The sequence below is a fragment of the Oryzias latipes genome, chromosome 2, assembly GCF_053564925.1.
Source record: "Oryzias latipes strain Hd-rR chromosome 2, Olatipes_Hd-rR_3.1".
Classification (NCBI taxonomy): Eukaryota; Metazoa; Chordata; class Actinopteri; order Beloniformes; family Adrianichthyidae; genus Oryzias; species Oryzias latipes.
The window spans coordinates 26,634,812-26,778,990 of record NC_136238.1 but is presented as its reverse complement, the minus strand read 5'-3'; the positions used below and the strand labels follow the sequence as shown (position 1 = coordinate 26,778,990).

At 41.8% G+C, this 144,179-nt stretch overlaps 3 protein-coding genes, 3 long non-coding RNA genes, 2 other non-coding genes and 1 pseudogene across 11 annotated transcripts in view; 3 read left to right on the top strand and 6 right to left on the bottom strand.

Annotated features, from left to right (window-relative positions):
* LOC144987124 (uncharacterized) overlaps nucleotides 1-3,721 on the top strand; it is a 319,301-nt gene extending 315,580 nt beyond the window's left edge. For 2 of the 3 annotated variants that reach the window (XM_078936193.1, XM_078936188.1), the window contains exon 2: nucleotides 1-3,721. This exon is cut by the window's left edge and continues 3,353 nt beyond it. The gene's annotated coding sequence lies outside the window, so the exon portion shown is untranslated. The other variant, XR_013650993.1, reaches the window with a different exon arrangement.
* LOC144981362 (uncharacterized) overlaps nucleotides 1-34,294 on the bottom strand; it is a 104,175-nt gene extending 69,881 nt beyond the window's left edge. The window contains exon 1 of the mRNA XM_078935197.1: nucleotides 33,194-34,294. Coding sequence (XP_078791323.1) covers nucleotides 33,194-33,365 — 172 coding nt within the window. The 5' untranslated portion in view covers nucleotides 33,366-34,294. The remainder of the gene's footprint in view (nucleotides 1-33,193) is intronic.
* Nucleotides 34,295-36,060: 1,766 nt separating this feature from the next.
* Nucleotides 36,061-37,254, bottom strand: LOC144988415 (uncharacterized). Its single transcript, XR_013652333.1, has 3 exons — nucleotides 37,213-37,254; nucleotides 36,508-36,587; nucleotides 36,061-36,429 (listed from the first exon to the last, which is right to left on the bottom strand). It is a non-coding gene; the product is annotated as an uncharacterized LOC144988415 (long non-coding RNA).
* Nucleotides 37,255-43,764: 6,510 nt separating this feature from the next.
* Nucleotides 43,765-43,837, top strand: trnastop-uca (transfer RNA opal suppressor (anticodon UCA)). The gene has a single exon. It is a non-coding gene; the product is annotated as a tRNA-Arg (tRNA).
* A 5,563-nt stretch (nucleotides 43,838-49,400) lies between these two features.
* On the bottom strand, nucleotides 49,401-84,183 carry LOC144988202 (uncharacterized). 2 transcript variants are annotated; one of them, XR_013652047.1, is made up of 7 exons: nucleotides 83,636-84,183; nucleotides 83,098-83,210; nucleotides 79,322-83,016; nucleotides 68,787-68,882; nucleotides 68,405-68,707; nucleotides 60,849-60,881; nucleotides 49,401-52,645 (listed from the first exon to the last, which is right to left on the bottom strand). It is a non-coding gene; the product is annotated as an uncharacterized LOC144988202 (long non-coding RNA). The 2 variants fall into 2 exon arrangements; XR_013652041.1 differs by lacking the exon at nucleotides 60,849-60,881 and having other exon boundaries at nucleotides 68,405-68,882.
* Nucleotides 84,184-86,786: 2,603 nt separating this feature from the next.
* LOC144981279 (uncharacterized) lies at nucleotides 86,787-96,686 on the bottom strand. Its single transcript, XM_078937729.1, has 3 exons — nucleotides 90,131-96,686; nucleotides 89,220-89,774; nucleotides 86,787-89,189 (listed from the first exon to the last, which is right to left on the bottom strand). The coding sequence occupies exon 3, from the start codon at nucleotides 89,152-89,154 to the stop codon at nucleotides 88,267-88,269; it is 888 nt and encodes a 295-aa protein (XP_078793855.1). The 5' UTR covers nucleotides 89,155-89,189; nucleotides 89,220-89,774; nucleotides 90,131-96,686; the 3' UTR covers nucleotides 86,787-88,266.
* A 2,479-nt stretch (nucleotides 96,687-99,165) lies between these two features.
* On the bottom strand, nucleotides 99,166-99,363 carry LOC144990751 (small nucleolar RNA U3; annotated as a pseudogene).
* A 517-nt stretch (nucleotides 99,364-99,880) lies between these two features.
* Nucleotides 99,881-100,086, top strand: LOC144990720 (small nucleolar RNA U3). Its single transcript, XR_013654678.1, has one exon. It is a non-coding gene; the product is annotated as a small nucleolar RNA U3 (small nucleolar RNA).
* A 1,897-nt stretch (nucleotides 100,087-101,983) lies between these two features.
* On the bottom strand, nucleotides 101,984-103,250 carry LOC144988358 (uncharacterized). Its single transcript, XR_013652238.1, has 3 exons — nucleotides 102,895-103,250; nucleotides 102,658-102,795; nucleotides 101,984-102,498 (listed from the first exon to the last, which is right to left on the bottom strand). It is a non-coding gene; the product is annotated as an uncharacterized LOC144988358 (long non-coding RNA).
* Nucleotides 103,251-144,179: the final 40,929 nt, after the last annotated feature.

Sequence of the window (144,179 nt, the reverse complement as noted above, 5' to 3'; positions counted from 1 at the left end):
TTTGTTTTACAGTACAGTACTTACAATGTACTTAAGTGGTATTTACATGGTACTTATAGTGTAACTACTGGGTACTTTCAGGGTACTTACATGGTACTTTTTATGGAATTTACTGGGTACTTACAGTGTGTTTACATGGTACTTTCTATGGGACTTTACTGGGTACTTACATGGTACTTTTTGTGTCTACTCTGTACTTACAAAGTACTTACTGTGTATTTATATGGTACTATTTGGTTCATACCTATGTGGTACATACTGGGTATTTATAATATTCTTACTGGGTATTTACATGTTGTGCAAAGGTGTCTTTTATGGTACTTACCACATGTAAGAACAAGGTAAGTACAAATAAAGTACCTTGACCTTTAGGTCTGCACTCGCGGCATGTTTCATGGTATTTACCATCAATTTACCACAGAAACTACCCCTTAAGTACACTGAAACTGTAACTGTAAAAGAAAGTCAGCCCTATTTCCACTCTATTACATGGTACTTTCATTACTAAATACCGGGTATGTTCACTTGAATAGTACTTGGTACTTACCCCTTAAGTACAATGAAACTGTACTGTAAAAGAAAGTCAGCCCTATTTCCACTCTATTACATGGTACTTTCAGTAGTAAATCCTGGGTATGTACACGTATTACCATCCCGTACAGTGTACATGAACACACTTGGTCTTCTGACCTCACCACATGAGACAATGCTAACCTGTTGGTAAGGGTAAAGTAACTACATTGTAAACAAAATATACTGGCCTGATTACTTCTTGTAACATGAGGCAAGTTTAAAGAGAAACAAGACAGCAGTGAAAACAACAATCTTTAATATGATACGTGTCTGCAGCATACAAAGTGTCATCACAATGAAATAGGTTTTAAGTACAATACAGTACAAAGGAGAATTCCAAAAAACACATTATTGGCCTGAGGGTCGTGCTTTTTGTCCATCCAAATTCCTTCAGCAGAGTTTGGTAACGGTGCAGGACTTCTTCAGGGTTTGTAACTGCAAGAAAATTCACAATATGAGCTTAAGTGAACATAAAAAGCATAACGACTTTGATGAAGTACAAAATATATTTTACTTATTTAATCATTTCTGTAATGAGTTTGATAAATTTCTGTGAATTCTTTATCGCTTTGACTGTAATGCTTGAAATTAATCAATTATCCTCATTTATGAACATGACAATAAATTATTCACAACTTTATATTTTAGTTACATAAACATGAACAACAAAAAAGAAATCAAAGAAAAAAAAATCCAAATTGCCATAAAAAAATCTAATTTGTTTAGACAAAGAATGACAAAAGCAATGTTTTAATTGGCAATTGCTGTGTCTATTTCTTCTTTATAAATATTATTCGCACCTACAATTTGCATTAGCATGAAAAACATTGCAGTGTAAAAGAAAAGGAAAAAAAAATAAATAGGCAATTTCAAATTCAACACAGTTATTCACAAAAATATGTTTTAATTTTCAAACAGTTACATTCACTGTTGCGTAGTATTGTTGTCTCTATCATATTTGAAAATAAATAAAATTTTCTTTGATTTTCCCAGAAAGACGTGCGCTCAGTCAAACGAGCACAGAACAACAGACGTTATCATTTAGGCTGCGTGCTTGTTTTACAGGTGCCACTCTCCTGGTAAGTAAAAACAATGTTTGTAGATTTTCATTACAAACTTTGGAAATGTATACATGAAATAACTGAAATTATTGCAGTAAGGTAGACATGCTCTTACGTCACGTTTCAAACACAGATAGTGGCTTGAAATCACGAGGTTAGCTTCTTTATAAAGTTTGATCAGTTTAAATATTTACATGTAATTTATCCAATATTTAAAAAAAACAAAAACACTGGCTTACCTGCCAGATGAAGAGAAATTCAAACTGTTGCGCGCGCCTTGAGGCTCTCCGGATTATTCTGCACGTTCACTCTGGGGGGTAGTTGTGCTGCATTCAAGTGCGCTGGGAATTTGCAACTTTACTTGCCCCGACCTACTTAACAAAATCACACACTCGGGGTGTTTTTAGTATTAAAAGTAAATATTTAGCCTTGTTGTTTTACATATTTTCCTGACATTATATAATATATATTAAAACAAGTTCATTTTTGGAACAATATTTAAAAAAATTTAAGTTTTGAATAATTTATTATCATGTTTTTAAATGAAGATAGTACTTGATTAATTTCAAGCATTACAGTCAAAGCGATAAAAAAATTCATAGAGATTTATCAAACTCATTACAGAAATGATTAAATAAGTAAAATTTATTTTGTATTTCATCAAAGTCGTTATGCTTTTTATGTTCACTTGAGCTCATATTGTGAATTTTCTTGCAGTTACAAACCCTGAAGAAGTCCTGCACCGTTACCAAACTCTGCTGAAAGAATTTGGATGGACAAAAAGCACGACCCTCAGGCCAATAATGTGTTTTTTAGAATTCTCCTTTGTACTGTTTTGTACTTAAAACCTATTTCATTGTGATGACACTTTGTACACTGCAGACACGTATCATATTAAAGATTGTTGTTTTCACTGCTGTCTTGTTTCTCTTTAAACTTGCCTCATGTTACAAGAAGTAATCAGGCCAGTATATTTTGTTTACAATGTAGTTACTTTACCCTTACCAACAGGTTAGCATTGTCTCATGTGGTGAGGTCAGAAGACCAAGCGTGTATGTACACTGTACGGGAAGGTAATACGTGTACATACCCAGGATTTACTACTGAAAGTACCATGTAATAGAGTGGAAATAGGGCTGACTTTCTTTTACAGTACAGTTTCATTGTACTTAAGGGGTAAGTACCAAGTACTATTCAAGTGAACATACCCGGTATTTAGTAATGAAAGTACCATGTAATAGAGTGGAAATAGGGCTGACTTTCTTTTACAGTTACAGTTTCAGTGTACTTAAGGGGTAAGTACCAAGTACTATTCAAGTGAACATACCCGGTATTTAGTAATGAAAGTACCATGTAGTTGAGTGGAAATAGGGCTGACTTTCTTTTACAGTTACAGTTTCAGTGTACTTAAGGGGTAAGTACCAAGTACTATTCAAGTGAACATACCCGGTATTTAGTAATGAAAGTACCATGTAATAGAGTGGAAATAGGGCTGACTTTCTTTTACAGTTACAGTTTCAGTGTACTTAAGGGGTAGTTTCTGTGGTAAATTGATGGTAAATACCATGAAACACGCAGCGAGTGCAGACCTAAAGGTAAAGGTACTTTATTTGTACTTACCTTGTTCTTACATGTGGTACCATAAAAGACACCTTTGCACAACATGTAAATACCCAGTAAGAATATTATAAATACCCAGTATGTACCACATAGGTATGAACCAAATAGTACCATATAAATATACAGTAAATACCATGTAAGTACAGAGTAGACACAAAAAGTACCATGTAAGTACCCAGTAAAGTCCCATAGAAAGTACCATGTAAGTACCCAGTAAAGTCCCATAGAAAGTACCATGTAAACACACTGTAAGTACCCAGTAAATTCCATAAAAAGTACCATGTAAGTACCCTGTAAGTACCCTGTAGTTACACTATAAGTACCATGTAAATACCACTTAAGTACACTGTAAGTACTGTACTGTAAAAGAAAGCGTTACCGACATTAGAACTGTTCCTCTGTTCTTTTTGGTTCTCAGTGTTCTGTTCCAATCTTTACTGTGTGGAATAAAGTGGACGTGAACATCAGTCAGAAGTGTGGAGTCTTTCTCACAGTGTGGGTTTCTGCTGTTTGTTGGTTCTCTGCTGGTTCCAAAGCTGGACTCCTCAGGTCCAGTTCTGACTGCTGAACCCATGACTGAGATGAGATCACAGAGCTCCATCCAATTATTTGATTGGTTCATCAGTCACATTGACCATTTTGTCTTTCTTAAATTTGCCTGTTTCAGCTCTCAAACATTTCCAACTCTAAACCAAACACCACCTTCTCTAGCAGAGTAGGTTTTCTAGTACATCTTCATGAAGGAACGTCCAGCTGTTCCAAACTGAAACCATCGGAAGTAGCAGTGTGTAGATGCTCTCCACTCACTGAAACCACAGTTTTTCTATTCTGCATAGAAATTTGTGTTTCTATATTGTTGATGTTCTTTCACTTTTGTTTTTGTCCAATTCTGACCTCTAGAGGAAGTATGTACAGGTGCACACAAAGGCCGCCTTTACACTGCATGGTTCAAGTGACCCAATTCCGATTTTTTCCTCTCATGTGGCACAGATCGGATATGACAGGTGAACGTGTAAGCAGGAAAAAAGCGCATGGAATCCCTTTTTTTCAGATCGGATACATCTCATATGTGGAAATAAATCGGAAATGAATCAGATACGTGCATTTGCGTGTGCTGTGTAAGCAGACAGATCGGATCTTCCCCAGTAAATGCGAGTCGTATCTCAGTGACGTCAATTCAGCACACCACCAACTGAGATCACATGACTTATTAAGGTGCTTTTGTGTGCTGATTTTTCTGTCAGTGTGTTACCTTTCAACCTCAGGCTTCAAACCGTAGTTGGAAACCGCTGTTCCCGGTCCGGACGCAAACGGTAACTAATGAAGCGGGACACCGTTGCTATGGAACAGGCTAGAAGCCGTTTATTTCTTTGGGGGGCGTGTATGATGGGGACCGTGTGTGTGTGAGCGCGCGCGTGCTTGCGTGTGTGTGTATGGAGCGCAGAGGGGGTGTGAGCGCGGAGCGGGGGAGTGTCGGAGAACCATAAATTAAAAATAAGGTGTCTCCCCCAAAACTTTTGGAGTCTTTCTTAACCCACTCTGGAGGCTGAGGGTTCAGAACGGAAAAGAGAACCCTGAGGAAATCTCCTGTGTGTTTCTGACCACGGTCGGAGAAGAGAAGTCATCGCGCAGGAAAGGTTCAACACTTGGATCAAACTGTTTGTACAGCACGTCTGCAAACACTTCCTCATTCAAAACTCAGAGAGAGCCGAGCAGCCCTCCTTTTTTTCCTCCCCCGTGCATCCCCTCTGGAGCGCCCAAGGCAACGCCTCTTTCTGTCGCTGGCTTGCCTCCATGACAACCGCAGTCACAAAAGTCCGAAAGAGGTCTGCGGAAGGTGGAAATACGGCTACCTAGTCCTCAGTACGTCTATGTTTGATAGTTTCAGCATTGTATAGTGTAAATGCAAAAATCGGATACGGGTCACTTTTAAAAAATGATGTAAGCGGGTCGTCAAAAAAATCGGATATAGTCAGAAAATCGGATATGAGCATCAAGACCTGCAGTGTAAATGCAGCCAAAGAGACAACCCAAAGGAGGACCCACTGACTGCATAAGTGATCTGGACTGAGCCAGTGTGATGTTACCCATAAAAATGTCTTACTTCCAGCTCTAACAAAAAGTCAATTCAGCTGCCATTTTCCTGATGGATATGGATGGAGCCCTGAGTTTGTCTGAGTCAACATTTCAATGTTCAAGACTTTGTTGATCTCTGGAGGGAAATTCGGTTGTCACAGCAGCCAAAACAAGAAATATGGCGGTTAGAAAAAGACAAAAAACAAAGTAGCAATGAGTAGGAATAAAATAGTAATAATACAAAGTGGAAATAAAAGTACACGTCATAAATAACAAGTTAAATAAGGCAATAAACCACAGCAGCTGTTTCATCAGTCCTAGACCATGTTGTTGTAAAGTCTGACTGCTGTTGGGACGAAGGACCTCAGGTAATGTTCCTTTTTACACTGGAAGTGCAGCAGTCTCTGGCTGGAATCCTTTTAAGTGAATAAAAACTGACCTTTGACCCCTCCCTGATGTGTTCCACATCCAGCTGCAGACACACCACTACAGCTCACATTCCACTTCTGATCCAGCAGTTAGAACCAGAGCCTGCATTTGCAGCAGGTTCCAACCCACTGACCACTGATCCACACAGGGGGACGTCCTAAGGGGCGGAGTCAGCCACTGGAGAGAGCAAAAAGGAGAAATGGGGGTCACTCTGGGCCTCTCTGTGTCTGGACCTTCAGAGGGACAGTGGTTTGGTCCAGAACACGGATGCTAAACTAGCTCTCTGGAAACTTGGTGGTCTGCATTGATGAGAAACCAGTCCCTCCAGGATGACACATGGCTTTTTGGAATCATTTCACACACAAACAAACGGGAAGTTGTGCTTGTTTTTCTGAGAAAATGCAATCAAATGTGTGATAATGGTCAATGTAAATGTTTGGATAAAGGCTGTAGGGGATTCAGGGATTGTGGAGCGGTTGTTGTTTCCTTCTGGGTTAAAGTGCAGTTTTGTGTAACCTCCCAAAGAGGAGAAACCCAAAAAAGAAAGGAAAAGCAAAGAGACAAGTGGAAGCCATCATGAGATTCCTTTAGAACAGGAAGTTCTTTGTCATTTCATGCACTAGTTTCATTTAGCTCTAGTTGTTGAACATTCTAGAAACTCCTAAAAACCTTTTCTGTCCACTTTGAAACCATATGGGGCTGACTTGGCCTTGCTCGCTGGGATACGGCCAACATCCAGAAATCTACCAACAGACATTTTTAGCTCTAGTTGTTGAACATTCTATGTTTTGAAGAGGCAGGCTCTTCTAAAAGAAACTAGCAGGAGCCCCAGCGCTGGTCTTTGCTTGGATTTGTTTTAGACTTGTTCAGAGTCAAATGCATGTTTTAAGGGGAGGAGGATTATTTTGTTGTTGCTGTTTTTGTTCCTATTCTTACAATCCACTATATGTCCCGTGTTGAATTCTACTATTAAAATGTGGGAAACAAATGTTTATCAAATCCAAATCAATCCAAAAGCCTGGAGACTGGATGGCCGTGGTCCTCCCTTTGACCTGGACAGTGGTTGCCATGGCGACCTGCACACTCACCAAGCTGGAACTTAGAAGAAGAAAAAGAGACCAAAATGATTGATAAAGCAGGTTTTCCAGGGAAATCCCACAAAGTGCTTTCCAAGCTAGAACTAAGAATATCCAGCATGCATTTGGAAAAACTCATTAGCTTCTTGTGGAAAATGATGAGTCATTGTAAAAGCATTCTATGAATGCTCAGAAAACTTCCTCTAAGGTTGTGGTTGTTTGGAGAAGTCCTCCTCTTCAAAGAAGTTCTCCTGACCATCTTCAAAGCCACTTTCTGCTTTTTCAAACGCTACTGTTCAACAAAAACTTGGTTTCTGCCACAAAACCAACCTTAGACACTGAAACAGAATGAATCCAATGCAGAAATGTGTTGACACCTTTAATTCAAAGCTTCAATCAGTTTGAATCTCATGAAGAACATTTCAAAAATCCACATTTGGATCAGGCGTCTTCATCAGAGCACAACTCATGTTTCCAGGACTGTGACTCACCAATATATCCTCATTTCCTTTACACAATCTGTTTCCATCATTTGGATTTTTCATCAAAACTTGAGTTAGAAAAGAATTGTTGCCCCAAAATGTCCAGTTTGAATAGTCTACAGTTTGTTGTGTTTGGTTGCTAGGTAACAGGGTCTTTAATGTCTCTGATGTCATGGTGGCTTTCAGAGTTGAACTCCTGAATATGACGGTAAACATTTGGATTGAACCAAAATGGGATTGAAGCTCATGCTAAATTCTGATCTCTATGCTGAAAAAACCTCCTCCTAGATTCTGGTTGTTTGGAGAAGTCCTCCTCTTCCAAGAATTCCTGAAAAAAGCCCTCATTTCTCCTGACCATCTTCAAAGCCACTTTCTGCTTTAGTTTAGTCCAAACTTGCTTTATGCTGACAACATTTACAGCTTGAATCCATCTGAAGAATCCAAGGAAACAAACCAATCTAAGTCTGCATTCATGCCACTTCATAACCAACAAAGCATGTTTCCAGGACGCTGACTTACCAATAGAACTTGGGATTTCCTTTGCAGAATCCTTCTCCGTGTGTTTTCCTTTGTTTTTCTCCCCAAAACCTAAAGCAGAGATTTTTGCTGAGCTGCAGAACAAACGTCTGACTGCTTTAACCGCCGTTGATGGTTTGTTGTGTTTCCCTCTATAGCTGCTATGGTCTTGGTATGGTTGCTAGGTAACGCTGTCTTTGATGATGATGACGTCAGAGTGGCCTCTAGAATGGACTTTTTTCTTGTGAAACCAGGAGCTGTAACCTTTAGGGCACTAGGACCCAGAAAGAGGTCCAGGCAGTGACGGTGTTCAGTGACGGACTGCGCAGCCGCACTTCCTCCAAACGCCACTATTCATCCAGCGCGTGGAGCGCCAGAGTCCAAACGGGCTTAAGGCGCTTTGATAAAGCGCTCTGGAATCCAGCTGTGGTGTGCTAAACGTCAGGTCCAGAACGGAAGATGCCATCAATGAAGTCTGTCTGTCAGCAGCAATCCAACGCTGATGGGGTTTAGCTTGTGGAGGATTTGAATGTTCATTTGCTCTCAGGTTGGTTCTGTGCTGGAAGCACCAGCCCTCAGTTCAGTCAAGTTAGAAAGATGCTAACCAGCTGTTCCCTCTGTCACCATGGAAACACGGACCGCTTTAAAGTCGGACAGAATTTTCACGGAGCGGACTTCTAGACGTGGAGGATAAATACTCCAAGATGAATTCATCAGACATGAATCAAACAGTCTTTTCTCCATAGAACAGAATGAAATCCACTGTGTTTTAGCAGCGTCTGTAGCATCACAGAGACGGTGTCCAAAGTATTTTTGGTGAGGGCCAAATACAAAAAAATGAGCAAAGGTCCGGGCCTCAAACAAGAGGTGACATATTGACACATGATTACTGTGTATTCCTAACTCACCTATAATGTGAAGAACATTGCTCTCAGTGGGAGCAGTGATGCTGATCTGTGCCACATAAAACAAGCGCACATCAAAATGAAACATTCACTCAGACAATGAAACCTCATTCCAACCAGGCAGTTCAGAACGGGTTTATTGAGCAGCTGAAGCCAGCAGATCTTTACATACGTAGCTGTTAGTGTGGTTGACTGGCAGAGTGCACGATTTTGTAGTTTATAAAGAGTCAACTGTTTTATCAGAAAAGTAGACCAAAAAAAGGGCTTATGGGTGACCAACGAGGACAATTTTAACATTAAACGCACACAATTTAAAAAGCTTCATTCTACAATTACACTCTGTGACAAAATATGCAGCTATGAACAAAAGAAATTCCAAAAATCAAACAGGTTCTTTTTTACATAAAGGGAATACTTTTTCACAGTTCAGAATGCATTTTCTTCACCTTTTAGGTTCACTCTTATCTCTGTGAAGCATGCAAACATGGCCTTGCAAACAGCATCCTAGTAGGTGTCAGAAGGAGACGGCTCATAGGAGCTTCCTTTACTTCCTAAACCTGTGCCCTTTGCTCCTGATGAAGCCTGTGGGGAGACGTGAAGGCCATCATTAGGAGAGACAGGCAGGCGGCAACCCCTCGTGTAACGCTGCTAATTACATGAGGAAAATAGTGAAGGAGGCCTGGATGGACGGCGTGTGTTGAATCACCGCGATGGGAAAAAACTGTTGTTGAGCTTGCAGACTAGCTGCCATTTGCTTGAATTTCTGTGCTCGTTCGGCACCTGTGCACGAAGCGTAGCTGCTCTGATGCTTGGTCTCATAGTGCCGACAGACATTATACTCTTTCATCACGGCAACATCTTCAGTGCTAATCAAACAGACAGACTGTCCGTTGATTTCCTTAAAGAAATATTCATTTTCCCACCGTGTTTGATTTCTTCTACACTCACTTGCAATCTTGCGTTTCTTCGGTGCTGCCATTCCTTTTTTTTTTTTTTTTATAACTTGTCCTGTCCAACAGCTGGGCAGACAGATGAGAGCTGAAGGCCTCTTGTGTTGGACATATTTTACTTTTACAACGGGGGTTATGAATCTTCTGACAAACCACAGGTATGTGACCGGTACAGGATGTTCCCAGCCTTTGCCCAGCAGTAGCTGGGACAGGCTCCAGCAACCCCAGCACCCCGAAAGGCATACAGCGAGTTGAGAAAAATGGATGGGTGGAAGTTCAGGACAAGAATGCTCAGATCAAACCTCTATATTGGATTTGCACTCCACCCGCTGACGAGTCCCTGCACACGTCATATGCCTAAAGCTGAGTTTCTGATTGGCTGGCGCGACATGGCGACCTTCCATAAATTCAGATTTTTCAGAATGCTGCGTCTGTCGCTCAAAACCTCTGAGTGTGTCTGTACAATCGCATTTGGTATGAAAGTAATGGGGGAATCAAACGATGGAGGACAAACTGTACAGTTCAATTTTATATCAAGTATTGCCGTATTCCATAACCTATTCCACTTTAGAGCACAAAGCTGCTTTTCTCAGTTACAGAATCTACATAAATTACATAAATTAACAGGAATGGTTGAAAAGTTAATGCAAAGATCGTCAATACTGGGTATTGGGCTTAGGTGTTAAAGGGCTAAAATGTGCATTCAGGATGCCACAGAAAATATAACACTCCTCTATTTTGATTATCCCTTTATCTGTTTGTGCTTTGTAAGACAAATTCCAGTGTTAGGGCTCCTCCTAAGCTCTAACGGATGGTGAGTAATATTTACAAGGCTTTAAACAAAACATCAAAGCTGGCACTTTGACAGAAACTGATCAAGGCCTCCTTACAAAGAAGGATCTCTGCCACTGGTGCCAGAAAGCCATATCGCTGTTTCTGGGAAAACTAAAGTCATCAAATCAAGTCTTTACGGTACTCATAGAGGACAAAAAGAATAAAATATATAAATGTAACATCAAATAAATCCGTGAAGCAAGGAAATCAGAACAACAGACCAAAGCAAAAATGTCCTTTAGCTTATTCTTTTTACATTTATGCTCACAAGGCTTAAATGTTTTTTTAGCCATGCTCATCAAATTTAAAAACGTTATGACGTAATATACAGCTTTACATCACTGTGTCTTTTGATGACCTTAGACTCTTTTAAAGTGCATTTTAGATATGAAGTGATGGATGGCAGAAAACTTCCTGCAGCTCAACCAGGACAAAAGTGACATTTTCATCATCGGTTCTGAAAGCAAGAGAGAATCGATTTAACACATCTTCAGAATTTTATACCATGTGAGAAACCTGGGTTTACTTTTTGACTCTAGTTTAATTTTTGTTCCACACATCAAAATATCATTAAGACAGGATTTTATCATCTTAAAACCGTTGCCAGAATCCGCCCATTCCTCTCTCATGCCAGCACATAGGTGCTAATGTTTGCTGTTTTCTTTAGTCGTTTAGATTATTGTAATGCTCTGCTCTCTGGTTTACCCAAAAAGTCTATCTCAAATTTAAAACATCTAACTCGGTGGCAGGAGTTCTGACCAGGACCAGGGGGCGGGAACACATTTGGGTGTAATTTCGCTGCATTTGCTCCCTGTGTGTTTCAGAATTAATTTTAAGATTCTTTTATTGTCTTGTAAATGTTTTTACAAGACTACTTACTTAGTTAATTTATCTTCTTTTAAAGTTTGAGCCCTCATGGACCCTGAGGTCCTGCAGTGCTGGCCTTTTAGTTGTCCCTAAGGTGAGGACCAAAACTTATGGTGAGCCTTCGTTCTGCCATTACGGTCCTGGCCTGTGGAACAGCCTGCCAGAGAGCCGCAGAGACTGTAAAAAGTTTTTAACCTTTCTGCTATCCTAGGCTCTTTAACCTTGGGACAGTGCGCTAAACCTTTTTAGTAAATGGCGTTTACTTATATAGCGCTTTCTAACCTCTTTCGAAGGCCCAAAGCGCTTTACAGTCACAGACCCATTCACCCAGTCACTCACACATTCACACACTTGTGGCGGCACCGCTGCCAAACACTGGCGCCAACCTACCACCAGAGGCAAGGTGGGGTTCAGTGTCTTGCCTAAGGACACTTCAACACATGGGCGTGCAAGGCCAGAATCGAACCTGCATCTTACGATCATGGGTCGACCGCCCTACCACTGCACCACGGCCGCCCCATTTTTCTTTCAATGATTTCTGATCTTCACTGGGTTGAAGATATATTGGCTCTTGTGTTTTTTTGCTGCAAACTTTTTCCCCAAAAAGGAAATTAGTTTTAATGTCTTTCAGCGTGCCAGTTCTTTCATCACCCCACATGACAATAGCCCAGATCATATCCACTGCATGAAAACTTGGAAAGAATTAGCTGTAAGGATAAAAAAGCTGAAGCTTATTAAAATGTTCCTAAAATGCTCAAGATCAGCCATCTGGTTTGGCAGTTGTTAGCATAAACCGTAGCTGAGAAACTAACATATGAGGATTTGATTGATGACTTTACCCATAAAAGAGCAAGACGGACACATTTTTAGTGTCTACTAAGAAAAGCAGACCAAGTTAATAGTGTAATTCAATTGTATTCATATAGCCCAATATTACAGCAATAGTTGTCTCAATGGGCTTTAGGCTTAAAGCTGCACTAGTGGTTTATAGTTTTTTTTAATCTTATAATGAAGGGCATTTGAAACCTTAAACTAAGATGTGTGATGTCATCCTTGTAAGAGTTTTTGTTACTTTTAACATTTTTTCATAACAGTCCTATAAGCTGTATGACATTCTATTGGCAATTGATGATGGAGACTATGTTGTCCTGGTTCTGCTGGATCTAACAGCAGCATTTGACACTGTAGACCACAGTATTTTGATATCCAGGCTCCAGAACTCTGTGGGGATCCAAGGTACAGCACTGGACTGGTTTAAATCTTACCTGGCAGAAAGAACCATGTGTGTCAGCTTGGGTGGTTTTGAATCTACCACAACTCAGGTTTCTTATGGGGTTCCACAAGGATCGGTTCTAGGGCCACTTTTGTTCTCTCTGTATCTGTTACCCTTAGGGTCAATCTTGAGGAAGCACGGCATTTCTTTTCAGTTGTACGCAGATGACAGCCAGATCTATCTGCCGTTACAAAAAGATGATCTTTCCATGAAGCAGCTCCTCTCATGTCTTCAGGACATTAAGGACTGGTTGGTCCTTAGCCAACATGTGTGATGTCATCCTTGTAAGAGTTTTTGTTACTTTGAACATTTTTACATAACAGTCCTACACACTGTAAGAATTTACAAGCGTCAAGTTGCATTTTTTTGATCATTTTATTTTTTAAATATTTGAATAATAAAGTAAAGTTTCTTGGTCATAATTGGGGGGTACCGAGGGGCGCTACTGGTTTGGCTCAACTCCAGGGCATCATCTGTGCCAGAACCGCCACTGATGTTGTCCTACATGAGATCCTACGAGTTATTGTTACTTTGACATTTTTTTACCCCTAAAAAATTATGTACAATCTAAAATGACCTACAGGCTAAAATGTCCTAAACCTAAAATTGACTTAATATGTATATAGCTCTGATGCTATATACCAGATGGAACTGAGTGCAGCATATGTGCCCCAACCCCAAATTTTTTTACTGAAAGACTGCGTCCCTTGTTCTTCCCCCTCTGATTGGAGAGGGTCTTCTTTGGGGGATGTGGCATCCACCTTCTTTGACTCCTTTTGGTTTTCAATACATCGGTCAGGCTCATTGATCTGCCCCTGCATCCTCACAAGTTTGCGTTTCAGCACAGCTATCTTTTTTTTCTGACATGAAATTGTCTTCCGTTTTAGTTTATTCTTGGAAGACAATATCTTATTTCTGTCATTCTGAATTGTCAGCAGCTGAAGTTTATTTTCTAAGCTTTTGATGTATTCTTGAGAAGTACTACTCTGGTCCTTAGTCATTTGCTGTTGACAGGTTAGCTGTGCTGGAAAGTTTTCTATTTCTTGTCTTAATTTAGAAATAGTGTCACTTCTGTTGATGCAGTCTGTACTTTCATCTGGAGAATTTGGTGAACATTTGTTTACAATTTTCGCCACAAGTTCTCTTCCATCTTTAAACTGATTATTGAGTAACATAATCATTTCTCGAATATGCTCCATTTTGACCCTCAACATTTTGAGCAGATTTGCTTCAGTCATATCTTCGCTCATTGTTGGGGGGTCCTTCCCATCGTCACTCCTGTCTTCTTTCCCAGCCACATTCACTGATTCTGAACAGTGTGCCATCCTTCCAGTTTAAAACCTCTCTGCCTTCTGCCTTTAACCTTACTTCTATTTGTTCTTTCTTGTCTCAGCCACAAAAACAAATAATGATGTCGTTTGATGTCATCAAACATGAAACTTTAACATCATGATGATGTTTAATGTCATCAATACATTTGACTTTATTATGATGATGTATGATGTCATCAAACATTTAACTTTATTATGATGATGTTTGATCTCATCAATACATTTGATAGCAGCATTGTGATGATGTTTGATGTCATCAATACATTTGATAGCAGCATTGTGATGATGTATGATGCACTCAAAAAATGATTTAAGACCCTCTTTCATGTAACAAAATTAAATTATGTTTGTTTTATTTAAACATATTTATTTTAAAATAATGTATCTACATTTAATTGCCCTAACAGAAAATGTATTAATAGTTTCACCTATAAACTCCAGTAATCCAAAATAAATGAGTTCAAGTAAGGGGCATGCTGTGCGCATGTTGAATGCTGTTTTCCTGTTTCTCTTTATTTAGTCTTTTATAGTATCTTCTGTTGTTTTACGGCCACAATTTTTCACCTATTTTAACCATTCAACTGTTGGTGAAGGACTTCTTTGAGATCATTGACTCTTTTAATCTAGTTCAGTGTGTGTCTGGAGCCACTCATGAAAAAGGACATATACTGGATCTTATGGATTGCCTGTTTTTTACATGGAGATCTGTGACTTGGCTACTTTAGACCATATGCCTGTGGTGTTTGAAGCTGAACTTTTTCGTGCGGCAGTTAAATCTAACGCTCCTCTTTCCCTTTTATCTGTCTGATAACATGGCAACTGTTTTCCTTTTATGGACTAAACTCACTGAAGCTGAATTTTGATACTCCACATATGTTTACATTGTTTTCACTTTACCAGAAGTAGACTTTTCTCCTCATTCTCTGATTTCTGTCTTTATGCTTCATGTTTCCTGAAGTGTAGAAACAGGAAGTTTGTTGTTTCTTTGTCAAAGTGACTGAATGGAAATGTTGCTGCTGCAGCTCCATGTCTCCACCTGGTGGAGGGAGAGCAGAAGTGCAGCAGCTGATGGCAGCTTCCTCTGCCTCCCGCTGCTGTCTGACTGCATTCACCTGAACCTGAGAGGAAACACAAGAGAAGAGCCAATCAGTGGAGGAGCAGCTGATCTGTTGGTGAAGGAGGATCAGAGCTGATGATGAGGAGGGTTTCCTCTGCAGGTGAAGGTGGAAGGTGTGTGTGAGCTGATGTGGATCCAGTGAATCCAGCAGCATGGATCAGTGGGAGGAACCCCAGGAGGGAGCCCCTCCCTCTAGAAGCAGAGATGGTAACCAAGACAACCAGAGCAAAGTTCAGAGGTGAGATGAACATCTCCAACTGTCCATGATCTTCTCCATGTCAGAGCTCAGGACTCACACCAGCAACCTTCATTCTACACAGGAACCAACCTGGATTTGGACCTGGACCTGGATCTGGACCTGGATCCAGCTGGGGGTCCAACAGGAGGGACAAATCAAAGAAATATAATCATGAATTCAAAGCCATCCATTCAGGAGTGGAACAGTAAGCATTTGTCAGACTTAAAGTAGCATAGCAGAGCTCAGCACTCACACCAGCAACCTTCATTCTACACAGGAACCAACCTGGATCCATCTGTGGGTCCTTCAGGAGTGACATGTCAAAGAGTTGGATTCCTGACTTCAAAGCCATCCATCCAGTGGAACAGTGAGTGTTTGTCAGAGTTTTTGGAGGCTGGATTCTAGTTGAGATGATCAACAGTTTTCAGATGAAGGACTTGAGGTCTGGTTCAGTTCTGGATCTCTCTGATCAGACTCACTTGGAGCATCATGTGTGTGATGAGATCTTTTCAGTTGAGTCTTCTGAGAGTCTCTGAGAGACATCAGAGATGTTGGCTGAAATGACAGAAATGAATCTTAACATGTTTTCTGACTTGAAAAAATGTTTGGATCAGGAAGGACAAAGTTCAGTCAAATATTTTAATTGAAGTCTTTCATATAGTTAATCTTAAAATTAACAACAGAAAATACAAAATATTGATGCATAATTATTCATGTTCATTAGAACTTATTTTGTATCTCATTAACCAACTCAAATATTAACTTCTTCACTTTCATCTGGTCTAAATGAGATTCAATAATCCAGTTGACTGTAACTCTGACTCATCTGTGAGTCAGAATGAATGCACGTTTACTAATATATTCATCCATAATACTACCATATTTATAGTACAGTGTAGAAGTTTGGGGAAATACTTATAAAACAAATCTACAGTGTTTATATGTCTAACAAAAAAAAGCTGTTTGAATAGTTCATGGAGTGGATTATGGGTCACATACAAGCGCTCTGTTTGTAAAGTTGGGTTTATTGAAATTATGGAATCTAGTGAAACTGAAAACAGCTCTCGTCATGTACAAAGCCAGATACAACTTACTTCCAATAAACTTACAGCAAATGTTCAAAGACAGAGATGGGAGTTACAATCTAAGAAAAAAATGAATTTCAAAAAAGCAGTGCATTCGAACAACAAAAAAGAAAATGTGTTTATCTAATTGTGGTGTGGATTTATGGAATGGGTTGGATGAAGGTTTAAAACAAACCAAAATTTTACATGTGTTCAAAAAAACCTACAAGAAGTCACTAATAGAACTTTATAAGGCCAGAAATGATTAATAAAACAAAAAATGTCACTTTAGAATATTTGAATCTAGAGTCAAAGATTCTAAGGAGATCATGGATTCACAGACATTTGATTGAATTTCTGTCTGGATCAGAAACCAACAGCAGACATTTCAAGCCGTCATCTGTTCCTAATGTTCATTCCCCGCCATCATTGAAAGCTTTTGGAATAGTCCCTAAAGCCAGCGATCGGGCCGCTTTGGAGCATGAACTCATCACTCGGTGTCACGGTGGCAGAGAGATGACAGATCCCAAATCTGAGGCTGAAATGATCACGTCCTACCAGCTACACTCTGGATTTGGGACCAAAAACCTTTGAAGATGTTGGAGCATTGTTGGAGAATAGACTGACAACATTTGTTTGGAAGAAAGATTGACCTTTGACCCCTCCCTCATGTGTTCCACATCCAGCTGCAGACACACCACTACAGCTCACATTCCACTTCTGATCCAGCAGTTAGAACCAGAGCCTGCATTTGCAGCAGGTTCCAACCCACTGACCACTGATCCACACAGGGGGACGTCCTAAGGGGCGGAGTCAGCCACTGGAGAGAGCAAAAAGGAGAAATGGGGGTCACTCTGGGCCTCTCTGTGTCTGGACCTTCAGAGGAGCCCCAGCGCTGGTCTTTGCTTGGATTTGTTTTAGACTTGTTCAGAGTCAAATGCATGTTTTAAGGGGAGGAGGATTATTTTGTTGTTGCTGTTTTTGTCCCTATTCTTACAATCCACTATATGTCCCGTGTTGAATTCTACTATTAAAATGTGGGAAACAAATGTTTATCAAATCCAAATCAATCCAAAAGCCTGGAGACTGGATGGCCGTGGTCCTCCCTTTGACCTGGACAGTGGTTGCCATGGCGACCTGCACACTCACCAAGCTGGAACTTAGAAGAAGAAAAAGAGACCAAAATGATTGATAAAGCAGGTTTTCCAGGGAAATCCCACAAAGTGTTTTCCAAGCTAGAACTAAGAATATCCAGCATGCATTTGGAAAAACTCCATAGCTTCTTGTGGAAAATGATGAGTCATTGTAAAAGCATTCTATGAATGCTCAGAAAACTTCCTCTAAGGTTGTGGTTGTTTGGAGAAGTCCTCCTCTTCAAAGAAGTTCTCCTGACCATCTTCAAAGCCACTTTCTGCTTTTTCAAACGCTACTGTTCAACAAAAACTTGGTTTCTGCCACAAAACCAACCTTAGACACTGAAACAGAATGAATCCAATGCAGAAATGTGTTGACACCTTTAATTCAAAGCTTCAATCAGTTTGAATCTCATGAAGAACATTTCAAAAATCCACATTTGGATCAGGCGTCTTCATCAGAGCACAACTCATGTTTCCAGGACTGTGACTCACCAATATATCCTCATTTCCTTTACACAATCTGTTTCCATCATTTGGATTTTTCATAAAAACTTGAGTTAGAAAAGAATTGTTGCCCCAAAATGTCCAGTTTGAATAGTCTACAGTTTGTTGTGTTTGGTTGCTAGGTAACAGGGTCTTTAATGTCTATGATGTCATGGTGGCTTTCAGAGTTGAACTCCTGAATATGACGGTAAACATTTGGATTGAACAAAAATGGGATTGAAGCTCATGCTAAATCCTGATCTCAATGCTGAAAAAACCTCCTCCTAGATTCTGGTTGTTTGGAGAAGTCCTCCTCTTCCAAGAATTCCTGAAAAAAGCCCTCATTTCTCCTGACCATCTTCAAAGCCACTTTCTGCTTTAGTTTAGTCCAAACTTGCTTTATGCTGACAACATTTACAGCTTGAATCCATCTGAAGAATCCAAGGAAACAAACCAATCTAAGTCTGCATTCATGCCACTTCAGAACCAACAAAGCATGTTTCCAGGACGCTGACTTACCAATAGAACTTGGGATTTCCTTTGCAGAATCCTTCTCCGTGTGTTTTCCTTTGTTTTTCTCCCCAAAACCTAAAGCAGAGATTTTTGCTGAGCTGCAGAACAAACGTCTGACTGCTTTAACCGCCGTTGATGGTTTGTTTTGTTTCCCTCTATAGCTGCTATGGTCTTGGTATGGTTGCTAGGTAACGCTGTCTTTGATGATGATGACGTCAGAGTGGCCTCTAGAATGGACTTTTTTCTTGTGTAACTAGGAGCTGTAACCTTTAGGGCACTAGGACCCAGAAAGAGGTCCAGGCAGTGACGGTGTTCAGTGACGGACTGCGCAGCCGCACTTCCTCCAAACGCCACTATTCATCAGCGCGTGGAGCGCCAGAGTCCAAACGGGCTTAATTAGATCAAACAAATGTGCCTCCATACCTTATCCGTGGATGACAGGTTGTTAAAATCCCACTCCGATCATCTTCTGATCTACTTCCAAACTGTTCCCATTGGTCTTTTGATGATAATGATGCAGTTTTTAGACAAAATAAAGATATGGTAAAATATTGTGTCGTGTTCTAGGACATAGTTTCTCCAGAGCAAGAGAAGTTCATTAGTAATTCACGTCTGAGGCAGGACTGTTGATGCAGATTCAGACTGTTTTCTTCCCATCATCCATCTGTATACAAACTCCCCCACTAACTTACAGCCCCCCTAGCTAACATCAGCAGTACAACAAAAACAGCAGCAATGTAGATCCATCCATCTGTCCAGTTTGGATCCAGATTCCAGCTCAGACCAGGAAAACAAAGACGTTCATGGATCAATCATAGTTATGGACGATCAGAATGGAGCAGAGCAGGGAGACTGTGTCCTGCAGTCTGAGTTTAGTTTTTAATCTTCAAGCTTTTATAAACTGTTTCTGTTTATCAGGACAGGATTTTCTTTATGTTTTTTTGACACAAGAACGATTTTTTTATACAACCCATCGAAGATAAAATATCAATAAAAACAGTTATTTCATGTTTCTTATTGCCTTGGCTAAGCATTACATAAAAACAAGGTTTTTCAACATATATGTTTTCAAAATGTTTTCAACCATTTGGCTGAGCAGGAAGTTCACTGATATGTGATATTATTTCAAATGTAGTATTGTTCCCTGTCAAAACACAAAAGAAAACTTTTATTTGGAGTCTTGACAACAAAATGGAGCAGAAAATAAAAGTGAAGATGAAAAGCTTTTGCCTCCTTTCTCTGCCTGTGATGTGATGAAGGCTTCAGTTTCTGTCTCTGCTGCATCGACTGTGGGAGCAGAAGTTCATCAAACTTGTCTTCTCTGTTTCCTTAAAATCCCTCCAGTTTTCTTTTTAGAGCTCATGTTTGCACAAATATACATAGATGATTAAAGTCTTTCAAGTGACTCAACACTTTCCACAATGTGAGAGAAAGGAGAGGAACCTGAGGTAAACCTGCAGGATGGAAAACATTTCTGTCAGCAGCTTTGATTGGTTTAGATCATAATAGTTTGTCTTAATAAACATAAAATTCAGTTTTCTTCATCGTCTGAGTATATGGAGCAGCAGTTCTGAGGTGAAGCAAGAAGGACAGAGAGAAGTGCTGGAGAACAGAACATCCACAAAGAAATTCATCTAAAATATTTAAAATAATCCTTGATTTAACCATCAAAGATGTTTGACCTCCATCCTGACACATTTCTGATCTCCAGCTGCAGAAAAACGTGTCAGATTTCTGTGTCGCTTCCTGAAGCTGAGAAAAAAACATTTAGAACTCCAGATTTTCAAATTACAGATTAATGAAGAGAAAAAAAAACACAAACATGAAATAAAAGAGGCTGATGAATCTACACAAAGACTGAAAAGGATCCCAGTGCATCATGGGATATCCCCTTTTATCAACTGTTGTGGCAGAACCTCAGTCCTGTCAGCAACTCAGTCTGAGTGTGGAGCTGCTTTCTGGAGGATGTTTTCTCTCATCTGCTCCTTTGTTTTCCACGGGGAGTCGTGACCCCCCCCCCCCACTGACACTAAGGATCCTTTTCTGTGGTTTTTCCACGGTCAGTCCCAGGTCAGCAGGGTCTGAGTCCTCTCTGTGAAACTGTCAGCTTCTGTTGATGAATCTGAACTGATGACATTAGATGAGGAATGTGTCTTCCTCTCAGTCTGTTTGCTGGTTTTTCTGGAGGCAGCAATGAAGGTTTGATGTTTTGATCCAAAAATGTCATGGAAGTCAAATCTCACATTCAGATTCAAGTGGACTGTCAGAGTTTAATAATAACCCCAGGACAGAGATAACCTGATCTGATTCATTCACACGTGTTTTTACTTAGCAGATCACAGACTGCTAAGTTAACAGTTTGGTCTCACAATTCCTGCTGCAGTCACTTCATGGAGAGTAAAGATGAAGATAGGATGAGGCTTAGTGAAGGTTCCTGATATGTCTGATAAGGTTCCAGAAGGACCGATCCATCTGTGATCAGATAGATGAAGGCTTTAGGATGACTACTAATCTCTGAGACAGCTGAACCCAACAGAGAAGAAGATAGTTTGACACAACTGGACAAAGATGTTGGGGAATACTTGGTGAAGTTGAAGCTATTTCAACATTTCACTTATAGGTTGCTTTGATGATTGAAAATAACTAAAATGCTTTTTTTTATTAAGAAACAAGCTGCAGTCTGATTGGAGGAGGTGTGAGTCTGTGAGTCTTCCATGCATTTTTATCCGTCCTTTTTATTGTTATAAAAATGAGCATATGTGCCGGCTCAAACTTAGACATATGTAGGTTCAAGAAATTTAAGTAATTGAAATGGAAAAAGGATTACTGGAGTAATGTGACATTTAGTTAGATAAATACGTAAATTTGAGTTGTATAAACAATTATTGAGTTTGAATAAATTTAACTAAATTATTTGTTACCAATAGAAGTAATTCATTTAAGTTTACAAGGGAAATGGAAACAAGATCAGAAACTGGTGCCTTTACTTCGTCTGTTATTTGTCTCCAAGCAGAAACTGTTTTTTTTGATCATGCAGCCGTGTCACTTTTTTGATGGACATATAATCTTCATACGCTGTGATTAAAATCTCAGACTCCGTCTCAAGTGTCGCGCTCTCTTTTTTTCCCCCACGTGTTTCCATGGTGATTCCAGAAATCGGCGATCTATTGAGAATGTCTTTATGTACCTTCCGTGCACGTGGAATAACCCAGGGTTACCAAGTCGAGCGTAATTACGCTAACTCATATCCGGTCTTTTGGAACCGACATACCCAGAGTAAGCAAGTTCAGGCGGATTTCAGCCAGAGTTCAGGATTAAAGTCAGGCTATTTGTAAGGAATGATTAGAAACAGAATAGTTAGAAACTCCTTTTTACATTTTATTAAACTAACTTTTACCTTTTATCACATTAATGGCTTAACCTCGATTCACTATGTATTATCATCTCAAAATTATATTACACTCCAGACAGAGCACAACCAAGACTATTGTCTCGCAAACATTCCTTTAACATCCTCCCTTTTCATCTTTGTGTGTTCTGGTGTATGCGTTCTGGCAAATGTCTCTGAGATCTGACACTTTAGGTGCTCTGACCTTCGAGCATCTAGCCTGCAACAGTCTGTGGTTCTGAATATGCAAATACAAGGTATATATGCCAGGCCTTTTTCTGAACTCCTTTGTTCGGACTTTGAATGCACCATGTTCATCTGTCTGCAACCCTGCGTACGAATCTGTGGTCTTTGTGCGGAGTAAACCTAAAAAAGATAAGTTACTGTCTCTAAGTCATTATTCATTATTTCTGTGTGCAAGAAACTGACGGGGTTACGAACTAATACAATACAGTCCTTTCTAGAGAATCCAGTTTCTTCACACTATTTTAAACATGCTTCCTGGAATACTCCCCGGGAACAGCAGAACTGCTTCGTTTGTTCTCTTCATCCACAAACAGAGAAACAGATCTTCACAGCAGGAACCACTGTGGACTTCACTAACATGCTTTGGTCCAATCAGATCAGAGATGTTTTCTCTGTTTACTTAGCATTAGCCTAAAAGTAACGTGTGCAGAAACTGGATGTTTCCTTTATCGTCACCTTCTGACCACACAGAGAAAACCATAGAGATCCACCAACATGAAAGAGACAAACAAGACATGAAGCTTCAACAAGGACACTCTACCATAGCAGCTGGATTCCAGTGAGTCTGAAAGGACAACAAAGAAAGAAATGAATCCTGGATGTCAGATAATTGACTATGTTTCCTGTCAGGAAGTTCCTCTCTCCCCCTGACTGCTAAATGCCAAGTTCTCTGGTAAAGAACATTATCTAAATCTAACCATGAAGGGACTTGAACCCTCAATCTTCTGATCCGGACTCAGACGCCTTGTCCATGAGGTCACATGGTCTGTAAGAAGCCCCAGTTCCAGCTGACAGAAGTCTGGTTCTGATCCATCAGATCTCACTAGCAACAGAAGCAAACCTTCACGCGTTGCAGCAACAGTTTCCATGTTTGGGAGGATCTTCTGAAGAACAGCTCAGTTCCAGATCACATCATGATGTTTGATGTTTTCTTCATTCCAGGAAATCATCTGTGTCTCCTTTGATCTGTGCTGAGTCAGCACTTTGACTTCTTTTCAACTTTAGATCCATCATTTACAATCAAGGATTTATTGATAAATATTATTTATTGACAGAAAATAAAGAGTAAATGTATTTATCATCCAGCAGTGATTGTGGTGTTTGTAAGTCTTTTATTTTGAAATTCCTCAAGGATGATCATCATGGTGGGATTTCTAGATCTGCATGAACTCATCCTGAATCCAAAAGACACTGGAGCATCAAAGAATCCAACCCATCTCTGCCAACATGAGGCTCTTACTTTGAAAAGTCTCAGACTTCCTGCAGGGAAACAGGCTTTCTGCTGCTGCACTGACAGATGTGCACGAGCTTGAAAGAGCTTCCTGACTGAGGAGCTGCAGACTTTCTCCTGCAGAGCAGCAGCTGACTTCAGCGTCGTCATGGGAACACAGTCTGCTGCTGCTTCTGGAAACGTCTTCAAGGCTGAGGTGGGACTTGTTGGTCTGGAGGACAGATTCTCGGAGCAAATGCTGCTTCAGCTTCAAGCTTCAGCTCTTTTCTTCTGGCAGAGCTTAGAAGAAATGGAAACCTCCTTTGTTCTGACTGTTTGCTCCAAATCCCAGATTCAGGAATTCCTCCAAGAAGTTCAGCTCAGAGATCATCAGCAGAGAAAAGCCTGAAGTTCTGATGGAAAATGACAACAGAACATGATCAATATTATTGATCCACATGGAATCCAGAAGAAACTCTGAGGTGAAGACATGAAGACACAAGCTTCAGAGACATGAGGAGAAGTCAGAGTGGATTCATTCTGGACTTTCTTCTCACATCTTCTCTTCAGAACATCTTTGTCTTTGATCCTTCAAATCTTCTGAAATCTGATCATCCATGGATTGTTTTTGTGGGATCAGATCCAGAGTTGCTGAAAGTTCTGCTGCCCTCTGCTGGTCAAAGTGTCCAAACAGCAGAGAGGAGATTCTCTGGGATTCATTGGAGTCCAGATTCTCCTGGATGTGAACAGTCTCTGCTTCTGGAACAGAAGAGTCCTTCTCAGAGCAGCATTGAGGATCTGTTCTGTCCGGCTGAGAGCGCTCCCTGCTGGTAGGAGACAGAACCACATCAGCTGCTTTTCTTTGGCCGTTCAGAAACAGTCTGGAGACTCTAAAAAACCTCCACTTCCTGAAGCAAACGGATGCAGAGCATCATGTTTGATCCTCTTCCTTCAGAAACGGCTCCATTGTTCCATCGCTCAGCAGTTTGACTAAAGCAGCTGAGAGTCTTGATGCAAACAGACCTCAGCAGCTCATCCAGAACGCCATGACAGAAGCACATGCAGCAGCACGTGCACGCTCCCAGAGAACAGCAGCTGATCCAAGTCCTGACTTTGAGGTGAGACCTTTCTGTTCTGCTTGGACCACACTTCAACATGAACTTCATTTCCCATCATTCCATCTGTCAGGAGAGAACAGCTGCAATCAGCTTCCTTCAGGAATGACTGCAGGTAGAAGGATCTTTCATTCTTCAGCACCACCAGGACCCACATCCAGCCCATCAACAGCCAGAACATCAGTGACATCAGCGTCTGACCTTCATCACATCATCATCATCAAAGGACCACCTCTACGTTTTTACAATCTGATGGATTTCAGTCTTTCTGCAGCTTCTCATCAACTGGATTGTCAAATATTTTCATTTCCGTTAACACTGTCAGACCTGGAAAAAGCTGAAAGGGTTCAAATAAAAACAGCAAGAATTAATATTTTATAGAAACTACATGTGATATTGGCTGCACGGTGGCTTAGTGGTTAGCGCTCTTGCCTCACAGCAAGAAGGCCCCGGTTCAAGTCCCGGCTGGGGGACATGATAAACTACATCAACCTTTCTGGGGTTGATGTTACTACTGGGCTCACTAGGGGCTGGAGGTTATTCAGGATCAGTCTCTCTAGGGTCTTTACTAGGTGAGATGTTAAAGCCAAAGGTCTGAAATTGTTGGGCTCCCTTGCCTGTCCGATCCTTGGTACTGGGACCACGCAGTCGAGGCTCAGGTTGAACATGTATGCTACAACCAGGCAGAGTTGGTCTGCGCAGTCCCTGAGCAGTCTGGAGCAGATGCCATCTGGACCTGTGGCTTTCCTGCTCTTGATCCTCCGAAGCTCTCTTCTCACCTGCTCCTTTGTTATGTTGAGACTGGGTGGGGGGGTTTGGGTGCTGGCAGTTATGCAATGCGAAATAGGGGATTGTAGAGGGGGTTGGGGGTGAGGGTGTTAACGTTGTCCTGGGGATGTTTGGTGGCACAGACGTTGTTAGGTAGGTGGGGGTTGGCAGCTGTGATCAGCATATTGGGGATTTCGAATGGTCCGATGATGAATGGGTAGTTGTGGGGGAGTGGGCCCTGGATCAAATCTATTGAAAAATGAAATGAGCTCGTTAGCCCACTCTTGATCACCCTGATTACACCTATTTTCTTTATTGAGTCCAGAGATGGTTTTTAGGCCTCTCCAGACCTCTTTCGCATTCTTTTGTTGTAGTTGATTCTCCACCTTTTCTCTGTAGTTCTCCTTGCCTTCCTTAATCTTCACTTAAAGTTCCTTCTGCACCCTCCTCAGTTCCTCCTTGTCCCCTGACCAAAAGGCCCTCTATTTTTGGTTTAACAGGGTCTTCAGCTCAGGGGTCACCCATGGTTTATTGTTAGGGAAGCACTGCACCATCCTGGTGGGCACAGCGTTCTCCACACAGAAGTTTATGTAGTCTGTAATGCAGTGTGTCAGACTGTTGATGTCCTCATGCGATTTGCACAGCACCTCCCAGTCTGTGGTCTCAAAACAGTCCCTCAGCTCCTCACTGGCCTCTTCTGTCCATCTTCTCACAGATCTTGTAGTTGGAGGTTGTTGTTTCACCACGGGTTTATAGACAGGTAAAATGTGAACCAGGTTATGAACTGAGCAACCTAGTGGGGGGAGGGGGAAACAGCTGTGGGCATCCTTCACATTTGCATACAGTAGGTCCAGTGTCTTGTTGTTTCTGGCGTGGCACGTAACATACTGGGTGAAGTTTGGGAGAGTGGAGGAAAGTGAGGCATGATTAAAGTCTCTGGATATAAGAAAAAAAAGAATGGGGCTGTGCTGTCTTCAGCTGAGACACGTTTATTATTGTTATGTTATGGTTATTATGAAGCGTCTGTTCGCTCATCATTTTATTTTTAATCTGTGTGGTCAGTGCTTTTTTCTGGCAGAACGAAGCCGGAAATATAGTTAGGTGAAGGCTAACAGGCGCTCGTTCACATAGAGCTGCGGGGCCGATGTCAGTCTGATGGCTCCCACACGTAACAAAACATCCGCCCCTCATCCACAAAACGTAGAGTATTAAGTCTGATTGCTTTGCACAGACACGATTTGCTCCGTCCACCGGCGCAATGGGGATGAAGCACTCCTCCCTGCAGAAGATAGGAAGGGGACACAAAGAGCCCGCTTGGCAAGCGCGGAGCGCAGAGGCGTCCGCGGAGCAACAGTGTTTGTTGTAGAAGGAAACTTCTGATGCAAGCGCCGCGCTGAGGCCCACGCTTTTCAGTCGCCGCTGCCTTATTTTACTGGTGTGTTTTTTAACCAGCCCCGTTACTAGCATAACGCTGCCGCGACACAAGTGAAAGGGGAGCTGTCCTTCCGTTCGCGCCCCCCATCCACTGGTGCTCCTTGCTCATTCTTAAACACGTACAACAGTGTGGCGAGCCGGGTTAGACCCGCCTTTAGCCCCTAAGACTCATGGGAAATGGGGAATCGCGGATGTAAATTTCTTCATCATAACTGAGGGATGTAATGTTGATCATATGGTTACTGTTTGTGATTTTATGTATGATACCTAGATTGTCAATAAGTAAAAAAAAAACTAAAAAAAACTAAAATAAAAAAACCATAACTGAGGAACTTGTGAACAGAATAGAGTTCCATGCTGTTTGGCAGATGTGGGTGTACTCAAACACTTGGGCGTGACACAAGGCTGTCCCGTCCCACAGTGTGCTAATGACTTGCATACAGTCTGGGAGTCAGGATGTGAATTGACTGTCTTACATGCTGCGCAATGCATGCGGATTGTACTCTAACGTGACTTGTGTATCTACAAAAGAAGTTAAACAAGTAAAAAGAAAAGGGTGCGACTTGTACTTGGGTGCGCTCTGTAACCCGGAATTTACGGTAACTCGTCTATGCTGTCTGGTCAAGTCCCTGGGCACTTTAAGAATGCTGTCGCCCTTCCTCTCCTTAAAAAGCCCGGGCTTGACTCCTCTCTCTTGAGCAGTTACAGACCTATTTCTAATCACCCGTTCATGTCCAAAATTTCAGAAAAGTTTGTGGCATTTTTGAGCAGTTTCAGTCAGGTTTTCACAGAGCTCTCTCCACTGAAACAGCCCTTTCAGAGTCACTAAGGACATTCTGATGCAGAGTGATGCAGGAAAATGCTCTGTGCTACTGCTACCGGACTTGACCGTAGCCTTTGACACTGTTGACTATTATGTCCTCCTGGTTAGGCTTTTAAACCGCAGGATGTTTTTAAAATACAGATTTTACAACTTAATGAAGCCAAAACTGAGGTCCTAGTCTGTGCTCCTGACATCCCCGGCTCAGGTGTGATGTGATCCCCGGCTCTTGGTCTTGCCAGAAAGCTCATGGATCCCTCTCGCTGTGTGGAGAGAGGGCCGGCGGGCCCAGGAAGCCAGCACCCAGGGAACACGGCCTCCAATGCCAAGGGCCCAGTACCCCCTACCAGGGATGGGGTAGGGGACAGATGGTCCGAGGTCCCACCTTCCTTGTGAAATGTGTGTGTGTGTGTGTTTGCATGTGTGTGTGTTTATGTTGGAATGTATATTTTGAGGAGTGAAGGAGTGTGTACTAAGGGGGTGCAGTTAAAATTGGCGGGTGGGGCTCTGAAGGGACATCTCCTGGTTACTCGCAGTGACGTCCCATCACCCTCCCCACCAAGGGGCCCTAAATATCTATGGTGCAATTAAAATGGGCAGGTAGGGCGCTAAGAGGACATCTGCTGCTTGCTGGCAGTGATGTCCAAGCACCCCCCTACCAAGGGCCCTAATTGACTAAAACCGGGGGGGGGGGCTATTACCTACGGCAACCATGCCATTGCCCCGCCCCGCCCCAGACAAAGGGAAAGAGTGATCCCAGCCCCAGGTGCAGATGGGCAGCCCATCCAGCGCTGCTAGAACCCCCCCCCCCCCCCCCCCCCCCTGTGCTGGGGGTTGGCGGGGGTTGTGTTTTATCGTGTTTTACAGTAGAGCACTTTGTGATTTTTTCCTTGAATGGGGCTATACAAATAAAGTTTTTTATTATTATTAAAACAGTCAAAAACACGAATAACAGTTCTAATGTGTGATTTTTTTCCTTGATATTAAAACAGGGATTTAAATATTAGTAGGCCAAAAGATCACATTGTAATTAAAATACAACATTGTTTTATTGCTCGGCGGTGAGGAGTCCATTTGATATACTCTGCATTTTGGTTCTTAACTGCACTGTTTATTTGAGTTGTTACCTACACATACACATTGGTATTTGTTGAGTTATTTCTCTTCATTTTCAACGCTGCCCAACTCAGTTGGCAATGGAGACAACAGAGGACGCTGGACAACTCCACTCATTTTAACTTTTTATTTTCAATAAAGAATGGATGAGAGCTTGATAACCTTGAAATAAAACAGAACATAATTAAACAGATATCAGAAATGTTTGTCAGAAATGTACTGTTATTTTAAACTTTTGAAAATATTGCGTGGTTTAACTATTTCCCTTGTTGAATAATGTTCCCTCAAATATCAGAATATAAATGAAATTGAAATTAACACACCAATGGCATCACCGAAGTCATCCAAGCATTGAAATGTTTGTTGTTCAGCTCACCATGACAACCAGACAAAACCCCCACCTGCACACTGTCACCTAGTTAAACACCTCTTCCCATCTACCTACCTGGTAGATTAGGATTCACATTTTCCTTATACTGCCCCCTGCAGCTGTGGAGTTGATCCTACCTGGAACAATCCTCCAAATCAATGTTTAGGAACAAAAATAAAGAAAATAGAAGACAAAGTGCAGGACAGACAAATCTTAACAGTTTTTATTAATAATTTTATTTTAGTTTAAACTTACACCAGAAAATATCCATAAGAATATTAATAAGGTACCAGAGTGAGAAGTAGCAGATTAAGAGGAGTTAATAGATCAAAACTTAACGCTACCTACCTTTACTATGTTAACTCTACTAGATGTTAGCTCTAATACTGCAAAACAACTCACTTCTATTAATAGGTACTTTTAAAATAAGTCATTTTGTGAAAAGTTTTACATATTTTGTAAGCAGTGAAACTTCTTGTCTAGTATCATTACACATAGATTGAAATGTATTGATCCATTTCATTTTTGCTTTTGATAATTGTGGCTTAGAGAAGATGAAAACCTAAAAAAGCTGTCCAAGAAAGTCAGGATACGACGAGAAAAGACTTTATTGATCCCCAGAGGGAAATTCAATTGTTACAGCAGCCAAACAAGAAATATAGCAGTTAGAAAAACAAATAGCCAGTACAAATTAAAATAGTACTAAGGGTGGAAGTAAAAGTACCCACATAACTAAATCCAACAGCAGTTTCAGTAGTGCTAAAATGTGTCATTCTATAATCTAACTGCTGTTGGGACAAAGGACCTCCTGTAGCAAATCATATATCAAAACAACCAAAATTCTATTTTTTAGGAAAATTCATTACAACATATTCAACATTCAGTTGTGCCTCCCTCAAATGAAGTTACTCCATCAATATGTTATGGAGTCCATCAGCCTGTGGCTCTGTGTACATGAAATGAAAGCTCTGGTTGCTATGGAGTTCATTAGAACATTGGGGTTTTTCCCCAGGAGTTTTAAGAATTAAAAGCTTATTTTAAAATATTTAAAAAAAATTTAGAGATACAGAACTTTTCCCCATGTAAAATAAAGTCTTCTGCTGTGGTACAGAGGTTGAGAGCTCGACCTCTTATCAGAAAAGTTTAAATTTAGAATTTACAATGAGTCCTTTTATTGTAAAGAAAAGTCTTACAAGTTCTCATGTGTCTTTTGAGATTAGATACTAGACTAAAACTTTTTTTACATTCTTTACAAGAAAAAGACTTTTCTCCTGTATGAGTTCTCATGTGTGTTTTGAGAGCAGATATTTGATTAAAACTTTGTTTACATTCTTTACAAGAAAAAGGCTTTTTTCCTGTGTGAGTTCTCATGTGTGTTTTGAGATTAGACACATCACGAAAACTTTTTTTACATTCTTCAAGAAAAAGGCTTCTCTCCTGTGTGAGTTCTCATGTGTGTTTTGAGATTAGATATTTGACTAAAACCTTTTTGACATTCTTTACAAGAAAAAGGCTTCTCTCCTGTGTGAGTTCTCATGTGTGTTTTGAGATGAGATATTTGACTAAAACCTTTTTGACATTCTTTACAAGAAAAAGGCTTTTCTCCTGTGTGAGTTCTCATGTGTGTTTTGAGATTAAATTCATAAATAAAACTTTTTTTACATTCTTTACAAGAAAAAGGCTTTTCTCCTGTGTGAGTTCTCATGTGTGATTTGAGATGAGATATTTGACTAAAACCTTTTTGACATTCTTTACAAGAAAAAGGCTTTTCTCCTGTGTGAGTTCTCATGTGTGTTTTGAGATTAAATTCATAAATAAAACTTTTTTTACATTCTTTACAAGAAAAAGGCTTTTCTCCTGTGTGAGTTCTCATGTGTCTTTTGAGAGTAGATTTGTGACTAAAGCTTTTTTTACATTCTTTACAAGCAAATCTATTATCTTCTCCATGGATTTTTGCATGAATTATGAACTGAGATCTGTTAAAAAAGCTTTTACCACATTCTTTACAGATATAACATCTTTCATCAGACCCAGTTTCCATGTATTCAGACGTGTTAGTAATTATTCTTGAGTTGTTACCAGACTTGATAGAGGAATGTCTCTCTTCTTTTTGAGATTGTTTGTATTTCTTACCAAGATTTGTCTTCTTGTGATTTTTTCTAACATCAGAGTCACACTGACCTGCTGACATGGGAGAGCTGTCCACACTTTGGACACGACTTCTGTCTATACTCTTCCTCTGATCTCTTTTCTGTGGGTCTGTCTCTTCATCTGTAGTTGATGTTGATTCTGTCTCTTCATCTGTAGTTGATGTTGATTCTGTCTCTTCATCTGTAGTTGATGTTGATTCTTCATGTTGGTTTCCTTCTTCATCCTGACTATCAGTTACATTAAAGCTCTGCTGATTGTTTAGATTTGCTTCACTGTTCTCATCTTCCTCATAAGTAGGAATCTCCATTAAGGTATCAGTCTCCTGCGTCGTATCAAGATGATCTTCATCCTGACTGATGCAGAGTTCCCCCGGTTCCTCTTTAATCTGTGGAGGTTCTGCTTCTTCCTTTTCCTCTTTAATCTGTGGAGGTTCTGGTTCCCGCAGTTCCTCTTTAATTTGCGGAGGTTCTGGTTCCTCCTGTTCCTTTTTAATCTGTGGAGGTTCTGGTTCCTCCTGTTCCACCATGAAGTTCTTCTGCTGGTTGCATTGATCTTCCTCGGCAGTCATCCAATGCTGGGGGAGGCCTGCAGGGACATAAACACATCAAGGAGCCTTTTATTCGTTTACAGGACTTTTGGATGGAGCAAATAACAGTAACTACTAACTATCTACTTAATGAACTAACTATATAGATGTTGTAGAATGACTGTGTGTGTGTGTGTGTCTGTGTGTGTGTGTGTGTAGAAGGAAGGAGCACACACACATGTGTTGAGGGTGCGTGTTGATTCCTCTGCAGTGGACCGCTCTCTAACTGCACGCGAGGCTTCACCTGAGCTCTCTGGTACAAACATCTTCTCAGAATATTATATATTGCCCAGTAATAAACAGACTGCAGACACTTTGTCACCTTTCCGGTAGCCATGAAGCCTGACACCCATGAAGAACGAGGAGCAGGAGGCTCTGCCTTTCTTTATACAGACACAACACTATGGTGTCAATTCAGTACCTAAAGAATTGCGCATCAATACAGTAAAACTGGGCATCAAAACCCTAAACATGCGTATCAAAATGCATAAATTGAGAACCAAAAGCTATAATTTGCCACCATAAGCTATAACCCAAAGCACAATCCTATTTCTCTTTTATTTTTATTTTTTGCGGTTTTGATTCTAAAACCTTTCAACATGTAAAAACAGCGACACGTCAGTCAAGGGGAGGAGAGGCGGGACATCCCCGACATCCAGAAGCTCATTGGCTACAGAATAACACCAAGTCTTACGTTAACAGACTTGTTTCAAAAGGTGAGTCTTCCATGTTTTTCAAATCTTTTGCTATATTAAATTATAAATGTGTACTTCATGTGAATTTCTAAGTGTGCGTGGGAAGGTTACTCGCGTGGGGAATACGTTTATTTTTTTTTAATTGGCCTGTCCAAAAGCTGGGCAAACAGATGAGAGCTGAAGGCCCTTTGAAGAGGGGAAGAAGAGAGAGGGATGTTGGGGGGTGGGGGGGGTAAGAGGGTGATTATAGAAGGGGGGGGGGGGGGGTTAAACCATGAAGCAGCATAAAGCCACAAGTTATACTGATTACAGTGAGGTTCAGATGTAATACAAATCTCAAAGGGGCGGGGCCTGTCCACACAAACTCAAATGTTAAAAACACACCTGCTAGCTGCTAAAATGTCGACAGGTCAACATGTACACAATACAAATATTAGAAAGTAATTAATTAAGTAAAGTAATTGTGCAAAGGTGAGCTAACACCTGTTCTCAGGAGAGTGCTTATATTCTTCTAAGATGGATGGTGGAATGTGAAAAGAAGGAGGGAGAGTGCCCAGCCACCCCCACACCCAGACCCCCGCCGCAGCAGCAGCGGCAGTTAGAGCCCCCCAACGCCACACGGCAGCAGGCAGAGGACAACCGGGGAGTAAGTTAGTGTAGAACCACCACTGAGTGACAGACGGGTCCCCACAAAGAAAAGCATGAAGCTCAAAGAGCTTCTACTCTGTTTCTCTGATGAAGGTCACATACCTATGTGGTGTAGCTGCAGCTGTGGTTTCCAGATGACATCCAGCAGTCTGCGCTGACGACAGAGCTCCTGCTCGTACTGGACGATGGTTCCTTCACAGAGTCTGCAGATTTCTTCAGCAGCAGCAGCTAGTCGCTCGCTGATCAACTCTCTCAGAGACTGAAGGGAAGACATGGTTCCTGCTCCGATCTTCAGCTCCAACTCCCACAAACACCGCCGTCCTCTTCACTGCAGCTCCGATCGATCATCTGCTAGTCTCACAATCACAGAAAAAAGGTCCAAACAGAAACTTTTCTCCTGTTTGGAGATTTTCCTGAAAGTTCCTGTGATCCTGCAGGAGTCAGTTCTGCTCAGCCTGCAGACCAAACAGAAAAGACTCTGGAAGCTTCCACATGTGAAACTTCAAGACAAAGAATCCAAACAACAACATCTGATTGGTTGACTTTTGGAGGGAAAGCTGCAACAGTCTTCTGTGATTGGTTCAGCCGTCCCTGCCCCCACTAGTCCACTGCACAGGGGGCAACATTCCAGGGGGTGTTGGTAATCTCCTCCTTCTATTGTTTCTGCCCCACTGGCTCTTTCAAAATAAAGGCTTGTTGTAGCAGAAAACTGAATGAAACATCAGAATGGACTCAAACTGCTGCTGGTTTCAAAGCCTCGTTCTCAACTTCCAGCTGAACTCTTCATGAGTTTGAGCGTCTGTGACAAACTCTACAGTTGAACAACAGCCAGTGGCGCCACCAGGGGGTGGCCAAGGGTGGCCACGGCCACCCCTGTCCGACACCCGGCCACCCCAGTGGCCACCCCACGGTCACTATAAGCTGATAAGGTGTGGTAGCATCAGTTGTGCGTTTCATCCCAAATGCACAGCCAGCAAGCAGGCAAGTCACTCTGATCACCTAAATCGGCCCACACCCCCTGTTGTCTTTGAGTGCGCATACATCTGAAGACGTGCCGCTAGACGCAGAACACAAATACAACGCGGGGTTCACTTCCGCGTTCGAACCCTCAGAAACCGCCGAGCCGGTTAGACACAGGAGCCAGTATCAGTTGCTAAAGATGAACTTTCTTTATTACTTTTTCCTTAAGTCCAAAACGGGGACTGAAGTGTGCGTGTATGCGCTCCAGACACTCACACGCGCTCTCCCCCCTCTCTTCCAGCCTGCATCGCTATGGTGTCAAATTAGAGCCTAAAGTATTGAGCATCAAAACAGTAAAACCGCGCATCAAAACCCCAAATCTGCTAATCAAAATGCATAAATTGAGAACCAAAACCCACAATTTGCAACCAAAAGCCATTCCCCAAAGCACAATCCTATTTCTCAGCTGGTGATTTGTTTTCTCGCCATTCTGAAATCCTGTTTTTCAGTTGCAGTTTTATTTTGAAATTATCTTTTTGAGTTGCGCTTTTACTTTTTGAGTTGCGCTTTTATTTTTTGTGGTTTTGATTCTAAAACCTGTCGACACGTAAAAACAGTGTCATGTCAGTCAAGGGGAGGGGAGGCGGGACTTCCCTGATATGCAGAAGCTCATTGGCTGCCGAATAACACCGAGTCTTACGTCAACACACCAGTTTAGAATGTGCCGGTAAGTTTTTCATGTTTTTCAAATCTTTTACTATATTAAACGATCAAACGTGTACTTTATTTAACTAGAGGACGCCAGCACAGTCAGATGAGGAGCTCCACCAGTAGCTGCTAGTGAAAAAAGATGTTGGAAAGTTTGATGTTGCATGACAAACTATCACCATTGTTCTCCCGTGTTAGCATGCTAGCTAGCTCAATGCTAGCGGGTTTTCCAGCTCTTTACATGACTTTTATGGATTAAACAAAGTCGATTTTTTACCACAGTGTCAGGATCGGTCATGTCAACCTGGGAATAATTGACCGTGGATTTTTCACTAGGGTTAATCTAATAGTTTTTTAAGAAGTACATTCATGTATATAAGGTTTCTCAATATTTCCTTAGGGATTACACAGATGGATTGAACAAAGCAACATATTGCTGTAAGAAAGTGACACCTTTCCTAGCGGCGCCTTCCGTCCGTGAAACCAGGGTTCGACTCCGGGCTGCTCCCTGTTCCCTTCTCTACTTCTGTGCCGGTCCCAAGCCCGGTTGCTTTGAGAGGGTTGCGTCAGGAAGGGCATCCGGCGTAAAACATTGCCAAGTTTACCATGCGACTAGTTCGCTGTGGCGACCCCTGATGGTCGAAGCCGAAAGAGAAACAACAAAGTGACACCTTTCCTAGTTTGGGATCAAGTTAATCCCTATTTAAAAAAATAAATAAAAGTAAAATTTTGATTCAGAAACAATTTTTATTTGAGGTACCAGAGCAAATTTCCCACGGGTGGGATCAATAAAGTTTTTTCTGATTCTGAACAGTATTCCCAAACCATTTTATTCTCAACCTTAAAGATTGCAGGTTAACACAGGAAGTTAACTCTCACAATATGCAGCTACTGAGTGTCATTTAAGGTGTGTGTATATACATACACACACACACACACACACACACACACACACACACACACACACACATTTTAACTGTCTTAAATACATTTTTCTTATTTTTCTTTGTGTGCAGGATGCTGTGGATATTGGACGACAGTCTAACTTAAACCAGGCAGAGCAGAAACTTGTTGGAGTTGTTGTTCCCTCTGTGGCTTGTCCTCTCAGACCTGTCACTATTGTTCAACCCTTGTGGGACATCGGAAAACCATGGCCAAGACATTAACATTTATGTACTGATCTATGCATGTCATCTCAGCAGGATGTAACAAAAACTAACAATGTGAACAGATTTCATCTGCCTTACAAAATACTGCCCCCCCCCCTTAAGAAAATAAATGGCTAATAATCACCACTGGTATTTTGTAATGCTTCACTTTTTAATGTTTGACCATTAAATGTGTTTTGTAAAAAAGACTGATGGTTTTGCAAATATCATCTTTGAAACACAGAGTCAAGTGTATTAGATTCTGTGAAATTCTGAACCACAATTTGGAGAAATTAAATTAACTGTTTTTAAAACTCCTCAAAAGACTTGAGGTGGGAAGTCACTGTTTTCGTGCAGGCAGTGAGAAATGGGAAGCAGACAGTGTGCCTGGGCATGTTGTCAATGCAATCATGGTCAAAATGGACAACTATTTTAAATGCTTCTCTTTCAGTTAACAGGAGATGTCTGTGAGCCTGCTGGACAGCCTTTGCATCACACCAGGGACGTCTTTAAGGCCTGCATCTGGAAAGAAACAAAGACAGCAAAGTTAATTAACCCAAAAAAGAAGAGAAAAATTAAGATTAAAATTGTTTTCTTTACCTTCAAGAAGTTGTAGACATCCACGTCGTAGCTGCCTCAGTATTCCTCCCATTTTTGTTATGGTATGCATAACAACGGTCCTTATAGAAAACAACAGACATACAGGAATAGTCCATTTTAAAACCAGCAACTAATTAAAAATAAAATGATAATTCTATTGATGATTAATACTGGAATACTTTCAAGGGGAATAAAGCACGTCTTTGCTGGTCTGCTACAATTTACTCTGCTCTGATTCACTCATACCAGAATTCTGCCAGTCTGCATAGTGCAAACGCATACATTTTGTAAATATGGCACAGCAATATTGTTGCTCTGTTAATTCCGTCTGTCTGTAAACTCTGAAAAATATTGAGAAACCTTATAGGTTATAACATATTTGATTAACCCTAGTGACAATCCACGGGCAATTATTCCCAGGTTGACATGACCGATCCTGACACTGTGGTAAAAAAATCGACTTTGTTTAATCCATAAAAGTCATGTAAAGAGCTGGAAAACCCGCTAGCATTGAGCTAGCTAGCATGCTAACACGGGAGAACAATGGTGATAATTTGTCATGCAACATCAAACTTTCCAACATCTTTTTTCACTAGCAGCTACTGGTGGAGCTCCTCATCTGACTGTGCTGGCGTCTTCTGGTTACATAAAGTACACGTTTGATCGTTTAATATAGTAAAAGATATGAAAAACATGAAAACTTACCGGCACATTCTAAACTGGTCTATTGACGTAAGACTCGGCGTTATTCGGCAGCCAATGAGCTTCTGGATATCAGGGAAGTCCCGCCTCTCCTCCCCTTGACTGACATGACACTGTTTTTACGTGTCGACAGGTTTTAGAATCAAAACCGCAAAAAATAAAAGCGCAACTCAAAAAGATAATTTCAAAATAAAACTGCAACTCAAAAACAGGATTTCAGAATGGCGAGAAAACAAATCGCCAGCTGAGAAATAGGATTGTGCTTTGGGGAAAGGCTTTTGGTTGCAAATTGTGGGTTTTGGTTCTCAATTTATGCATTTTGATTAGCAGATTTGGGGTTTTGATGCGCGGTTTAACTGTTTTGATGCGCAATACTTTAGGCTCTAATTTGACACCATACACACCGGTTTCAGCACAAATGCAAGCACGCACACATGCGCGCGCACGGACGCATACAGGCACACAATCACACATCCCAAAACACTACATTTCTTTTCATGCCTGTTAGCTATTTTCTGTGGGGTCTTTTAACAATCTGTTTACTGTTCTTTAGATCACCTGATCTTTATTGTGTGCAAATACGCCACATCATTAACAGTGGTGGATGTGCCATTACTTTTTAAGAATACGTAAAAAAGGATGTCCCTGTCACATGCGCCTCTCATTTCATGGCACTATTGGTTGTTGTGTTACAGCAACATTTTGATGTGTTTTTGTCCTGTTTCCACATAGTTTAGACATTAGTTGATGCTTGTGTAAGTAAATTTTCAGAGAATGAAGATAAATTCAACATATATTCTTATTTTAAGAAGAAAAGTACATCAGAAGGAAGGAAAGAGATTGTAGGGGAACAACAGAGGTGTAGTGAGGAGGAAGAAGATGAGACAGAGCAGCATGATCCTCAGCCAGCATGAATGACAGAAGAGAATGAGGAAGACAAAGATGAGACAGCATCAGACGAGGTACAGTCAGCATCATTGGTTAGAGAAGCAAGGCAGAACTCAGCTAAAGGGGCTCCACCTGTTCCTGTAACTTTCTGTGAAGCTAGAATTATGTTGCCCTATTAATAAAACTGTTTCATGTTTATTAGCCTGAAAAGAAATGTCTACAGAAATAATTAATAATTACCATGGAAGGGTATTGTTATTTTTATTTCAGAACAACTGATTTCAATTTTTGTTCATTATAGATTTATCCCAGTCAAAAGTCGAACACCCCAAGCAGACAGACCTAAGCATGAAATAGAAACAAAACAAATAAAAATATATCAGTATAGTAGTATCTACTACTGCAGTGTTTTTCAACCAGTGTGGTCAGGTGTGCTGTGGGAGATGCCCTCATTAACTGATCTAAAAACATTTACCATCTCCAGGATTTCAGCTCTGTGTTCATCCAAACAGGCCCTGATAAAACACTGAGAAGATAGGAATATGAGAGATCATAAAATACTTTTTTCTTAGTGTTTATTTGATTCTATTAAAGACATTTTGATAAGAATGACGGTACCGCGATTTAATTCCAGTATTAACTGTTTTCTGAAATGTCCCGCCCCTTTTACTGTCTCCACCAATCATTCTTGGAGGCTTAATCACATGTCCTCAGTCTGACCAATCAGAAGTGGTTAAAGTTTTCACACCCTTGATTCGATTAAGATCATAAAGTCTCTCAGTTCTAACAAAAATACCAGCTAAAGCTTGTCTTTAGCGGTGTAGCTTTCCACAGAATCCGGTGTCAGACCGTGGAACAAGTGAAGAAAACAAAGAAGCTCAGAGGCACTAGTCTGTCTGCCATCACTACATCTCCCACAGGGCTCCAGACTAACTTTTTTCACTAGGAGCACTGTGGCCCCTAACTGAAAAAATTGGGGGCACAACCAGAAAATTTAGGGGCGCATGCCGTAAATCAACATGCTAACCAAATCTACTAATTTCCACTGTATTACTAATAAATACTTTAATAATAGATGCAGAAATTACAATGTGCTGTTTTAATTCAGTGTCACATTTTATTCTTCACTTTTGAAAATGCAACAACAGGTAAACTGACAGCACCATCGCTGTCATGACAGTACAAATAGTAAAGAAAATGGATGGAAATTTATCTTTGTGACACCAAATAGGTGCAGCCAAGATGCACAACAAGCGTGTTTGAGATCACCCAGGTGGACTCAACGCTGCACCGATCACCTGGTGTGAGACATATATTTTTGTTTTTGCTCCAACATCAACTGTCAATCATCACAAAAATATCGCGAGAAAGGGGTGGGAGCAAGGGGCAAACCTACCCGGACACAGCTGAAAACTGAACTGACTGAAAGCTGCCCAGATGACTACAAAACAATGCATTATGGGACATGTGTCCTGATGGTTTTTGTAGTTGAGTGATTAATTAAAATAATTTAAAATAACAATTCATTAAAAAAAGGCTACATACATTACAAAACATTAAAATAATCATAAAATAAATACATAACACAGATCACACTAAGGGGGAGAGGAATATTAAAACTAAATTGAATGTTAAGGACAACGCCAACTTCCTGTTGTCCTTCAGTCTCGCTGCAGATTCGCCTTCATCTCACAGCCCCCCCCCCGGCCTGGTCTCCCCAACGATCCAGGCGAGGACATTTATTCTCCTCAGCTTACCCGACTCCCGCAGGAGCGATGTGTTGCCATAACAGCCGTGCACGAGAACCGAGACTCTGGCCCTGGTACACTAGCCGCAGGCCGGAAGAACGAATCAATAGTTCGCTTGCTCATAGCTCAGACACACATATCAGGTTGTGATGATATTTGTCTCCGTTTCCTTCCCACAGATGTTTACGCGCGCTCGATTATCTCTAGGCCCCTCCCCATATTTTAGCCACTTACAGTGACTTATTCTTCTCACATGCAGTGGCCGCCTCACAGACGGGCACCACGCGAGAGTGTGTGCTTGCGTTTCATGAGTATGTGCGCGAGTGTGTGTGTCTGCCTGCGTGCGTGTGCGCTCGCGTCTCAGATTATTTCATTGATCATTGACGTGCCCCTTCTACGTTTAATGTATAAAAAATACGTAGGGCGGGGGAGGCAAATTTACTGGTAGCACATGTGCGACTGGATGTAAAATTCAGTCGCACACTCTCAAATTTTGGTCGCAAAATGCGACCACTTGGTCGCAGTCTGGAGGCCTGTCCCATGATGCATTGGGTGAAAGTGACAGCATCTCGGCGCACAATGAGTCTCTCCTCTTAACGTCTTGAAACAACAACAAACACACATCAAACGTTTTTTAAATCTTCTAACTTAACTTTTATTCCATCTATTAGAAAAACAGCTGCAACTTCCATCTTTTTCTACCACAATTATCACAATAATGCATGTGAGATTGTGGAGGGGCTGCAGATCATACAGACAGGATTTTTGTCAATGTTAAAGTGTGCCATGGCTCAAAAAGGTTGAAAAACACTGATCTGATGATATCTACTAGAATCTATAGTAGTATCTACTAAAAGTTAATGTTCTACAAATTATCAGTAGGCATTTAACTTTCTGTTGGTTTTCTAAAGGTTGTTTTACTACGTTTAGTACAATGAATTTTAAAAATATGGGTCAGGGTTTTTGTTTGCCACCCCAAGATTTAATGTGGCCCCCTACCACCACCCCCATGAAAATATCTGGAGGCGCCACTGACAACAGCAGTGAAAATCTCCATGGATGTCAACTGGGAGAGAATCAACATGAGATTTCCAAGAGTTTCTGCAGGAACTCATCACAAAGTCAGGAGCTGCAAGGCCTGATGGGAGATCTGGGATCCTATTGTGACATGAAGGAAACTCCTTCAAACAGGAAAGATTTCATCTGACACGATCACTTTGATGTTAACATGAAGATGGATCCCAGTGATTCAGCTGAAAAACATCCCATAATACTGTTCTAGATGGTTCTAGAGTGGTGTGGAGATTTCTAGTCTTTTCTGCGGTGAGAAAGCCAGATGTTTTCCAGATGCAAAGCCGTTCCTGCTTCCAGAAACTCCTCCCAGCTGTCAGGGAGAAAACAGGGATTTGGTTTCTTCAGAGATGCTTCACATCAGAAACTAGAAGTCAAACCTGAAAGCAGAAGCTGCAAACTGAGTCTGTGAGGCAGATTTTCCAGCAGCACATCCTCCTCATCTGCTGCTGAGATGGAATGATGAAGCTCAGCTGAGGAACAGCAGGTTTCCTCTCACATGTTCCTGCTGCAGAAAACACTGTTTCATATCAACTCATCCACATCATGAAGGATCAACATGTTTGACTGAATTTACATGAAAAGAAAAGACGTCAAATAAATCTGTCCAGACGGGAAAGACTGAATGAATCCAAGTTTTTACCAGATAGATAGAACTTTGTTTGATTTTCTAGCTCTGCTTTTCTCCAAAGATTAAGAACATCTAGAAATAACCAATAAATGCTGATCTGGAACATTCTGTCTGGGAGTCTGACTGACACTTTGACACTTTCTACATTCTGCTTTGATCCGGGTTTGAACCTGCTTTACTGCCACCACAACACATCCAATCCCAGCCCAGAACCTGAAGCTGGTTCTGAACATGAAGCCGGTCTTCAGGGACAGCAGGACTGATGAGTCAGTGATCTTCTCAGATGGACTTCAGACCCCTTAGAGCTGAAACTCTCACTTTTCTCTAGGAATCAGCTTCTTGTTGACGACACACTGCTGCAGTCAGGGGAACACACAAGAAACACACACACAAAGACACACAAAGGGGGAGGAGCTTAGCTCAGGCATTAAAGTCATGGTTGAACTCTTCTGGGACTGATTTTAGACACAGAAAGCGCTCGTGTTGTAATCAATAAGATGATTGGTCAGCTTTAGCATCAATGGAAACATCACATGGTCTTTCATTAAAGTCCATTTAGATCATAGTTACAGAAAGAAGAACTGATCAGAAGTCATGAATCAATGGAGATTCAGAAACATTCAGAATATTTCACTAGTCTGATTGGAATCACTCTATTCAATAGAAACCAGCAAGAAAATAGAGATTTTCTCTCATGACCTCGTTATTCATGTGAATTTATCAGCTGTAACCCATAATTCAGACAAATGGAGCCAGTAATTCCAGAATAATCCTCACATAGATGTTGTGTCTGGAGCCCGTTTTCCTTTAGATGATCCAGCTCTTGGTCCACTGAACCTACAACCTTCTTCCATTTGTTCAGCTGCTGGACAGAACAAAGAAAAACAAACAGATGTTTTTGCTGAGTCAGGAAAATGCCTGTTGGAGCTCCAACATGATTGTTGACGGTGTTCCTCCTCTTTCTGCTCCGCTGACGTCCTCATGTTCAGTTTCCTGATCAGACAAACTAAACTCTTTTCCAGGTTTGAATCATCAGAAGAAGAAGAAACTTCCACCTTTGAGCCACATGCTCAGAGAATCCACTTCCAGAACAGCAGAGATTCCCGCCACATGTGACAGAGCATCCAGGTGATCTCCAACTACAGGACATCATCACCTGCCTGTGACAGTCACACCTCCATTCTAGATGCAGCCAATGACCTCTAGGCTGTTTGAGGCTCAGAACAACATGACAGCCAGGAAGACCATCCCTCCTCCTGACCACCAGCTGCTCTGTCTCACAATGGCTGCCATGAGGAAGACTCCATGAAGAGTTAACGCCCAGAGGTCTGCTGGACCAGACACCATTCCTGACAGAGTGATCAGAGAGTGCAGAGCAGCTGCTAGACGTCTGATGTCTGACAGGAAATCTTCTAGCAGATGTCAGCTCCATCCCATCAGACGTTAGCTGACAGACTGGCGGCCGTGAGCTGGAACAGCAGTCAGAAACAGAGTCAGAGGGTGGAGATGGGCTGCAGGTGAAGCAGGAGTCCCCGTCAGAAAAGACGCTCAGAACTCCTCCTCTTCTTCAGCTTTCTCAGGGATGAAGCAGAAAATGCTTTTTCCAGAAACATCCCTCCTGCCTCAACCCACTTGTGTCAAGTAGGAACTTCTGGAGCTGCTGGAGTCAGCTGGTTTCCATGGCAACGGCTGATGAAGGACAGCAGTTTATGTAAAGTGAGACTGGAACATTGATGTTTGTACTAAAATGACTGTTTCTGTTATAAAAAGTTGCAGAAAAAAGAGACTCAGCGTTTTCCAGCAGCTTCATTCTGCAGAAACATCAGCAGAAGAGAAACAGCAGCCATGAAGGGACTGAGGACAGACGGACATCCAGCCAGAATCCAAGCAGCACCTTCATCCTGATGAAGCTCCGCCCTCTGACCTTCAGCAGTCATCTCCAGGCTCCGCCCCCAGTCTGCAGCAGCTTCATCTGCTGCCTCCATCCTCTCTCTGTGAGTCTCTGCAGAGTTTTTCTGCAGCAGCAGCAGCATCAGAGCCAGAGAGCCAAAGAAAGTGGAAAGTCTGAGAAGGAAGCAGCTCTGAAGCTCTGCAGCTGACGGTGCAGCTTCAGGACTCATGAGGAGGACCACATCCACTGCTCCTCTTCCTCTTCCACCTTCCTCTTTGAGGCAGCAGAAGTTCCTCCAACTCCATCTGGACCTGGCTGTTCTCACAGACCATGTGGCCTAATGGACAAGGCGTCTGACTTCGGATCAGAAGATTGAGGGTTCAAATCCCTTCATGGTTTGAGGCAGAACTTTCAGAGACTCCCACAGTGAGACACCTGCTGGCTGTTCTTTGTAACTGCATCTGCAGCTTCTAGAAACGTCTTTGTTTCTGTTTTCATCTTTTCAAACAGTTTGTTTTCTTCACATGAAGCCTAAAGAAATGTCCTCAGAATGATGGAGACAGTTTTTCTGCAGCTTGAAGCTGTTCTGGAAGATTTTCTTCTTTATTGCAGAGAAATCTCTCATTTGATGAGACGGAGGAACTGCAGCAACGTTTCCTGGAAAACCTCCACATTTCATTGAAACCATGTTGGAACTTTGTCCATGAGGTCACATGGTCTGGAAGAAGCCCCAGTTCCAGGTGACAGAAGTCTGGTTCTGATCCATCAGATCTCACTAGCAACAGAAGCAAACCTTCACGTGTTGCAGCAACAGTTTCCATGTTTTTGTCTTTAGCGGTGTAGCTTTCCACAGAATCCGGTGTCAGACCGTGGAACAAGTACTACATCTCCCATGATGCATTGGGTTAAAGTGACAGCATCTCGGCGCACAATGAGTCTCTCCTCTTAACGTCTTGAAACAACAACAAACACACATCAAACGTTTTTTAAATCTTCTAACTTAACTTTTATTCCATCTTTTAGAAAAACAGCTGCAACTTCCATCTTTTTCTACCACAATTATCACAATAATAAATGTGAGATTGTGGAGGGGCTGCAGATCATACAGACAGGATTTTTGTCAATGTTAAAGTGTGCCATGGCTCAAAAAGGTTGAAAAACACTGATCTGATGATATCTACTAGAATCTATAGTAGTATCTACTAAAAGTTAATGTTCTACAAAGTATCAGTAGGCATTTAACTTTCTGTTGGTTTTTGAAAGGTTGTTTTACTACGTTTAGTACAATGAATTTTAAAAATATGGGTCAGGGTTTTTGTTTGCCACCCCAAGATTTAATGTGGCCCCCTACCGGCCACCCCCATGAACAATTTCTGGAGGCGCCACTGGTTGTAGCGCACCTGTGATTTGCGCCAGCAGATTGGAGCACACGCAGAAGCACATTTGAGCAGTTGTAATCACAGATTTGAAGTTGTAACTCTAAATGAACACATGCAAATGGAAATTTGTCAGTTCACAGCAGAAGATTTTTATACACAGATGCAGATTTTTGATGCACAAGTATTCACATTCTATATTACAAGTTCTCAAATCAAATCTACAAGTGCGTTCTTTTTGGAACATTAATACCTTCATAGGTGAACTGTCTGTCTTTAGTTATTTTTTGGATTTCATTTATAATCGCTTGAGAATAAACTTCATCCTCCAATAGAATAGAGTTGAACTTCCAGTTACCTTTGTTTTTAGGATTATTGCGAGGTTGAATAATAAGTTTAATCATAAAATGATCTGTTAATGGTGCAGCAGAAATATTTGCTATTGATGTAAAATTCTGTTGATTTTCATTTGTTAACCAAAAATCCAACCTAGATTTGGCAGATCCGTCCGGTTTAAACCAGGTGAACGCGTGAAGGTGTTTTGCGCTGCAGAGTCATATCCATATACATTTCCCAGAATAACAAATTTATCATCTTTCATAAAAACACAAATCAACCAGTTACCAGAACCATCTCTTTTTGTAACTAAAAGCTTGCCATAAAAACTATTCAGTAATATAGCGACCCCTGCTGACCGGTTGGTGCCATGAGAGAAAAGGATTTTATCTCCCCACTGATTGGCCCAAAACTTTTCATCAGTCTCGTTGGAGTGAGTTTCTTGTAAACAACAACATTGAACTTTTTGGTTTTTACAAAAAAAAGTGATTTAAAAAAAGTGATTTTCTTTTAACAGAATCCCTAATACCCCTAGTATTTAGCGAAATGAAAGACCACACAGAACTTAAAGACATAAAATAAAACACAGAAGGATGTAAACAAAAAAAAAACGAGAAAATTTAAGATAAAAGAACTTGGGGTCTTAAATTAAGGGTTAGCTGCGCCCCTAACTATTTACTTAATATGAAACTGAGAATTTTACCATTATATGATGAAAATGTTTCACTGGAAAACAATATAAATTGTTATAACAAATTATATAACCATATTAATTAAAACCTTTCGCATCTTAGAAAAAATACTTTTAAGAAAAAGGTAAAATGTAAAAATAAAGGATAAAATACTTAGCTTAGATTTGCTCTATTATGTAAACAAAATGACTTAAATGTTAAAACTTAGAATAATTACAGTAAAAAAACAATTTAAATGAAACGAAATGAACTCTTTAATGCAAAATAGGTAGGTCACCTCCTTGTAAATATTTCACTCCACAGTGACTCTAGTCCCGTTGATGTATCCCACATGGCCCCTGTAATAGACGTTCTTCCCTTCTGCTCGGCCCGCTCCATCTTGGGCCAGATGGCCGCTCAAGCTTCTCGGTCTGCTTTACTGAAGTCCTCCTTGAAGCGGATCCCCAGGTCTTTGCAGGTCTGGCAGTTCTTGGTGATGTTCCAGAAAGCATCTGTATGGCGCCTCGTGATGAACTGCAGGATCACCTGGCGATGTCTTCCTTCCTCCCTCCTCCCCAGTCCATGAACCGTGTCCACCGTCGTGTCCATCACATCTGCCCACTGTGGTGCGATTTTGGACAGGATTCCAACCAGATGTTCCCTGATGTTCTCCTCATCTTTTTCTTTCAGTCCATGAATTTCCAAGTTCCATCTTTGTTTGTATCTTTCCAGATCTGCAACTTTTTCCTTCAGTTCCAGGTTCTCTTTCACAATCCTTGGGATTTCTCTTTCCAACGTTGCGATCTTTGTCTTACAGTCTTTTATTTCAGCCGCGTTCATCTCAATGAGCCGGGAGATATTTGCCACCATTACGGTGTTTTCACGCAGCTGACTTCCAAAATCTTCTATTTTGGACGTTAGCCTTTCAATTGCAGCCAAAATAGCATCTTCAGATCTCGAAGTAGAATCCTGTCCCGCTTTCACCTTCAAGGGTGGTCCCGTGGACTTTGTGGGAGTAGGTGGTGGTTTCCTTTTCACACTAGAAGCGACGTCCATCTGGGAATAGTCATGCTCGCTCATCATGGCCGACGGCTGCAAAGTTGGAGCTTGCTTCGGACTTGTTTTTTTCGTCGTCATTAAGCAGAAAAAGGGGAACTCACCAAGATGGTTTTTTTTCCCAAAACGAAGATAAAGTTAACGCGCACCTGCTCTCCAGTCAAACCGTTCTCTCTCAGTTTTCAAATTCTGACATTTACCGTGCAGATCGGGGCAAAAGGCGAGAGCTTAGCGAGAGACGTCCGCTCAGTCCGCCATCCCAGCCGGAACCCTCCATATCACGCTAAGTCTCGCTCAAAGTAGTCAACAAAATCAAAGATAGGACAAAAGCGAGATTTGACACAACGCACGCAAAAAAATGTGTTTTGCAAACGCAAAAAACGTTTTTGAAAGCAAAAAAAAGTTTTTGAAAGCAAAAAAAATTTTTTTTGAGCAAAAAACTTCTAAAGTTCTGTGTGCAACGTGGTGGCAGAATTATCACTCCATACACTATCGGTATGTTCACTTCAACAACGGTTCTATCTTGAGCTTCAAGCTCTCCAAACATGCAGTCCATCAACAGCGTGTCCTGGAAGAGTCTCTTCTGTCCCTTCCAGTTGAAAAGACAGAAGACATTGTTGGTCAGTGCAGCCGACAACATTCTTCAAATCATGTGATCTTAGTTAGTCCCTCCAGCTAACGACAAACAGGAAACCTTAACAGATCAAAGAGAAAATTGTTAGCAGATAAAAAAGTACAATCTGTTTTGTCGTCTGTGGTTCTAAGTTTGTAGTTCAGTTCTTTTCAGCAGATTTCTCTGTCAAACCCAAAATCCATCTAAACCTCTTTGATGTCTCCATGTCTTCAATTCCAGACATTCAGGCAGATTCTATTTCCAAAACTACATTTCAAGCTAAAACCCAAAGACAGGGTCCTGCTCATGGATCTGCAGACAGAAAAGATTCAAACCTGAACACATCAGTGAAAAACTGCTTAGTGTCAGAATTGTTCTCCATCTTTTCTGGACTGATTCTTCCTCCAGTGCAGCTTCATCTTCATCAAACTGCTCCTCATTGGTGGGTGGAAACACAACAGGGAGGTTTTTCTGTGTCCAGTTCAGCTCCATGAATGTTCAGGCTGTTTAATGTCAGTGATTTCAGTTTAGAAAAACTGCATCTCTGCTGAGATTTGCTTCACTTCCATAAGAACCTCAGCAGCATCAGGATCATTTTGTTGATGGTTTGTCTGTGGAATGACATTTCATACTCATAGCTTCAGTGGAGATCAAGAGTCTGGAACCTTTAACACTAAAAGAACCATTTGATCCAGTTTCTTCCAGACCAAAACCCATAAAAATCTATTTTAATCTAACCTAATAATTGCTGTGAAAAGTCTCATTTTGCGGTATTTTAATTGAAATCTGTGAAATTTTGGTGCAGAAAAAGGTCAAGTTAATACTAAAAAGGCTTCTTTTTAAATAAATTTTTCTTATCATATAAGACTTCCAACCATTTATACCAAAAAGGATAACTTTTTTAATCTCCAAAAACTGTTGCCGGTGAGATGACAGGCGCTTGATATGGGCGCATCTGTGGATAAAACGTGAGCGAGTGCACACGAGTGTTGCCGAATGTCAGTCATTTTGCATCTAATGAATGATATGATTGAGATTTCACTCCGGTGTTTTCGGTTCATTGACGTGTCTGCTCACCAGGGGCCAGGGGGGTCTGGTTTGGGGACCAAAAGGTTTCCTTTCTGCTCTTTGCAGATGATGTTGTCCTTTTGGCTTCATCGAGCCTGGACCTCCATCATGCATTGGGGCAGTTTGCGGCCAAGTGTAAAGTGGCAGCACCACTAATTCTGAGGCCATATTTCTCAAACGGATGATAGTTTGCCATCTCTCTGTGGGTGGAGTGTCCCTGCTCCAGGTGGAAGAGTTTAAATATCTTAGGGTCTTGTTCACGAGTGAGGGAAGATCAGAGCGTGAGATTGACAGGCGGATCGGAGCAGCGCCTGTAGTTGTGCGGTTGCTTTATCGGTCCGTTGAGAGCTGAGCTTCAAAGCAAAGCTCTCAATTTACCGGTCAATCTTTGTTTCAATACTTGGTCATGATCTCTGGGTCATGACAGAAAGAATGAGTTCCCCAATACAAGCGGCTGAGCTTCCTCTGTAGGATGGCTAGGGACTCCCTTGGCGATAGGGTGAGAAGCTTGGTCACCCGAGAGCTTGGAGTAGAACCGCTTCTCCTCCCCCGGGACAGGGGAGGTCTGAGCATCTTTGCTCAATCTGCTGCCCCTATGACCCAGTCCCAGATTATCGGAGAAAGATGGATTTTTGAGAAAATATATGTTTAATAGTGAACTCAGTCCTTCATATTTAAAGTTCCATGCAGATGTGGCACCAAAAGCAAAAAACATTAACCAATTTACTCTTGAATTTACCCGGGTACGTCACATACCCTGATTTTTTGGAACAGAGTCCAGTTTTGGAACCTGCAGAGAAGCAACATCAGCAGAAACCCACACTGTAGGAAAGACTCCACACTTCTGACTGATGTTCACGTCCACTTTATTCTTCACAGTAAAGATTGGAACAGAACAATGAGAAACAAAAAGAACAGATTAACAGTTCTAATATCTATTAGAAAACATGAATCACAAGAACACCAGCACTGTGATTTTTTATCCGCCTCTTCCTTCATAAATCTTTAGGAAAATCGTTTCCTCACTAAACTTGCTCTAACAAAATATAAACTGCAGTTACTACTTTTTGTTAAAATTAATAATCACTGATCACATAAAAAGTGTTAGAATAAAAGACGTTTACAAATTTTTCTAGTGTTGTCATGGTAACACACACATGAACAACATACTCATCATCTCAGCATAAACTACAACCACATTGAATCCGTTCAAGATTAAACTCTAATACTACAAAGCAACACATTTCTATTAACTGATACATCTGAAAGAATTCATTTTGTGAAAAATTGTAACATTTTTGTCAATGATAGCAGTAAAACTCATATTGTCTAGTATCTTTACACCTAGATTTAAATATATTAGTTCTTTTTTTGTTGAGATAACAGTGGCTTAAAGAATATAAAATAAAAAGACTGTTGTAAAAAATCAGAATATCATTTCAATCCCATGAAAAAAGGATGTTTTCAGCTCATGTCAGACTTTAGAAAACTATTTATTGTTATGTGTTCAATACTAACTTATGTCTCCTTTTAATTGAATGACTGCATCAATGTGTTATGGAGGCCAACAGTCTGTGGCTCTGTGTTCATGTAATGAAAGCTCAGGCTGCTTTGGAGTAAATGAGAACATTAGGGTTTGATCCCATGAGTTTTAAATATTACAAATGTATTTTAACCCTTGTGCTATCTTAGATGACCCCACCCTTGCATTGACGTGTTCTCCCTACCATGACAAAGGTGGATAAAGGTGGAAAGATTTTAGATAATCCATGGACACCAGTGAAGATCACAAATCATTGAAGAAAAAAGGCTCAGAGCACTGTCTTGTGGGTCTATATAGGTTGGGTATAGATGACCCAACCCCCAATGCCAAAGTGCCTAGGATAGCAAAAGGGTTAAAATATTCACATTTTCTGAAATACAGAAACTAAAGTCATCATTTGTGCTGCAGAGCTAGAGTGGTCAACCTCTGAACAGAAGATCACAGGTACAATTACCATTTTGCCCGTCCATGTGTCAAAGTGTCATTGGACAAAACTGAACCCCACATTTATCCTGGTGGTTATAGGTTGGTGCCAGTGTGAGACAGCACAGCTGCCATCAGTTTGCGATTAGGTGTTTTTGGGTGAATGGGACTGACTGTTAAGTACTTTGGGCTTTGAAAGAAGGTACATAAGCAGTATATCCCATTCATATATGACAACATAAAACCAGGGCTTAAAATATTTCAATCTAAAAATCACAATTTTGAATAAAATAAGCGACCTTGGTCGCCTTTAACCCTTGTGCTATCTTAGATGACCTCGCCCTTGCATTGACATGTTATTTCTACCATGACAAAGGTGGATAAAGGTGGAAAGATTTCATGTAATCCATGGACACCAGTGATAATCACAAATCATTGAAGAAAAAAGGTTCAGAGCACTGTCTAGTTCTAGTGGGTCTAGGTGATCCAACTCCCAATGCTAAAGTGCCTAGGATAGCACAAGGGTGTTGGCAGATTACTCTAGCAGTGTTTTACTCGGTTAATCCCCTAGGGCAGTTCAGTTAATCAACTCACCTGTTCAGCGTCCTATTTAAGTCCAGGTGTGTAGTTGTTTACTCTCTTCCTTTACCGCAAATGCTGCATTTGTCACCCCACCCTCCTCCCCGGCTTCCACCTGTGAGCTCTGTTAGGGGTAGTTATTACCCAAAGATTTTATGAAAATCTTATCTCATGGAATTGTACGGAGCCTTATGCCAAACGAAAAGAATGTGAAAATAAAGAATTTTTACTGCATGAGTTTTCTGACTGAAATACCAGTTTCTGTCTTTATGGAAGAAAATGTGTACTTTTTTCAATTCTTTCCTCTTATGTAAACCACTGCACAAGTTCTCTGCTCTAAGTTTTCCTGAGTTTAAAGTTTTTAATAAATCCTATGTTAAAATGTTTTAAAATGTTTTTCTCCTGTATGAGTTCTCATATGTCTTTTGAGATTGGATACAGCACTAAAACTTTTGTCACATTCTTTACAAGAAAAAGGCTTTTCTCCTGTATGAGTTCTCATGTGTCTTTTGAGATTGGATCCATCACAAAAACTTTTGTCACATTCTTTACAATAAAAAGGCTTCTCTCCTGTGTGAGTTCTCATGTGTCTTTTGAGATCAGATACATCACGAAAACCTTTGTCACATTCTTTACAAGGAAAAGGTTTTTTGCCTGTATGAGTTCTCATGTGTCTTTTGAGATGAGTTATACGATTGAAACTGTTGTCACATTCTTTACAAGAAAAAGGCTTTTCTCCTGTATGAGTTCTCATGTGTCTTTGGAGATTAGATGCTTGACTAAAACTTTTGTCACATTCTTTACAAGAAAAAGGCTTCTCCCTTGTATGAGTTCTAATATGTTTTTTGAGATTAGATAAAAAACTAAAACCTTTATCACATCCTTTACATGAAAATCGCTTCTTTCCTTTATGAAATCTTACATGAAAAAGTTTGTTAGCTACTCTTGAGCTTTCACCATACTTCAAAGAGGAACGTTTTTTCTGTTTTGAAGATTGTTTGTGTTTCTTAACCGAATCATCCTTCTTTGATTTTTTACTACCATCAGAGTCACACTGACTTGCTGACATGTGAGAGCTGTCCAAACTTTGGACATGACTTCTGACTTCTCTCTTCCACTGATCTATGTACTGTGGGTCTGTCTCTTCATCTGTATTTGATTTTGAGTCTGTCTCTTCATCTGTAGTTGATGTTGATTCTGTCTCTTCATCTGTAGTTGATGATGATACTTCATGTTGGTTTTCTTCTTCATCCTGACTATCAGTTACATTAAAGCTCTGCTGATTGTTTGGATCTGCTTCACTGTTCTCATCTTCCTCATTAGTAGGTATCTCCATCAAGGTATCAGTCTCCTGCTTCAGATCAAGCTGATCTTCATCCTGACTGATGCAGAGCTCCTCTGGCTCCTCTTTAATCATTGGAGGTTCTGGTTCCTCCTGTTCCTCTTTAATCTTTGGAGGTTCTGGTTCCTCCTGTTCCACTTTGAAGTTCCTCTGCTGGTTGCGGAGATCCTCTTCTTCAGTCATCCAATGCTGGGGGAGCACTGCAGAAACACAAGAGGAAGCCCTTTTATACTTCATAATGACAGCACAATTTAAAAGAGAGCTTGGTTGGGTCCCTAGGGCATTAGCTTCCTGGGCCTGTTAATCCTCTCTCCCCATAGGGTATCCTAAGGAACAAGCTGGGGATCACATCACATATTTTGTTAATGTGATGTTAATTATTGCTTTGTGCTGTGAAACAGGTAAAGCAGGACATAGGGCTGGGCAATAAAATGATAATTAAATACATGGCGATTGAACTTTTTCTCAACAGAGGAACCAGTCTTAACTTGTCCTGTCCAACAGCTAAGCAAACAGATGAGAACTGAAGGCCTCTTGTGTTGGACATATTTTACTTTAACAACAGGGGTTATGAATCTTGTGACAAACCACAGGTATGTCTGAATAAAGCCCTTTTGTAATCGAAGCCATAATGACACAACCACTAACAGAGTACTGTACTAAAAAGTTTCTAGGCCTTTAGCTCCTACACTTACTAGTAAAAAATCACTCCTTCCTTTGAATGGATTGATGGAAATCTCGGGGTTCGGAAGCCAGTTCAGAGCATCGGTGGATAACTTTGAGTGAACGAACCAGCTGGAACCAGTGCTGACAGCGAGAATATCAGCAAGACCCATTGCCGCATACAATTCTTTTGAATCCGATTAGAATATTAGAGCAGACAATTGGAATAATTTGTGGATTTTGACAAGGAAGAGCCGACAACTGAAGTGGTCCATGAAGTTCAGCTCTGCCTTCGGCGCCCAACACTTTAACAACCAAGAGGTATGAGTAGCGCTACACCTTCAATGGTCATTTAAAAAGTGTGCACACATAACTGAACAAAAAATCCAATGCATTGGATTACTGATCAATGAGACTGCTCAATGAGCGCTTTAAAAAGAGTAAAAGAGGGCGGCGGCATGTAACAGTCGGAGCTGCAGCGTCCACCAAGAGCAGAACTAATAGTCTGACTGGCAGTGAAATACAAGCTGAAAAGCGAGTTAGACTGACTATAAAAGCTCTCGCTGATAAACTGGACAAGCAACAAAATAACAGAAAACTGAAATTAAATAAAGCAAGCAACATTAGGAAATCGCTGCAAAGTTTAATGGTTAAAGATGATAAAACGGAGGTTCAAATAGCTCTTGATAAACTTGTTGAGGTTTGTAATGATGCCACATGTATGCATGAATCTTTGTTGGGTTTATTGCCATCTGATGATTGTGAAAAACATGAAACAGGGTTTAAAGCCAAAATCTTGTTCAATAATTATTATTATTTTTTTTTTACTTGTCCTGTCCAACGGCTGGGCAGACAGATGAGAGCTGAGGGCCTCTTGTGTTGGACATATTTTACTTTAACAAGAGGGGTTATTAATCTTCAGACAAACCAAAAGTATGTCTGAATAAACCCCTTTTGTAATTGAGGCCAAACTTTATTAATTTCAATCATGTTTGAAAATCTTTGGTGTTGGACCGGACGGAAAAGGAAAGAGGGGAAGAAGAGAGAGGGACGTTAGAGAGAGGGGGGGTAGGAGGGTGATAATTTGAGGGGAAGGGGGATAAGACCATGAAGCAGCATAAAGCAACAAGTTTACTGGTTGTTAATCATTATGGTAAGGTTCAAATGTAGTACAAAAAGGGCGGAGCCTGTCCACACACACACTCAAGTGTTATAAACACACCTGCTAGCTGCAAAAATGTCCACCTGTCGACATGTACACAAAACAGATAGTGTTCACACGCATACTTATGCCTTAAAACCAACTAGTGTGAAATATTTCAGTCATTCAGTCATGCAAACTGTGCAAAGGTGAGCTAACACCTGTGCTCAGGTGAGTGTTTATGTTCTTCTAAAATGGATGGTGGAACGTGAAAAGAAGGAGGGAGAGTGCCCAGCCATCCCCACCCCAAGACCCCCACCGCAGCAGCAGCGGCAGCCGGAATCCCCCCAACGCCACACGGGAACCGGCAGGGAACAACCGCCGCCCAGGCGACCAAGCCCGCCACCCAGGCCAGGGCCAGCAGGACCGCCGCAAGGCCCCCAGAGCCAGAGAGCAGGGAGGCACGGAGGCAAAGAGAGCGCCGCCCCAGCCCAACCAGGAGAGCAGCCCCCCCCGCCGCGCCGGGAGAACCCAACGCAGAGCCCCACCGGAGAAGGACGCCCACAGCCCCAGACGAGCACCCCACCACCACCCAGGAGTTCCGGGCATCCCCCCGCCCCAACCCCAGGTACGAGCCAGGACCCCCCAAGGGAGACCCGCTCCGCACTCCAGGCAGCCATCCGCCCGGCCCTCGGTTGGTCCAGGGAGGAGCAAGGCAGGGGCCCGCCGCCCCCGCCCAGGAGGGGGGAACCCCGGGGAAAAAAAGAGGGCCCACAAGGGATGTTGTAAATATGGCCCGACCAGGCTCGGCCACAGTTGGAAATTTGGCGGGGCCCAGCGCTCAGGAGCAAGGACCTGAACCCACTCCCCAGGGACACGAACACCCCCCGCTCAGATGTAATGTTAACCCCCCACCGCGCGGAGAGAGCACCGCCGGGCCCAGGAAGCCGGCATCCCGGGGACATGGCCGCCGTTGCAAAGGGGCCCGTACCCCCCACCAGGGAAGAGGCAGGGGACAGATGGTCCTAGGTCCCACCTTCCTTGCAAAATGTGTGTGCGTGTATGTGTGTTTAAGAGGGTGTGTGTGTGCATGTGTGTGTGTTTATGTTGGGATGTATATATTGAGGGGGGAGGGGTGTGTGTACTAAGGGGGGTGCAGTTAAAATTGGCGAGTAGGGCACTAAGGGGACATCTCCTGATTACTCACAGTGACGTCCCCTCACCCTCCACCAAGGGGCCCTAAATGTCTAAGGTGCGGTTAAAATTGGCGGGTAGGGTGCTAGGAGGACATCTGCTGCTTGCTGGCAGTGATGTCCAAGCACCCCCCCTACCAAGGGCCCTACATGTCTAAGGTGCAAATAAAACCGAAAGAGGGGGGGCCCACTCCATACGGCAACCATAGGAGGGGGGCCACTGCCTAGTAACCCCCCCCCCCCCCCCCAAGGCTCATCGCAGGCTAAGCCCCCCACCCCCTCTTATGAGGTTATATGAGGAAGGGGGTAAGTTGGGGACAGCTGTTTGACCCGGTGGTCAAACAGCTGTCCCCCGCCCCCCCCCAGCAAGGGGGCCAGGCCCACCCAGCCCAGGGGCCCCACCCCCGGAGGCGCCGACAATCCAGGCCCAGCACCACCCACCCCACACAGAGGGAGAGGAGCCAGAAAGCGTCGCCCCCCCCCCGGAGCAAGCCCATGCCCCCACCCCCAAACGCCGGCCCTAGAGGAGCTCTGGTCAGGCCTAGACGGGACTGAGGCAGCCAACCGGCCGGGGAAACCGCCGATGGCCTCAGCGGAGACCCCGACCCGTCAACCCCCCCTGCCCCGTACCAATAGTGCCCCCCCTCCCCCAGAATGCCCCCCCACAGGACAGGGCCGACAAGACCCCCCACCCCACCCCCCCAGACCCCGCAGCCGAAGCGGATGACACCCAGAGTGCCCGGGGGCCCCAAGAGGGTTGTCCCGTCCCGCCCCAGAGCCAGGGAAGGGCCGATCCCAGCCCCAGGTGTAGATGGGAAGCCCATCCAGCGCCGCTGGGCCTCCCCCCCTGAGCAGCGCCCCCCGCCAACCCCCCCCAGCACAGGCACAGGGACCACCCCCCCAAGCCAAGCCAGACCACACCCCCACCACGCACCCCCACACCCAAGCCCAGAGGACCACGCAGCGCCCCAGCCCGCCCCACCCAGGCGCCGGACCCGACCCCCCGACCCCCACCCCGGCCCACGGCAGAAGGGCAAGGAGCAGCGACGACCAATGTTGTTCAATAATGAATGTATTTCTGAGGGTAAAACATGGATTTCTATTAATGAGGAAATGTGTTTAAAAATGATTATGCGGAAGATGACATTGGCCCAAATAAGCAGCCTTGGGAGCATTTTGGGACAGGCAACTCTGGCAGGCTTTACTTTGGTTACTTCGGTTACTCCCCTAGGGCGGTTCAGTTAATCAACTCACCTCTGCAGGGTCCTATTTAAGTCCTAGTGTGTAAGCTGTTCATCCTTTGGATGAGACATACGGTTCCGGGTTACAGCAGCACGCGTGTGTGGCTCTCTATGGCTATACAACTATCTTCAAATGACTTAAAAAGTAGATTTCCTCCAAAAAAGAGAGCTAACCATGGCCCACAAGAAAAACCAGGACTACGAAGACCTTAAAAAGTCTCTTGATGAAATCCAAGCCGCGTTGTATCCATTTATGGAACAAGTGACAGCTAAGCTAACTCCAATCTTGGAACTGATGGAAGACTTCCAAAGATTTCGGGCTCAAAACGAGCAACGGGAAAACCGGGTCGACATTCTGGAGAAAAGACTGGACGATATGGAACAACAAGTAAGGATGAATAATGTCATTCTCACTGGAGTACCGATCAAACCTCGGGCAAAGCTAAACCCAGCTGGAGTTAGCATTGCTAATGCTAATAGCACTAGCAAAGCTAGCGGCTCTGAAACGGACTGCGGTGCAGAGACCCTGAAACGCAAAGTGGGATCATTTCTCATGTCCGAAAGGATTTCCCTGGATCTCAACACCATCGAGACCTACCACCTGCTCCCCAGGAGAAAGGAGACAGATAAACCAGCGATCCTCATCAAGTTTGTGAATCAAAAATACAAGCTAGCTCTGATCAATCAAAGAATTAATCTGAAAGGATCTGCTGTTTGTCTGAACGACCATCTGACCAGAAGGAATGCTGAAATCGCCAAACATACACGGAAGCGTAAGCAGATTGAGAACACTTGGGTTAAAGGCTGCAGGATTTACGTCAAACCACTCGGTCCACCGGACCGGGCCAAGGTTCTGGTTGTGAACACCATGAAGGACTTTGAGAAGTGCTTGATTACGGACATCTGAAACAACAGATAGTCTTCTTTCTCTTTCGGCTTTTCCCATCAGGGGTCGCCACAGCGAATCATCCTTTTCCACCTCACTCTATCATGAACATCTTCTACCCTAACGTTAGCCAACTTCATGTCCTCTGTTAAGACATCCATATATCTCCTCTTTGGCCGTCCTCTTGCCCTCCGGCCAGGCAGCTCCATCTCCAACATCCTTCTACCAATATATCCACTATCCCTCCTCTGAACATGTCCAAACCATCTCAGTCTGGCTTCTCTGACTTTGTCGCTAACACAGGCAACATGAGCCGTCCCTCTGATGTACTCGTTCCATATCCTGTCTAACCTGGTCACTCCTAAGGAGAACCTCAACATCTTCATCTCTGCTACCTCCATCTCAGCCTCTTGTCTCTGTCTCACTGCTACCGTCTCTAACCCATAGAGCAGAGCTGGTCTCACCACTGTCTTGTACACCTTTCCTTTGAGTCTTGCTGGCACTCTTCTGTCACACAACACTCCTGACACTTTCCTCCAACCGCTCCAACCTGCCTGCACTCGCCTCTTCACCTCTTTTCCACAATCCCCATCACACTGAACTGTTGACCCCAAGTACTTAAACTCCTGCACCTTCTTCACCTCAGCCCCCTGTAACCTAACGCTTCTACCTTGATCCCTCTCGTTCAGACACATGTATTCTGTCTTACTACGACTGACCTTCATACCTCTTCTTTCCAGAGCAAACCTCCACCTCTCTAGCTGTTCCTCCACCTGCTCTCTACTCTCACTGCAAATTACAATGTCATCCGCAAACATCATTGTCCAGGGAGATTCCTGTCTTACCTCGTCTGTCAGCCTGTCCATCAGCATAGCAAACAAACATTTGACTCTTTGATTTATTACTATCTGTTCATCTGAAACAACAGATAGTAATAAATCAAAGAGTCAAATACTTTCAAGAAATATGACGCCTGGATTCATCATTTTCTCTATAAGTCTGAAGTGACCTGATTGTCACCAAAGTTCTAAACTGCAGAAAAATTGACCTCAACTCTTAATCGCTACTGTTATCAGCTGAAGAAGGATATGGACCTCTGTCTTATTTCTGCAGACATAACATCGAAGAGAACTATAAACTCTGTTCAAACCCAGAAGAACGGCTGTTAATCAGCAAAAGAAGAAATGCCAACCTTGGTCATTCGACAAAATATGGACCCTTCTTATTTTACTTCACAGCATTACTTTATCATAAAATAAATTAAAATACAAAAAATAATAAAACAAATGATTAATCAATTATTAAAAATGGTTAAATTGATTGACTTTTAAGGATTTTACTTCACTTGGGTGAAGTAAAATCGTGGCCAACAGAATCTCAGGCATCTGAACCCTCACAATGGAGACATGTTTGCTCCAAAAATAATCCTGCTGACAAAGCCTCTAGAGGAATGAAAGCTTCAAGGTTTCTAAAGAACAGTGTATGGCTTTAAAGGACCTGAATTTCTTTGGACACATGAATGTGAAGAGCCAACATCAGTCATGAAGTTTTCAGTTGACCCTGATGACAAAGAGGTCAGAAAAGTAGAAACTGTGAATGCAGTCAGTGGCTGTGATGCTTCTAACCCTATGTCAAGGCAACTGCCACCAGGCCCCCGCAGTGGCTGCTCGTCAGGGTTAACTCTCCTCACCTGTTTACGTCAATATATATTGCTGTCACACCGCTCCGTTCCTCACCGGAATGTCTAAGTTTACTACTAAACCACCATGTCTATGAAGACTCTCATTCATCCAGGTTGGTTCCATTGTAGTAGGTATAGGGGATGTCATCTGGACTTGGTTTTAAAGTTAGAAGACGTTTCGCCTCTTATCCAAGAGACTTTGTCAATTCTGAATTAGCTGGTCTAAGAGCTGGTATATATGGGCTCATGGGGGAGGAGTCAGACCTGAAACTGGATGGTATTGTCAACTTAGCCTACATGGTTTCGGGTAGTTAAGAGTCCTTTATCCTCAGCTGGGGGTTGGGGAGCCAGTGAATCCCTCTCCAAATTGGTCATCTCTTTCAGCTGTTAACGACCCAGGTGGAAGTGGTTTGGTTTGTTTAGGTTTCAAAACACTGCCGTAGATGGATGGAAGAATTAACCTGAGACCGCCATTCTTATTAAGAGAAGGTTTATCCTTTTTGACAAAGATGGCTTCTTTCACTCCTCGTTCAAACCATCCTTTCTCTCTGGCTAGAATTCGGACTTCACTGTCCTCGTACGAGTGGTTTGTGGCCTCCACGTGGAGATGCACTGCAGACTCAGGTCCACTTGGGTTGGTTCTGGGATATTAGTAAAGCCGCTTGTGTAGAGGTTGTTTGGTTTCTCCTATATATTGTTCAATGCAGTGCTCTTTGCAGTGGATAGAGTACACAACATTACACTGTTTGTAGCTGGGAATTTTGTTCTTTGGATGAACCAGTTTTTGTCTGAGGGTATTAACTAGTTTGAGATGAACTGGGATGTTATGTTGTTTGAAAATCCTTTTAAGGATTTTCAGCTATTAGACCAGCTAATTCAGAATTGACAAACCCTCTTGGATAAGAGGCGAAACGTCTTCTAACTTTAAAACCAAGTCCAGATGACATCCCCTAAACCTACTACAATACTAGACCACCAGCGTGCTCTCACGCTCTGTGTTCCAGTCTGCAGCTCGTCAGCAAATCTGGATCTCTGCTCCACGCTCTCAAGTCTGAGTCACCTGGCTGCCTTATTGTTATATCTGCCATTTATGACGAACCAAGCTTTCTCCGTAATTGCTTCTACTGACTAAACTCTTGCTGTGATCACTTATTCCTCATCGCCAAGCTCTGCCTCAAGATTCAGCCGTAAGACATCTCCTCCGCTGCACTCTGTTACGGACTTCCTCATTCCCGCCCCTTTCCATGAACTCTGGACTCTGCTCCGTCTGTTTTCTCCTCTCACTCCTGGCCTCCCACAAGTCTGTCTCCACGCCCCCTGCTGTCAAGATTCTGCCTAGCATCTTGCCTGCTCTGGTCCCTTTTAAATAAACTGAAGATCTCGTACTCCTTGGGTCTGTCATCTTTTGTTGGTCCTCAAGACCAGGTTCTGACACCCTTCAGAGAAGTTGATTGCATATTTTTCAAGTTAACAACTGTGGTTGCCTGTTGTGTGTGTTTTATTAGGTATCGCTACTGATTTTATATTGTTTTAACATTGTGAAGCACTTTGTGAGTCACTTTCTGTGAAAAGTGCTATATAAATAAAGATTTACTTACTTACTTGCCTGGATCCTAAGACTGAAATCCATGCTGTTGGAAAAGGGTCGACAGAGAAAGCAGTTGAAAACTGTACAGGATGAAACTACAAGGACAAAGCAGAAAAATGTCACACCTGCAACAAACACAACAACTTGCAAGGTTGACTTCTTAACATTGAGTGATGTGAAGAAAGCTGACTTAACCATCATACGCTATTGTCAGTAGCAGCGATTCTTGAAAGAAATTCATGCATTGATGTCAAACTCAAGTGTGAGTAAACAAAGTTCAATCTACAAATTGGATCCCATAACAGATGATGTACTTCTGAGAGTAGGTGGAAGACTGTGCAAAGGAGCAATGCCTGAAGGAAGCAAGAATCCTCTTATCCTTTCTAAGGACCAGCATATCTCTCTGCTTATTCTGAAACACACACATCAACGCCTTGGTCATGGCGGTCAGGCTTATGCAATCTCCAAAGACAAATATTTTTAATAACAAATGCCAACTTTGCGGTGAGGCAAGTAATTTCAGAGTGTGTATTTTGTCGACGGTTTCATGGGAGACCAGTAACCCAAAAAATGGCTGATCTTCCAAAAGAACGAATTCTTCCTGATTTGTCTCGATTCGCCAACACAGGTGTTGATTACTTTAGTCCTGTGGAAGTGAAGAGAGGAAGAGGAGCCTGTAAACGCTATGGGGTCATCTTCACTTGCATGGCTAGCCGAGCTGTTCATTTGGAGGTTGCAACGTCTCTGGATACAGATGCATGCATTAATGCTTTATGTCGCTTCATCAGCAGAAGGGGACAAGTAAAGCAATTAAGATCGGATAATAATATCAAAATCATCAATTCAACCGTGCAAAATGACACCCATCTGGAACAACCCAGACATCCTCATAAACAAAAAAATTATCCACTTCCCAGCTTGGCAAGCAGGGGGCATAAAACAACTAGAGCACATAATTATTGATAGAAGATTCATAACTCCCCAGGAACTTCAAGACAAACATGGAATATATAACTTCTTGGAATATCAGCAACTTAAATCAATTATTACTAAAAAGTTTAAATACAGAGACAACGATTTAAAGCTACCAGATGTAGTTACCACTCTGATCAATTTCTCAATGAATAAAACTCTCTCCAAAATATACAAACTTTTATGCAATTTAGATAACAATATTTCACTTCCGACAACAAAATGGGATGCGGATTTAAGCATCAGCACAGATGAAAGTTTTTGGTCAGAACTTTGTCTAAACACCTTTAAAATGACAAAAAGTCCAAATCTGCAGCTAATCCATTTCAAAACTCTTCACAGAATTTACTACACTGGACAGAGGATGTTCAAGATGGGTCTCAGTAACTCAGACATTTGTCAGCACTGTGACAGTAATCTACCCGACAATTACATGCATGCACTATGGTTCTGCACGCCTGTCCAGGCTCTCTGGCGGCAGGTATGTGCCGATCTATCAGTCTGGCTTAAGGTTTCAATCACAGCTTCACCGTCACTTTGTGTGCTTGGTGACATGAGTGCCATCGATGTAGAAGGAGGATTAGCATCTATCATTTTCATAACTCTTTGCATTGCTAAAAAACTATTTTAATAAATTGGAAAAGCAAAAAAAATATAAATATAAGTCAACACAGAAATCTGCTGCTTGATCATATCAGCTTGGAAAAAATGTCAGCCCAAAGTTCAAGTAACTTCGAAAGAATTCAGTCTCTCTGGTCTCCCATAGCTAACTCCGTGACTTAGGGGGTGGGGGGGGCCTGGTCGTCGCTGCTCCTTGCCCTTCTGCCGTGGGCCGGGGTGGGGGTCGGGGCCTCCGGTGCCTGGCGGGAGTTGTTGGGGGCTCCGTTGGTCGGGGGATCGGGTCCGGCGCCTGGGTGTGGCGGGCTGGGGCGCTGCGTGGTCCTTTGGGCTTGGGTGTGGGGGTGCGTGGTGGGGGGGTGGGGTGGTGGTCTGGCCTGGCTTGGGGGGGTGGTCCCTTTGCCTGTGCTGGGGGGGGTCGGCGGGGGGCGCTGCTCGGGGGGGGGGGGGGGGGGGGGGCAGCGGCACTGGATGGGCTTCCAGGCGTAGATGGGCTTCCCATCTACGCCTGGGGCTGGGATCGGCCCTTCCCTGGCTCTGGGGCGGGACGGGACAACCCTCTTGGGGCCCCCGGTCGCTCTGGGTGTCCTCCGCTTCGGCTGCGGGGTCTGGGGGGGGGTCTTGTCGGCCCTGACCTCTGGGGGGGCATTCTGGGGGAGGGGGGGGGTCCACTATTGGTACGGGGCAGGGGGGGTTGACGGGTCGGGGTCTCCGCTGAGGCCATCGGCGGTTTCCCCGGCCGGTTGGCTGCCTCGGTCCCGTCGAGGCCTGACCAGAGCTCTTCTAGGGCCGACGTTTGGGGGTGGGGGCCTGGGCTTGCTCCGGGGGGGGGCGGCGCTTTCTGGCTCCTCTCTCTCTGTGTGGGGGGGGGGTGGTGCTGGGCCTGGGGTGTCGGCGACTCCGGGGGTGGGGCCCCTGGGCTGGGTGGGCCTGGCCCCCTTGCTGGGGGAGGGGCGGGGGACAGCTGTTTGACCACCGGGGGACAGTTTATCAGCTGTCCCCAACTTACCCCCTTCCTCATATAACCTCATAATAGGGTGAGGGGGTGGGGGGCTTAGCCTGCGATGAGCCTTGGGGGGGGGTTTACTAGGCAGTGGCCCCCCTCCTATGGTTGCCGTATGGAGTGGGCCCCCCCTCTTTCGGTTTTATTTGCACCTTAGACATGTAGGGCCCTTGGTAGGGGGGGTGCTTGGACATCACTGCCAGCAAGCAGCGGATGTCCTCCTAGCACCCTACCCGCCAATTTTAACCACACCTTAGACATTTAGGGCCCCTTGGTGGGGAGGGTGAGGGGACGTCACTGTGAGTAATCAGGAGATGTCCCCTTAGTGCCCTACCCGCCAATTTTAACTGCACCCCCCTTAGTACACACACCCCTCCCCCCTCAATATATACATCCCAACATAAACACACACACATGCACACACACACCATCTCAAACACACATACACGCACACACAATTTGCAAGGAAGGTGGGACCTGGGTTCGTCTGTCCCCTGCCTCTTCCCTGGTGGGGGGTGCGGGCCCCCCTTTGCAACGGCGGCCGTGTCCCCGGGGTGCCGGCTTCCTGGGCCCGGCGGTGCTCTCTCCGCGCGGTGGGGGAGTTCACATTACATCTGAGCCGGGGGTGTCTGGTCCCTGGGGGGTGGGTTCTGGTCCTTGCTCCTGAGTGCTGGGCCCCGCCAAATTTCCAACTGTGGCCGAGCCTGGTCGGGCCATATTTATAACACCCCTTGTGGGCCCTCTTTTTTTTCCCCGGGGTTCCCCCCTCCTGGGCGGGGGCGGCGGGCCCCCTGCCTCGCTCCTCCCTGGACCAACCGTGGGCCGGGCGGATGGTTGCCTGGAGTGCGGAGCGGGTCTCCCTTGGGGGGTCCTGGCTCGTACCTGGGGTTGGGGCGGGGGGATGCCCGGAACTCCTGGGTGGTGGTGGGGTGCTCGTTTGGGGCTGTGGGCGTCCTTCTCCGGTGGGGCTCTGCGTTGGGTTCTCCCGGCGCGGCGGGGGGGCTGCTCTCCTGGTTGGGCTGGGGCGGCGCTCTCTTTCCCTCCGTGCTTCCCTGGCCTCTGGCTCTGGGGGCCTTGCGGCGGCCCTGCTGGCCCTGGCCTGGGTGGCGGGCTTGGTCGCCCGGGCGGCGGTTGTTCCCTGCCGGTTCCCGTGTGGCGTTGGGGGGATTCCGGCTGCCGCTGCTGCTGCGGTGGGGGTCTTGGGGTGGGGATGGATGGGCACTCTCCCTCCTTCTTTTCACGTTCCACCATCCATTTTAGAAGAACATAAAACCTCACCTGAGCACTGGTGTTAGCTCACCTTTGCACTAATAGCTTGCATGACTGAATGACTGAAATATTTCACACTAGTTGGTTATCAGGCATAAGTATGCGTGTGAACACTATCTGTTTTGTGTACATGTCGACAGGTGGACATTTTTGCAGCTAGCAGGTGTGTTTATAACATTTGAGTGTGTGTGTGGACAGGCCCCGCCCTTTTTGTACTGCATTTGAACCTTACCATAATGATTAACAACCAGTAAACTTGTTGCTGTATGCTGCTTCATGGTCTTATCCCCCTTCCCCTCCTATTATCACCCCCTACCCCCCCCTCTCTCTAGCGTCCCTCTCTCTTCTTCCCCTCTTTCCTTTTCCGTCCGGTCCAACACCAAAGATTTTCAGACATGATTGAAATTAATAAAGTTTGGCCTCAATTACAAAAGGGGTTTATTCAGACATACCTTTGGTTTGTCAGAAGATTAATAACCCCTCTTGTTAAAGCAAAATATGTCCAACACAAGAGGCCCTCAGCTCTCGTCTGTCTGCCCAGCTGTTGGACAGGACAAGTTAAAAAAAAAAAAAAAGATCAGATAATGGCACAAATTTCATTGGGTGGAGGCAAGTACAATATATCACTGATCTTTTCTGGAAAAGGTGGATACAGGAATATTTTCCTTTATTCCAAGAGAGACAAAAATGGAATCAAAGGTAGAGGAGGTTGTTAGTTGGAGATATAATTGTAATCATGGACTCTTCAGCCCACCGTGGTTTTTTCAACGATCGTCAATTGACTAAATTCGGATTATCTCTAAGAAAGACAGCCGACCATGCCTCTGAAGAAAAACCAAGCAACAAGTAATGGGGATGAATTTAAAGCTGCACTCGACAAAATCCATGCTAAGCTAGCTCCTCTCACGGAGCTATTTATAGAGTTTCACAGACTCTGTGCTCAAAATGAGCAACGATGAAAAGAGTGGGCAACATGGAACAACAGGCAAGGATGAATGACGTCATTCTCCCTGGATTACCGATCAAACCTCGGGGAAAGCTAAATGCAGCTGGAGTTAGCATGGCTAATGCTAATAGTGCTAGCATTGGTAGTAGTTCTTCTGAAACGGGGAACATTGGAGAGTCTGTGGAACAGCAAGTGGAATCATTTTTCACGTCTAAAGGGATTTCCCTGGATCTCAACACCATCGAGACCTGCCACCCGCTCCCCAGGAGAAAGGAGACAGATAAACCAGCGATCCTCATCATGTTTGTGAATCAAAAACACAAGCTAGCTCTGATCAATCAAAGGAATAATCTGAAGGGATCTGCTGTTTATCTGAACGACCATCTGACCAGAAGGAAAGCTGAAATCGCCAAACATGCCAGGCTTCTAAGGAAGCGAAAGCAGATTGAGAACACTGGGGTTAAATGCTGCAGAATTTACGTCAAACCACTCTGTCCACCGGACCGGTCCAAGGTTCAGGTTGTTAACAACATGAAGGACTTTTAGAAGTGTTTGATCACAGTCGTCTGAACCAACATGCAGTAATAAATCAAAGAGCCAAATAAATTCATGAAATATGACGCCTGGATTCATCACTTTCTCCAAAAGTCTGAAGTAACCTGATTGTCACCAAAGTTCTGACCTGCAGACAACTTGACCTCAACTCTCAGCGCCGCTGATATCAGCTGAAGAAGGATATGGACCTCCGTCTAATGTCTGCAGACATAACATAGAAGAGAACTATAAACTCTGTTTAAACCCATAAGAGAGGCTGTTAATCAGCAGAAGAAGGAATACCAACCTTGGACAATCGACAGATTATGGACCCTTTTTTATTTCCCAGCATTACCTTACTAAAAAACAAATTATATAAAAAAATACGCTTAATGTCACGATGTGGGGGTGGCTCGAGAGCCGGTAGGACCCAGAAGCAGAGGTGGACTAGTGGTTTTAATACGGAAAAACAAACAAAAAGCGCTGCAGAGCAGGTTCACAGAACAAAAACAAAAACTTACTTGGCGTGGCATGAAACATGGACGAGGCAAGAGACAGGAACATGGACTAGACAGGACAGGATGACATGAACACCATAACAGAGCTAATGGACCAGCACAGGAGGAAGGCAGAGACACGACTTAAATACAGACAGGGCAGACAAGACACAGGTGAACACGATCAGGGCAGATGGGGACCAAAGGAAGTAAAACTCAAGAAACCAGACAAGACAGGAGAACTTTCAAAATAAAACAGGAAACAGAACCAAACAAGACAGAACAAGAACAAGGACGAAAAACAAGACAACAAACTCAAAACATGACACTTAATCTATTATGGAAAAAGGTTATAATGATTGAATCCTAATTATATTGGTTAATTTGATCCAAAAAGCCATGATTTGTTATGTTTATTTTCTGATTGTGTTATTTTTTTAATCATTAACATGATTTTAAAAATGAAATTAATCTGAAAATATTTTAGATAACTGATCTGAATCGTGGTATGTTACTATCCAAAATAGTTATAACTACTTTACATAAGTATGAAGTAATTCATCATTGTAATGTAATTTCTTGAAACTTAAGCATACGTAATGACCTGAAACTGTGTTTATAAGCCATTGATATCAGATGAAAAGTAATGAACCGGATTATCACTTCCTTCCGCTCTCTTTCAAGCAATCTTTGATGTAATATCTAATTATCCTAAGTTTGATACATCTTTGAATTAATGTATGAATGCTGGTTGTATTGTTTTGTGAATTATTCTGTGATTGCATGAAATAAACCATTTCAAATCAAAATCAAATCACAATCAAAAAACCTTGAGAACGAGCTACTGTTAAAGATCAACAGTCATTTTTCTGCTGAAGAAACTCACATTCAGTTTGTTCTGCTGTCAGCTCTTCTACTGATTTAAATAAAGTATTATACATATGTAATCTATTACATGATGTAAAGGAAAATGTTTAAGTTTAAGGATAACAGTTCTGTTTACAGGTTGCCTAAAATGACTAAAATCAAAGGAAAAGATGATCAAGAATGTCTTGGTAGAAAAACAATGTTTTACAAAGAAAAGGAGGGAATGGTTACAAACTATTTATTGTCATTTATTTGTTGCAGCAAATGTTGCCTAATGTTTTATTTTGAAACATGAATGTACTTATTTCCTGCCTCATTAAAAGTTATATTATTCCATTATTTTTTAATGAGCCTCATTCTGTTATTATGACATAAATGGGATGTTAATCATTAATTACTCACTACTTGAGTATATTTTGAATCCAAGTACTTAATACTCAAGTAATCATTTGGATGCCTACTCTCTACTTTAACTTGAGTACTACTTTACTAAATGTGGTGTTCACTGCGTGAAGACCACCTGCACAGCAGCTGCTTCATCATCATCAGAGGATGAAAGCTCTTCCATCACTGTCAGTTCAGAATCAGCCTGAGACCTGCGGCTTCCAGGATAGAAGATGTAATTGCTTCTATTGCATTTGAATGCACCTCACTTGTGGAGACACTGTGATTATTAGAGATGCATCTTGGGTTATGGGCAATGCATTCTGGCAAATGTTAGAAGCATATAGCCTTCTGATGTAAAGGGACTGCTAAGAGATCTGTTATTAAAAGACAAGTAACTGTAGCACATCCTGACTGAGTATTATTTACTATTATTTATCAAAGGATTCTCTTTTTCTTTGTTGAAGGTGACATACCTATGTGGTGTAGCTGCAGCTGTGGTTTCCAGATGACATCCAGCAGTCTGCGCTGACGACAGAGCTCCTGCTCGTACTGGACGATGGTTCCTTCACAGAGTCTGCAGATTTCTTCAGCAGCAGCAGCTAGTCGCTCGCTGATCAACTCTCTCAGAGACTGAAGGGAAGACATGGTTCCTGCTCCGATCTTCAGCTCCAACTCCCACAAACACCGCCGTCCTCTTCACTGCAGCTCCGATCGATCATCTGCTAGTCTCACAATCACAGCAAGCCATGTCGTCTTTTGTTGCAGTTTCAGCCGGCCTTCACAGATTCGGATGGTTCAAAAAATGAAATGTACAGAAATGAAAAGACACACAAGAGTCTGCATGAATTTTCAAACCTTTTCCAAAAGGGGAGAGGTGGAAAAACACGACCTGTTAGGCTCTGTGGCTGTCCTCTCTCTCGGTCCTCAAGGCAAAATGGCTTTTTTATTATTCTGTAAAGGAAGATGTAAACATACTAGATACATCATTTTTGTCTAGTCTGCATTGCAGGTGTTGTGGCTCCATCAACACTCCAGTACAGAAAGAAAACAGAGACCACAAGTCAAAAACAGGCCTACTGGTGACCTTGGTACCTATTATCTGTTACTGAAGGCAGAAATCAAGCATATTTCTGCAATACAATATACATGCAAACACAGAATCCATTAACCCTTGTGCTATCTTAGATGACCCCACCCTTACATTGACGTGTTCTCCCTACCATGACAAAGGTGGATAAAGGTGGAAAGATTCCATGTAACCCATGGACACCAGTAAAGATCGCAAATCATTGAAGAAAAAAGGTTCAGAGCATTGACTTCCGGTTGAGTGAACGCTGGCGCGTTTTGGCTGCAGCTGCTCCCTGGACTCTATGCCACCTTAAGGCTCTACTTGTCCCTGTGGACTATGTCTTTTGTTACTAATGTGACTTTTCCTCACTCATCACCTTCTCGCAGCTGTCTGCAGTTTGTCACCTGGATCAGTGTACGTTAACGTTTGAACTCTGATCACGATACACGCAGTGTGTGAGAGCTAGCTTACCTGCTGCTCACTCCCAAGGCTGCCACAATGTGGATCAACTGTGTTTGGATTTTAGTCGCCTGGATCATCCTGTCATTTCTCAAGCATCCTCTGACAGTCCTGCTCCAATACTCTGTCGCTGACTTTGCCAAGCTTTGCTCTTCTCCACTCGATTCACCTCCACCAGCGCTGCTCCAGCACCCGGACATCCTATTCCAGCCTCGTTGGTGATACATTCACCGCGGCCCGCGTCAGATCATCCGTGATGAGAACTCCAACTCCAACACCATCAGGTCATTTTGGTCCGCCAGTCGCCGTCCGCCGAGAATCTCTGGTTGCCGCGCTAATCAAAACTTCCTTGCCCGTCTACCTCAGTCACCTAACGATCCGGCCGCCAAACTCTCCGCCAACTTTGGTCTTCTGAACATACGCTCTCTCACGAGCAAGGGTCATCTCATCCAAGATCTCCTACTCGACCACAAGTTGGATTTTATGTGCCTAACAGAAACATGGCAGCTGCCGAATGACTTTACCTCACTGAATGATGCCACCCCTTCGGGGTTTGTTTACATCGCGCAACCACGTGGCTCCGGCCGCGGAGGGGGGCTCGCGATGATCTTTCGCGAGAGTTGGAGGATAACGCCTGTGTCTGTCCCTGCTTATGAGACTTTTGAGGCAAGTGTATGTCAACTCTCTGGCCCTGTTCCAACTATTGTTGCTTTACAGGCCCCCCAGATCAGTCAAAAATTTTATTATTGACTTTTCTGCTCTTTTAACTTTCCTTTCCACTCTTTCACCGAGAATTATAATTTTAGGGGATTTTAATATTCACATGGACAGTGACACCAACTCCCTCACCAAAGACTTTGTTTCCTGTCTGGACAGCTTTGGTCTCAATCAATATTTCAACTTTCCCACCCATATTAAGGGTCATGTATTGGACCTTGTTTGCTGCTCGGGTGTTACACCTGTGGACTGTAAACCAGACCCCCTTCTGTAGTCTGATCATATGCTGTTATCTTTTCATGTCAACCTCTCTGTTTCTAAATCCAATCTTCCACGCACCATTAGCTTTCTTAAAATTACGGACATTAACTTGGACAATTTATCCTCACTCATCCATAGCATGCCCAGTCCTGACAGTGCCTCCCCTCCCGAGGAACTGATCTCCCACTACAATTACAACCTCCATAATTTTCTAGACATTCTCGCCCCACTCAAAACAAGGTCTATCACGTTCAACGTCTCTGCACCCTGGTTTACTCCAATCCTCAGACAACTCAAAGCTAAAGGTCGCCAACTAGAACAACTCTACAAGAAAACTGGGCTCACTATTCATAGAGACATGTTTTGTAACCATATCATCCAATACAAAGACTCCATCTCCAAGACCAAAACAGAATATTTCTCTGGTTTGATAAATTCCGCTAATGGCAACTCAAAGGTCCCATTTTCTATCCTCTCATGTACAACAACCTGCCAGAATTCACTTCCTCCTCATTTGTACTCCTCTGACTTCTGTAACACCCTAGCGTCTTATTTCTCTTCAAAAATCCATGACATTCACCAGCAACTTCAATCCAACTCCAGTCAAAATGTAACGGCACCAGCTCTTCTCTCCCCACATGAGCTATTCTCATCATTTAATCTACCATCAGTTGAGCATAACTCACCGAACTCATTTACAAATCCAAAACCACCTCCTGCCAACTTGACCCAATTCCCACTGCTCTGGTCAAGGCTACTCTCCCCTCTTTATCCCCCCTCATTACTAGCATCATTCACGCCTCCCTTAAGACTGGAACTGTTCCTCCTGTCCTCAAAACCGCAGCTGTCACCCCCATACTGAAAAAAACAGGTTCTGATCCCACCAATCTCAATAACTACCGCCCAATCTCTAATGTTCCACTCATTGCAAAAATCCTTGAAAAAACTGTCACCTCTCAACTTCAAACCCACCTCTCTTCCAATAATTTATATGAACAACTCCAGTCTGGCTTCCGTCAATTTCACAGTACAGAAACAGCCCTCCTGAAAATCACTAATGACCTTCTACTCGCCGCTGACTCTGGTTTAGCCTCCATCCTCCTTCTACTCGATCTGACTGCTGCATTTGACACAATCTCACACCCCATCCTTCTGGAAAGGCTTTCAACCATTGGCATCACTGACCTACCCCTCAGCTGGTTCCAGTCCTATCTTTCAGGCCGCACGCAATTCATACAATTAAAGTCATTCACCTCTCCCACAGTTCCAGTTACCACAGGTGTGCCCCAAGGTTCTGTCCTAGGGCCCCTGCTATTCATCATTTACCTTCTTCCCCTTGGTTTTATCTTCCGTAAACACAACATCCACTTTCACTGTTATGCAGATGATACCCAGCTCTACCTCTCCTCCAAGCCTGATTCCACTCTTTCACCTGCCTCCCTCTCCAAATGCCTTATTGAAATAAAATCCTGGTTCACTACAAATTCCTTAAATTAAATAGTAACAAAACTGAACTCCTCATCGTAGGAACAAAGACCACCCTAAATAAACTCCCTAACTTCTCCATTTCCTTCGATAACTGCTCCATCCTTCCCTCCCCACAAGTTATGAGTCTGGGTGTCGTCCTTGACAGCACTCTTTCCTTTACTGCCCACATAAATAGCATCACCCGGACGGCCTATTTCCACCTCCGAAACATCCGCCTTCTCCACCCCTCTCTCAGTCCTCACTCCACGGCCATTCTAGTCCACAGTCTCATCACCTCTCGTCTGGACCACTGCAACTCCCTTTTATCCGGACTCACTTACAAAACCATTCACAAACTACAACTGCTCCAAAATTCTGCTGCCCGGATCATAACACAAACCCCCTCAACTATGCACATCACACCTGTTCTACAAAAGCTTCACTGGCTACCAGTGCCACTCCGGATTAATTATAAAATCCTTATCTTGACCTACAAAGCCCTCCATAACCTCGCCCCCCCATATCTGTCTGACCTTATCCATTCCCACCCATTCCCACCCGCTCCCTTAGGTCTGCCTCTTCACTCTAGCTTGCTACACCCACCGCTCGGCTCGTCACTATGGGGGGCAGAGCATTCAGCCGCTCTGCCCCCCTGCTCTGGAATTCACTTCTTTCGGATTTACGGAACATGAACTCACTCCCACAGTTTGCTAAAAATCTGAAAGCCCACCTCTTCAGACAAGCATACCCACCCTAATTCATTTTATGATTACAATGTCTTGTTTGTTTTTGACTAATATGTCTTTCTTTTAACTGTATTTTATTGTTCTCTATCTGTAAGGTGACCTTGGGTGTCTAGAAAGGCGCCTTATAAATAAAATTCATTATTATTATTATTATTATTATTATTATTATTATTATTGTCTAGTGGGTCTAGATGACCCAACTCCCAATGTCAAAGTACCTAGGATAGCACAAGGGTTAAATGCACAATGAAAAAATCATAGAAAATATTATCAAACCTCTGTTGACCTCCAAAATAAGAATTAGGAAAAGAAAGCAAAGAAGGGAAAGGAAAAAGAAGATCCTTCCAGAAAACCGGTGCCCCAGAATCTGCAACAAAAAGGAAGAGAAACCAGAACAGACAGGAGGTGTCGAGGATTTGGAGAAGCCTAGAGAGGATGGAGATGCTGCAGATCAAGAGGACTAAGAGGATGATGACTATCAGGACAACCTGGGGGTAAAGGAAGCTGAAAAGCTGCAGATGTCTCTGACGGGCAAGACTTATTGTGAAGATGTGCTACCCTTTGCTCGCCTGTTTGGAGAAAAATAAGACAAACCTATGGAGAGAATTTTAATAATTAGGGTGAGACATTGTGTTATTTGAGGTTCCTGAGCATGGAAACCGTGACTGTGACCCTGTAAAAAGTTCTGTCTGCTACTTATGGGTCAAACTAACTCTGAGTTACTGAGCATCTGATTGACATCAGAGAAAATGTTAGAGCGCCAACCCCATTTCATTCGGTCCGTGCACAGATCTAAACTCAAACTCAAAAGATGGGACCCCTCCCTCACCAGGTTCCTCCCCCCACCCACCCAAATCCCCCAGTAGAACCCTGAAAAGAAACAAAGATCTGCCGCTAAAAGAAGTTATGGCTTGTTTCTGCTGTGAGGAAACGATATCATGGGGATCCATCTATTACCACAGCGCCCGCCCCACACAGAGCAGCTTAGGGCCCACTACATGGATGTTAGACCACAGAGCAGGACCCCAGCCGGTCCTGAGAACAGGCACCGCAGCAACAGCACCCCCTACAGCAGGGGTCGGGAACAAGGTTATTATAGTTAACGAAAACGAACGAAAAAACTAAAACTAGAACTGAAAAAACATTTTCGTTAACTGAAATAAAAATAAAAACGAGAGTTTTTAAAAAAACGAAAACTAACTAAAACTGTTTGTTGTGTGTATAAAACTAACTGAAACTAAATAATATTAACCCCAAAAAATACTTCGTTTTCGTCTTTGTTAATACATAAGTCTTTTGGGTTGAAATAAAGTCTATTTACTTCACCCTGCTAGTTTTACTGTGTATCTGAACTGGAGGGCTGCATTGGGATTGGGTCCCGCCGGGTCCCACGGGACCCAACCCAAATCTCGCGGGATTGGGCGGTTTGAATTGTGCTGCGGGCGGGAGCGGGCGGCAGAAAAAAACCCCGCGGGATCAGTGCTGCCATGAATATCTCATGAATATATATTAGCGGACTACGTTAGGCTGTGCGTCTGTTGGAGTCTTATGTACTGAAGCTCCGTGAAGGCACCAGGTAGAGACGCCCAATAGCCTCTGTCATCTAACCTGTTGTTGGGGGTGTGCAACGCCCCGCCTCGCCCCGCCTCTTACTAAGAGCGCGCTTCAGGCCGTCTGTCTGCGCGCGCACACACGCACACTTTTAACCGAACGGGATTTGTGAAAATATATGTAATAATTAAGTTGCAAATGACACAAAAGAGGAATGCATGAAAAGATGAGGCTGGAGGAGGGACATGAATCTCTTTAATAATAAATAATATCAATACAAATACGTGTTTTTTTCCTGCGGGACGGGAGACAATACAAAATCAATTCATCTCTATTACTGTGCGGGCCTAAATTCTATGAGTTTTGCGGGTGCGGGCGGGAGTGGACATACATATTGCGGGTGTGGGCGGGAGTGTAACGCATACGTTGCGGGAGCAGGCGGGATTGGTCAGAAATTCAGCGGGCGCGGGATGAAGAAAATAGTCCCGTGCAGGGCTTTAATCTGAACCTTACGGCATCACGTAGTCTGTGACGTCACATGATGTCTGTCGGACACTGCCGGCTAGCGTTGTCATAGACATTTACATGAGCGTGATGGCTGCAGTAAAAGTTGGGAGAAAGCGGGAGAGTCCTATTTGGGACTGTTTTGAATATAACAGCGTCGAAAACTAAAGTAAGTGCCTTGTAGTCGAAGCAGGAGACAAAATTTGTGGAACGCTCCTCAAAGGGAAAAACCCTACGAATCTAAAAGTACATTTAAAAAGCGCACACAACAACGCAAATCAACAGTACCTAGACAAGCCAGCCTGTCGCCCGCCCTCCCCCGAAAAAGAAGCCAGAGCAGATAACGTAATGCTGTTGTCGGCTGTTGTATTTCAATTTAAGGATGGTTGTCCTTGTGTCCTCTGAATAATAAGTGTTTCAAAATGTATCTTTGATTGCGTTTTTATCATACAATACTTATTCTGGTGATTTTGAATCATGCACCTGACAAATATCCTAATTTACAAAAAAAAAACTAAAACTAACACTAAAACTAATAAAAACTAAACTAAAACGAAGCAATTTCAAAAAATAAAAACTAATAAAAACTAGTAAAGCAGCCTCTAAAAACTAATTAAAACTAAATAAATTTAAAAAAAAAATTCAAAACTAAATAAAAACTAAAACTAATAAAAAATCCGAAACTATTATAACCTTGGACGGGAACCTATGGCTCGCGAGCCATATATGGCTCTTTTGATGGTCACATGTGGCTCGCAGACAAATCTTTAATCATACTTTTTTTTTTTAATAGACCAGTCGTTCTCGGGCGTGATGCGATGCCAGAGGCGCGCAGTAGTAGCGGTGCTTGGAGTGCTTGCAGTTTACTATTATCTATTATTTCACAGAGTTTGTACCACCCGGAAACCTGTGAATTGCCGTGCCTAAAACTGCGCGCTCCCGTCTCTGAGGAAGAGCGCGCAGTTTCGGGGACGGGATGTGTGAGGAAGAAAGCCGAGGGGGCTTTATTTAATTTAAATAATTTAATTTGCCCAATTTAGTTTGAATGTTCGATTTATTCTCTCCACCTTTCCTTGTTACTGGGATGGCAGTGATGCCGGGATGGCAATTCACAGGTTTCAGGCTGTTACAGATTAGGGGTTTTGATGCACGGTTTTACGGTTTTGATGCACAACACATTAGGCGCTGAATTGACACCGTACGTTACAAACTGGCATTGCATCGCGTCTGAGAAGGACAGGTCTAATGAAACATCTTTGTTTTTTTAACAATTAAAGGTTTGTCTAGCCAGATGTGGCCATCTCGTCCCTTGGCATCCCTTGGCAAAGGCCTTAATTGACTGACAGCCAACTCATCTGTGGGCTTAGGGCACCACAGATATCAGGTCGGTGAATTGTCCACCGATTTGCACGCTGTAAATAACATTTGAGCACTTCAACCGTTTCTGATCCTAATCCATACATAGCCCTGGCCAAACTGGACCACTCGCACTGCTGGGTTACATGCCTCGACCTCGCTAATGTTTTTCGGTCTGCCTCTACACCCTAAGTGTAGACATCTTTTCATTTACGTGTGAGACCCAATAGATGAGTTTCATGCGTTTCCAACAGGGTTTCAGACTCTCTCCAGGAATTTTCTATCAGGTATTAAAGGAGGTGCTTTCTGACTGTCCACTGCCAGCCAACGTCACTCTCATCCAGTATGTGGATAAAATTCATTTCGTGAGCAAAAGACGTGCTCACTTGCGGCCAATAAAAAAAGGCTAAAATTCTCGCGAGAATAATCCTATTCTTCTGAACATAATTCAAACAAAATTCACTGTACACTCCAAAGAAATAAAAATTAAATCACCAATTATTAAAAATTTCACAAACATGAACTTCAATAAAATGTATAATTTTAAGCTGCATTTACACTCCCACCAAAATCACTCCTATGAAGATTAAATGGGATTTTCATGTCAAACCACTAATGTGAACATACTGCTTTGGTTATTCACTGTGCTTCTACAAGTGTCACAACCTTATGAACAGGTCTAAGTGCAGTAGTCTAGTGTGTGAATTTCCTTTATTCTGTGTAGTCTCACTGACAAGTATAGTTAACTTTCGTACGATGCCATCTTCACTAGGATAGGTTTTTTAGACTCTAGCAAGCTTCCACTCATTTCTTGGTGTGCTTTCATCTTGTAGAATCACAATATCATTCACTTTCAAGTTTCGTGATGAGTTTTGCCATTTCTGACGTTGCTGAAGGTTTAGCAAATACTCTCGCTTCCATCTCTGCCAAAATTCATTGGCCAGAAATTTCACTCTTCTCCACCTTTTATGCAGAAATAAATCTTTTCTGCAAAATTGTCCAGGAGGAGGCAGTATGACTGAAGATTTCATAGTCAGTATATGGTTCGGTGTAAGAGTATCTGGTCCGGTGCTCCACAGTTAATGGTCTACTGTTGATTATAGCCATTGTTTCATAGAGAAAAGTTCTCAGAGATGTAGCGTCAAGTCTGTTTCCTGTCTTGTCAAGCATGACTGCGGGAATGCTTTGGATCGTTCTTATTTGGCGCACCCAAACTCCATCCATGTGAATTGAAGATGGTAAATTTGCTACAAATTCACAACCAAGGGAGCCCTTTGACGTTCTGGGTCCACTTTCTTGAGCATCTCAGAAAACTCTTTTCTGGCTCCCATGAAATTGGTGCCTTGATCACACCTAAGTTGGCGAACTGGTCCTCTGATTGCCACAAAAGTTCGAAGTGCATTTATGAAAGCATCAGTTCTCATATCATCCAATATGAACAGCTCTTGAGCACAAGCAAGTAAACAAGAGACCATATCTTTTTAATTCTTTCCTTCCATCCTTTACTATAAAGGGAACAAAACAGTCAAGTCCACAATCTGTAAAAGGAGGGGTTGTTTCCGTCCGCTCTCTTGGCAGATCAGCCATCTTCTGAACTTCTGTATTTCTCCTGTATCTCCTACATTTCACACATTTGTAAATGTGTGAGGAGACCATGTTTCCACATCCAATTATCCATATCCCATTTGCACACAGTTCATTCATGGTCATTCCTCTGCCCTGGTGACACACACGCTCATGATAGTGCTTCACAAGCAAAGATTATACATGAGACTTTTTGGGAAGCATAGCTGGATGTTTTACACTATAGTCAAGGGTTGATTGGCAAAGCCTTCCTCCAACTCTGAGGACTCGGTCGTCATCAAGAAAAACATTTAAATGGTGTAACTGACTGTGCTTGTTAAGCTAGTTGGCTTTTCCTTGTTTTAATTTCCTTATGTCTTATGAGAACGCTTCTCTTTGTTCCAACTTAATTATAAACAGTTCTGCTTGTCGCCTTTCCTCAAGACTGCTTGTCTCATTTGATATTAGTTGTACTCCCCTTAAGTTCCTGGACAAATCTTCTCAGCCTGGCAACATCTTTCACAACTCTAGACCAGTCTGAAAACTTGGTGAAGCGGTTCACAACTGAATCTGTTTCTGTTTTCACAGTGTTGACACAAGACTTACGAAACTCTGGGTTGGATATTTCCAAAACTCCCACCATCTCCTCTTCACCAACTTGCATTTCAAGTATCTGTTGCCAGAGATAATCTGGACCCGTTAGCCAGTTAGATTCTCTTAACTGTGATGCAGTTAACCCCCTTGAGGCATAGTCAGCTGGATTGTTTTCTGAACTGACATAATGCCATTGCTTTGGTTCTGAGCTTGACCTTATGCGCTGAATGCGGTTGGCTACAAAGGTGTGAAACCTCTTGGCATCATTGTTCACATATGCAAGAACAACCTTTGAGTCTGTCCAGAAGTACACATCCAAATTTTCAATCTTAAGTTTCCTCTTTGACAGTATCACTGTTCCGAACTGAGGTCACTGCAGCTGACAGCAAATACTGCTTCATACTGATACGAATGGCGGCAATCTTGAAAAATGGTGGCCATTGGGCTAACATGCTTTTCTGAAAGAGGAGGTTCTGAAGCACCTGTGTACCAATTTTGGTGCTTGTATCACCAATTGAAAGATTATTTCAGCAATCTGCCCCACTATGATTTGATTCAAACTACAGAACAGATGATGAAGAAATGATGGAGACGAGCTCCCAGCTGTGTTCCATCAGAATCCTGTCAGAAGTTCAGAAATGAAGGAGATCTCAGTACTGAGAGGATTGGAAACATGCAGTTGTTCAGCACTGAGGACCTGAGAGCCTCCCAAGCTTCTTCAGCAGAGATCAAAGCCCTGAGGAGCTTCCACAGCCTCTCTGGAACACATCACTGGAATTTGAATCTCATTTTAATTTCATTTGAATGTCATTAGAATGTGAGCTGAGAGGAAGGGTGGAGCAGAGTCTCCAACTGTTTGGAAGAACAAGGATCCAGCAGAACTCAAAGTTTGTCCTTCAGGGCAGATCTGACAGCTGCATTCTGGTCTGTTTCTGTCAGAAAGGTGACCTGCAGTGACCTTTAGCTGCTGCTTCTTGGAAGAACAGAAGAACAAGTTGAAGACAAAGTTCAGTCTGAGCTCTTCCTCTGCTGCTCCTCTTCCTCACAGACACGTCACGGCCTTCATCATGAGTGGAGAAGACAACAGAAACACAAAGACTCACCATGAAGGAGAAGAAAGTCCTGCTCTGTCTGCTCTGACACGGAGGAAAACTCTCAACTTCCTCATTTCCTGATTCAGGAACACCTGAGCAGAGCTCCGCCCCCTTATTTGTTTTGTGTTAGGCTCCTCCCTGTAATCAGAATGTGTGTTTGCACAGGGGTGAGAGTGTAGTGCGCATGTGTTACGTGTTTTTGCTTGTGTGTGTGTGTGTGTGTGTGTGTGTCAATCAACTCTTATTTAATAGGTACATCTGTTTGTGACTCTAAAAGCTCCTGGCAGAAACGATCCTCACAGCGTCTCTGAGTCTGGATCCAAGCTTCAACATCAAAGCTTTTCCTCTGATCCAGTGGTCTGAAATACTGTGATGGACCAGCAGCTCCACTTCTATCTGGACAATTATTGTCCAACAACTTCCACTGTTCAGGTCAAAGGTCAATAACTGTTATGAAGTGGACTGTGCAGAACATGAACATTGATCCCAAGTCCACATGTCATTCACAAAGACCAATGTGGATCCAAGTGATGAAGATCAAGCCAGGAGGTCAAATGAGTTTCTCAAAGTCCAAACATTAAAGAAGCTCCATGAATGCAGACAGTGAGGTGAAGCTGCTGCTCTGAATTTATGGACCAGACTGGAAACCTTCACTGAACATGTTCTAAACGTGTTGCATTCATGAAAACTTTACAGACTGAAGTGAAGCCAAACATGAAACAGAAAGAGACTTTCTCTACGGCTAATGTCTCCCCAGGACAACATGGACTTCATCCTTAATCATAAAACATTGATGTCAACTTTTTGAATCTGGATCATTCTGAAAGACTGTGTGATTCACCTGAGGGAAAACTACAGCAGGTCTGAAAAAAAAAAAATTGACTTGTTTGTCAGTTTTTATGCAAATGTAAACGAGCTGCTCATTTGTTTTTAGAACAGCAGCAGCATAAGGGGAACAACAAGCCTTTATAGTTGGACTCTTTTCAGCACGAGGAAGCTGAAATGAAAAAGAAAGAACTGTCAAACAGTTCTGGACAGTCTACATGTCAGCTGTGTTTCTGCATTTCCTCCATTCATTCATGACAAGGTGATTGAAAAAGAGTTTGAAAAATCGGTAATGCTTAATAATAAGAGTCCTTAATAAACTATTTATAAGACATTAACAAGCACTACTAATGTTTTAGTAAGTTGTTTATAAGTACATGAATTAGTATTTGTAAATGTCTCTGACTTTCAACTGACTTTCAATTTTAAATAGGCTGTATATAAATGCATTTACATATTTCTTAATTGACTACCTATAAGAGATAAGAAAACATGAATAATGTGATATTAAGTTGATTATAAAGACATTTATTAGCATTTGTTAATCCTTTATAAATTATTTGTTAATCGTTTGCAATTGTATACAAATTCCTTATAAGATAATTACGGTGGCCCTGAAGTGCAAACCATTCAACAAATCACTCGATACAAAAACATTTTTAAGATCACAGCAACAATTTAAAAAGCGTATTACATTTTAGAAAACAAAACAAAATTTCAGAAACCAAAACATAAAAAAGAAAAAAGAAAAAAAGAAAAAAAGATTTCAGAAAACAAAATTAATTTCCAGAAAAAAAAGAAATATTACAAAATGAAAACATTTCAGAAAAAAAATTAATTTCCAGAAAACAAAATGAAATAAAAAAAATGAAAACATTTCAGAAAAACAAAATGAAATATTAAAAAATGAAAAACATTTCAGAAAAAAAATGAAATATTAAAAAATGAAAAACATTTCAGAACACAGAATGAATTTCCAGAAACAAAACGAAATCTTCAAAAATGAAAAACATTTCCAAACCGGAAGAAGCAGGTACTATGGGACAACGCTGATTGGATGATGATGTTTGTCGATCATTTGAACTGAAAAGTATTTTAAATGAAGCGACGACGGATTTTATCGTCCAAACAACAATGTACCATGATAATTCCCGTATTTCCCATTTACATATTAAATCAAAAATGCAGCAAACAGATAATGAAGGTTTAAATTATTTTTTGAATATTTCGTCTGAAGCAGAACGGTCACCCGGAAGTAGTTTGTGTGGATGACGTCCGTTCTGCAGGTAAACAAAGAAAGGGACGGTAAAACGTTAACATAAACGTTAATCTTTGAATATTTAGCGGATGTGATGACAGAACGCACGCAGAAATATCAACACCAACCAGGTTTACAAATGTTTCGAAATGTCGTGAGAGGATTCTGTCTAAAGCAGCAGCTGCGAAGAAACGGGTGTTAAAGACGGCGCACATCATCAGGAAATGCAGTCCCGCCATCCACAGATAAGGTATGGAGGCACATTTGTTTGATCTAATAAATGTAGCGTTAAACGTGATTTCTAGGTGGGTGTTTACAGACAGATCCAAGATCCTTCAGTCATACGTTAATGACAGGTTACCTCATCAGCTGGAGAGGGGGGGTCACGTGGGCAGGATTCTCAGACAGGTGTACCAGCAGCATAAATCAGCAAAGCTGTCAGGTAAACTGCAGCAGTTTGTGTCTCAGAATAACATTTATGAATGCTTCTTATTCACACTATTAAGATCTGTGACTTTAGAGTGTGTCAGTGCACAGAAACATGACAGTAAATGACTGGATGTGCACATCATCAGACACGTCCAGGTGTGTAACTAAAGGTGGCAAAGTCTGTAGTGTAAAATAAATCTTTAAAAAAAACGTTTTAGTCTTTCAGGCAGAGGAGGAATACCAAATTGTTTTAGAATGTATTTTTTATAAGACTGAAATAATGTATTTTATTCTGAGTTTGGTGTTTTGACCCCTCCCTAATGAATGTCTGGTTTAACCCATTTTCTCCTCATTTTGATGAACTCAACTTTTTCCTGAATGAAAGATGAACGGCAGCTGATGTTTTTCTGTCAGGGATTTTTAATTTATTAATTTATTTCTGTCAGGGATTTCAATGGAGCTGGAGTCCAGTGCAGAGGAAGCTGCAAGCATGTACGAGCAGGAACTGGCGTCCCCTTACCTGTGCATCTTCCTCTGGATGTGATGCTGAGCAGCAATGTGGACAAACCTTCCCTGACATGACTCTTTTTGATATAGTAGTTAAGCACAAACAGACTTTTCCCAGATGCATTTTTTCCTCTAATAAATGTGACTGACAGGTACGCTGAGTAAATGCTGAATGTAAACGGAACATTTGATTGACTGCATGAAGAAGCCCATAAAGGAAAATCATCAACTGTTTCTTTATTTCTGTTACTGAATAACGTATTCATGTTAAGTTTTCAATAAATATACTGCATTGCTATGAAACAAATTTGTTTATTTTCATATCCATTATTACAATCCTCACGTCAGCATTCAGTTTTTTCATTGACAAAAAAACATTTCTAAACAACAGCTTTGAAAATCAAACATCATCTTTGTTAATAAAGCTTTAAAACCTAAAATGGTAAACATGGAAAAACTCCTAAATGAAGCAAGCCTAATATGAACATTTTAAACTGGAGTTTTGCTTAAAGGAACATTAAGTTGTTTGGAGTTGTACAAGTGTTTGATGCGATTCCTCAGATGTGATTTCCAGATCATCAGCCCGACGCTAAAGCCAGGAATTGTGCTTCGTTTTTCACTCCCCACTGCATCATTTACAACTAATCAGGCTTATGCAGCAGGTTAAAGACGTTTTTTAAAGGACCTGCAATTTAAAAAAAAAAATTAGATATTAAGGTTAAATAATATTTATTGATTACATTTCACATAAATCATGGTGACTTGCCTGTACACTGCACAATGATATGAATGACTTTAGTCTTTTTGAATTCCCATGTAGAGCTCATCTGTTCTTCTGCAGCACAAACCTTTCTGGAACTTCGCTTTGAGAAACTTCACCTGCAGAAATATCACATGTTAATTCAATTAAGTATTTTATAAACTTTTAAAATTTATTTTTAAGTGTCAGTATATGTACATGCATGGTTCAAAAATATACAATGCACTTTAATATTATTTCCCATAAGAACTTGTTTACTGATTTCAGTCTTAAAGTCGATTTTTAGCAACACTGATTCCATATAATTACTGTAATTACTGTATAAATCACAGAATCAGGCTGGCTCGGAGCTTTTTCTCTCATGTTGTCACCGAAAACGGGAACGGCTATCATGTGAAGACGGTTCGTCTCATCGGGTTCCTTTTGCGCATGCGCAAGATAAAAAGAAATTATCTTTTCAAAGCAGCACTTTAATTAACATCCTAAAATTAACATCCTTAGAGACATGACTGACAAAAGAAAAGATCACAGACTTGATTCTTACCTAAAGATGATTGACAGCGTGAACCTCGCAGCCGTAGAAATTAGCGCACAGCGTTCAAAGTAAAAGTACTCACAAACTACTTCCGGGTGATCGTGTGTCAGGCGAAATATTAAAAAAACAATTTAAAAGTTCATTAACAGTTTGCCGCAATTTTTATTTGATATATAAATGGGAAATACGTGGATTATTATAGTACATTGTTGTTTGGACGATAAAATCCGGCATCGCTTCATTCAAAATACTTTTCAGTTCAACTGATTGACAAAAATCATCATCCAATCAGCGTTGTCCCATAGTACCTGCCTCTTCCGGTTTGGAAATGTTTTTCATTTTTGAAGATTTCATTTTGTTTTCTGGAAATTCATTCTGTGTTCTGAAATGTTTTTCATTTTTTAATATTTCATTTTTTTCTGAAATGTTTTTCATTTTTTAATATTTCATTTTTTTTTCTGTAAATTAATTTTGTTTTCTGAAATGTTTTCATTTTTTAATATTTCTTTTTTTTCCTGGAAATTAATTTTGTTTTCTGAATTTTTTTTTCTTTTTTTAATTTTTTTTTTTAAGTTTTGGTTTCTGAATTTTTTTTTTGTTTTCTAGATGTAATACTGCTTTTTAACTTTTTTTTTTTTTTTTTAATTGTTGTTGTGATCTTAAAAATGTTTTTGTATCGAGTGATTTGTTGAATGCTTTGCACTTCAGGGCCACCGTAGATGCCATATAATTACTGTAATTACTGTATAAATCACAGAATCAGGCTGGCTCTGAGCTTTTTCTCTCATGTTGTCACCGAAAACGGGAACGGCTATCATGTGAAGACGGTTCGTCTCCATCGGGTTCTTTTTGCGCATGCGCAAGATAAAAAGAAATTATCTTTTCAAAGCAGCACTTTAACATCCTAAAATTAACATCCTTAGAGACATGTGACTGACAAAAGAAAAGATCACAGAATTGATTCTTACCTAAAGATGATTGACAGCGTGAACCTCGCAGCCGTAGACATTAGCGCACAGCGTTCAAAGTAAAAGTGCTCACAAACTACTTCCGGGTGACCGTGTGTCAGGCGAAATGTTAAAAAAATAATTTTAAAGTTCATTAACAGTTTGCTGCATTTTTTATTTGATATATAAATGGGAAATACGTGGATTATTATAGTACATTGTTGTTTGGACGATAAAATCAGTCATCGCTTCATTTAAAATACTTTTCAGTTCAAATGATTGACAAAAATCATCATCCAATCAGCGTTGTAACATAGTACCTGCCTCTTCCGGTTTGGAAATGTTTTTCATTTTTGAAGATTTCGTTTTGTTTTCTGGAAATTCATTCTGTGTTCTGAAATGTTTTTCATTTTTTAATATTTCATTTTTTTTTCTGAAATGTTTTTCATTTTTTAATATTTCATTTTTTTCTGGAATTTTTTTTTCTTTCTGAAATGTTTTTCATTTTTTAATATTTCATTTTTTTCTGGATTTTTTTTTTTTTGAAATGTTTTCATTTTTTAATATTTCTTTTTTTCCTGGAAATTAATTTTGTTTTCTGAAATGTTTTTTTTTTTGTCATTTTTGTTTTTCAAGTTTTGGTTTCTGAAATTTTGTTTTGTTTTCTAAAATGTAATGCAGCTTTTTAAATTTTTTTTTTTTTTTTAATTGTTGTTGTGATCTTAAAAATGTTTTTGTATCGAGTGATTTGTTGAATGCTTTGCACTTCAGGGCCACCGTATTTTTGCATTTACACTATACAATGCTGAAACTATCAAACGTAGACGTTCTGAGGACTACGTAGCAGTATTTCCGCCTTCTGCGGACCTCTTTCGGACTTTTGTGATTGCGGTTGTCATGGAGGCAAGGCGGCGACGGAAAGAGGCGTTGCCTTGGGCGCTCCAGAGGGGACGCACGGGGGAGGAAAAAAAGGAGGGCTGCTCGGCTCTCTCTGAGTTTTGAATGAGGAAGTGTTTGCAGTCGTTGTGCTGTACCAACAGTTTGATCCAAGTGTTGAATCTTTCCTGCGCGATGACTTCTCTTTTCTGACCGTAGTCAGAAACACACGGGAGATTTCCTCTGGGTTCACTTTTCCGTTCTGAACCCTCAGCCTCCAGAGTGGGCTAAGAAAGACTCAAAAACTTTTGGGTGAGACACCTTATTTTTAATTTATGGTTCTCCGACACTCCCCCGCTCCGCGCTCACACCCCCTCTGCTCTCCATACACACACACACACGCAAGCACGCGCGCGCTCACACACACACACGGTCCCCATCATACACGCCCCCCAAAGAAATAAACGGCTTCTAACCTGTTCCATAGCAACGGTGTCCCGCTTCATTAGGTACCGTTTGCATCCTGACCGGACCAGCCTGAAGCTGAAAGGTAACACACTGACAGAAAAATCAGCACACAAAAGCACCTTAATAAGTCGTGTGATCTCAATTGGTGGTGTCCTGAATTGACGTCACTGGGGTACGACTCGCATTTACTGGGGAATATCTGATCTGTCTGCTTACATGGCACACACGAATGCACGTATCCGATTCGTATCCGATTAATTTCCACATATGAGATGTATTCGATCTGAGAAAAACGGAATCCATGCGCTTTTTTCCTGCTTACACGTTCACCGGTCATATCCGATCTGTGCCACGTGAGAGGAAAAAAATCGGAATTGGGTCACTTGAACCATGCAGTGTAAAGGCGGCCTTTGTGTGCACCTGTACATACTTCCTCTAGAGGTCAGAATTGGACAAAAACAAAAGTGAAAGAACATCAACAATATAGAAACACAAATTTCTATGCAGAATAGAAAAAACTGTGGTTTCAGTGAGTGGAGAGCATCTACACAGTGCTACTTCCGATGGTTTCAGTTTGGAACAGCTGGACGTTCCTTCATGAAGATGTACAAGAAAACCTACTCTGCTAGAGAAGGTGGTGTTTGGTTTAGAGTTGGAAATGTTTCAGAGCTGAAACAGGCAAATTTAAGAAAGACAAAATGGTCAATGTGACTGATGAACCAATCAAATAATTGGATGGAGCTCTGTGATCTCACCTCAGTCATGGGTTCAGCAGTCAGAACTGGACCTGAGGAGTCCAGCTTTGGAACCAGCAGAGAACCAACAAACAGCAGAAACCCAGACTGTGGGAAAGACTTCACACTTCTGACTGATGTTCACGTCAACTTTATTCTTTACAATAAAGATTGGGACAGAACACTGAGAACCAAAAAGAACAGAGGAACAGTTCTAATGTCTACAAGAAAACATGAATCACAAGAACACCTGACACAAACACCAGTCTGGTTCTTTATAATTTTACATTTTAAACAATACTGAAATATTTATGAACCATATAGTGTTAGATTTAGAGATGTACAGTATACAATAATTCTAGTTTAGTCATGGTAACACAAAGACTTAGACAACAAAGTTATAGCTTATACCATGGTCCGGGTAAATACTTGATTCTGATTGGCTGCTGGGTATAGATTAAAAAGTGATAATCCACAGTGATAATTGCACGCCTAAAAAGAAGTTCCGGTCACATAGATTCAATATTCTACATCACTGCGCTGGCTACTTTACCACAACCTTTAGCTTAATCATATTGACAAAAACAAGCACTAAGAGGTGAACTTTATCTCTGAACTGATTTTATTTAACACATCATGATGGTCGGCATAGATATCCCTTTCCTTTGCAGCTGTAGTCAAAGTCAGTGCTGGCCCCGCCGGTGCGTTATGTTACAGTGACAATGTGCCACATCACGTAACAAATAGTCCACTTTTTGAGAAAAACACGATTTAAATCCAAAAAATAACAAGAATAAAGTACTAAAAACGGATTGAATATTTAATTCTTTTGTAAGTGACCATGGTATAAGCAGGTTAATGGACTTCAAAGTGTGCAATATGAGAAATTAATGCACTTTGCAGAAGAAACATATCGGGCTTCCACGGTGTAGAATAATACACACTTCGTCTGTCAGTGTCCCTGACATAAACAACAACCACAATGGTTAACTCAAAGTACAAAATTCTACTAAGAAAAATCAACCAACAAAAATTGAACATTATCAGCATTTTTAAAAAATCAAATCTTACCCTCATAATTCAAAACAGCACATTTCTATTTAGCGGTATATCTAAAAGAATTAATTTCATGAAGTTAAATAATTAAAAAGTGAAACTCATGATGTTTAGAATCATTACACAATCCCTGATTTGAGATATGTGAGCATAGTGGCTTATAAATGACAAACACGTAAAAATAATGTCTTAAAAATGACAATTTTAAGTCAGAAGAATGAAAAAGAAGGGTTTCACTTCAATGCATCCAATAATCACTTCTGCCTCCTTATTACTAAATAACTCCATCAATGTGGTCTGGAGCCCATCAGCCTGTATACATTTAAATGAAAGATCAGGATGGTTTAATAGCTGACCTCAGGCCAGTTTCTCTTTTGCATGAGTTCTCTGTTTTAAGGTCAACTACATCACTAAACCTTTTGGCAAATACTTTACACAAAAAGGGGTGATTTGAGACTAAATACATTGCTAAAACTTTTTTTATATTGTTTACACAAAAAGACTAGATACAGAACTAAAATTGTTTATCACATTCTTTACATGAAAAGGGTAGTCCCCTTTAATGTGTTTTCATGTGTGTCTTGAGACTGGATGTTTGGTTAAATTTTTTTTTACATACTTTACAAGAAAATGGCTTTTCTCCTGTGTGAGTTCTCATGTGTTTTTTGAGATTAGATATTTCACTAAAACGTTTATCACATTCTGTACAAGAAAAAGGCTTTTCTCCTGTATGAGTTCTTATGTGGTTTTTGAGATTAGATAATTGACTAAAACGTTTATCACATTCTGTACAAGAAAAAGGCTTTTCTCCTGCGTGAGTTCTCATGTGGTTTTTGAGATCAGATGCATGACTAAAACTTTTATCACATGCTTTACAAGAAAGGCGCTTTTCTGTTTTATGAATTCTCATATGTGTTTTGAGAATATGTGCAAAACTAAAACTTTTATCACATTCTTTACAAGAAAAAGGCTTCTCTCCTGTGTGACTTCTCATGTGTCTTTTGAGACTAGATATTTCACTAAAACTTTTATCACATTCTTTACAAGAAAAAGGCTTTTCTCCTGTATGAGTTCTCATGTGTATTTTGAGTTTTGATTTTTCACTAAAACTTTTATCACATTCTTTACAAGAAAAAGGCTTTTCTCCTGTGTGAGTTCTCATGTGTGTTTTGAGATTACATACAAAACTAAAACTTTTATTACATTCTTTACATGAAAAAGGCTTCTCTCCTGTATGAGTTCTCATGTGTTTTTTGAGAGTAAACACACGACTAAAACGTTTATCACATTCTATACAAGAAAATGGCTTTTCTCCTGTATGAGTTCTCATGTGTGATTTAAGATGAGATGTTTGACTAAAACTTTTGTCACATTCTATACAAGAAAAAGGCTTTTCTCCTGTGTGTCTCATGTTTGTTTTGAGTTGAGATAAATAACTAAAACTCATCCTCTGATATCTGTTCTGTGGGTCTGTCTCCTCATCTGTAGTTGATGTTGATTCTGTCTCTTCACCTGTAGTTGATGTTGATTCTGTCTCCTCATCTGTAGTTGATGTTGATTCTGTCTCCTCATCTGTAGTTGATGTTGATTCTTTATTTTGGTTTCCTTCTTCATCCTGACTGTCGGTTACATTAAAGCTCTGCTGATTGTTTAGATCTGCTTCACTGTTCTCATCTTCCTCATAAGTAGGAATCTACATCAAGGTATCAGTCTCCTGCTTAAGATCAGGCTGATCTTCATCCTGACTGATGCAGAGTTCCTCTGGCTCCTCTTTAATTTGTGGAAGTTGTTGTTCCACTTGTTCCTCTTTAATCTGTGGAGCTTCTCGTTCCTGCAGTTCCTCTTTAATCTGCAAAGTTTCTGGTTCTCCATGTTCCTCTTTAATCTGTGAAGTTTCTGGTTCTCCATGTTCCTCTTTAATCTGTGAAGTATTTGGTTCTCCATGTTCTATTTTAATTTGTGGAAGTACTGGTTCTTCGTGTTCCTCTTTAATTTGTGGAGGTTCCATTCTTAAATTGCTCTGTTGGTTGCACAGATCCTCTTCACTCGCAAAATGCTGAGGGGGGACTGTAGGGAAAAAAAGACAAAAAAGGAGAACTTTTATGCTTTTAAAGGTATACTGTATGTGTATTGTCAAGAAATAGTCTGTCTTGGTTCTCTTTTACAGATAAGACAGTTAGGGGTGATGTCAGTCTTTCAGTCTTCAGTAGGTTAAACACCTAATTAAAGAAACTTATAAGTTTTCAAAAAAGGTTACTATACATTTTAATAAACACACACTCCCCACACTGACAAACTCATCTTTTACAGTAATAAGGTGGTGGTCAATGATCTTGTGTTTCCTACCCCGGTGTTTTTCAAGTGGAAGATGGTCAGGTGTGCCGTTTGAAATTGACCCCATTAACTAATCTAAAAATATTTACCATCTCCAGGATATCAGCTCTTTGTTCATCCAAACAGGCCCTGATGAAACACAGAGTAGTTAGGAATATGAAAGATCATAAAATACTTTTTTCTTTGTGTTTATTTGATTCTATTAAAGAAATTTTGATAAGAATGACAGTACCGCAATTTAGCTATATCTTCAGACGTTTTCACAAAAGTGCCGCCCCTTTAACTGTCTCCACCAATAATTCTTGGAGGTTTAATCACATGTCATTAGTCTAACCAATCAGAAGTGGAAAAGTCTTCACTTCTTTGTCCTGATTCTGCGAAACAAACTATGAAGCTCAGAGAAGCGAGTCTATCTGCGTTCGGCAGCTGTTTGCACTACATCTCCCGTGATGCATTGGGTGAAATTGACAGCGTCTCAGGGCACAATTAGTCTTTTTCTTAAATGCATTGAAACTAGGGTTGTACCGATGGACGATATCATTGTCCATCGTGATGGGTGACTGACATCCCGATGGAGAGACACCATCGTGATGCCACGCCCCCGCCACGTTGCGAGTCAACACCATAAGCCGCGGTTATATGTACAAAATATCTTGAGGGGATCAATGGTCGGATTAGAATCCAACCATGTACATGGGCTCAGAAAAATGTTTTCAGAATATAACAAACGTTCACTGAGGTCACACTTTCCGTCGGAATAAATCATTCGCACATGCGCAGTAGGGTTTGAAAACCGGAAGGATATAAATTCCGCCGAGCGGCTTTTTTTTTTTCAAACTTTATCGAATGTAACAATTCAATACAAAACAATGTTAAACAGTGCCGAGCGGCTATATACATTGACATGTCAGCTCCGTAAAATACGAGATGATCTTCTAAACGTGCTTTTAATAATGTTACGGTTATTATGAAACACTTGTTCGCTCATCATTTGAATTTTAATCCGTGTGGTCAGTACCTTTTCTGAACGAAGCCAGGATCAGCAGTATGCTAACACGGGCTAACAACATTAGCTTTGGGTCGCGCTGCATCCTGTGAATAACATCAGCCTTTATTTAGTCGGGACACGACTGGAAACACAAATCCACGTGATTGTTTGAATGTTTTCTAAGGAAGGACTGAGCGACATTTCTGCTTTGAAGCTCAAACCGCTGTGTGTCTGCTGACGATCTGAGCTCTGCTCAGACACATGTTTAGACCAGGTTCTGAGTTCGGTAGCTCGTACCCCTAGAGCTGCGGGACGGATCGCAGTCTTAAATCTCCCAGATATACCGTTCATGTACCCCCCCCCCTTTCCCATATAACACAAAGCTGTAAATCCGCACTCCGCCGGTCCACTTCGCTAGTTAAGTGCGGGAGCGGACTACTTCTTTTCTATTTTGTTTGTTACTTTTTTTTGTTAAAGTCACCTCAGTTTATACTGGATCATCGCGGATTAGTCATTAGTTAGGAAATAAAATGAAAAAAGCAAAATAACGAATAGCAGTTATATAAGAACGAAAAATGTAAAAATAACCCCCCCCCCCCCAGGCGATGTCATCGTCCATCCCGATGGTTGACAGCAAACATCGTCAACGGCCAATTTACGGGACATCGCCCAACCCTAATTGAAACCACAACGAACACACATCAAACATTTTTTAAATCTTTTAACTTGTATTACAACATTTAGAAAAAACAGATGAATGCTGGTGTGCTCCTGGATTTTTGTCAAGTTTGCTGTGGCTCAAAAAAGGTTGAAAAACACTGCCCTACCCCATCTCTTATGGGGGGAGTCAGACACTCAGTGGTGTTGGTTTTTTTAAATCACTTCCCTCAGTTTAAACTGGATCATCGTGAATGAGTCATTATTTGGGAAATAAAATAAAGTAATAAAGTAAAATAACAAATAAATAAATAACAAAAAACTACCCAACCCCCATGATATCATCGTCCATCCCGATGGTTGACTGCAAACATCATCAACTGCCAATTTAAGTGACATCGCCCAACCCTGTCCTAAATGATCGTTATTAAACCAGCTGTACATTGTTTCAGCATTTCTGGCACAATCTGCAGGAAAAAAAGGTATTTACGCTCAAGTGTCAACAGTACAGTGTATTAATTTCACCACAAGAGGGCAGACAACATTTTCTATGTCACTGCAAGTTGGTGTTTAAAAACCCACTTCTATTAAATTTGAGTTTTAGGGGTTTTTAGAATGTTCTTGTAGCATTTTTCCATGATTGAGGACATACATAAAACATTTTTGAGTACAGTGATCCCTTGCTATAACGCGGTTTACTTTTCACGGTTTCGCTACTTCACGGATTTGCATCGTGCATTGTGTTCTGCATTCTGATTGGCTAAAAAAGTCACTCCGCTTCTTCTCTACCTGTGCGTCAATAATGTTGCAGTTTAATATGTAAACTCAAACTCAAACTTTATTTATTTATATAGCGCCTTTCATTTTGGTTAAAAACACAAAGCGCTTAACATAAAAACAGATAAAACAGTCATAAAAAGTGAAAGTTATTAAAAACAGAAAACAAAGGACAATCACACAAAGAAGGTACCCCTCCCTCACCACCCCCCGCCCCCATCCCCACCCACCCAGTTACCCCAGTAGAACCGTGAACAGAAAAAGAACTGAAGTTGAAGAAGGTCTGGCTTGGTACTGCTGCGAGGAAACGATATCATGGGGATCCATTCATTCCAAGGCCCAGCCGGACCACAGGGGCCATTACCGCAGCGCCCGCCCAACACAGGGCAGCCCAGGGCCCCATCCATGGCTATTAGACCACAGAGTGGGACCCCAGCCCGCCCAACCAGAACGGACACCACAGCAACGGCATGCCCTACAGGTCAAGCTGGTGGTGCCCAAGAACGATGGATCCCCCAGAGGAAACACTGGAGTAAAAAAACATCAGAATAAAAAATAAAAATGATCATAAAATAACAACAATAAAAATAGAAAAAGATAAAAAATAAAATTAGATATAAGAATGTTAGTAATTAAAAAATAAAAAAAATAAAAACGTCAGTGATTAAAACATAACCTAAGAATCATTGGTAAAATAACAATAAAAAGAATTGCATATTAGAAACAAAGATAATAATAGTCCTTACAAGAAAATAAATAATTAAATATGTAAATAAATACCTCAATTAATAAATAGATGAATAATAAAAGACATAAGGAATGATCAAAGTCATATAAAAGCCAGAGTAAAAAGGTGGGTCTTGAGCCTCTTCTTAAAAACCTCTACAGTCTCTGCGGCCCTGAGGCTCTCCGGCAGGCTGTTCCACAGGCGAGGACCGTAATGGCAGAACGAAGCCTCGCCATAAGTTTTGGTCCTCACCTTGGGAACAACTAAGAGGCCAGTACCGGAAGACCTCAAGGTCCGCGAGGGCTCATATTTTAAAAGAATATCATTTAAATAAGAAGGCCCAAGACCATAAAAACATTAAAAGAACTTTAAAATCAATCCTGAAACGCACAGGGATCCAATGCAGCGATTTTAAAACCGGTGTAATGTGTTCCCGCCCCCTGGTCCTCGTCAGAACTCGTGCCGCTGAGTTCTGTAGAAGTTTTAGATTTGAGATCGACTTTTGGGGTAAACCAGAGAGCAGGGCATTACAGTAATCTAAACGACTAAAAATAAAAGCATGCATTAGCACCTCTGTGCTGGCAAGAGAGAGGAACGGGCGGACTCTGGCAATGTTTTTGAGATGATAAAATCCTATTTTCACAATGTTTCTGATGTGAGGAGTAAAATTCAGCTCAGAGTCAAAAAGTACGCCCAGGTTTCTCACACACTGAGAAGATTTAAAATTCCTAAGTTTGGGTAAAATCATCTCTCTCTTGTCTTCAGGACCAATGATTAAAACTTCAGTTTTGTCCTGGTTGAGCTGCAAGAAGTTTTCTGCCATCCACAGCTTTATATCTAAAATGCAGTTTAAAAGAGTGTTGACAGGTTCAAGGTCATCAGGAGACACGGCGATGTAAAGCTGTGTATCATCAGCATAGCTGTGAAAGTCAACGCCGTGTCTCCTGATGACATCCCCAAGAGGCAACATATACAAGTTAAAAAGTATTGGACCCAAGATTGAACCCTGGGGAACCCCACATGTACACGTACGTAAATCAGCTTTCCAAATTACGTACATGCAAATCATCTTGCAATTTCAAGTTTCTCTAAAACCCAAAGAAAAAGAGCAACACCAAATGTCAATCACTATGTTCTTCTCCCGAACAAACACACACAGCTGCACCGCGGGCTTGAGAAGGAGAAAACACTGCAGCTTCTCAGACTGAAGAGCATTGAAATACACCTGAGCCACTATTTGTCCGTTTGTACTTTGTATTTTTTTCATGATCATTTTAAATGTTCTCCCGTTTAATTCAATTACTCTCGGGTCGCGGTGGGCGGGGCTAATCTCCGCGATTTGAAGCCTTCTGTTTACATCGATGATTCAAATTATTATTTGACAGTACAGTACAGAAGTTATTTGTTGAAAAAAAAACGTTTTTAAAGTACTATTTAAAGTAAAATAGAGGTTTCTACTTCACGGATTTTGCCTATCACAGGTTCTTTTTGGAACGTAACCCCCGCGAAAAACAAGGGTTTACTGTATACTGCAGAGTTGCCACTGGTGTTTTGCTTGTAGTGTTTTTAGTCATTGTTTTTAATGTTTGACACCCTTGCTTTTATCCATTTTTAAACTGTTTTTTGCTCATGTTTAGTATCTTGGTGTCTGGACCTGGCTGAAGGTGGCTGCCTCCTCCTTTTATCCTTATGGTAGCTGGTGGGTGCCATATATAGTATTGTGTAAGGGGGACCCCCTTGTTTTCAGCCCATAAATTAGTGGTGACCTGCTCAGGTGCACCTCTTCTGTTTTGTATTTTCTTTTAAACACTGTTTGGGTTGTGGTGTTTTTGTGTGCATTTGGGCCCTGAGCAGGTACTCCTGATGAGGGTTTGGATCAGAGATCTCCCTTGGTGGTGTTTGTGGCTACCCGCCGGTGCAGTGGGGCTGAGGCGATCGTGGAGGCAGCCGCCCTCAAGCAGTGTTGGAGTGTGGTCCAACTGTCTGAGTTTATTTTAACCTTCTCTTTTATGGAATTCGTGTCAAGTCTTTAATAAATTGTATGTTTTTTAACCTATCAAATCCAGTCTACATTTGGGGTGCAAATGTAAGAGGGCGTTCGGTCACACTCGGAACGAGGATCAGCCAGGATTTGTCAAATCGCTCTTTAATACGATAGAGCATAGCTCTGGTATTCTACTCATGGGACACTTTAACTGTATAATGTCACAACTGGACATTTTTCTACATCTTTATCCAAAATGGCTATAACCCTTAAATCTTTGTCTATGGAGACTGGATTTGTGGATGTATGGAGATCTAAATTTCCAAATGACAGAAATTTCACTTTCTACTCAAACAGGCACAAATCATACTCACAACTTGACGATTGTTTTTACACATAAAGCTGAAATACATAGAATTGACGAAATGACAATAATCCCGATCACAATCTTAGATCATGCTGCTATTGCACTTAAATGCGATATAGACATGACGCCAACCTCTAGACCAGGGGTCGGCAACCCAAAATGTTGAAAGAGCCAAACTGGACGAAAAAGACAAAACAAATATGCCTGGAGCCGCTAAATATTAAAAGCCCTATTTAAGCCTTATAATTAGGGCTGGGCGATATGGCCTTAAAAATAAAATCTCCGCTTTTATTTAATTCGATTTCTGATTTTTCCCTTTTTTTTTTTCCCCCCACCCTACTTAAGGAAAGCAATAAGTACAAACGCCAGACAAGTTCAAGCAAATGTTGCTTATATTTCATCAAACCCAAGACAAATGTAACCCCCATTTCTGGGATGAATAATAAATAAATGAACACACTCTTGGAATCAAAGTTAAGTGTAAGATTTGTCTTCTTACTCCCTTTTTGGACCTGTGTTTAAATAATTGTCTTGTTTTATATAACTTTTGTCTTGTTTTTGTCTAATTTCGTTATTCTAAACTTGTTTTCACTTGTCCAAAATAAAAAGGTTACTTCTTTACTTAAAGTCCCAGCTGTGTTTTGAGTCACACTTTGTAGTCTAGACTAAAAGGAGACAAACATTCACCTTGACAGTAGCACCATTTTCTAAAGGATTAACAATACAGCTCATATCTGGGCTCTAAGGTTTTAATTAAATTAAGAAACCCCGTCTGCTCCACGGAGAAAATGATTAAGCAGCAGGAGTCGACCTTCCCTTTGCCAAACAACAAAATTATGAACATGGAAATAGAGCCAGCAGGCTCTTAGCCTGTAACCCTTTTGCTATCCTAGGCACTTTAACATTGGGAGTTGGGTCATCTAGACCCACTAGACAGTGCTCTAAACCTTTGTTCTTCAATGATTTGTGATCTTCACTGGTGTCCATGGATTACATGAAATCTTTCCACTTTTATCTACCTTTGTCTTGGTAGGAAGAACGCGTCAATAGAAGGGTGAAACATGATACTCATGTTCGAAATTCTCCCACAGAGTCTCTGCTTCAGCTTCTAGAGCGCTGCGCTGCAGGCTGCGGTTTTCCATCTCTCTCTCTCTCCCAAGTCTGAAAGTTTGCGTTAACCCGAGAGGGAGAAAAATAAAAACCAGATTTATAATCATTCTATCGATTAAAATAAAAAAAACCATAAGATTCAGGAGAAGAGTTTGGGATCCGGCTAATCCGTGTCAACAACAACATTAAGCTTCTGATGCATTCAAACTCCGTACTGCAGGCATAATGCCACAATGTGCATCTTGGCTGTAAATATGTAGGAAAAACTTCAGCCTTTATTTTGTCGGGACACGATTGGAAACACAAATTCACACGATTGCATGTTTTCTCAGGACTGCCCGAAGCGGCACTTCTGCCTTAAAAAGCCGCAGCAAATGTACTCCTCTGCTCAGAGACTCCGTTCTCCCGGGAGACACAGTCAGACGGACTGAGGTCTGAAGCGTTGAATGTTACAAAGCACCTTTCCCATCCCTTCCCTTTACACAAACACGAAGACTCCGGCTGCACTGATCAGACATGCTTGGCTCGCGCAGAGCATGTAGCCACACCGAGTGAGCACTGAAGTCATGCTGACTGGGATTGAATATTGCTACACATTTTGCACGGTGGATATGAAAAACCAAAAGCAAGCCCAACCCCAGGCACGACCCCCAGCTCCCCAAGGGAGCCCCACCCCATGCTCCAGACAGACACCCACCCCGCTGGAGGTCCAAGAGAGAGCAAGGCAGGAGCTGCCCTCTCCATCCAGGAGGAGGACGCCCAAGAGAAGTGGGGGTTCCTGAAGAGCATCGTAAACATGACCTGATCAGGCTCACCCACTGTTGGAAATGTGGAGAGGCCCAGCGCTGTATTTGTCCACAGGTGGATGCAGTGAACGTAACTGAAGTCAGCATGGACACATGACCTAGCTTAGCCAGCAGAGCTTTCTGCCAGACCAGCTGATAGACCTGATAGAGGCTGCAGCATTTTCTGTTCTATAGAATGAGCCTCAGTAGATCAGTGGGTGTTACACATGCAAGAAAATCTAGTGTTAAAATAGTCCAAATTTAATGAAAATTAATGAGAAAACAGAACTGTTTTCTCATTAATGTGCCTCTCTGTCCAAGCAGTGAATGCTGGATCTTGAGGTCATGTGACCGGTTTTGAGTAAGCTGATTGGCTGCAGTCAATGTCCAACAAATACTTCTAGAATTTTTTATAAAACAACTGTTTTATTCATGACATGTGTTCATGAATCACGACTTTTAAAAATCAATTTCATAGTAATTTTATCCTTTAGATTAATATCTTTGCAGAATTTCTAGACATTATTTTTTATGGTTTTCTGCGTTTTAACTTTTTTTAATTTAAAATGTGGTCTGCCACCTGGATATTTATACTTGATGTTTGCTCTCAGTTTCTGTCTCTGCTGCATCGACTGTGGGAGCAGAAGTTCATCAAACCTGTCTTCTCTGTTCCCTTATACTCCTTCCAGTTTTCTTTTTAGAGCTCATGTTTGCACAAATATACACAGATGATGAAAGTTTTCCAAAGTGACTCAACACTTACCACAATGTGAAAGAAAGGAGAGGAACCTGAGGTAAACCTGAAGAATGGAAAACATTTCTGTCAGCAGCTTTGATTGGTTTAGATCATAATAGTTTGTCTTAATTAATATAAAATTCAGTTTTCTTCATCGTCTGAGGATATGGAGCAGCAGTTCTGAGGTGAAGCAAGAAGGACAAAGAGAAGTGGTGGAGTACAGAACAACCACAAAGAAATTCATCTAAAACATTTAAAATAATCCTTGATTTAACCATCAAAGATGTTTGACCTCCATCCAGACACATTTAGGATCTCCAGCTGCAGAAAAACGTGTCAGATTTCTGTGTCGCTTCCTGAAGCTGAGAAAAAAACATTTTGAACTCCAGATTTTTAAATTACAGATTAATGAAGAGAAAAAAAACACAAACATTAAATAATAGAGGCTGATGAATCCACATAAAGACTGAAAAAGATCCCAGTGCATCATGGGATATCCCTTTTTATCAACTGTTGTGGCAGAACCTCAGTCCTGTCAGCCTCTATAAACTCAGTCTGAGTGTGGAGCTGCTTTCTGGAGGATGGTTTCTCTCATCTGCTCCCTTGTTTTCCACGGGGAGTCATGACACCCCCCCCCCCACTGACACTAAGGATCCTTTTCTGGGGTTTTTCCACGGTCAGTCCCAGGTCAGCAGGGTCTGAGTCCTCTCTGTGAAACTGTCAGCTTCTGTTGATGACTCTGAACTGATGACATTAGATGAGGAATGTGTCTTCCTCTCAGTCTGTTTGCTGGTTTTTCTGGAGGCAGCGATGAAGGTTTGATGTTTCGATCCAAAAATGTCATGGAAGTAAAATCTCACATTCAGATTCAAGTGGACTGTCAGAGTTTAATAATAACCTCAGGACAGAGATAACCTGATCTGATTCATTCACACATGTTTTTACTTCATGAGTCGTTACAAAAATCCATTTCAGGTTCCAACAAACCAACAGTCCACTCAGACAATGTTTCCTCCTTCAGTGTCACATCCAGAAACACTGAACAGTCTTCATCAGTGAAGAAGATTCTCATCAGCTTCCTGCTCTGAAGGAAACATCTTCATTCATCATCATGGACAGCCAGACCAACCTCTGTAGAAACACAATCCTCTAGTTCCAGACTAAAGAAATGATCCCTGAAAGTAGAGTCTTAGTGAGTTCTGGATGTTGTTTGTCCTCTTCTGTCTGCAGACAGGAACTCCTGCTCCTGGTCTCCTCCTGCAGATCACAGACTGCTAAGTTAACAGTTTGGTCTCTCAATTCCTGCTGCAGTCACTTCATGGAGAGTAAAGATGAACATAGGATGAGGCTTAGTGAAGGCTCCTGATATGTCTGATAAGGTTCCAGAAGGACCGATCCATCTGTGATCAGATAGTTGAAGGCTTTAGGATGACTACTAATCTATGAGACAGCTGGACCCAACAGAGAAGAAGATAGTTTGACACAACTGGACAAAGATGTTGGGGAATACTTGGTGGAGTTTAGGCTATTTCAACATTTCACTTATAGGTTACTTTGATGATTGAAAAGAACTAAAATCCTTTTTTTTATTCAGAAACAAGCTGCAGTCTGATTGGAGGAGGTGTGAGTCTGTGATCTGCAGGAGGAGACCAGGAGCAGGAGTTCCTGTCTGCAGACAGAAGAGGACAAACAACATCCAGAACTCACTAAGACTCTACTTTCAGGGATCATTTCTTTAGTCTGGAACTAGAGGATTGTGTTTCTACAGAGGTTGGTCTGGCTGTCCATGATGATGAATGAAGATGTTTCCTTCAGAGCAGGAAGCTGGTGAGAAGATGAGAATCTTCTTCACTGATGAAGACTGTTCAGTGTTTCTGGATGTGACACTGAAGGAGGAAACATTGTCTGAGTGGACTGTTAGTTTGTATTAAGATTAAATATTTTTGTTTCTTTCTATGAAAGCAGAAACCAATAACCAAGCAGAAATGTGTGCTGCAGATCCCATGTTAGCCACTAGAGGGCAGCACAGCAGCTTCAGTCTTTGTCATTGTTGCTGTGTGAGCCTGAAGGAGCTTCAAAGTGAACTAGCTGCAGCTTGGTTCAGACAAACCTCCACATTCACACACAGATGTGATCCTGAAGAAGTCTGAACAGAACATTTCAGGAGAACTCTTCAGTCCAGAACATGAGCCTGCATTGTTCCTGAAACTGGGATCAGAGTTCTGCTCTCTGCTCCAACAGAACCACCTTCATGAGCTCCTGGTTTCTTCTGGATCCTCCAACATTCAGACGCTCTCTGACTGAGTTCATGTCTGCACAGAAACCTTCAGGATTCTCTTCTTCCACACGTCTTTCACTCTGAAACTCTCTTCTGAATGTGGATCATCTCAGTCAGACGTTCAGCAGCATCAGAGCCGTGCATGTGCTCCTCCTCATGAGTCCTGAAGCTGCACCGTCAGCTGCAGAGCTTCAGAGCTGCTTCCTTCTCAGACTTTCCACTTTCTTTGGCTCTCTGTCCCCAACAAACAAACAAACCAAACCACTTTCACTTAGGTCATTAACAGCTGAAAGAGATGACCAGATTGCGGAGGGAGTCACTGGCTCCCCAACTCCTGGACAAGGAACTGCTAACGATCTGAAACCATGTAGTCTAAGTTGAGAATACCATCCTTTTCAGGTCTGACTCCTCCCCCATGAGCACATATATACCATCACTTTTACCAGCTAATTCAGAATTGACATAGCCTCTTGGATAAGAGGTGAAACGTCTTCAACTTAAAATACCAAGTCCAGATGACAGCCTTTAAACCTACAACTTTGATAGTTCCATCATTTTCTTAACCCGCTGTTTCCGGTTTCCGGAGCCGTCTTGCTGCTTAATTGGCAATCGGCTCCTTACAGAAGCGAGCTGGCGTTCAGATAGAGCCGCTGAGGCATCCAAGAGGCAGTCTGCTTAGGTCTCCAGCTCTTGATGATATTTTTCTTATTTTCATGGAGACAATAACAAAATTATTCACTAATTTTCCCTTTTTATTTTTTTATTTTTAGTCTCTGAATGATCACATGATCCAGACATGGAGACGTAATTACTGATGCTTTTGTAGAACTCTTCAATAAACCTGATTCTGATTCTGGACATCAACACTCACTCTCTGTGGAGACAGGAAACACTGCGTGAGTGTTTCTGTGAGGAAGTTACATGATATGTTCAGATAAAAGCAATAGATTATAAAAGGCAAGTGCTGATAAAGACAGAACAACCACAATGTGTGTTAATTAAATGCAGTGGATTATTGATATATATGGCAGAGGTTTGACACCACATGACACACAGTGGAGCCTGTTTATCCCCTGATGTTGTTGAGGCTCAAAAATCATCAATTGAACAACCAGAAACATCTAGAATGACTCCGTAGATGTTTTCTTTTCTTTTTTTCAAATGTTTGATTTCTTTCATTCAAAAATATTTTTCATTTGACTTTATTTTTACTCTTCTGTGTCTAAAAAACACAACTATGTTGTTTTTAAGGACCTTGTAGTGTGTTGATGCCACTAGACAGCAGACTTGACAACTAAAATGTAAAATTGTTCTGTTAGTTTTGCTGCAGAGCTGTAAACACATTATAGAAATCTAGAAGGTTTATTTTCATTTATGTTTCAGTTTGATCTGCAGAAATGTCATTCTGGAAGAGAGCTGAGTCTCTGTCATCAATGTGGAAAACATTTTCATCTGTGACAAGTTCCAAAGTCGTAGTCCTTGAAAAACATGGATGTTAGTCACTAAAACAAAAAGCGGTCTGATGAAAAAGAGTTGGAATTTACAAATGGTTTATTTTAAGCAATCAAAACAAGGAAATACCAAAGAAGATAAACAAATGTACGTCTATATATATAGATATTAACCTGGAGTTATATATTTTGACCTGATTCGAAAAAATATAAAGTCAATAGGATACATTGACACACACACACACACCCACACGCACACCCACACACACACACACACACACACACACACACACTCACCCACCCACACACACACACACACACCCACACACACACACCCACACACACACACACACCCACCCACCCACACACACACATGGACAATTTCCTGCATCTGCACTATTATACTTAGAAATTTGGCAGGTGAAGCCAGATCTGAGCAAATAAAACTACTGCAGCTGAAATATTTAAAAGGAAATAAAGAAAAAAAATCATAGAGAAGAAAATATCTGCATTCTTTTAAACAACAACAAATATAAAAACAGTTTTCTGCATCTCTTCTTCACAGGACGTCTTCATCACCAACAACAGATCTTCTCCCTGTAGAAGCAGAATTTAGAAGATCAAGCAGCTTTTTTATTTCTAAAAGTGTAAATAATGTTTAAGATCATCAACTTCATTAGTTTTCATGAGCTGAGAGAAACAGGAAATGACATCATCCACATCAGAAGATGATGAAGAGTGAAAGAGTGACAGTACTTGTTCTAGTTCTCTGGTCCTCGTTCCCTTTGGTTCTCCTCCTGGACATGTAGACCAGAGCAGCAACCGCACCCAGAAACATCAACACCACCTTCATCACGGCTCCAACGATGATGATGAAATTATGACCAGAAAGATCTGCAGACAAACATTTACCAGCATCAACTAAAATATTTGTAAATGGCTTTGACTTTCACAATTTGTCTTTGTTGTTCAAAATAATAAAAACAGTTTTACCAGAAAAGTCCAGAACATAGACAGCATCTGTCTTCACCTCCTCATCCTCAACAAACTGACAGATGAATGTTTGGTTGTTTCCACTCTGATGTTTCACAGTCAGAACAGAAACACAGTCCAACCCAACTCCGTCACCAGACAGCTGAGATCCCGTCTCATTCATCCAGATGATGCTGTTCTGTCTACAGGGAATAGTTGGATCAAATCTACTCAGTGAACACTGGAATGTGACTCTTCCACTTCCTCTGGGAGGAACGTCTGCTGGATCTTTAGAAACTGAAGGAAAACAGAAACAGAAAAGACGTTTTTACATGAAAACCTTTTGTCTTGACAGTGATTACATTTACCTGCTGACCGTGTTCCAAAGAAAGAGCAGATTTTAGAAACTATTCAGAGAAATGATTACATCTGTTTCAACAGCAGAAACAGTCTGGATTCTTGAGTTTCAGACTCAAGAATCATTTCTCAGACTAAACTATTAGTCAGAAGATGATGGAGTCACTGCTCGTCATTTTCTGACAACTTTCAACTGACAATATTATGGAAATAATGTGAAAACTATATAAAATGAACCTAAAGAAATGATTTCTCCATGACGCTGAAAGTTTATTGTCGGCTTTTTCTTCGTCTTTCTAGTCCTGATTCTCCGGGTCTGTCTGGTCTAACTCCTATAATTCTGCTAGAAAAGCCCAGAAGCTTTTGGATTTGTGAGATAAATCTCCCCTCATCTGAGATGAAAACTGGTTCTGACTGAACGTAAATAAAGGACTAATCTCTGATCTATTATAGAATCTGGAGATTTAGATTAAAAAACTCCAAACGTCAGAGTCTCTTCAGGGTTTGAGTTGTTTTGGATCAGATCAGAATGTTGACAATCATGATGTCACATTATTATTCATGTCAGAATACTCACTGCTCAAAATATTTAGATACGCCTCAACCGTATTCTTGTTCCTGAGCCGACAGAGATATCGACCAGCATCTTCATCAGAGATGTTTGTGATGAGCAGAGAGCAGTCGCTGCTCACATTCAGCCTGGAAGCTCTAGCTGAACTCTGGACAACACTAACATTGTGTACTTCTGGTCTCAGTGCTTCATCTGGATCTTCCTGGTTCAGCCAGGTAACATCAGAGCACGAGGAAGAGGAGGATGTAGTTCTACAAGGTAAAAGGACGTCATCTCCAGCTCTGTGATACAGATGTTTAGTTTGTCCACTGATGTCTGCAGGAGAGAAAAGAACAAAAAGTTGAACCTTTAACACAACAGAGACTAACAAAATCACTGAAGAAATGAAAAACGATTATAATTAAAGCTACAAGTAGCATTTAGCGGGCCCGAGCACGTGCCACCGCCTGGCACGAGCGACCGCCCCGTGAGCAACGCCCTGCTCGAGCCATTCTCGTTGTTTTTTCTTGTCCATTCTGGAGCTCCAAGATAATGTTAATATGACAGCAGCCTGTGGGGGGGGGGGGGGGGGGGGAGGACTGTAATCTGTTTCCTTAAAGGACAAAGACTTATGCATATAGCATGAAAAAAATTCTTAAATCTAAGCCTCGTTTAGACCTGCTCAATTTCTCATCAAGTAGAAGAAGGTTTTTATCAGATTAAGAAACAAGCAATGATGATAATTGCTATTACTGTTCCTAAGAATGAGAACAATAGAACTCATTCAATTTCCACTACAATGTCTAGATGAGTGTCAGCTATGTCTGATAACTTGGCCAATTAGCTGGACCGGGATCTTGCAAAGTGCAGAGGGTTTACGTCCAGTGTGATGAGTCTGTGGACGGCAACAGTACAGCATAGCTTTTGGTTTCCACAAGAGAAGAACTCCTGACACATCTGCCCTAACAGACAACTACAAGAGGAGTTGAAATGTATAACACGGTGAAGGAGTTTTTGTGCAGAAAAAGGTACCATTAGAAAAGCCAGTAGCAGTGACTGCAGACAGGTTTCATCACTCACTGTAAGCTGTAAAGCTGACCCAGACTTTCCAAAATGTCTGCATTACTGCTGCGTCATTCACCAGTAGGCCTTATGTGCAGAAGTGATTGGCTCTGGACACATAATGACTCCTATTGTGAAAATCATAAAAAAAAACCTCAGCTGCAAAGCAAAACAGAACAGGATTTTTAAGGTGCTATTGGTGGAGATATCTGCTGAATATGGTGAATATGAATATGGTGAATCTGAACTTGTATTCTTGACTGACATTACTGGAAAACTAAACCACTTGATCTGCGAGCTGCAAGACATTGGCAAAACTATATTTTTTTATTGACCAGCCTGCCTGAGCCAGTGTTTTTCTTGTGGGGATCTTTTCTGCCAGGGCTTGCCAGCTTGGTCAGTGGATGTTGCTGCAGTTGTCTCCCTTGCTGGGACAGCTGGAGTTAAACATAGCAGCCTCACGGCTGTGAAGTGGACCCCGTTGCTGTCCCAGTCTGGATGGGCACTGTGGTGATGTTCCAATGTTCAGGCTGGCTCCTGGTATGAAGAGATTCCCAATTACCATTTCCTAACCGCAGAGCCAAGGATGTGTTTACATGTTTAGGTCAAAAATGTGATGAACAGCTTCATGTTGTCTATTGATGTAAGTTTAAACCTAAACATGCCACCCTGTTACTAATCCAGTTGATGTGGTTCTCCACCTGTGTCTAGGTGATAGAAAAGCATTTTTTTATATTTAGAGCTCTAAGCAAACAAACAGTTGTCTATATAAAAGAGCTTTTACAATTGTGCACTTTTAGCAGGTCTCTGAATACATGTGACCAATGTATAATGGATTTTCACAGACTTTGTTTAAAACTGAAGGTGACAGAGACTTTGGAGAAGTGGCTACATTATTCTGGACTTCTTTGTTTCATCCACAGAAGAGTAAAATATGTGATTGATTTTGAAAAGCTGCTGAAAAATGTATCTTTTTAAAATTGCAATTTCTAATTTGGGTTTTACATTTTGTGTTCCATTTTTTGTGATTTTATTAGAAAGATTTGTTATTTATTTGGTGTTTAAAGGTGGTACATATTGTATATACACAATCTTCTTAGAGACATTTGCTATATGTTGTGTTTGTTGTCATTGTAGTTTAATTTTATTGGATGTATTGAAAGGAAATGAAAAGAAGTTGCAGCATTGATTAAAAAAAGCATAAAAGAGACATTTACTGTCTGATGTTACATCTGTAGGAGTGTACTGAGGCTGGGTTTTGTTTTGGAGCACATTCATATGTTTTGTTTGTAAAAAAAAAAAAAAAAGATAAAATATAAAGTTAATTGTATTTTGGATGAATAAAAAAGCAATGATTAGTGCTAAGGATGTATAAAAGACAAACAAAACAAAGGAAAATGCTGTATTTTAGTGTTGAACTAGGCTTTCTAACTGTTCTACTTTCTGTCTGCCACTCCTGGCTAATATACATGTGAGCACACAGCCGGGGGTTGGGGGGGGGCTAACTCCACTCCTGCAGCAGGGGAGACTGATGAAAAGCTTGAGGATGTAAGATTGAATAAATAAAATCCTAGAGTTGACCAGTTCATTTTATAAATGTAAATATTTTTTTATTTTGGTGCTGATAAACTAAACAGAAGTTATAATAAAAGTATTTGCTTAAGTCAAAATGTCCAAAAATTTGCTTTCAGCACAATAGGGTGATTAAGGTGGTTAAATGTTTCTCATACGTATAGTGCTGCTTCTCAAACGTGGGGCTTTGTAAGACGCATCTAATTCTGAAATCTCAGCTTCCTGAGACAAACGGCTGATTTCCTATCAAGCTTTTTCTATGACTGCAACACAATCGACCACTTCCTGTTTGGCAGTGCCTTACGCAGGCACCGTCAGATGTGCAGCCATGAAACTTTAGATGATGAGAGAGGACCCTTCTGAGTATCTCCAGTTTTAATTTCATGCACATCAGACAAAGCGCAGAGAAAATACAGGGCAGAACGTGCCCTATGCAATAACTAGGAGGCGCTATAGAGCTCGTCCAAAGTTGTCATATCCATGGGTTCAGAATGGAAGCTTCATCATATCCATTGAAATTCAGTAAGATTGGACAAGGAATGTGCACGTGAGAGCAACATTTGTGCATGGCGAGACGCCCAACTTTGCCGCTCTGTCACGACCACACCCCTGCGTTGAAAGATATGGTTTTTTATCAGAATAAACTTCAATTGCTTTTCAACAGGTGGACGTCATTTTGAGGTGTGTCGGCTCATCCTACTTGGAGCAGTGATGCTCCAAGTAAAACATGTCATTTCCTGTTGCCAACAGGTGGCGCTACACCTGTTTCGGATATTTCCACTGCAGATGTGTTCAGAGTCAGACTACAATCATGCACAACAAATTTGGATCAGATTAGAATATTTATGGCTGAGTAATGGCCATTTTTCTTTTCATGGCATGATTTCGAAATGACCTCAAATTTTGACGCGCCGCCACGGTCACAAACAACCGTAAAAACTTTAAAGCTTCGCAATTTAAGATCGGACATGTGTTTAGTTTACAAAACCAAAGTTTGGAGTCATTGTTCAAAAATCTCTAGGAGGAGTTCGTTCTAGAACGAGGCCTGCAAATGACCAAAAGTCAGCAAAAACGACATATTGACACCAATATAGCAGACTTCCTGTGCAACTGACAGCTTGGTACCAAGAGACTTTTTTGTAGGTTTTCATCTGATGAACATGTCCTGTAAAAATCAAGCTTGTATGTTAAAGAACATGGCGGGGCTCTCAAAAACAAACATGGTAGGTGGCGCTATTGAGCCGTTTTTGTTCACCCATGCAAGTGCTGTGTATCTAAGTTGGAGATATGTAAGAGGCCTCTCATTCTGAAATCTCAGCCTCGTGATACAAACGGCTGATTTTTTATGAATTGTTAATTATCTGACTGCAACGCAATCAACCACTTCCTGTTTGGTGGTGGCTTGCGAAGGCACCGTCAGGTGTACACCCATGAAACTTTAGACGATGAGAGAAGACCCTTATGAGTATCTCCTGTTGTAATTTTATGAATGTCGGACAAAGTACAGAGAAAAGATAGGTCAGAATGTGACATAAAATGTATTTGTCAATATCTAGGTGGCGCTATGGAGTTCGTCCAAGATTGTCATATCCATGGGTTCAGAATGTAAGCTTCATCACCTCTATTGAATTTCAGTGAGATTGGACAAGGAATGTGCACGTGAGAGCAACTTTTGTGTGCATGGCGAGACGCCCAACTTCGCCGCTCTGTCACGACCACACCCCTGCATTGAAAGTTATGGCTTTTTATCAGAGTAAACTTCAATGGCTTTTTAACAGGTGGACATCATTTTGAGGTGTGTCGGCTCATCCTACTTGGAGCAGTGATGCTCCAAATAAAACATGTCATTTCCTTTTGCCAGCAGGTGGCGCTACACCTGTTCTGGATTTTTCCACTTCTGATGTGGTCAGAGTCAGACTACAATCATGCATATCAATTTTGGATCAGATTGGATTTTGCATGGCTGAGTAATGGCCATTTTTCTTTTCATGGCGTGTTTTCAAAATGACCTCCATTTTCGGCGCGCCGCCACGGTTACAAACAACCGTAAAAACTTAAAAGCTTCGCAATTTAACATCGGACATGTGTCTAGTTTACAAAACCAAAGTTTGGAGTCATTACTCCAAAATCTCTAGGAGGAGTTCGTTCTAGAGCGAGGCCTGCAAATGTCCAAAATGAAGCAAAAATGACATATTGACCTCAATATATCAGACTTCCTGTGCGAGTGACAGGTGGGTCCTTTCAGACTTTTTTGTAGGTCTCCATCTGAAGAACATGCCCTGTAAAAATCAAGCTTGTACGTTGAAGCCTATGCGGGGCGTCGGGACAAAAGTCACTGTAGGTGGTGCTATCGAGCCGTTTTTGTGTGCCCATGCCAATCTCCTATAAAATACGAAATTTTTCGCGACTTTTGATGTGTGTGCCAAATTTGGTGAGTTTTGGGGTATGTTAAAGGCCTCAAAAAGGCGACTCTTCCGGTAGAATAATAATAATAATTAAAGCTACAAGTAGCATTTAGCGGGCCCGAGCACGTGCGACCGCATGGCACGAGCGACCGCCCCGTGAGCAACGCCCTGCTCGAGCCATTCTCGTCGTTTTTTCTTGTCCATTCTGGAGCTCCAAGCTAATGTTAATATGACAGCAGCCTGTGTGTGTGTGTGGGGGGGGGGGGGGGGGGGGGCTGTAATCTGTTGCCTTAAGGGACAAAGACTTTTGCATATAGCGTGAAAAAAATTCTTAAATCTAAGCCTTATCAGATTCAGAAACAAACAATGATGATAATTGCTATCACTGTCCCTAAGGATGAGAACAATAGAACTCATCTAATTTCCACTACAATGTCTAGATGAGTGTCAGCTATGTCTGATAACTTGTCAATTAGCTGGACCGGGATCTTGCAAAGTGCAGGTGGTTTAACGTCCAGTGTGATGAGTCTGTGGACGGCAACAGTACAGCATAGCTTTTGGTTTCCACAAGAGAAGAACTCCTGACACATGTACCCTAACTGACAACTACAAGAGGAATTGAAATGTATAACACGGTGAAGGAGTTTTTGTGCAGAAAAAGGTACAATTAGAAAAGCTGGTAGCCATGCCTGAAGACGAGGCTCCTGCTATGATCAATAGACAAACAGGTTTCATAACTCATTGTAAAGCTGACCCAGACTTTCCAAAATGTCTGCATTACTGCTGCTTCATTCACCAGTAGGCCTTATTTGTAGAAGTGATTGGCTCTGGACACATAATGACTCCTATTGTGAAAATAATAGACAACCTCAGCTGTTTTTTTTGGTGCTGATATCCTAAACAGAAGTTATGATAAAAATATTTGTTTGAGTCAAAATGTCCAAAAAGTTGCTTTCAGTCAAATAGGGTGATTAAGGTGGTTAAATGTTTCTCGTAGCCCCTATAGTGGTGCTTATCAAACTTGGAGCTTTGTAAGACGCATCTAACTCTGAAATCTCAGCTTCCTGAGACAAACGGCTGACTTATATGAGGCTTTTTTCTATGACTGCAACACAATCGAGCACTTCCTGTTTGGCAGTGGCTTACGCAGGCACCGTCAGGTGTACACCCATGAAACTTTAGATGATGAGAGAACGCCCTTCTGAGTATCTCCAGTTTTAATTTCATGCACATCGGACAAAGCACAGAGAAAATACAGGGCACAATGTGCCCCATGCAATAACTAGGTGGCGCTATAGAGCTCGTCCAAAGTTGTCATATACATGGGTTCAGAATGGAAGCTTCATCAAATCTATTTAATTTGAGGGAGATTGGAGAAGAAATGTGTACGAGAGCAACATTTGTGTATGGCTAGATGCCCGACTTCACCGCTCTGTCACGAACACACCCCCGCTTTGAAAGATATGGTTTTTTATCAGAGTAAACTTCAATTGCTTTTCAACAGGTGGACGTCATTTTGAGGTGTGTCTGCTCATCCAACTTGGAGCAGTGATGCTCCAAGTCAAACATGTCATTTCCTGTTGCCAGCAGGTGGCGCTACACCTGTTCCGGATTCTTCCACTGCAGATGTGTTCAGAGTCAGACTACAATCATGCACATCACGTTTGGATCAAATTGGATTATGCATGGCTGAGTAATGGCCATTTTCCTTTTCATGGCGTGATTTCGAAACGACCTCCAATTTTGACGCGCCGCCACAGTCACAAACAACCGTAAAAATGTAAAAGCTTCACAATTTAAGATTGGACATGTGTTTAGTTTACAAAACAAAAGTCTGGAGTCATTATTCACAAATCTCTAGGAGGAGTTCGTTCTAGAACGAGGCCTGCAAATGACCAAAATACAGCAAAAATGACATATTGACATCAATATAGCAGACTTCCTGTGCGACTGACAGCTTGGTACCAAGAGACTTTTTTGTAGGTTTTCATCTGATGAACATGTCCTATAAAATTCAAGCTTGTATGTTATAGAACAAGGCGGGGCTCGCGAAAACAAAGATTGTAGGTGGCGCTATTGAGCCGTTTTTGTGCACCCATGCGAGTGCTGTATATCTAAGTTGGAGATATGTAAGAGGCATCTCATTCTGAAATCTCAGCCTCGTGATACAAACGGCTGATTTTTTATGAATTTTTAATTATCTGACTGCAACGCAATCAACCACTTCCTGTTTGGCTGTGCCTTACGCAGGCACCGTCAGATGTACAGCCATGAAACTTGAGATGATGAGAGAAGAGCCTTCTGAGTATCTCCAGTTTTAATTTCATGCACATCGGAAAAAGCACATAGAAAATACAGGGCAGAATGTGCCCTATGCAATAACTAGGTGGCGCTATAGAGCTCGTCCAAAGTTGTCATATCCATGGGTTCAGAATGGAAGCTTCATCATATCCATTGAAATTCAGTGAGATTGGACAAGGAATGTGCACATGAGAGCAACATTTGTGTGCATGGCGAGACGCCCAACTTTGCCGCTCTGTCACGACCACACCCCTGCGTTGAAAGATATGTTTTTTATCAGAGTAAACTTCAATGGTTTTTCAACAGGTGGACGTCATTTTGAGGTGTGTTTGCTCATCCTACTTGGAGCAGTGATGCTCCAACTAAAACATGTCATTTCCTGTTGCCAACAGGTGGCGCTGCACCTGTTTCAGATTTTTCCACTGCAGATGTGTTCAAAGTCAGACTACAATCATGCACAACAAATTTGGATCAGATTAGATTATTAATGGCTGAGTAATGGCCATTTTTCTTTTCATGGCGTGATTTCGAAACGACCTCCAATTTTGACGCGCCGCCACGGTCACAAACAACCGTAAAAACTTAAAAGCTTCGCAATTTAAGATTGGACATGTGTTTAGTTTACAAAACCAAAGTTTGGAGTCATTGTTCAAAAATCTCTAGGAGGAGTTCGTTCTAGAACGAGACCTGCAAATGACCAAAATTCAGCAAAAATGACATATTGACATCAATATAGCAGACTTCCTGTGCGACTGACAGCTTGGTCCCAAGAGACTTTTTTGTAGCTTTTCATCTGATGAACATGTCCTGTAAAAATCAAGCTTGTATGTTAAAGAACATGGCGGGGCTCTCAAAAACAAACATGGTAGGTGGCGCTATTGAGCTGTTTTTGTTCACCCATGCAAGTGCTGTATATATAAGTTGGAGATATGTATGGAGGCATCTCATTCTGAAATCTCAGCCTCGTGATACAAACGGCTGATTTTTTTATGAATTTTTAATTATCTGACTGCAACGCCATCAACCACTTCCTGGTTGGTGGTGGCTTGCGCAGGCACCGTCAGGTGTACACCCATGAAACTTTAGACGATGAGAGAAGACCCTTATGAGTATCTCCTGTTGTAATTGTATGAACGTCGGACAAAGGACAGAGAAAAGATAGGTCAGAATGTGACATAAAATGTATTTGTCAATATCTAGGTGGCGCTGTGGAGTTCGTCCAAGATTGTCATATCCATTGGTTCAGAATGGAAGCCTCATTACCTCCATTGAAATTCAGTGAGATTGGACAAGGAATGTGCACGTGAGAGCAACTTTTGTGTGCACGGCGAGACACCCAACTTCGCCGCTCTGTCACGACCACACCCCTGCGTTGAAAGTTATGGCTTTTTATCAGAGTAAACTTCAATGGCTTTTCAACAGGTGGACATCATTTTGAGGTGTGTCGGCTCATCCTACTTGGAGCAGTGATGCTCCAAGTCAAACATGTCATTTCCTTTTGCCAGCAGGTGGCGCTACACCTGTTCTGGATTTTTCCACTTCTGATGTGGTCAGGGTCAGACTACAATCATGCATATCAAATTTGGATCAGATTGGATTTTGCATGGCTGAGTAATGGCCATTTTTCTTTTCATGGCGTGTTTTCAAAATGACCTCCAAGTTCGACGCGCCGCCACGGTCACAAACATCCGTAATACCTTTAAAGCTTCGCAATTTAACATCGGACATGGGTCTAGTTTACAAAACCAAAGTTTGGAGTCATTATTCATAAATCTCTAGGAGGAGTTCGTTCTAGAATGAGGCCTACAAATGTCCAAAATAGAGCAAAAATGACATATTGACACCAATATAGCAGACTTCCTGTGCGACTGACAGCTTGGTACCAAGAGACTTTTTTGTAGGTTTCCATCTGATGAACATGTCCTGAAAAAATCAAGCTTGTATGTCAAAGCATATGCGGGGGCTCGGGACAAATGTCACTGTAGGTGGCGCTGTCGAGCCGTTTTTGTGCGCCCATGCCAATCTCCTGTAAAATACGAAATTTTTCGCGACTCCTGATGTGTGTGCCAAATTTGGTGAGTTTTGGGGTATGTTAAAGGCCTCAAAAAGGCGACTCTTCCGTCGGAAGAAAAATAATAATAATTAAAGCTACAAGTAGCATTTAGCGGGCCCGAGCACGTGCGACCGCCCCGTGAGCAACGCCCTGCTCGAGCCATTCTCGTCGTTTTTTCTTGTCCATTCTGGAGCTCCAAGCTAATGTTAATATGACAGCAGCCTGTGTGTGTGTGTGGGGGGGGGGGGGGGGGGGGACTATAATCTGTTGCCTTAAAGGACAAAGACTTTTGCATATAGCATGAAAAAAATTCTTAAATCTAAGCCTCGTTTAGACCTGCTCATTTTCTCATCAAGTAGAAGAAGGTTTTTATCAGATTAAGAAACAAGCAATGATGATAATTGCTATCACTGTCCCTAAGGATGAGAACAATAGAACTCATTCAATTTTCACTACAATGTCTAGATGAGTGTCAGCTATGTCTGATAACTTGGCCAATTAGCTGGACCGGGATCTTACAAAGTGCAGGTGGTTTAACGTCCAGTGTGATGAATCTGTGGACGGCAACAGTTCAGCATAGCTTTTGGTTTCCACAAGAGAAGAATTCCTGACACATCTGCCCTAACAGACAACTACAAGAGGAGTTGAAATGTATAACACGGTGAAGGAGTTTTTGTGCAGAAAAAGGTACCATTAGAAAAGCTGGTAGCCATACCTGCAGACGGGGCTCCTGCTATGATTGACCGACAAACAGGTTTCATCACTCACTGTAAAGCTGACCAAGACTTTCCAAAATGTCTGCATTACTGCTGCTTCTTTCACCAGTAGGCCTTATGTGCAGAAGTGATTGGCTCTGGACATATAATGACTCCTATTGTGAAAATCATAAAAAACCTCAGCTGCAAAGCAAAACAGAACAGGATTTTTAAGGTGCTATTGGTGGAGATATCTGCTGAATATGGTGAATCTGAACTTGTATTCTTGACTGACATTACTGGAAAACTAAACCACTTGATCTGCGAGCTGCAAGACATTGGTAAAACTATATTTTTTTATTGACCAGCCTGCCTGAGCCAGTGTTTTTCTTGTGGGGATCTTTTCTGCCAGGGCTTTCCAGCTTGGTCAGTGGATGTTGCTGCAGTTGTCTCCCTTGCTGGGACAGCTGGAGTTAAACACAGCAGCCTCACGGCTGTGAAGTGGACCCCGTTGCTGTCCCAGTCTGGATGGGCACTGTGGTGATGTTCCAATGTTCAGGCTGGCTCCTGGTATGAAGAGATTCCCAAGTACCATTTCCTAACCGCAGAGCCAAGGATGTTTTTACATGTTTAGGTCAAAAATGTGATGAACAGCTTCATGTTGTCTATTGATGTAAGTTTAAACCTAAACATGTTTCCCTGTTACTAATCCAGTTGATATGGTTCTCCATCTGTGTCTAGGTGATAGAAAAGCATTTTTTTATATTTAGAGCTCCAAGCAAACAAACAGTTGTCTATATAAAAGAGCTTTTACAATTGTGGACTTTTAGCAGGTCTCTGAATACATGTGACCAATGTATGGTGGATTTTCACAGACTTTGTGTAAAACTGAAGGTGACAGAGACTTTGGAGAAGTGGCTACATTGCTCTGGACTTCTTTGTTTCATCCACAGAAGAGTAAAATATGTGATTGATTTTGAAAAGCTGCTGAAAAATGTATCTTTTTAAAATTGCAATTTCTAATTTGGGTTTTACATTTTGTGTTCCATTTTTTGTGATTGTATTAGAAAGATTTGTTATTTATTTGGTGTTTAAAGGTGGTACATAATGTATATACACAATCTTCTTAGAGACATTTGCTATATGTTGTGTTTGTTGTCGTTGTAGTTTAATTTCTTTGGATGTATTGAAAGGAAATGAAAAGAAGTTGCAGCATTGATTAAAAAAGCATAAAAGAGACATTTACTGTCTGATGTTACATCTGTAGGAGTGTACTGAGACTGGGTTTTGTTTTGGAGCACATTCATATATTTTGTTTGTAAAAAAAAAAAAAGATAAAATATAAAGTTAATTGTATTTTGGATGAATAAAAAAGCAATGATTAGTGCTAAGGATGTATAAAAGACAAACAAAACAAAGGAAATTGCTGTATTTTAGTGTTGAACTAGGCTTTCTAACTGTTCTACTTTCTGTCTGCCACTCCTGGCTAATTTACATGTGAGCACACAGCCGGGGGGGGGGGGGGGGGGGGGGGGGGGGGCTAACTCCACTCCTGCAGCAGGGGAGACTGATGAAAAGCTTGAGGATGTAAGATTGAATAAATAAAATCCTAGAGTTGACCAGTTCATTTTATAAATGTAAATATTTTTTATTTTGGTGCTGATAAACTAAACAGATGTTATGATAAAAATATTTGCTTGAGTCAAAATGTCCAAAAATTTGCTTTCAGCACAATAGGGTGATTAAGGTGGTTAAATGTTTCTCGTACGTATAGTGCTGCTTTTCAAACGTGGAGCTTTGTAAGACGCATCTAATTCTGAAATCTCAGCTTCCTGAGACAAACGGCTGATTTCCTATGAAGCTTGATTATATGATCATGCTTCATGATCATTTATGAACATATATAGCTCGTCCAAAATTGTCATATCCATGGGTTCAGAATGGAAGTTTCATCAAATCTATTTAATTTCAGTGAGATCAGACAAAGAATGTGAACGTGAGAGCAACATTTGTGCATGGCGAGATACCCAACTTCGCCGCTCTGTCACGACCACACCCCCGCGTTGAAAGATTTGTTTTTCATCAGAGTAAACTTCAATGGTTTTTCAACAGGTGGACGTCATTTTGAGGTGTGTTTGCTCATCCTACTTGGAGCAGTGATGCTCCAAGTAAAACATGTCATTTCCTGTTGCCAACAGGTGGCGCTACACCTGTTTCGGATTTTTCCACTGCAGATGTGTTCAAAGTCAGACTACAATCATGCACAACAAATTTGGATCAGATTAGATTATTTATGGCTGAGTAATGGCCATTTTTCTTTTCATGGCGTGATTTCGAAACGACCTCAAATTTTGACGCGCCGCCACGGTCACAAACAACCGTAAAAACTTAAAAGCTTCGCAATTTAAGATCGGACATGTGTTTAGTTTACAAAACCAAAGTTTGGAGTCATTGTTCAAAAATCTCTAGGAGGAGTTCGTTCTAGAACGAGGCCTGCAAAGGACCAAAATAGAGCAAAACTGACATATTGACATCAATATAGCAGACTTCCTGTGCGACTGACAGCTTGGTCCCAAGAGACTTTTTTGTAGGTTTCCATCTGATGAACATGTCCTGTAAATATCAAGCTTGTATGTTAAAGAACATGGCGGGGCTCTCAAAAACAAACATGGTAGGTGGCGCTATTGAGCCGTTTTTTGTTCACCCATGCAAGTGCTGTGTATCTAAGTTGGAGATATGTAAGAGGCCTCTCATTCTGAAATTTCAGCCTCGTGATACAAACGGCTGATTTTTTATGAATTTTTAATTATCTGACTGCAACGCAATCAACCACTTCCTGTTTGGTGGTGGCTTGCGCAGGCACCGTCAGGTGTACACCCATGAAACTTTAGACGATGAGAGAAGACCCTTATGAGTATCTCCTGTTGTAATTTTATGAATGTCGGACAAAGCACAGAGAAAAGATAGGTCAGAATGTGACATAAAATGTATTTGTCAATATCTAGGTGGCGCTATGGAGCTCGTCCAAGATTGTCATATACATGGGTTCAGAATGGAAGCCTCATCACCTCTATTGAATTTCAGTGAGATTGGACAAGGAATGTGCACGTGAGAGCAACTTTTGTGTGCATGGCGAGACGCCCAACTTCGCCGCTCTGTCACGACCACACCCCCGCATTGAAAGTTATGGCTTTTTATCAGAGTAAACATCAATGGCTTTTCAACAGGTGGACATCATTTTGAGGTGTGTCGGCTCATCCTACTTGGAGCAGTGATGCTCCAAGTAAAACATGTCATTTCCTTTTACCAGCAGGTGGCGCTACACCTATTCCAGATTCTTCCACTGCAGATGTGTTCAAAGTCAGACTACAATCATGCATATCAACTTTGGATAATATTGGATTTTGCATGGCTGAGTAATGGCCATTTTTCTTTTCATGGCGTGTTTTCAAAATGACCTCCATTTTCGACGCGCCGCCACGGTCACAAACATCCGTAAAAACGTAAAAGCTTCGCAATTTAACATCGGACATGTGGTTAGTTTACAAAACCAAAGTTTGGAGTCATTATTCACAAATCTCTAGGAGGAGTTCGCTCTAGAGTGAGGCCTGCAAATGTCCAAAATGAAGCAAAAATGACATATTGACCTCAATATATCAGACTTCCTGTGCGAGTGACAGGTGGGTCCTATCAGACTTTTTTGTAGGTCTCCATCTGAAGAACATGCCCTGTAAAAATCAAGCTTGTACGTTAAAGCGTATGCGGGGCGTCGGGACAAAAGTCACTGTAGGTGGCGCTATCAAGCCATTTTTCTGCGCCCATGCCAATCTCCTATAAAATACGAAATTTTTCGCGACTCCTGATGTGTGTGCCAAATTTGGTGAGTTTTGGGGTATGTTAAAGGCCTCAAAAAGGCGACTCTTCCGGTAGAATAATAATAATAATAATAATTAAAGCTACAAGTAGCATTTAGCGGGCCCGAGCACGTGCGACCGCATGGCACGAGCGACCGCCCCGTGAGCAACGCCCTGCTCGAGCCATTCTCGTCGTTTTTTCTTGTCCATTCTGGAGCTCCAAGCTATTGTTAATACGACAGCAGCCTGGGGGGGGGGGGGGGGGGGCTGTAATCTGTTGCCTTAAGGGACAAAGACTTTTGCATATAGCATGAAAAAAATTCAAGCAATGATGATAATTGCTATCACTGTCCCTAAGGATGAGAACAATAGAACTCATTCAATTTCCACTACAATGTCTAGATGAGTGTCAGCTGTGTCTGATAACTTGGCCAATTAGCTGGACCGGGATCTTGCAAAGTGCAGGTGGTTAACGTCCAGTGTGATGAGTCTGTGGACGGCAACAGTACAGCATAGCTTTTGGTTTCCACAAGAGAAGAACTCCTGACACATCTGCCCTAACAGACAATTACAAGAGGAGTTGAAATGTATAACACGGTGAAGGAGTTTTTGTGCAGAAAAAGGTACAATTAGAAAAGCTGGTAGCAGTGACTGCAGATGGGACTCCTGCTATGATCAATAGACAAACAGGTTTCATCACTCACTGTAAAGCTGACCCAGACTTTCCAAAATGTCTGCATTACTGCTGCGTCATTCACCAGCAGGCCTTATGTGCAGAAGTGATTGGCTCTGGACATATAATGACTCTTATTCTGAAAATCGTAAACAACCTCAGCTGCAAAGCTAAACAGCACAGGATTTTTAAGGTGCTATTGGAGGAGATGTCTGTTGAATATGGTGAATATGAACATTGTGAATCTGAACTTGCATTCTTGACTGACATTACTGGAAAACTAAACCACTTGATCTGCGAGCTGCAAGACAATGGCAAAACTATTTTTTTTTGACCAGCCTGCCTGAGCCAGTGTTTTTCTTGTGGGGATCTTTTCTGCCAGGGCTTGTCAGCTTGGTCAGTGGATGTTGCTGCAGTTGTCTACCTTGCTGGGACAGCTGGAGTTAAACACAGCAGCTCACGGCTCTGAAGTGGACCCCGTTGCTGTCCCAGTCTGGATGGGCACTGTGGCGATGTTCCAATGGCCAGGCTGGCTCCTGGTATAAAGAGATTCCCAAATACCATTTCCTAACTGCAGAGCCAAGGATGTGTTTACATGTTTAGGTCAAAAATGTGATGGACAGCTTCATGTTGTCTAAACATGCCACCCTGTTATTAATCCAGTTGATATGGTTCTCCATCTGTGTCTAGGTGATAGAAAAGCATTTTTTTTTATATTTAGAGCTCTAAGCAAACAAACAGTTGTCTATATAAAAGAGCTTTTACAATTGTGCACTTTTAGCAGGTCTCTGAGTTCATGTGACCAATGTATGGTGGATTTTCACAGACCTTGTTTAAAACTGAAGGTGAGAGAGACTTAGAGAAATGGCTTCATTGTTCTGGAGTTCTTTGTTTCATCCACAGAAGAGTAGAATTGGTGATTGATTTTGAAAAGCTGCTGAAAAAAGTATCTTTTTCAAATTGCAATTTCTAACTTGGGTTTTACATTTTGTGTTCCATTTTTTGTGCTTTAATTGGGAAGCATTTGTTATTTGTTTGGTGTTTTTAAGGTTCTGCAAATATACACATCATTTTTTAGAGACATTTGTTATCAGTTGTGTTTGTTGATTTGTAGTTTAATTTCATTGGATGTATAGATGTCGTGTGGGGGGGAGGCTCGAGAGCAGGTAGGACCCAGGCGCAGAGACGGGAGGCAAACGGGTTCAGGGCAAGTGGGTTTATTTAACTAACAAAAAGCGCTGCAGAGCAGGATGACAAAACTAAAAACAAAAACTCACTGTGGCATGGCAAGGGACATGGACGCCAGACAAGAAGACGTGATCAACATGAGCAGAAGTTAATGGACCAGCACAGGAGGAAGGCAGAGACAAGACTTATATACAGACAGGGCAGACAAGACACAGGTGAACACGATTAGGGCAGATGGGGACCAAAGGAAGTAAAACTCAAGAAACATGACAAGACAGGAAACCTTTCAAAATAAAACAGGAAACAGAACCAAACAAGACAGAACAAGAACTAAAGCGAAAAAAAAGACAACAAACTGAAACCATGACAATAGAAAGGAAAAGAAGTTCAAACATTGATTATAAAAAAGGATATAAGAGATAAAAAAAAAAGAAAAAGGAAAAGAAAAAAGATAAAATATTGATTTAATTGCATTTTGAATGAATAAAAAACAATGATTAATAGAATCAGAATCAGAATCAGGAATCAGAAAAAGTTTTATTGCCAGGTTCAGTAGAGCGCACTTTACAAAACGAGGAATTTGACTTGGTGTATAGTGCAATTAAGAATAAGTTAAAAATTAAGTTAACAACAACAACACACTATATACAGTAGAGTAAGGTGAATTAAAGTGGGAGCACAGATGGGCTGGGATGGTGGGGCCTGTAAGTGGCACCGACAGTCCTTTGGTGGGCGGGGGGGGAGGGGGGGTCACCTGGGGGAGTTGGGGTTCTGTTCAGCAGGCTGGCTGCAGTGGGGAAGAAGCTGTTCTTGTGGCGCGAGGTCCTGGTCCTGATGGACCGGAGCCTCTTGCCAGAAGGGAGGGGCCGAAAGAGATTATGTCCTGGATGAGAGGGGTTGGCTACAATCCTGGCTGCCCGCCTCCAGGTCCTGGAGATGTGCAGCTCCTGGAGAGACGGGAGGTGGCAGCCGATCACCTTCTCTGCTGAGTGGATGACGCGTTGCAGCTTGGCCTTGTCTCTGGCCGTGGCCGCAGCGAACCAGACTGTGATGGAGGACGTGAGGGTGGATTCGATGATGGCGGTGTAAAAGTCTACCAGCATCTTTTCAGGGAGGTGAAACTTATTCAGCTGCCTCAGGAAGTACATCCTCTGCTGGACCTTCTTAGTGATGGAGCTGATGTTCTGCTCCCACTTGAGGTCCTGGCTGATGATGGTTCCCAGGAAGCAGAAGGACTCCACAGAGGTCACCGGGGAGTCACAGAGGATGACAGGGGGGAGGGGGGCTGGGGCCTTCCTGAAGTCCACTGTCATCTCCACTGTCTTCAGAGCATTAAGCTCCAGGTTGTTAGCGCTGCACTATGACACCAGCCTGGCTATTTCACTCCTGTAGGCCGACTCATCTCCGTCAGAGATGAGGCCGATGAGTGTGGTGTCGTCAGCAAACTTCAGGAGTTTGACAGACAGGTGACCAGCTGTGCAGCTGTTTGTGTACAGGGAGAGTAACAGGGGTGAAAGGACACAGCCCTGGGGGGATCCGGTGCTTGTGGTCCGAGTATCTGAGACGAGCTTCCCCAGCCTCACATACTGCTGTCTGTCCGTCAGGAAGTCTGTGATCCACCTGCAGGTGGAGTCAGGCACATTCATCTTGGAGAGTTTTTAATACTAAAGATGTATGAAAGACATACCGAAAAAATATGTCTTTCAGTGTTTAACTGGCTGTCTTTGGATTATGCATGCCTGAGTAATGACCATTCTTACTCCTCATCTCTCTGTTCACTGCTTGCTAATTTACATAGCAGGGGTCCCAGCAGGAGGGGGCGGGGTTGTAACACGACTCCTTCAGCAGAGCCAGGCTGAGAGAGGCTTTGACATGTAAGATGTTAGATGTTAGAATGCCAGATGTTAGAATGACCAGTTCATTTTATATCTATGAAAATATTCAGGGAGCTATGGGACATGTTCAGCTTTAGGTCTGTGAAAATTGGTGTCGATTGTTGAAACATAAGTTACCATAAAAAAATGTTTGTTTGGAGTCTAGACAGATTTAACACAGGTTTTTGGATGAAAAGGATTTTTCATAAATCATCTGTTACACTTTTAAGTCTGAAAAAAATATGGAAGGCAGCAAACACAGATCCCTACCGTTTTTAATTTTTTTGTGCTGATATTTGAAAGATAAGTTATGCAAAAAAATAGGTGTTTGCAGTTTTGCCTAAAAAGACGTTTTCTGACCTTTTTGGATGTAATGCTCTCTAAGATGTCACCTGTAACTTCAATCATTCTGAATTTTTTTAGGAAGCAGTAGCACATAAATGCCTATGAAAGTTGAATTCTTGGTGCTGATAACCTAAACAGAATTTATGCTAAAAATCTTTGTTCAGTCCAAAATTGTATAGGAAAAAAAGAGGTATGAAGTTTCTCATAGACCCTATTGTGTTACATATCAAAGCTGGAGGTTATTAAAGGCATCTAATTCTGAAATCTCAGCTTCCTGAGACAAACGGCTGATTTATAATAAATTTCTATTATTTGGGTGCACATAATCGACCACTTCCTGTTACGCAGGCACCGTCAGGTGTACACCCATGAAACTTCAGATTATGAGAGAGGACCCTTCTGAGTATCTCCAGTTTTAATTTCATGCACATCGGACAAAGCAAAGAGAAAATACAGGGCAGAATGTGCCCCATACAATAACTAGGTGGCGCTATAGAGCTCGTCCAAAGTTGTCATATCCATGGGTTCAGAATGGAAGCTTCATCATATCCATTGAAATTCAGTGAGATTGGACAAGGAATGGGCACATGAGAGCAACATTTGTGTGCATGGCGAGACGCCCAACTTTGCCGCTCTGTCAAGACCACACCCCTGCGTTGAAAGATATGTTTTTTATCAGAGTAAACTTCAATGGTTTTTCAACAGGTGGACGTCATTTTGAGGTGTGTCGGCTCATCCTACTTGGAGCAGTGATGCTCCAAGTAAAACATGTCATTTCCTGTTGTCAGCAGGTGGCGCTACACCTTTTCCGTATTCTTCCACTCCAGATGTGTTCAGAGTCAGACTACAATCATGCATACCAATTTGGGATCAAATTGGATTATGCATGGCTGAGTAATGGCCATTTTTCTTTTCATGGCGTGATTTCGAAACGCCTTCGAATTTTGACGTGCCGCCACGGTCACAAACAACCATAAAAACTTAAAAGCTTCGCAATTTAACATCAGACATGTGTCTAGTTTACAAAACCAAAGTTTGGAGTCATTGTTCACAAATCTCTAGGAGGAGTTCGTTCTAGAACGAGGCCTGCAAATGACCAAAACACAGCAAAAATGACATATTGACATCAATATAGCAGACTTCCTGTGCAACTGACAGCTTGGTCCCAAGAGACTTTTTTGTAGGTTTCCATCTGATGAACATGTCCTGTAAATATCAAGCTTGTATGTTAAAGAACATGGCGGGGCTCGCGAAAACAAACATTGTAGGTGGCGCTATTGAGTCATTTTTGTGCACCCATGCGAGAGCTGTATATCTAAGGTGGAGATATGTAAGAGACATCTCATTCTGAAATCTCAGCCTAGTGATACAAACGGTTGATTTTTTATGAATTTTTAATTATCTGACTGCAACGCAATCAACCACTTCCTGTTTGGCGGTGGCTTGCGCAAGCACCGTCAGGTGTACGCCCATGAAACTTTAAACAATGAGAGAAGACCCTTGTGAGTATCTCCTGTTGTAATTTTATGAACGTCTGACAAAGCACAGAGAAGAGAAAGGTCAAAATGTGACAAAAAATGTATTTGTTTATATCTAGGTGGCGCTATGGAGCTCGTCCAAGATTGTCATATCCATGGTTTCAGAATGGAAGCTTCATCATATCCATTGAAATTCAGTGAGATTGGACAAGGAATGTGCACGTGAGAGCAACTTTTGTGTGCATGGCGAGACGCCCAACTTCGCCGCTCTGTCACGACCACACCCCCGCATTGAAAGTTATGGCTTTTTGTCAGAGTAAACTTCAATGGCTTTTTAACAGGTGGATATCATTTTGAGGTGTGTCGGCTCATCCTACTTGGAGCAGTGATGCTCCAAGTCAAACATGTCATTTCCTCTTGCCAGCAGGTGGCGCTACACCTGTTCCGGATTCTTCCACTGCAGATGTGTTCAGAGTCAGACTGCAATCATGCACATAAATTTTGGATCAAATTGGATTATGCATAGCTGAATAATGGCCATTTTTCTTTTCATGGCGTGTTTTCAAAATGACCTCGAATTTTGACGCGCCGCCACGGTCACAAACAACCGTAAAAACTTAAAAGCTTTGCAATTTAACATCGGACATGTGTCTAGTTTACAAAACCAAAGTTTGGAGTCATTATTCATAAATCTCTAGGAGGAGTTCGTTCTAGAACGAGACCTGCAAATGTCCAAAATGCAGCAAAAATGACATATTGACATCAATATAGCAGACTTCCTGTGCAACTGACAGCTTGGTCCCAAGAGACTTTTTTGTAGGTTTCCATCTGATGGACATTCCTTGAAAAAATCAAGCTTGTATGTCAAAGCCTGTGGCGGGGCTCGCCAAAACAAATTTTGTAGGTGGCGCTATCGAGCCATTTTTGTGCACCCATGTCAGTCTCCCATAAAATATAAAATTTTTCGCGACTCCTGATGTGTGTGCGAAATTTGGTGAGTTTTGGGGTATGTTAAAGGCCTCAAAAAGGCGACTGTTCCGTCGGAAGAAAAATAATAATAATAATAATCCGAGTAAATACAATAGGGTCCTTGCACTACGTGCTCGGGCCCTAATAATAATAATAAACATTCGAATTACAATAGGGTCCTTGCACTCCGTGCTCGGGCCCTAATAATAATAATAATAATAAACATTCGAATTACAATAGGGTCCTTGCACTCCGTGCTCGGGCCCTAATAAAATACGTATCTGTAAATTCAATATAGTGTTGTAATATGAAATTATAATCTATCCTTAATTTTATTAATACAGTCTTTCTGTCAGAAATGTTCAGTTCAGGGTTTGATTTCCTCTTCAGTGATGAATAAAGATAAAACTTTGCTTCTATTTTGTGACATTAAACCATTTAAAGAGACACAAAGTTTTCAGTTTTCGTCAAGGAAGTTTATTTCCTCTTTCTTTAGAAAGAGATCTTTACCTCAGATCCATTAGAGAAGTTTTCTTCATTCTAATGTGACCATAATGAGTCAAAACGTGCTTTTAACTGTAAAAAGGTAAAAGTTCTTTGAAGTTTCTCAGCAAAAATGGACTTTAAACTATCAACCATGGCTGACAAAGACTGACAGAACAAGAATGAAAAAACATTTTAGGTTTACAGGATTGTCTTGAGAGAACAGCTCATGGAAAACCTCACTGTTCTCTGAGTTTTGAAAAACTTCTTTATAGATTTCTCAAGAGTCTTGTCTGTCATCTTCTTTCCACCATCAGAGGTGAAAAACTTCTTCCAAAGTCTCACAGCAAGTGATCAAGTAGAACCTGGAGAGCTCACAGCCCCCCTGAACCTGTATAAGCCATAATTCAGCTGCAGCCCTCCTAAAGCTGGTCTTTCTAGCCTTCCTCAGTCTTTCATGGAGCAAACAGCAGCAGAACAACCAACAAGCACCACTCTGATCACTGACTCACAACACTGTTTAAACAACAAAGTCCAGACTCACACAAGAACACAACTGACACTGCAGACATCTGCAGAAAACGACAAATGGAAAAAACAACACCATAAAATGAACAATCCACTCTCCACATCTCCCTTTGGTTAAATCCACACAATCATCATTATATCTAAACCAACAATCCAATCTAGAGAATCAAAATTAACTTTTGTAAACAAACTTGTTCCAGAATTGTTAGATTTTGCTCTGATGCTGAGTTTTTTGTTGTTGTTTCTTTATTGTTGACCAAATAAAGCAGAAAATCTTGAAAGTCACATGTTCCTCTAAAACTGTTGAGTGGTTGTAATGTCATTTATGCTTTTCTAAATCAACTCCATACAGGTTCTGTTATTAAAGAACAAAACCTGCTTTAAAGAGAAGTGTTTTACTGAATTCAACTGCTCATAATCGTAATAAAACCTGTTTCAACAGATATTATTCTTTTATTTTTTATCTATCTTTTCTTCTGTGATGATTACATTAAATGACTAAATATATATATAATGATTATCAATATAATCAATCAATATATAACAACCAACATAAATGGGTTACTGTTCAAAGTTTAGGTTTTTACTTCACTTTATTTTCCTGAGAGTTTGGTAAAAATAACTTTAAATTCTAAAGTTCAAAATGTACATTTTTGATTGACATTGAATGTGTTTTAAAATGATCCACAGTCATGTTGAGTAAAATTTGTTTTTGTTTTATTCTGAAAATCCTGACAGAGCAAAAATTCCCAGAATTCACTGAAAAGACCAGAAAGTGTTTTTGTTTCTAAACTGTAGAAAATAGGATTTGATAGAACCCAAAAGTAAAGTTAAATCCTTCCAAATGTCTTACCTGTGAGAACGTAGACGGCATCTATCTTCACTTCATCATCCTCAACAAACTGGCAGCTGAATCTTTTGGAGTTTCCACTCTGATGTTTCACAGTCAGAACAGAATCACAGTTTGTTTGGTTTTTCACCTCAAACTCTGGATTTCTACCAGACAGTTGAGATCCCGTCTCGTTCATCCAGATGATGCTGCTGTTATCACAGGAATAAGGTGCATCAGAACCTTTGAATGAGCATGTTAGGTCCACTCTTCCATGAACATCTGAAGGAGACGAAGAGACTAAAGGAAAACAAAAACAGAATATAGTTTTCAGTAGATTGTTTTTGTCCTTCATTGTCCTTCAAATGTCAATCTAACACTTTTTCAATGTCTGACACTAAATCATTAAAACTAATCTGAAGTTTATCAAGTTCAACAAAACAGGAAACTGTCAAACACTCAGTCCACCTGATTAATCAGTGATCATGAGAGACATTGATATTTGCTGTTCATGGATTCATCAATTCAACCTATTTGCTATGTAAAAGAATGAAATGCAATGATATTTTTTCCCCATGAGCCGCCTCTCTCACATCTCTCATACTAAATGTGCTTTTTTCAGCTTTTTCCAACTGAAATGATTTCATGAGTTCTCATGTCAGAGTCTCTTCAGGTTTTGAGGTTTTTGTTTTTTTGGATCAGTTCAGAATGTTGACATTCATAGAGTCACAGAATAGTTCAAGTCAGAATACTCACTGCTCAAAACATGAAGATGTGAAATCCAGAGTTTAGAGTTACTTAATTCAAAGAATTCTATGTACGAGCCGTCATTGTATCTGGACCAACAGGAGTATGTACCAGCGTCAGCATCTGTGATGTTTCTGATGCGCAGAGAGCAGTCATTTCCATTGCAGCTTATTAGGGCCCGAGCACGGAGTGCAAGGACCCTATTGTATCTGTTAGGTTTATTAGGGCCCGAGCACGGAGTGCAAGGACCCTATTGTATCTGTTAGGTTTATTAGGGCCCGAGCACGGAGTGCAAGGACCCTATTGTAATTCGAATGTTTATTAGGGCCCGAGCACGGAGTGCAAGGACCCTATTGTATCTGTTAGAGTTATTATTATTAGGGCCCGAGCACGGAGTGCAAGGACCCTATTGTAATTCGAATGTTTATTATTATTAGGGCCCGAGCACGTAGTGCAAGGACCCTATTGTATTTACTCGGATTATTATTATTATTATTTTTCTTCCGACGGAACAGTCGCCTTTTTGAGGCCTTTAACATACCCCAAAACTCACCAAATTTCGCACACACATCAGGAGTCGCGAAAAATTTTATATTTTATGGGAGACTGACATGGGTGCACAAAAATGGCTCGATAGCGCCACCTACAAAATTTGTTTTGGCGAGCCCCGCCACAGGCTTTGACATACAAGCTTGATTTTTTCAAGGAATGTCCATCAGATGGAAACCTACAAAAAAGTCTCTTGGGACCAAGCTGTCAGTTGCACAGGAAGTCTGCTATATTGATGTCAATATGTCATTTTTGCTGCATTTTGGACATTTGCAGGTCTCGTTCTAGAACGAACTCCTCCTAGAGATTTATGAATAATGACTCCAAACTTTGGTTTTGTAAACTAGACACATGTCCGATGTTAAATTGCAAAGCTTTTAAGTTTTTACGGTTGTTTGTGACCGTGGCGGCGCGTCAAAATTCGAGGTCATTTTGAAAACACGCCATGAAAAGAAAAATGGCCATTATTCAGCTATGCATAATCCAATTTGATCCAAAATTTATGTGCATGATTGCAGTCTGACTCTGAACACATCTGCAGTGGAAGAATCCGGAACAGGTGTAGCGCCACCTGCTGGCAAGAGGAAATGACATGTTTGACTTGGAGCATCACTGCTCCAAGTAGGATGAGCCGACACACCTCAAAATGATATCCACCTGTTAAAAAGCCATTGAAGTTTACTCTGACAAAAAGCCATAACTTTCAATGCGGGGGTGTGGTCGTGACAGAGCGGCGAAGTTGGGCGTCTCGCCATGCACACAAAAGTTGCTCTCACGTGCACATTCCTTGTCCAATCTCACTGAATTTCAATGGATATGATGAAGCTTCCATTCTGAAACCATGGATATGACAATCTTGGACGAGCTCCATAGCGCCACCTAGATATAAACAAATACATTTTTTGTCACATTTTGACCTTTCTCTTCTCTGTGCTTTGTCAGACGTTCATAAAATTACAACAGGAGATACTCACAAGGGTCTTCTCTCATTGTTTAAAGTTTCATGGGCGTACACCTGACGGTGCTTGCGCAAGCCACCGCCAAACAGGAAGTGGTTGATTGCGTTGCAGTCAGATAATTAAAAATTCATAAAAAATCAACCGTTTGTATCACTAGGCTGAGATTTCAGAATGAGATGTCTCTTACATATCTCCACCTTAGATATACAGCTCTCGCATGGGTGCACAAAAATGACTCAATAGCGCCACCTACAATGTTTGTTTTCGCGAGCCCCGCCATGTTCTTTAACATACAAGCTTGATATTTACAGGACATGTTCATCAGATGGAAACCTACAAAAAAGTCTCTTGGGACCAAGCTGTCAGTTGCACAGGAAGTCTGCTATATTGATGTCAATATGTCATTTTTGCTGTGTTTTGGTCATTTGCAGGCCTCGTTCTAGAACGAACTCCTCCTAGAGATTTGTGAACAATGACTCCAAACTTTGGTTTTGTAAACTAGACACATGTCTGATGTTAAATTGCGAAGCTTTTAAGTTTTTATGGTTGTTTGTGACCGTGGCGGCACGTCAAAATTCGAAGGCGTTTCGAAATCACGCCATGAAAAGAAAAATGGCCATTACTCAGCCATGCATAATCCAATTTGATCCCAAATTGGTATGCATGATTGTAGTCTGACTCTGAACACATCTGGAGTGGAAGAATACGGAAAAGGTGTAGCGCCACCTGCTGACAACAGGAAATGACATGTTTTACTTGGAGCATCACTGCTCCAAGTAGGATGAGCCGACACACCTCAAAATGACGTCCACCTGTTGAAAAACCATTGAAGTTTACTCTGATAAAAAACATATCTTTCAACGCAGGGGTGTGGTCTTGACAGAGCGGCAAAGTTGGGCGTCTCGCCATGCACACAAATGTTGCTCTCATGTGCCCATTCCTTGTCCAATCTCACTGAATTTCAATGGATATGATGAAGCTTCCATTCTGAACCCATGGATATGACAACTTTGGACGAGCTCTATAGCGCCACCTAGTTATTGTATGGGGCACATTCTGCCCTGTATTTTCTCTTTGCTTTGTCCGATGTGCATGAAATTAAAACTGGAGATACTCAGAAGGGTCCTCTCTCATAATCTGAAGTTTCATGGGTGTACACCTGACGGTGCCTGCGTAACAGGAAGTGGTCGATTATGTGCACCCAAATAATAGAAATTTATTATAAATCAGCCGTTTGTCTCAGGAAGCTGAGATTTCAGAATTAGATGCCTTTAATAACCTCCAGCTTTGATATGTAACACAATAGGGTCTATGAGAAACTTCATACCTCTTTTTTTCCTATACAATTTTGGACTGAACAAAGATTTTTAGCATAAATTCTGTTTAGGTTATCAGCACCAAGAATTCAACTTTCATAGGCATTTATGTGCTACTGCTTCCTAAAAAAATTCAGAATGATTGAAGTTACAGGTGACATCTTAGAGAGCATTACATCCAAAAAGGTCAGAAAACGTCTTTTTAGGCAAAACTGCAAACACCTATTTTTTTGCATAACTTATCTTTCAAATATCAGCACAAAAAAATTAAAAACGGTAGGGATCTGTGTTTGCTGCCTTCCATATTTTTTTCAGACTTAAAAGTGTAACAGATGATTTATGAAAAATCCTTTTCATCCAAAAACCTGTGTTAAATCTGTCTAGACTCCAAACAAACATTTTTTTATGGTAACTTATGTTTCAACAATCGACACCAATTTTCACAGACCTAAAGCTGAACATGTCCCATAGCTCCCTGAATATTTTCATAGATATAAAATGAACTGGTCATTCTAACATCTGGCATTCTAACATCTAACATCTTACATGTCAAAGCCTCTCTCAGCCTGGCTCTGCTGAAGGAGTCGTGTTACAACCCCGCCCCCTCCTGCTGGGACCCCTGCTATGTAAATTAGCAAGCAGTGAACAGAGAGATGAGGAGTAAGAATGGTCATTACTCAGGCATGCATAATCCAAAGACAGCCAGTTAAACACTGAAAGACATATTTTTTCGGTATGTCTTTCATACATCTTTAGTATTAAAAACTCTCCAAGATGAATGTGCCTGACTCCACCTGCAGGTGGATCACAGACTTCCTGACGGACAGACAGCAGTATGTGAGGCTGGGGAAGCTCGTCTCAGATACTCGGACCACAAGCACCGGATCCCCCCAGGGCTGTGTCCTTTCACCCCTGTTACTCTCCCTGTACACAAACAGCTGCACAGCTGGTCACCTGTCTGTCAAACTCCTGAAGTTTGCTGACGACACCACACTCATCGGCCTCATCTCTGACGGAGATGAGTCGGCCTACAGGAGTGAAATAGCCAGGCTGGTGTCATAGTGCAGCGCTAACAACCTGGAGCTTAATGCTCTGAAGACAGTGGAGATGACAGTGGACTTCAGGAAGGCCCCAGCCCCCCTCCCCCCTGTCATCCTCTGTGACTCCCCGGTGACCTCTGTGGAGTCCTTCTGCTTCCTGGGAACCATCATCAGCCAGGACCTCAAGTGGGAGCAGAACATCAGCTCCATCACTAAGAAGGTCCAGCAGAGGATGTACTTCCTGAGGCAGCTGAATAAGTTTCACCTCCCTGAAAAGATGCTGGTAGACTTTTACACCGCCATCATCGAATCCACCCTCACGTCCTCCATCACAGTCTGGTTCGCTGCGGCCACGGCCAGAGACAAGGCCAAGCTGCAACGCGTCATCCACTCAGCAGAGAAGGTGATCGGCTGCCACCTCCCGTCTCTCCAGGAGCTGCACATCTCCAGGACCTGGAGGCGGGCAGCCAGGATTGTAGCCAACCCCTCTCATCCAGGACATAATCTCTTTCGGCCCCTCCCTTCTGGCAAGAGGCTCCGGTCCATCAGGACCAGGACCTCGCGCCACAAGAACAGCTTCTTCCCCACTGCAGCCAGCCTGCTGAACAGAACCCCAACTCCCCCAGGTGACCCCCCCTCCCCCCCCGCCCACCAAAGGACTGTCGGTGCCACTTACAGGCCCCACCATCCCAGCCCATCTGTGCTCCCACTTTAATTCACCTTACTCTACTGTATATAGTGTGTTGTTGTTGTTAACTTAATTTTTAACTTATTCTTAATTGCACTATACACCAAGTCAAATTCCTCGTTTTGTAAAGTGCGCTCTACTGAACCTGGCAATAAAACTTTTTCTGATTCCTGATTCTGATTCTGATTCTATTAATCATTGTTTTTTATTCATTCAAAATGCAATTAAATCAATATTTTATCTTTTTTCTTTTCCTTTTTCTTTTTTTTTTATCTCTTATATCCTTTTTTATAATCAATGTTTGAACTTCTTTTCCTTTCTATTGTCATGGTTTCAGTTTGTTGTCTTTTTTTTCGCTTTAGTTCTTGTTCTGTCTTGTTTGGTTCTGTTTCCTGTTTTATTTTGAAAGGTTTCCTGTCTTGTCATGTTTCTTGAGTTTTACTTCCTTTGGTCCCCATCTGCCCTAATCGTGTTCACCTGTGTCTTGTCTGCCCTGTCTGTATATAAGTCTTGTCTCTGCCTTCCTCCTGTGCTGGTCCATTAACTTCTGCTCATGTTGATCACGTCTTCTTGTCTGGCGTCCATGTCCCTTGCCATGCCACAGTGAGTTTTTGTTTTTAGTTTTGTCATCCTGCTCTGCAGCGCTTTTTGTTAGTTAAATAAACCCACTTGCCCTGAACCCGTTTGCCTCCCGTCTCTGCGCCTGGGTCCTACCTGCTCTCGAGCCTCCCCCCCACACGACATCTATACATCCAATGAAATTAAACTACAAATCAACAAACACAACTGATAACAAATGTCTCTAAAAAATGATGTGTATATTTGCAGAACCTTAAAAACACCAAACAAATAACAAATGCTTCCCAATTAAAGCACAAAAAATGGAACACAAAATGTAAAACCCAAGTTAGAAATTGCAATTTGAAAAAGATACTTTTTTCAGCAGCTTTTCAAAATCAATCACCAATTCTACTCTTCTGTGGATGAAACAAAGAACTCCAGAACAATGAAGCCATTTCTCTAAGTCTCTCTCACCTTCAGTTTTAAACAAGGTCTGTGAAAATCCACCATACATTGGTCACATGAACTCAGAGACCTGCTAAAAGTGCACAATTGTAAAAGCTCTTTTATATAGACAACTGTTTGTTTGCTTAGAGCTCTAAATATAAAAAAAAATGCTTTTCTATCACCTAGACACAGATGGAGAACCATATCAACTGGATTAATAACAGGGTGGCATGTTTAGACAACATGAAGCTGTCCATCACATTTTTGACCTAAACATGTAAACACATCCTTGGCTCTGCAGTTAGGAAATGGTATTTGGGAATCTCTTTATACCAGGAGCCAGCCTGGCCATTGGAACATCGCCACAGTGCCCATCCAGACTGGGACAGCAACGGGGTCCACTTCAGAGCCGTGAGCTGCTGTGTTTAACTCCAGCTGTCCCAGCAAGGTAGACAACTGCAGCAACATCCACTGACCAAGCTGACAAGCCCTGGCAGAAAAGATCCCCACAAGAAAAACACTGGCTCAGGCAGGCTGGTCAAAAAAAAATAGTTTTGCCATTGTCTTGCAGCTCGCAGATCAAGTGGTTTAGTTTTCCAGTAATGTCAGTCAAGAATGCAAGTTCAGATTCACAATGTTCATATTCACCATATTCAACAGACATCTCCTCCAATAGCACCTTAAAAATCCTGTGCTGTTTAGCTTTGCAGCTGAGGTTGTTTACGATTTTCAGAATAAGAGTCATTATATGTCCAGAGCCAATCACTTCTGCACATAAGGCCTGCTGGTGAATGACGCAGCAGTAATGCAGACATTTTGGAAAGTCTGGGTCAGCTTTACAGTGAGTGATGAAACCTGTTTGTCTATTGATCATAGCAGGAGTCCCATCTGCAGTCACTGCTACCAGCTTTTCTAATTGTACCTTTTTCTGCACAAAAACTCCTTCACCGTGTTATACATTTCAACTCCTCTTGTAATTGTCTGTTAGGGCAGATGTGTCAGGAGTTCTTCTCTTGTGGAAACCAAAAGCTATGCTGTACTGTTGCCGTCCACAGACTCATCACACTGGACGTTAACCACCTGCACTTTGCAAGATCCCGGTCCAGCTAATTGGCCAAGTTATCAGACACAGCTGACACTCATCTAGACATTGTAGTGGAAATTGAATGAGTTCTATTGTTCTCATCCTTAGGGACAGTGATAGCAATTATCATCATTGCTTGAATTTTTTTCATGCTATATGCAAAAGTCTTTGTCCCTTAAGGCAACAGATTACAGCCCCCCCCCCCCCCCCCCCCCCCAGGCTGCTGTCGTATTAACAATAGCTTGGAGCTCCAGAATGGACAAGAAAAAACGACGAGAATGGCTCGAGCAGGGCGTTGCTCACGGGGCGGTCGCTCGTGCCATGCGGTCGCACGTGCTCGGGCCCGCTAAATGCTACTTGTAGCTTTAATTATTATTATTATTATTATTCTACCGGAAGAGTCGCCTTTTTGAGGCCTTTAACATACCCCAAAACTCACCAAATTTGGCACACACATCAGGAGTCGCGAAAAATTTCGTATTTTATAGGAGATTGGCATGGGCGCACAAAAACGGCTCGATAGCGCCACCTACAGTGACTTTTGTCCCGACGCCCCGCATACGCTTTAACGTACAAGCTTGAATTTTACAGGGCATGTTCTTCAGATGGAGACCTACAAAAAAGTCTGAAAGGACCCACCTGTCACTCGCACAGGAAGTCTGATATATTGAGGTCAATATGTCATTTTTGCTTCATTTTGGACATTTGCAGGCCTCGCTCTAGAACGAACTCCTCCTAGAGATTTTGGAGTAATGACTCCAAACTTTGGTTTTGTAAACTAGACACATGTCCGATGTTAAATTGCGAAGCTTTTAAGTTTTTACGGATGTTTGTGACCGTGGCGGCACGTCGAAAATGGAGGTCATATTGAAAACACGCCATGAAAAGAAAAATGGCCATTACTCAGCCATGCAAAATCCAATCTGATCCAAAATTGATATGCATGATTGTAGTCTGACTCTGAACACATCAGAAGTGGAAAAATCCAGAACAGGTGTAGCGCCACCTGCTGGCAAAAGGAAATGACATGTTTTACTTGGAGCATCACTGCTCCGAGTAGGATGAGCCGACACACCTCAAAATGATGTCCACCTGTTGAAAAGCCATTGATGTTTACTCTGATAAAAAGCCATAACTTTCAATGCGGGGGTGTGGTCGTGACAGAGCGGTGAAGTTGGGCGTCTCGCCATGCACACAAAAGTTGCTCTCACGTGCACATTCCTTGTCCAATCTCACTGAAATTCAATAGAGGTGATGAGGCTTTCATTCTGAACCAATGGATATGACAATCTTGGACGAGCTCCATAGCGCCACCTAGATATTGACAAATACATTTTATGTCACATTCTGACCTATCTTTTCTCTGTGCTTTGTCCGACATTCATAAAATTACAACAGGAGATACTCATAAGGGTCTTCTCTCATCGTCTAAAGTTTCATGGGTGTACACCTGACGGTGCCTGCGCAAGCCACCACCAAACAGGAAGTGGTTGATTGCGTTGCAGTCAGATAATTAAAAATTCATAAAAAATCAGCCGTTTGTATCACGAGGCTGAGATTTCAGAATGAGAGGCCTCTTACATATCTCCAACTTAGATACACAGCACTTGCATGGGTGAACAAAAAACGGCTCAATAGCGCCACCTACCATGTTTGTTTTTGAGAGCCCCGCCATGTTCTTTAACATACAAGCTTGATTTTTACAGGACATGTTCATCAGATAGAAACCTACAAAAAAGTCTCTTGGTACCAAGCTGTCAGTCGCACAGGAAGTCTGATATATTGGTGTCAATATGTCATTTTTGCTCTATTTTGGTCATTTGCAGGCCTCGTTCTAGAACGAACTCCTCCTAGAGATTTTTGAACAATGACTCCAAACTTTGGTTTTGTAAACTAAACACATGTCCGATCTTAAATTGCGAAGCTTTTAAGTTTTTACGGTTGTTTGTGACCGTGGCGGCGCGTCAAAATTTGAGGTCGTTTCGAAATCACGCCATGAAAAGAAAAATGGCCATTACTCAGCCATAAATAATCTAATCTGATCCAAATTTGTTGTGCATGACTGTAGTCTGACTTTGAACACATCTGCAGTGGAAAAATCCGAAACAGGTGTAGCGCCACCTGTTGGCAATGGGAAATGACATGTTTTACTTGGAGCATCACTGCTCCAAGTAGGATGAGCAAACACACCTCAAAATGACGTCCACCTGTTGAAAAACCACTGAAGTTTACTCTGATGAAAAACATATCTTTCAACGCGGGGGTGTGGTCGTGACAGAGCGGCGAAGTTGGGTATCTCGCCATGCACAAATGTTGCTCTCACGTTCACATTCCTTGTCTGATCTCACTGAAATTAAATAGATTTGATGAAACTTCCATTCTGAACCCATGGATATGACAATTTTGGACGAGCTATATATGTTCATAAATGATCATGAAGCATGATCATATAATCAAGCTTCATAGGAAATCAGCCGTTTGTCTCAGGAAGCTGAGATTTCAGAATTAGATGCGTCCTACAAAGCTCCACGTTTGAAAAGCAGCACTATACGTACGAGAAACATTTAACCACCTTAATCACCCTATTGTGCTGAAAGCAAATTTTTGGACATTTTGACTCAAGCAAATATTTTTATCATAACTTCTGTTTAGTTTATCAGCACCAAAATAAAAAATATTTACATTTATAAAATGAACTGGTCAACTCTAGGATTTTATTTATTCAATCTTACATCCTCAAGCTTTTCATCAGTCTCCCCTGCTGCAGGAGTGGAGTTAGCCCCCCCCCCCCAACCCCCGGCTGTGTGCTCACATGTAAATTAGCCAGGAGTGGCAGACAGAAAGTAGAACAGTTAGAAAGCCTAGTTCAACACTAAAATACAGCAATTTCCTTTGTTTTGTTTGTCTTTTATACATCCTTAGCACTAATCATTGCTTTTTTATTCATCCAAAATACAATTAACTTTATATTTTATCTTTTTTTTTTTTACAAACAAAACATATGAATGTGCTCCAAAACAAAACCCAGCCTCAGTACACTCCTACAGATGTAACATCAGACAGTAAATGTCTCTTTTATGCTTTTTTAATCAATGCTGCAACTTCTTTTCATTTCCTTTCAATACATCCAAAGAAATTAAACTACAACGACAACACACACAACACATAGCAAATGTCTCTAAGAAGATTATGTATATACATTATGTACCACCTTTAAACACCAAATAAATAACAAATCTTTCTAATACAATCACAAAAAATGGAACACAAAATGTAAAACCCAAATTAGAAATTGCAATTTTAAAAAGATACATTTTTCAGCAGCTTTTCAAAATCAATCACATATTTTACTCTTCTGTGGATGAAACAAAGAAGTCCAGAGCAATGTAGCCACTTCTCCAAAGTCTCTGTCACCTTCAGTTTTACACAAAGTCTGTGAAAATCCACCATACATTGGTCACATGTATTCAGAGACCTGCTAAAAGTCCACAATTGTAAAAGCTCTTATATAGACAACTGTTTGTTTGCTTGGAGCTCTAAATATAAAAAAATGCTTTTCTATCACCTAGACACAGGTGGAGAACCACATCAACTGGATTAGTAACAGGGAAACATGTTTAGGTTTAAACTTACATCAATAGACAACATGAAGCTGTTCATCACATTTTTGACCTAAACATGTAAACACATCCTTGGCTCTGCGGTTAGGAAATGGTAATTGGGAATCTCTTTATACCAGGAGCCAGCCTGAACATTGGAACATCACCACAGTGCCCATCCAGACTGGGACAGCAACGGGGTCCACTTCACAGCTGTGAGGCTGCTGTGTTTAACTCCAGCTGTCCCAGCAAGGGAGACAACTGCAGCAACATCCACTGACCAAGCTGGCAAGCCCTGGCAGAAAAGATCCCCACAAGAAAAACACTGGCTCAGGCAGGCTGGTCAAAAAAAAATAGTTTTGCCATTGTCTTGAGGCTCGCAGATCAAGTGGTTTAGTTTTCCAGTAATGTCAGTCAAGAATACAAGTTCAGATTCACCATATTCATATTCACCATATTCAGCAGACATCTCCTCCAATAGCACCTTAAAAATCCTGTGCTGTTTTGCTTTGCAGCTGAGGTTTTTTATGATTTTCACAATAGGAGTCATTATATGTCCAGAGCCAATCACTTCTGCACATAAGGCCTACTGGTGAAAGAAGCAGCAGTAATGCAGACATTTTGGAAAGTCTTGGTCAGCTTTACAGTGAGTGATGAAACCTGTTTGTCGGTCAATCATAGCAGGAGTCCCGTCTGCAGGTACTGCTACCAGCTTTTCTAATGGTACCTTTTTCTGCACAAAAACTCCTTCACCGTGTTATACATTTCAACTCCTCTTGTAATTGTCTGTTAGGGCAGATGTGTCAGGAATTCTTCTCTTGTGGAAACCAAAAGCTATGCTGTACTGTTGCCGTCCACAGACTCATCACACTGGACGTTAAACCACCTGCACGTTGTAAGATCCCGGTCCAGCTAATTGGCCAAGTTATCAGACATAGCTGACACTCATCTAGACATTGTAGTGGAAATTGAATGAGTTCTATTGTTCTCATCCTTAGGGACAGTGATAGCAATTATCATCATTGCTTGTTTCTTAATCTGATAAAAACCTTCTTCTACTTGATGAGAAAATGAGCAGGTCTAAACGAGGCTTAGATTTAAGAATTTTTTTCATGCTATATGCAAAAGTCTTTGTCCTTTAAGGCAACAGATTATAGTCCCCCCCCCCCCCCCCCCCACAGGCTGCTGTCATATTAACATTAGCTTGGAGCTCCAGAATGGACAAGAAAAAACGACGAGAATGGCTCGAGCAGGGCGTTGCTCACGGGGCGGTCGCTCGTGCCAGGCGGTGGCACGTGCTCGGGCCCGCTAAATGCTACTTGTAGCTTTAATTATTATTATTATTCTTTTTCTTCCGACGGAAGAGTCGCCTTTTTGAGGCCTTTAACATACCCCAAAACTCACCAAATTTTGTATACACATCAGGAGTCGCGAAAAATTTCATATTTTATAGGAGAACGGCATAGGTAAACAAAAATGGCTCGATAGCGCCACCTGCAAAATTTGTTTTCGCGAGCACCTCCATATGCTTTATAGTACAAACCTGATTTTAACAGGGCATGTTCATCGGATAGAAACCTACAAAAAAGTCTCTTGGGACCAAGCTGTCAGTCGCACAGGAAGTCTGATATTTTGATGACAATATGTCATTTTTGCTGTATTTTGGTCATTCGCAGGCCTCGCTCTAGAACGAACTCCTCCTAGAGATTTGAGAGTAATGACTCCAAACTTTGGTTTTGTAAACTAGACACATGTCCGATGTTAAATTGCAAAGCTTTTAAGTTTTTATGGATGTTTGTGACCATGGCGGCGCGTCAAAATTGGAGGTCGTTTCGAAAACACGCCATGAAAAGAAAAATGGCCATTACTCAGCCATGCATAATCCAATCTGATCCAAAATTGATGTGCATGATTGTAGTCTGACTCTGAACACATCTGCAGTGAAAAAATCTGGAAAAAGTGTAGCGCCACCTGCTGGCAAGAGGAAATGACATGTTTTACTTGGAGCATCACTACTCCGAGTAGGATGAGCCGACACACCTGAAAATGACATCCACCTGTTGAAAAGCCATTGAAGTTTACTCTGACAAAAAACCATAACTTTCAATGCGGGGGTGTGGTCGTGACAGAGCGGCAAAGTTGGGCATCTCGCTATGCACACAAAAGTTGCTCTCACGTGCACATTCCTTGTCCAATCTCACTGAAATTCAATGGATATGATGAAGCTTCTATTCTGAACCCATGGATATGACAATCTTGGACGAGCTCTATAGCGCCACCTAGTTATTGCATTGGGCACATTCTGCCCTGTATTTTCTCTTTGCTTTGTCCGATGTGCATGAAATTAAAACTGGAGATACTCAGAAGGGTCCTCTCTCATCATGTAAAGTTTCATGGGTGTACACCTGACGGTGCATGCGTAACAGGAAGTGGTCGATTATGTGCACCCAAATAATAGAAATTTATTATAAATCAGCCGTTTGTCTCAGGAAGCTGAGATTTCAGAATTAGATGCCTTTAATAACCTCCAGCTTTGATATGTAACACTATAGGGTCTACGAGAAACTTCATCACTTGATTTTTTTAATGAAATTTTGGACTGAACAAAGATTTTTAGCATAAATTCTGTTTAGGTTATCAGCACCAAGAATTCAACTTTCATAGGCATTTATGTGCTACTGCTTCCTAAAAAAATTCAGAATGATTGAAGTTACAGGTGACATCTTAGAGAGCATTACATCCAAAAAGGTCCGAAAACGTCTTTTTAGGCAAAACTACAAACACCTATTTTTTTTCATAACTTAATCATCATATATCAACACCATTTATTTTTTTAAATGTAGGGATCTGTGTTTGCTGCCTTCCATATTTTTTTCAGAAGTCCAGGTGAAACAGATGATTTTAAAAAAATCCTGATTCATCCCAAAACCTGTGCTTTTTCCGTCTGGACTCCAAACAAGTGTGTTTTAAAATTACTTATGCTTCAAATATCCACACCAAGTTTCACACGCATATAGCTGAACATGTCTAAATGCTTCTTGAATATTCTTTACAGATATAAAATGAACTGGTCAACTGTAGGATGTCATTCCCTCTTACATGCTTAAGTCTTTTCCTCATGCTGCAGCCTGCTCCTCAATCATCCCTGTTGCTGGAGTCAAATTTCACCCCCCCCCCCCCACACACACACACACACACCAGCTGCCAGTTCATATGCTAACTAACCCAGAAGTGAGGTGACAAGAGTTTAGACACAAGAGGGAGGGCAGACTGCTTTTTCATTTGTTTTGTATGTCTTTCATAGATTTTTATGAATAATCATTGCTTTTCTAGTCATGTAAAATGCAATTAACCTAATATTTTATCTTTTTTTTTTACAAACAAAACATATGAATGTGCTCCAAAACAAAACCCAACTCTCAGTACAGTTCTACAGATGTAACATAAGACGTAGACAGTAAATGTCTCTTTTATCCTTTTTTAATCAATGCTGCAACTTCTTTTCCTTAATATAAATCCAATGAAATTAAACTACAAAACCAAAAAACACAACGTATAGCAAATTTCTCTAAATAAATTATGTGTATATACAATATGTAGCACTTTTAAACAAAATAATAACAAATCCTTCCAATACAAGCACAGAAAAATGGAACACAAAATTTAAAACCCAAATTTGAAATGGCAATTTTAAAAAGATAATTTTTTCAGCCTGCTAAAAGTGCACAATTGTAAAAGCTCTTTTATATAGACAACTGTTTGGTTGCTTAGAGCTCTAAATATAAAAACAATGCCTTTATGGACGTGGCACGGATGGCACGGATGTTCAGCAGGGTAAACCCCAGGAAAGCGGCGGGACCTGATGGAGTTCCCGGAAAGGTTCTGCGGGCCTGCGCCGATCAACTCTCCCAGGTCTTCACAAAAATCTTCAACCTGTCGCTAGCTCAGGCTTTCATCCCTGCTTGCCTGAAGTCATCCACTATCATCCCGATACCCAAAAAGTCCTCATCCACAGCCTTCCTCACGGACTTCCGCCCAGTTGCACTCACTGCTGTCATCACAAAGTGTCTGGAGCGGCTGCTCCTGGGACACATCAAAGACTCCCTCCCTCCAATCTTCGTCCCCCACCAGTTTGCTTACAAAGCAAACAGATCAACGGATGATGCCATTTCCATCACCCTCCACACTGCGCTGAGCCACCTGGAACACAGAGACACCTACGCCAGGATGCTCTTTGTGGACTATAGCTCAGCCTTTAACACAATCATTCCTGACATTCTGGTCAACAAACTGTCTGAACTAGGACTCCACCCACTCACCTGCTCGTGGATCAAGGACTTCCTGACAAACAGACCACAGACAGTCAAACTTGACCCCCACCTCTCCTCCACCCGGACGCTGAGCACAGGCTCCACACAGGGATGTGTGCTGAGTCCTCTGCTGTATACACTGTACACAGCAGACTGCAGACCAGCCCACACCAGCAACACCGTGGTGAAGTTTGCAGACGACACTACTGTGGTGGGGCTGATCTCTGGGGACGACGAGACGGCCTACAGAGACGAAGTCCTGAAACTCTCAAGGTGGTGTCAGGCTAATAACCTCATCCTGAACACCACCAAGACCAAGGAGATCATCCTGGACTTCAGAAAAAACAGAACAGATCCACCCCCACTCTACATCGATGGAAACTGTGTGGAGAGGGTCCACAGCTTCACCCTCCTGGGCACCACCATCTCTGCTGACCTCACATGGTCTAACAACACCATGACTGTCATCAGGAAGGCCCAGCAACGCCTGCACTTCCTGAGAAAACTTAGGAGGAACGACGTCAGCCAGGAGCTGCTGGTAACGTTCTACCGCTCAACCATTGAGAGCATTCTGTCCTATGGCATCACAGTGTGGTTTTCCCACTGCACTGAAGCAGAACGGCAGAGTCTCCAGAGAGTGGTAAAGACAGCGCAGAGGATCATCGGCTGCCCCCTCCCCTCACTGAAGGACATTTACCAGTCTCGCTGCCTCAGCAGAGTGACTAGCATCACCACTAACTCCACCCATTCTGCTTTCCCTCTGTTTGAACTGCTGCCCTCTGGAAGGAGGTACAGGTCCATCAGAACCAGGACAAACAGACTAAGAAACAGCTTTTTTCCATAGGCAATTATCATACGGAATGCACATACGTCCACCAACCACACCTCACTCTAATTTTACTACAATGCGTGCAATATCCTGACTGTCTAACCGGGTCACTGTGCAATAACTTGATATTTATTAAGCTGTGCTCACAGCAACTCATGTAATTCCATTCTATTTTATTCACAAATATTTAATATTTAACAGTTTCTGTCCATATTGTTCATTTTTTGTTAAGAGTTGTAAATACAGTATTTCTTTTTCTATTCTATTTTTATTTTTATTTTATGTAACTCCTTCACTCCAAGGCTGCTGCAATTTCATTGTATCCCCATGTACAATGACAATAAACGATTCTGATTCTGATTATATCACTTAGACACAGATGGAGAACCATATCAACTGGATTGGTAACAGCAACAACCACCGACCAAGCCGGCAAGCCCTGGCAGAAAAGATCCCCACAAGAAACACTGCAGGCTGTTCCATAAAAAATATAGTTTTACCATTGCCTTGCAGATCACAGTTGAAGTGGTTTAGTTTTCCTAAAAAAATTCAGAATGATTGAAGTTACAGGTGAACTTTTAGACATCATTTCATCCAAAAAGGTCCGAAAACGTCTTTTTAGGCAAAACTGCAAACACCTATTTTTTTGCATAACTTATCTTTCAAATATCAGCACAAAAAAATTAAAAACGGTAGGGATCTGTGTTTGCTGCCTTCCATATTTTTTTCAGACTTAAAAGTGTAACAGATGATTTATAAAAAATCCTTTTTCATCCAAAAACCTGTGTTAAATCTGTCTAGACTTAGTATTAAAAACTCTCCAAGATGAATGTGCCTGACTCCACCTGCAGGTGGATCACAGACTTCCTGACGGACAGACAGCAGTATGTGAGGCTGGGGAAGCTCGTCTCAGATACTCGGACCACAAGCACCGGATCCCCCCAGGGCTGTGTCCTTTCACCCCTGTTACTCTCCCTGTACACAAACAGCTGCACAGCTGGTCACCTGTCTGTCAAACTCCTGAAGTTTGCTGACGACACCACACTCATCGGCCTCATCTCTGACGGAGATGAGTCGGCCTACAGGAGTGAAATAGCCAGGCTGGTGTCATAGTGCAGCGCTAACAACCTGGAGCTTAATGCTCTGAAGACAGTGGAGATGACAGTGGACTTCAGGAAGGCCCCAGCCCCCCTCCCCCCTGTCATCCTCTGTGACTCCCCGGTGACCTCTGTGGAGTCCTTCTGCTTCCTGGGAACCATCATCAGCCAGGACCTCAAGTGGGAGCAGAACATCAGCTCCATCACTAAGAAGGTCCAGCAGAGGATGTACTTCCTGAGGCAGCTGAAGAAGTTTCACCTCCCTGAAAAGATGCTGGTAGACTTTTACACCGCCATCATCGAATCCACCCTCACGTCCTCCATCACAGTCTGGTTCGCTGCGGCCACGGCCAGAGACAAGGCCAAGCTGCAACGCGTCATCCACTCAGCAGAGAAGGTGATCGGCTGCCACCTCCCGTCTCTCCAGGAGCTGCACATCTCCAGGACCTGGAGGCGGGCAGCCAGGATTGTAGCCAACCCCTCTCATCCAGGACATAATCTCTTTCGGCCCCTCCCTCCTGGCAAGAGGCTCCGGTCCATCAGGACCAGGACCTCGCGCCACAAGAACAGCTTCTTCCCCACTGCAGTCAGCCTGCTGAACAGTACCCCAACTCCCCCAGGTGACCCCCCCTCCCCCCCCCCCCCCCCGCCCACCAAAGGACTGTCGGTGCCACTTACAGGCCCCACCATCCCAGCCCATCTGTGCTCCCACTTTAATTCACCTTACTCTACTGTATATAGTGTGTTGTTGTTGTTAACTTAATTTTTAACTTATTCTTAATTGCACTATACACCAAGTCAAATTCCTCGTTTTGTAAAGTGCGCTCTACTGAACCTGGCAATAAAACTTTTTCTGATTTCTGA

Bases quoted from the DNA above. Each gene is read 5' to 3' on its own strand.
- LOC144981279 (XM_078937729.1), bottom strand. From the start codon at position 89,154: ATGAGTTTTAGTTATTTATCTCAACTCAAAACAAACATGAGACACACA.